Below are 133,600 nucleotides of genomic sequence, written 5' to 3'. Positions count from 1 at the left end.
AGTTGATTCTGTCATCTATTTATGCTGATAACTTTAGTCTGTCTGATTTTGAGGTTTCCACTTTATTATTACAGAGCACAAATGCACATGCACATTTTGCAAAAAGAAAGTTTGCTGTATTTTGATATTTTGCTTCTTCCTGCCATCAAACCATGCTGAGGTTTGATACATCCAAGATAGTGCCGTGGATGGCAGCCTCAGTACTGTGGAGGGGGTTTGGCTGGAGCACACAATGAACTGGAGAGAACAGGTTTAATCTGAGACACATGGAACACTGGATGGGCACGAAGATGAGAAGGCAGCCTGAGGCACACTGCCAACGGACTAATGATGTAGGGTCCCAAGACTCTGGGGGCCAGCTTTTTGGAGAAAGCCTTGAAGGGAAAATCCCTGGTGGACAACCATACCTTCTGACCAGGGGAGTAAGTGGGAGCAGGAATCCTGTGTCTGTCGGCAAACCTTTTATTTTGAGCGGAGGAACACTGGAGAGCGCAACGTGTTTGGTTCCAAATTCGGCAGCAGCGGATCAGATGAGAACAGACCAATAGCAGGATGGTGTTGGGGAAATAAGAGGGGAGCAGTGAAGGTTGGTACCCAAGAGAGTCTTCAAAGGGAGAGAGAGAGACACGAAGCTATAGAAACGTGAATTGTGAGAATATTCAGCCCATGCGAGATGGCAACTCCAGGCGGTTGGGTTATTAGAACATAAACATCATAGGGTGTTTTCTAGTTCTTGGTTGAGTCATTCGCATGGAATCCTGAGGACAGTCGCATCTTGGCACCGAGAGCAGAACAGAAGTTTCTCCACACCGGAGAGGTGAACTGTGGACCCTGGTCAGAAACTATTTCAGTGGGGATCCCATGGAGACGAAAGACATAACAAGAAGCTTAGCTGTCTCTGCAGCAGAAGGGAGTCTGGTGAAAGCAACAAGGTGACAACGATTAGAGAAGCGGTCAATAATAGAGAGAATGGTAGTTTTACCTTTAGAGAGCAGCAAATCAGTAACAAAGTCCAGAGCTATGTGGCATCATGGGCAACTGGGAACAGGAAGTGGCTGAAGGAGACCAGCGGGGGATCTATAGGAGGGTATGTTTCTGCCACAAATAGAACATATTCTCGGACATCTTTGTTGAGGGACGGCCACCAGAAATATCTACCAGAATGTCCACACCGTATTTAGTGACGTTGGCATACTGCACAGACTTTGGCTTTGACTTCAGCTCATCAATGACACCCACAAAAGTATACTGAGAATACAAACATTTTTGTGCGGCCTGTTAGAGCTGCATCTCCTCATTTCAGCAACCTTGTAGAGGACTGCTCCGCTTGCAGTTTGCTGAAAGGAGGCAACTCATGCATGTTTTCCCGAGCAGGCTGGTCTTCTTGGTCTGCAAGGTGTCAGCCAATTTTAGAGAGGTGAAGAAACTACCAGTGGTAATAATTCTTCCATTTCCCACATGAGCTGTCACTGTTGTTGGACCACATGTTGTGCTGAATATTGGACCATTTGCACGTTGCTGGACGCTACCAGGCCGTTTGGCGTCATCAGCCATTTTGTATCCCAGGATAGCCCGCTACTACGAATCCCAGTGGCCACCGCAGCTGACATGACGGGGCGTCCCAAGTCTGACGTCACGGGAAAGCATAAATGAAGGTGGCCCCTTTAAAGCTTTTCACGCTGGAAACCGGACCAGTAACTGAAGCACATCTCTGGAGAAGAAGAGATCCCACGTGGATTCTTCATTTATTCTCCTTCGTTGGCCAACGAAAAATTCATGAAAGACGTTTCTGGAATGAGAAGGCCAGAAATTTCACTTTGCCGATCGAAGACGTGAGTTTAACACGTAACCAAAAACCACGGAGTTCAAGGAGACGCAACTTTCCCTCCTTGTTTTGGTCTAGTCGACTGCTCCTTTTCACTAAGGAGGCCAAAAGACGGAGATTGACCACTTTCTTGGAGTATCCGCAGACGTGTGGAACTCTTCAACCCCCTTTTTTTTCTCTCACTCGCTGCCCCAGAAGGAAGACTTCAACATCCACCTTTTATTTTTATTTCTTTATTAGGAATAGTTTGGGCAGGGTAGAGGAGATTTAGTGTGATGTAGAATCGCCACTTAGAGTCTAATGTGTTCTGAATTGTATGTGCATGCAATTATTCTTTTGAAACGTGATTACTGTTGTTTTTTTGAGGCCGCCAAATCTCGCAAGATTGTGCTTTTACTGTGCGAACACCTGCGCACAGGTGCACTATGAAACTGGACTGCTATAATAACCTTATGGTGAAAATCAACCATTTTCTTTTTCTTCAACTTTACTGCTTACTGGCTTGCCACCAAAAGTTTTATTACCCCTTGTCCTCTGGGTTTACAACCTTGCTGGGGGGATGACTGCCTGCATCTCACTGAGCTACACTTTCTGGCGGGCTGCGCTCCCAAAGCTTCGTTCAACACCATATGCCCTTGTCATATTATCACTTTTGCCATAACTGCTGGTTGATTCCATACACACTCACTGCTGTTTTGCTTTATTTTGTTTAGTTAAATATTTTACCCTTTTGTGTAGAACTTTGCATGTTTGAGTAGGTGAAGATTATTGGATCGAACAGTTGATTGTATCAGGCTGATTGGGTTAATACATTTTCACATAGATAAAGAGAAGGCATTTTGTGTTTATTTTGTGCAAAAGTGATTCGTCAGTCAAAATAAGGTTAAAGTTCCACACGTTTCGGCAGAAACGGTTGATTAAACAGTGACATCTCTGGTAATAGTTATCAATTATTACTGAGTATTTAACGGTTATAATTATCAAAGGCGTTGAGCCACAATTACAACACCAGAAGACATCTCTGGTTTCGATTCATAAATGAGGATTTTTGGTTAAGAAATTAATTTTCTCAAATTATGATTTTTAATTATAATTATTGATAAATATTAATTAATCAATAATCATAATCCCAACACTGTGTCTATGCACCTCAGCCTCAGTACACTCATGGATGTGACTTAAGCATGCCTGGGTCAGTAATGCATCTCCAAACTGCAACAGACAATTAGGTCTACCACATAATGGTCAGGGCTGACCTTCCTTCTATCCAGGTCCACAGGTATATGGTCAGGAAAGGGGCAACTAACATATATGCAGACCCCAAACATTCTGGTTACAAACAGTTTTACGTTTACCTTCAGGTCAATGCTACAGAGTGCTATTTGCAAAAACAAGCAGCAACAGAGACAGTTTCTTTCTCCAGGCTGTCTTTCTGATGAACACTTAACAATCAGAGTGCCCCGATCGATACAATGCAAATTTGCACTAATTCAACAATGTCTTCCTCTTTCGTGATAACATTGTACTGTATATGTACATATTTACAAAAAATAAATATTTTTAATTTTCTTTTAAAATTTTTATATTTAAAATGTGTTCTTTGAGACCAAAGCGGAACCAAATTAAAATTCCTTGTTTTTGTGCACGAACATGGCAAATAAAGCTGATTCTGTTCTATTTCTGCAAATGCAGAAGCTGTGGACTCTTTGACAAAAAAAGGGAGGAAGAGTTACAAAGTGAGGGTTTAGAAAAAACAAAAATCTCCGACATGTTGCCTAAGGCAACAGGCTCTGCAGGAAGCGCGGCTCTGCTTCATCTTCCTGCAGAACTGAGAGAAGGATTTTCAAACGGCGTCAGAAGCAGAGGGCATCCCCCACTAACAGGAACGAGGGCCGGCGGCGCCTCAGTCAGTCAGCATGTGATGCAAGGAGGCTCATCAGCCTGAAAGTACAGCTTTGGATTTATTCCCCGCATCTGTAGAAAGGCCTGTGGGCAGGACCACCATATCTTTGACTTACTCTGGGTGCTAAAAACATGAAAGCAGACATTCTGTTGCATGTTTACAATATGAAATCTAAGAGGTCCAGGCAAATCTCTTTTTACATTACAGATTGATGAGCATTGTCGCAAAGAATAGAAAATGACAAAGAGGCATCTGATTAACGCCAACCTACTGGTGTCCAAATGAGAAAAATAAAAAAGTAAATTTTTATTTAAACATCCCGGACACAAAGAGGCTTTGCTGATGCTTCTCAAGCTCAAACAAACTGTCTGGTATCCCACTAAAGTTTTTATAGAAGATGTTTTAGGAACTAAGAACAGAGCTGAGCTCAATTTTAAGGTCAGCTTCTCAGTTTTGTTTTGACATTAATAAAGGTTAAATTCATTAATGTCTATGTTTTGATGTTCTGTTTTACTTTTAGAAATTCCAGAAAGCACCAGTAAACCTAGAGTCTGAGGGCAAAGTGCTCTGTTTGAACATACTAAACAATCAGATCTTTGTCATAAAGATGGAGCTTAATTTTTCAGGGTATGTAGAGGAATTTTAAATTCTAGTTTGTCGTCAAGTGGGAGCCAGGGAAGAGAAGCTAAAACTAGAGACACAGCCATCTTCTCTTAATGTTCCAGAACGTTCTCTGCAGCTTTTTTGGATGAGTTGAAGACAACAAGGACATAAATGGCCTAATCTTCTTAGTTCTTATTTGTCAACTGATGTTATCAATACCTTTTTACCTGTAAGAGTGTCATACTATAGAGGGAATGGCAAGGTAAAGAAATGTTTCATAAATTTACACTGGCTGGCCCTTAGGTGGCAAAGTAAGAAATGGCACAGTTGAATGTAAATAAAATGTATAATCTATGAAAAACAAAGCAAGTCATAAAATGCAATCTAAAAACCAAAATGCCAAGAAAAACAAATGTGTCTTCATAAGTATTTTAAAAGATAACTCATTCCATAAAACTGGAGCAGCATATGAAGAAGCACTGAGGGTGCCAGTCCATGTAAAACCTTGAAAGTGAGTAATGGCATTTTAAAATCAATCTATAAACAAACAGCAAGCTATTGGACTAAAGACAGGACAGGAGTTACATGATCACACTTCTTAAAACCAGTTAAAAGATGGGTTGCAGTGCTCCGGACCAATTGCAGACTGAAAGAATTAAATGGGGCATCATCAGAATATCAATGGAAACCTTTTTCACACTTTCTAATTACTGTATCAACTTTACCTGTCCGTGTAAAACAGATTTGGCTCAAGCACAAAATACTGTGGCATTTCATAACTAATAGTCAGTTATAGGAAGATTTATCATAAACAATCTGTAAAACAAGTTGGGTAAAAAATCCTTCTAAATAAATCTGACGTCATAATGTCATTTGGTATTAACGTTTCATCTGACCAAACAGGTCTTCCATTCATTTTAAATGCAAATATTTTACTTTTACATTTTCTTTCCTTTATTCCATTGTTGACTGCTGTTGGAATATTAGATGTTATCTGCTTTGACAAACCAAAAGCAGTATTAACTTGTTTATGACTAGGAGTGCTTTTCCAAAGTGCACAATAACTAAACCATGTGGAATATTAGGATTTACAGCCCAGAAAAGATAAAAAATGCTGTAGAGAAAATTGTGTGAATCTTCAGACACTCACAGCAGTCACACATATTATTTACATAAATATTTTCAAATCATTAACATCAGTCATGTTTACATGCAAGATTTCCATTCTGAGTTCCTCAAGCCACTGCAGATCGGATCATTCCTGCTTTCAGTCTGCTGCTGCCACTCTGGCCAAACAGAAATATAGATTTTACTCCAGCCACAAACAAATACATAGACTCTGTACATAGACCTACCGTTGCAATGCAGATTACCTTTTGGCTGTTATTATCACATTGCACCCACTCAGTTATTTGATGTATTTGTTGAGTGGCCACGGGCGTCAAGTATCGAGTCTTATTACTGCGGTCTGAGCCCACTGGAATAGTAATAGCATCAATGTAAACTTGGGAAACAGCTGGGAGGAGACACAGACTTTAAAATGCCATTCGTGGTTGCTGGGCAGATTAAATGAAACGTATACATTTGGCTGATACAGAACAGATCTGATAGAGGAAGACATTCTGCTTCCGGCTGTTTGGCAGCAGTTAATAAAGCAGCTCATGTTTGTCTGGGCTGCAGAACACAAAAAATAAACAAACACCTTTTTTAAATCATTACATGTACAGTAACATCTATATATACACTCATATATTAAATAAATTAGAGTATTATTCAAAAGTTAATTTATTTCAGTAATTCAATTCACTAAGTGAAACACATTATATAGATTAATTCCACACAGACTGATGTTTTCAGGCCTTTAATTATGATGATTTTCCACTTACAACTAATGAAAACATATTTAAATTTTTTTTTAATTGAATATTACATTAGATCAATAAAAAACATTTTAATACAGAAATGTGAGCTTAATAAAAAGTATGTTTAATACTTGCTTAAAGGTTATTTGCAAAAATCGTGACAAATGTGCCTCATCAGAACGCATATTCCAATTTATTGAACTGACTGTAAATACACTACCAGTCAAATGTTTGGATCTTCTCATTCAATTGTTTGTCATTTAAGCCTGTTGGAAAACCATTTCAGGTGGTTCCACCTCAGGAAGCTCATTGAGGGAACGGCAAGAGTGTGCAAAGCAGTAATCAAAGAAAAAGGGGGCTATTTTGAACAATATAAAATATAAAAATAATAAAGCAATAAAGATAAAGAAAAGCCAATGAATGACAAAAGTGTGTCCAAACATTTGACTGGTATTGTAGGACGATAGTCTGTTTTTCATTCCCTTACAGATTGCACTAAAATGTTTTTAGATAAACATTTTTGTTTAAAATTTGATTTAAATTCTAATATAGAAATAAGCAACCTGTGTAAAAACAAAAAACAGTTTTCAAATGGTGGTTTAATGTTTATGGAGAAAAGAACTACTGAAACTGACCTGGCCTTAACTGAAAATATAATTGCCACCCGCTCCTAATTTGTTGTGCCACTCGTGGCTGAACAACTGTCAAGCATTTTTTTAAATAACTGGCGATGAGTGTTTTACATCGCTGTAGAGGAATTATGAAGCACAATTCCTTGCAGTATTCTTCAAATTTAGCCACGTTGGGAATTGGGGTCTGAACAGCTATGTTTCAGCTCTTGCCACAGCATCTTAATTGGATTGAAGTTCGGACTTTGACTTGGCCCCTCCAAATACTTCATTTTTGTTTCGTTTTTTTTTTTTTTTTTCCACACAGAGGACTTTATGGTGTGCTTTTGATCATTGACCTGCTACATAACCAGAGTGTGCCTGAGCATAAGGTCAGGAACTGATATTCTTCTCCTTGATTTTCTGGGAGAGAGGAAAATTCATGGTAAAGCAACCCCAGACCATCACACTACCACCACCATGTTTGACTGTAGGTAGGATTTTCAGTCTCTAAAATGGGATAGGAAACACACCTTACAAAAAGTTTCACTTTTGTTCATGATGTGTTGTTTTTGGAGATCATTTAGTTTGCTTTGAGTTCTCAGACAGGTTCTGTTTCTTTTTTCTACAGGTCTGACAGCAATCAGTAATATAAAATTACTAGCCAGTGTCTGGCTTGTAATATTAAATTCAACTGTCTATAAATAAAAATGTGGTCGTTTAAAAACTACATTTTGTATTTACATAGGGTGTCTAATATAAAAGAAATGCTTAATGGTCTGAGCCATTTCTGTGATAAAAAAGTAAAAGACAGGAAATCTGAATAGCAGCAAATAAGTTTTCATGTAATTGTATTCCTTCTTGGTTGACTCACTATTTGCATTTAAAAATGTTCCACATATACTCCACTGACAAAAGTCTGTTATCAGTGGAGGATGGATGCTTACTCTTTTTTACCACTGAGCAAACCATGTTAATAGAAATCTGGAGATAAAAAAAGAAAAACATGCAATTAAACCTGGAAAGATAAGAGCTTAGGCAAAGTGAGGAGGAATCACATAATCACTAAACAGAAACTGCATCAATTAATGACAGGAAGATACTCCAGGTACAGTCAGAGATGAACGTAAAATAAGGGAGGAATATAAAGAGAGGCGTGGTGAAGGTGGAGGGTTAATCAAACCAGTTAAGTTCCCGACGTTTGCGTCAGTGAGTTGCAGGGCTGAAAGACAAAGTCCCCATTAAACCAAGATGGAGTCTCCTGCCTGCAGCAAAAAGAAGAAGCCAGCACTAAACTCGCTCAGGTGGATCCATTACAGAGACGTAATTATGGACAGAACACAGTGAACTGCAGAACCTCTGCTGCAGTTTACAAAGGAACTGCTGGAAACCTTTACAGGAAATTGACTGATGCATCCACAGGAACAGAGAGGGGCTTTGAATCACAAATGCACATGTTTTAAAACCAGTGCTGAATTATCACAAGTGTTAAATTCTTCAAACGGTATTCATTTAATTGGGCATCATGAAGAAATTATATCCATTGTCTCAGGCTTGAGTCCACTAAACCTAACAGTTTCTGGAAAAGTCTGGGAGAAAATGAGGCAGGTGTTCCTTTCAACTCTCAGTGTGTTTATTGACTATGTTTTTGAGCAGCTTTCTAAATTTTTTGTTTCTTTGTTTTTTTTAAATAAATAATAATTACATTACTTTAGTGTCCTTTAATAACCCTGCTATAGCAGGATTTACTTGAACTTGACAGCTAAACAGTTAACTAGCTTGGAATAAAATCAACAGTTAAGTTGCATAATAGACAAGTCCATGTCTGATTCATTGGAGGTGACATTAATGTACAGAAAAACCTGATTCAGCTACATTTCTGTTAGCCTACTTTCAGAAAGCCAGGCCTTTTTGTGCCCTTGTCCTTCCCAATTTTTTTTTTTAAGTGAATGAACATCTTTGAACATTGCTGCATTTTTAATTCATTCTCAGCCCAGTTCAACCATGGACTGAAACGATTTTGCACCTGATTAGTTGTCGTACAACGCTGTCACTGGCTTCAACCAGCGGGTGGAGTACCTTTACCATGAATGCAAACCTCCACAGAACAATTTTATATATTTTTACCATACCAACCATGACTGTTCAGTGTACGATCAAATGTTCACCACAATTTCTCAATAGCTTGAACAAATGTTTAAGTTTTAAATACTTTGATGTTTAAGGGGAATACTTCAAATCTCCAGCTAAAGTTGGGCTGTTTGAGATATTTTTAAAATTAAGGTTGAAATTTTAATGCAGTCTCAGTTATTTAAATTATTTTGAATTTCAACACTAAAACACCAAAGACTCAGCAGACAAATGCAAATGATACTGAATTATTTCTAAATAAAAAACTGGTGTAAAACCCAAACAAAAACAGAATAAACACCAGCTAAATTAATAGTTATGCATCAGCGTGATCAATGTACAGAACATTATATATTTCCCAATCTGTTATTCGCAAACTAATGTTGTGACTCCAATTAGCCGATGTTAGCCAATGTAAAAGCAGTGTTGTCTGATCCAGATGGGTCTCTTTTCAAACATTTGACCTGGTTATCATAATCCTGTAGTGGTTGTTGTTGCGGTTTTTTGCATGCTTTCACTTCTTTCTTCCACTATCTGCCTGTGCAACGGATCTCTTCATGGACAGGATCAATTCCTGAGTCACCTTCGCCTGCAGATCACTAGAAATCAAGTATTCATTGCAAATGAGTGTTTAGGATTAGCAATCCGAACAAACACAGCATTCTGGTTATTTTCTTAAATTCATCAAAGCCAATGTACTCTCCTTGATTATTCAACCTAATGAAAGTAGATGCTGTAGATGTTGAACCTACCTAGCTGGAGTAATTGTCTATAACTGCAGCCTCACATAATAATTCATCTGCTGTTTTGCAAGTAAGAGAGAATAACAACCTATACTTACCAACCCCCGCCTGCCTGTCCAGCCACAGTCTATACAACCTTACATGTACCTGGTTGCTAGTCGATCGAACAAAGGAAAATAGCAACAACTGTAACCTGCTGCTCCAAGATTTCTTACATCAGATATCATATTAAAAACATGAAAGATGATTAAAACGTACACAACATATAACAATAAAACAAAACCTGTCTAATGTACAAATGTCAGTAAATCATAAATCAAAAAATTATTTTTCAGATATTTGATCACTGGCCGTGCTTAAAAGTTGCTTAAATTCACACATTGAGACAATTTCTTTTAAATTAAGCTGATTTTTGAGCTGATTCTAAAAGTAAGAGACAGAATTATATACTCATCTCCCAAAGTAGTGAAGGATTGCTTGAGTTCATAAAGTGCCCCATAAGGTGTATATCCAACACAGTATTAGAATATAATTTGCATAAAAATGAAAATTGGAATTCGATACTTCTCATGACTGTGGATATGTACAATTGATCACAGCAATCCCAGAACTGATCCCTATGGAACACCTTTAGATTGAAAGAAGGCAAAAAGAGATGCCTTGCCTTTCAAACCACCTGACAACCTATTTCAAAAGCTCAACACTGACACAAAACCAAATTTCCAGATGGTAGGAAATAGATAAGTTAAAGGTGGTGCAAAAAAGTTGGCTACCTGTTTTAAAAAAATGTCCCAAAGACAAACAGATGTTCTGTTCAAAATTTGAGGGCCTAATATACCCTGTTTAAGATTGACTGTAGTGGAAGAATTTGACACAAACACAAAGTGGTCAAGATTACTAATGATCAAGTTGTCATCAGAGAGAAGAGAATCTTTTAGCTGCATTTTATTATAAAAGCTATGTTTCTTGTCCTATTCTAAGATTTGTAATGTAGGTGCACAAAGAGTGAAATAAGTCACACATGTTGTAGAAATGCCTGCACAAATAAGAACTAGATCAAACAAACAGTTGTTGGGACCACAGCCATGGTTACAACGTGAAAGGCCAGCACAAACTTTCCTGGAACTTTCAAAATAAATTGCGTTAACCTACTTCTGGCACAGCCAGGAAACGGGGTAACTGCGGACTTCCTGTGACATAACTGTCCAAATAAAAGCACCGCTCTTGTTACATCCTGCCTTTATCATCCAGACTCTGTGCGAGGCTGGCTGGTGAGACAGCGCACTAATGTCTCTTTGCTGGCAAACAGACATAAACTTCTCAAACTGGATCCAAGGGTGTCATAAGATCACGCGATCATATGCACAAGTTAAGTACTGATGAATTACTGTTGACATAATCCAGTATTCATTCATAAAGGGAGATTAAGGTATAAGCATTGCTTTACTTTCTCTCTGAGGCCTGCAGAAGCAAACTGTGCTCCAGAGTTCCCTGCAGAGACGAGGTCTCTACGAAGTATGAAGGACGGACAACAGGAGCCTCATCCTGTGGTAACATGCAGTGTGGTCACTTCAGCACACGTGTTCAGTTTTGTGTTCTTTATTTGTGTGTTTTTAAAGTTAAGACAAACTTTACTTGAAAGGTGATTTTAAACACAGATGATTGATCATAATGCGCCGTCCGCGCTCATGCATTTTAACCCTTTTATTAACGGTATTTTTAAAGGTGTGTGTTTGATTCTTGTGCTAAGCTATCAGCTTCCTTTGTTAGTTTTCACTGCTAACAAGCTAAGAACACGTGCTTGCCTGCTAGGGAATATTTAACAGAAAGGTTGTTAGTTTTCAGGCTAGTAAATAATAGTCCCTAAACATTATTTTACTAAATCTGATAACTAAGTAAACACCATTAAGCCCCATTTCTCCAGAAATATTTGGCTCTTTTCCAAAATATTCCCTTAATAATATTTCTTTAAAAATTATTTTAATAAATAAAGGCAGCTAATGAGACCCCATTGAGAATTAGTCATCCAGAAGGCTGGTTTTATTCAGCAGATCTTTCTTTAAAACATTATTTTAATAAAATAATATTTTATCTGATCTTGCATTGTGAATGGTTGTCTAAACGTTTGCTGATTATTGCCTAAGTTGGTTCCACTCTTTTGGTCATGGTTTTCAATCATCTTTCATCAACTTGTTTATATTGTACATAGCCCATTAGTCTTCCTTAGTCTTTAATTCTGCTTGGTAGTTTAGTTGGATTGTTTTAGCATAGTAAAGAGTTTGTTGATTTAAATATGTTTGACTTTGAGTTGACTTATTTTTGTTAATAAATTCTTGTATTTTAAGAAATTGTGTGAATTCATTCCATATATGTGCAGAGTTTTGCTGTTCAATAATGTCAGAGCTTGGCTCACACCTTCCTATTTTGTCCTAATACCATTGCCTTACTGGGCTGGTATTCACAGGATAACCTTTAACAGACCGAAATATTATTTGATAAAATATTAATATTAAATATTAAATAATATTCTCAGATTCATAATCACAACACAGTTCTATGAATGGAAATCATTAAATTAATCGGAACAAAGGAAGAAAAAGAACCTGAAGCCAATGAATATTTGAAATCACAAGGATCAATTGCCTCCCCGGGCCTTACTTTGTTACCTTTCATCCTCGTTTTGGATTACTGAGAATCTCTGCATCTATCGGCCTCTGTCAGACACTTTCATTTTCCCTCCATCTTTACCACCATCTTTCATTATTTCCTCCCTATCTCGCCCTCGGCTTTAACTGAAGAAATAACAGTGGCAGAGTGAGTCAGCTGACACCTAATTAGAAGGTTAAAGTGATGGTGCTGCCTGATGACAAATCAATCTGGTAATAAAAACAGAGGCAATCACATCAGCACCCCCACTCATTTCATTTTTCATTATAAATAAAATTATATGAAAAACTCTTAAGTGGGTCCTTAAAATGCAGAAGATTTTCAGGTGTCTTGCCTAACATACTGGGGTTTATCTTAACTGACTGTGGGAGCTACAGAGCTTTTAGATAGACATACTCATTTGAGGCATGCACTGGTCACAGAGTAAAAAAGACAGCTCTCCTTCAATAAAATATTCTCTTTATTTCTCTTGCTTTGTTGAATTAACCCATTTAAATTCAGAAGGATGGAAGCTGCTGGACAAGATTTATAGCTGGAAACATGTTTTTGGATATAAATGTCTCTTTATTGCATATGAGTGGGATGTTTGTGTGTTAATAGTCCTTTGGATACTGATTTTGGACCAACTCAGAACGACTGTTCACTCTGTCCAAATGAAGTGTCGAATCCAAATATTTTTTTCTAAAGAAGCCTTTCAGGCCATTTCCTCCAAATGTTTCTTGGCTTGTGGGACCAGCAAACAAGTTCCATTTCTCAAACATTGCCACAAACTCCTGATATCTTGATGAACTGAAACATATTTGGTGAAATCACTCAGAGCTGCAGTGTTATGGTTTTATTGGGTTGAGGAAGTAAAACCACACTTCTCGTCTTCTTTTCTTCTATTACAGTTGTAGGGACAGCTTTAAGGTGTTGTGAAACCCTCAAATTACAGAGGCTCTCAAAAGGGTAGACACCGGTTGAAAATACCCAGTTGAGATAATATTCTAAAATCTGTTACGCTCTTTAGGTGTTAGGTTTTCATTTGTGTTGTGTAATCATCTCCCTGTTGTTTATTATAGTCTCTAAGGTGTTGCCATATTAGTTGTTCCTTTGTGCTTAGTTTCATAGTTTATTGCTGTGTTCTGTTCCCTGTGTATTATAGTTTATCCCCCTAGGTTAGAATTTGTCTTTTCCCCTTGGTTTAGGGTTTGTGTCTTAGTTTAACTCCTCTGTGTTAATTCTTTCTACCTGGCTCAGTCTCCTTGCTTACCTTCTGCCTCAGCTGCTCCACATTATTTCGTGATTAATACACTGGCATCCCATGTAATTCTCCACACTGCCCACAGCAAATAAGCGTTTTGCTTCTCATTGTTCTCCCCTGGATGCTCCTGTTACACTTCCTGTTAGTATCCATTTCCATGTCCATTTCTTTGTCCATTCTTAGTCCTATTCTTCTTGTGCTCCTCAAGTATGTTTTTGTGCGTCCTATTTAATAAGTCATCTCTCTGCTCATCCAGTGCTACTGTCTGAAATTGGGTCCAACTCCAAAACCACACTGCCAATAATTTCACCATTCCAGGGTGAATTTCCAAAATCCGTCACAGAGAGGGGTTTGGTAATACTCAGGCTCTAAATAAAGACCCAACTCCAGTCACTTTTAAGAGTAAAATACGGTTGCATCAAAATTGATGTCCATACACAATTTCCAACCATTCTGAATGAGCTTGAGTTATTTTGCAAAGAAGAATGGGCAAATATTTTGATCCCTAGTTGTGCAAGGTTGGCACAGACATATCACAAGTTAATTGTAGCTTTAATTGCAGCAAGTTTTGGTTTTATAGATAATGATTGACTCACGTGGGATGAATGCAGAACATTTTTAAAATTTTTTTTATTTTGTTTTGTGAAATTTGTTGAAAGCCATGCTTTATTTTTCTCCTACTTCACAGTTGTGCTCTACTTTGTGTTGGTCCATAAAATAAATTGGAGTGGTTCTAATTTGGCATAAGGTGAAAAATGTTCAAAGGCTAAAAATTATTTTGAAAACCCACTGTCTGAACATGCAGAGAGAGGCCATCCAACAAACGTGTACTTTTTAAGTACACGTTTGTTGGTGATGGGTGGCTTAGTGGGTAGAGCAGGCGTACCATGGGTAAAGGCGATAGTCCTCCACATGTTTGTTCTGGGTTCAATTCCCAGTCTTGCTGTATGTCTGCTCTCTCCACCCTCACCCTGTCAAACTAAAGGCCAAACAAATCTTTAAAAAAAATGCAAGTTGATTGAAACCTTTAAACTGTGGAGGCATTATTTTATGTAATCCCCATTGTATATCCTAAACTCACAGCACACAGCAAATTATTTTACCGTACCTTCCTGATCATATCTGTTTTTTGGGATTTTTTTGTCTAATCTTGGAAACACAGCAGAGTTGACTCCAACTAGATCTTGGACAGGAGTACAGTATAACAAACAGATTTAAATTTAACTGAATGTTATGTTCCATTATAACAAAGTAAGAATGAGAAGTGATGTAAAGGTACACTAGCAGTAGTAGCAGTTTAATAAATGTTTAGTGAGGAGTAAAATGTCTGCTGGGTGCTGGTGTTTGAACACAGTCTGCTCTGTCACTGAGCTTTACAGCCTCTGAACTCACATCTTAAAAAACCCATCTGGACCTCTCGTGCTCTCTTCGCTACTGAGGCCTGGAGAGCAAATAAACATTTATCTACTCCATGGACACTGGGTTTCAGAGGCAGGAAAATGAAGCTTATTAATTCAACAAGTGAGACATGCTTCTCTGGTCATATTTTTTTTCCTTCAGTCTTTTTTCTTCTCATTTCTATGAATCCATCTGGTTTATCTGCAGTCTCTTTGCATACCACCTCTGAGGGCAGTTCTTGGTGTTAACCAAATGTTTGCATCAAAAATGTTCAGACTGCATCCTCCACACAGGCTGAAGGACTGAGAATTTGGCCAGAGTAAAATAAACTTATTTTAGGGTCCAAATGGCACACAGAGGCCGAGGAACACTGGGTAAAAGCCACATTTACAGTTTGGGGCTGCGTTGAGAGTGATTTTCCCATTCTGGTTATTTTTAAAGAGTGTTTTTATCACGGACTTTGTAATACCGGAATGTAAAAGTTGTCACTCCATTTTGTGAGCAAGAAAGTGTAATAATATTTTGTAATGAGACCCTTGTGCAGGGAACAAGTACGGATGACTGATGAAGTTTTAAACACTTTATTAATACAACAGAAATAGTTAATGTTTTCTTCTGGGTTCTGGAGTGGGTTCCGGGACAACATTGAGGAGGTAAGTGATTAATATTTGAAGTGAAATAGGAGAATAAACAATGTACAGTGAGATAGAGCTAAGTCTTACTGTGATCGATATTGAAGGGAATCCGTGGAGAGAGGTAAGTTGTATATCCATTGGGCTGAGGTTGACAGGTTGCATTGCGTGGAGCGATTTGTTTACTGATGTTTGTTTCCTTGTTCCAGTAGAGAGACAGAGACTATGGTGGAGCGGTAGAGTCTTAGAGGGTGGACAGGCAGGTGAGAACTGATGTTTGTATGCAGGGAGGTCCAGGCAGCGGTTCCAAAAGGGAGCAGCCAGAGGAGCAGTAAGGAGATTCTTGTAGGGGATCCAGAGATGAGTTCGCCAACAAACTCCAGGAACTAAAGAGGCAGAGGACTTAAGCCCAGAAAGAGGACTGGGGAATGGGTGTTGTCTTGGAAGAAAGACACGAGAGGTAGATTAGAGAACATGAGTAAGAGTACCAAAAAGAATAGAAGGCCTTATTACCACTCAGCAAGTAACAGCTATCTGCCTCAGGGGATCCACTCCTACTTATGCTTCTCCTGATTGCCCAGGATGAGCTCCAGCTGCGGAGACTCACCTGCCAGTTACGCCCTGCAATCAAGGAAGGTGAGGAGCACTCACACAAACAGCACCCCACCTCCCACCCCCCTTTCCAATCCACAAGATACTGGAATCTGCGACCACCACATCGAGCGTACATGATGTGGCAAACGGTGTAGGTAGGGTGAGCGTCAATGACCAAGGGGTTCAGCCAGAGGGCACAAGAGCTACAGGCAACTGGCTTAATCTGAGAGACATGGAAAACAGGGTAAATGCAAAGGTGGGAAGGAAGGTTGAGTTGAATGGTGGAAGGACTGATCACAGTGTCAATGGGATAAGGACCAAGAAACCTATGGGACAGTTAACGGGTGCAGGATTTTAATGGGAAATCTTTTGCTGATAGCTAAACTTTCTGACCAGGGGAATAAATGGGGGCAAGGATGTGTCTTTTGTTAGCAATTGCTTTATTTTGAGCTGATGTTCTCTGGAGAGCAGATGTCCTGTGGCAGCGCTGGAGATGAGTGAGAAAGGATGGGATGATAGAACCAAGAAAAGAGGACTTAAGGGGAGAAGGTTGGTATCTGAGGAATGGATCGACTGGAAGCAGCTGAAATGTGAGTACTGTGAGTATACTCCACCCCGGTGAGGTGTTGACTCCAGGTGGTAGGGTTGGAGGAGCACACAAACCGGAGAATGCTCTCCAGCTCCTGATTTACCCATTTGCGCTATCCGTTTTGAAGGTGAAAGCCAGAGGACAATTGGGATTTGGTACCTGAAGAAGAGCAGAAGTCATTCCATACTTTGGTGATGACCTGTGGACCTCTGTCAGAAGAGATGCCATGGAGTTAGAAGACAGAGTGAATAAGAAGTGTGGTATATCTGCAGCAGATGAGAGTTTAGAAACGGCCAGAGGAAGGTGATAGTGACCTTGAACCTGGAAAATAACAGGGAAAGTATGACCGACAAGAGGTGAGGTGTATAGCAGACTGAAGACAGGAAAGAATGTATATAATGGTCAGTCCTGTTGGACCATGTTTTGCTGAATATTGGACCATTGGCACGTTGCTGGACGCCACCAGGCCTTCCGGCGTTTTCGACCATTTTATATCCCAGGACAGTCCGCTACTACAAATCCCAGCAGCCGCCGCGGCTGATAGTACAGGGGCATCGCAGCTCTGAGGCCACTGTCAACTATATAACAGAGTATGAGACGGCCCACCATTACTTTCCAGCTGAAACCGAGACGCGGTTATCACACAACTGGAGCATCAAGAAAAAATTCCGCGTGGACTTTCAGTCATTCTCCCCGTTGGCCAACGAGAAAACTAAACGAATTAAGCTTACAGGAATAAGAAGGCTTTACATTTTCAACTTTGCCGATCGAAGACGTGGGTTTAACACGTAGCCAAAAAAACACGGAGTTTTCAAGGAGACGCAATTTTTCCTCGGTTTTTTTTTTTTTTTGTTCCAGTCGACTAGTGACGGTCCATCATATTTTTTCACCTTTCTGCCATAGAGGTCACAAAGGACGAAAAGAGGACTGCTTTACTGAGTATCCGCGGACGCATGAAACTCTCCCCCCCCTCTCCTTCTCTCTCCCTCTGCTCAGCGGAGACAACATCAAGTGAAATCCATCCTTTTATTTTAATTTCTTTATTAGAAATAGCGTGGGCAGGACAGAGTAGGTTTTAGTGCGATTTAGAGTCGCCACTTATATTTTAATGTGTTCTGAATTGTATGTGCATGCCATTGTTTTTTAAACATGATTGCTGTTGAATTTCAGAGGCCACAGAGTCTTACAAGTTGTGTTTTTACTGTCTGGACACCTGAACGCAGGTGCGCTGTGAAATTGGACTGCTATAATAACCTTATGGTGAAAATCAACTATTTTCTTGTCTTCAACTTCGTGCTTTACTCGCTTGCCGCCAAAAGTTTTATTATCCTTTGTCCTCTGGGTTTACAGCTTTGCTTGGGGAAGTTTTATGACTGCCTTGATTGTGAAATAAAGTCATGAGCATGGATAACACAGCTCGATAAGTGCACCCGGTGGCTTATGACAGCCTCAGTGGCAAAAACAAAATCTGTTAAATAAACCGGGTGTTTTTGAAGGAAGAGTAGGAAAAGTGTTTGAGAAGATGGATGGAAGGGAATGTGAAGCTCATCTCCCTGCAGCTGTTAAGACAAACGGAGCTAACAGAAGATCCATGGAGCATAGCAGCTTTTTGCATCAACACTGTTCCAGACAAAGGCATTTACATCTGCCTTTGCAGTCAGTGTCTGTCTGTCTGTCTCCGAGCCACCTGTCACCAGTAGAGTTTACTCAGTCGTGTTCATCTATACCTTGTCGGTTTTATCAGTGCAGAAGGTCACTCACTTTGTACATTCAAACAAAAACATAAACGTTTTCTCAAAAATATATAAGGATATCAGATAACCACAGAATCTCAGTACAATTTTGGTTTAAAGAAAGACACAAATAACATCTTTGAGTTGTTATAATATGCTTTAAAAATCAATATGACAACTTTGACTGTTCGATGTTTTTGTTGTTTCTCTTGCTGCCATTTGCCGAAGTGAAGAGTAGATCTTTTAATGCTTTCAAGACGAAACATTCGGAACAAGAAAACTGACACTATTTGGTACAATTTTGCAGTCATTTTGTTTTTCCAAAAGTTGGATTTTAAATGTATCAGATTGGGGGCAATTTTGCATCACTCTGAAAGTTTATTTTAATGTTTTGTCATTTTGTTTTTGTTTTGTATACTTTTTTGTTCTTGTTTTAATTTGGTTATTTTATATGATTCTATAAATGTTTAGGTATATTTTCTACCAGATTTTGCTTTGAGATATGGCTGTGTACTTGTTTGAAGTATTTCACATATTTAGCATCATTTTATGATACTTTTATTAACCAATTTTTCAACAGTTTTTGGATTATGTCTATGTTATCTGTTGTTACTCTATCACAGGGCTGTGTGTTTTATTGTTATTTCAACCTCACAAAGAGAAGACAAGGATACAATTAGAAACATTTATTAGTGAGTGTTTATTTCCTCGGTGCTCGGACCCCAGTGGAAGACATGAATGCTGAGAATGACATGTGCTTGAATGAACATCTTAGGGTTAGATTTAAAGATGTCTTCCCCCCTGGGATCCGATCCTGGTGGCGGAGTGGAGGCCTGAGGAGATTTGGAAGGAGTTTGGAAGCCAAAATGGTGGAGATGGGGTGAAGGAGGGTCAAAGTTCAGTTGAAGAACGGAGGGATCCATGGATGAAGATCTTTTAAAGCGGAGCCTTGAAGGATGATTGACCGGGGAGAAATGCAGACTTGACGCTGATTAGTGGAGCAGAGCCGCACGGAGGAGTAATTAAAGCTGGAGGTGATGGTGAGTCTTTTATGTTGAATTTTTGTTTAAACTCCATTTGTGGTTTTCTGTTATTTTGAATGATTTTAACAGATACAGGTCAGAAATTACCTATAGAAAGCCAGTCTGATTAACTGTGCTTTTTTTTTTTTTTTTTACCGTGACCGTAATCCATATCTAGAACATTACCTCAACACCTTTTAGAGGACAATCTGTGAGCAGGTACAGGTGGGATCCATGTCGGTTTATAGTGGCTTGCAAAACTGAAGGACCTTTTCACATTAAATTATGTTACAACCACAAACTTGATGCATTTTATTGGGGATTTATGTGATGAACCAACATAAAGTTGTGCATCATTTATAAGTGGAATTCAATCACAGTTTTGTAAAATCTTTTCCAAATGAAAATCTGAAAACGTGTGGGATGTATTTGAATTCATGTCCAATACTTGGATTCAGGGCATTTGTGAACTTAAAAAATTAAGTCAGAGATTCTTACCAGATTTAATTCTGGACTTTCACTGGGGCATTCTTCATTAATAAATGCTGAAACAATCCATTGTCTTTCTGGATGTATGTTCAGGGTTGTTTTAATGCTGGAAGGTGGACCTCTATCCCAGTCTAAAGTCTTTTGGGGCCCCTAACAATTTTTCTTCCGAGACTAAATTGCATTTAGTTTCATCCATCAGTAGTTTATACCACCAACATCTTTCAGCATGGGGATCTTATCAGGGTATTGTGAGGTGGTAGTTTTCCTCCACACAAAGCGGTTTACACGTACACCAAAAAAGTAAATTTAGACCTCACCTTAGCATGGGTCTCTCAGTTGCTTCTCTGATTGATAATCACCTTGCCTGGCCCTGTCAGTTTAGATGGATGACCAAGTCTTGGTAGGTTTCAATCTTTCCGATGGCCTAAACAGTACTTTGCATTGCTCCATAACCAAACCCTGCTTTAAACCTCTCTACAACTTTGTACCTGACCCGACTGGTGTGTTCCTTGGTCTTCATGCTGTTTGTTCATTAATGTTCTCTAACAAACCACCTTCACAGAACAGCTGGATTAGAAATTACACTCCAGTACAACTGTTCTGTGAAGGCCTCAGATGTTTCACAGAACAGCCATACTACACAATTTTTACTAAATATGGAACTTCTGAAGGCAACTGGTTCCACTTTCATTGAGGGGTATCTGAATCCAGGGGGCTGAACACAAATAGATGCTACACTTTTCAGATACTTACTTGCAAAACAATTAAAAGCCACATACAATTTTCCTTTTACTTCACAATCATATACAGTTTGGTTTAGTCTCTAACGTGAAACTCAAATAGAAACATTACAATCGACTCCAGTGGAGCTAAACTGCTCAGAAACTCAGCACATAAAGTCCACAAACATTTTGAGCTTCATCTGTTCAAATCGGATTTGTCGACTGTCAGTCGAAAAAGCTCAGCATCAGTGCACCATGTCATGTGCATACTGTCTCCACAGTAAGAGCTGTAAACTGCTGTGTGTGTCTGCAGAGCTCAGCAGGGAGCTGACGGGAACATCTGAGCGGATTGTCTTCTTAGTCATTTATTTGAAAAGCAGCTCAATAAAACGAAAAGCAGAGATATCCTTTTCTGTCCAGTCTCAACAATGGGATGTTTCTCAGGCATATTTGTTTCTATATGATTGATTATCAATCATTTCCTGTTGATTAGCTTTATCAGAGTCATCTGGATCAGAGTTTTGATGCTACAGCTGTTCATTTATGTGATGCTGCTGCCCTCCAGTGTTTCCTGTAGCTGCAGCATCCATCTGCAACCCTTTTGAGCAGCTTCTCACCCTCTAACATGCTGAAGCCATTTCATTAAATAACTGCAAGTAACAGCATGGGTTAGGCATAGGGCAGTTTCAGCTGAAGCAATTTTAGGTTAATCATTAAAGCACATGTAAAAAATGAAACCTTTAAAAGGTATGAGGAAAATCTGGAAAGCAGTTCCTCTGCTGCTTTTGCTTCCTCGGTAGATGAAAAATTACAACTGGGACAAATAAAGTTTCCAAGTTAACCTCTTTGAACCTAAAGAGACACCTGAGTAAAGATAGGAGGTAAAAACTCATTAGTCATACTCCCCCTCCCCCCCAGTGGAATGTATTTATAACAAAAATACAAAAATTATCTTTTCTGCAGCTGAATCTGAGTTGAAATAATATCCGAGTGGAGCAAACTGTTCAGCTTTGGTTTGTCACTTGGCAGGAGCTTTGCTGAAGCAATCAATAACTTTGTCCTGAGCAATAGAGAATTTCATGTAACTGAAGTAAAAAAAAAAAAGCACCCAACAGTAATCATGTACGGCAAGCATGGAGGCCTGATGTCCATCATCAGTCTGAGTTATAACAGAGTTCTGTTTATATAAAATGGTTAAGACGAGCAGATGGCAACATGCAGCCGGGCATCGTTTTTTTTTTTTTTTTTTTTAACATATGGAGATACTGCAATGTGTTTCTTTTTGATCTGAGCATTTTTCAAATGATGCTAATCTTTTCCAACCAGCTTCCACCATCCCAGGGCCCATATGCTGAATAATGTTGAGGCTATCCTTATTGAGAGACTTCAGGATTTAATAGCAATGTCACTTCAAGCATCAGATTCTGGTATTCCTGTTGTAATGGATGCTCTTTAGCCATGACAAGATGTGCATGCAACACATAAACACAACGTAACAATGGAGAACATGAAAGCATCGTTGCCGTGCTGCTCAGTCTGTTGGATTTTAATCAAACTCACAGTGAGTCAAAGAGAAAGAGTAAAGAGAGTGACAAAGGAGACCCAGAGAAGGTTGCAGGTAGCCAGACGACACACAAGGGAAAATGACAGTGTGAAGAGTGTGGGAAGCTTCGGAGAGGTATCAAGTCGAAGATGAAAGGATACAGGCCAAACCCCGTGTAAGGGTAAGGTAATGATAGCTAACTATGGTGGTCAATAAGAATACACACAATACAGTGCCTTGCGAAAGTATGGCCCCCTTGAACTTTTCAACTTCTTGCCACATTTCAGGCTTCAAACATAAAAAAATAAAATTCTAAATTTTTGTGAAGAATCAACAACAAGTGGGACACAATCGTGAAGTGGAATGAAATTTATTGGATGTGTGGTCCATCTTCCCATCAATTTTGACCATCTTCCCTGTCCCTGCTGACAAAAAGCAGGCCCAAACCATGATGCTGCCACCACCATGTTTGACAGTGGGGATGGTGTGTTCAGGGTGATGAGCTGTGTTGCTTTTACGCCAAACATATTGTTTTGTGGACAAACAGTTCGATTTTGGTTTCATCTGACCAGAGCACCTTCTTCCACATGTTTGGTGTGTCTCCCAGGTGGCTTGTGGCAAACTTTAAACGGGACTTTTTATGGATATCTTTGAGAAATGGCTTTCTTCTTGCCACTCTTCCATAAAGGCCAGATTTGTGCAGTCTACGACTGATTGTTCTCCTATGGACAGACTCTCCCACCTCAGCTGTAGATCTCTGCAGTTCATCCAGAGTGAGCAGGTGCATTTATACGGAGACTTGATTACACACAGGTGGATTTTATTTATCATCATCAGTCATTTGGGACAACATTGGATCATTCAGAGATCCTCACTGAACTTCTGGAGTGAGTTTGCTGCACTGAAAGTAAAGGGGCCGAATAATATTGCATGCCCCACTTTTCAGTTTTTTATTTGTTAAAAAATTCGACACATCCAATAAATTTCATTCCACTTCACAATTGTGTCCCACTTATTGTTGATTCTTCACAAAAAATTAGAATTTTATATCTTTACATTTGAAGCCTGAGTGGCAAGAGGTTGAAAAGTTCAAGGGGGCCGAATACTTCCACAAGGCACTAAGTCGTGCCAACAACAATTAAATAATAATAATTTAGACTTTATTGATCTTACAATGGAGAAATTATGCTCTGCATTTAACCCATCCCTTAGGGAGCAGTTGGCTTCCATTGTGCGGCGCCCGGGAAGCATTCAGCAGCTAAGGGTTGTGCTCAGGGACCTAGAGATGGCTGTCTTGTTGCAACAACAGCGTAGCGTGTCTAACCGGGCCTCCCAGTGGTGGGATCTTATTGTTCCTGGTTTTACAAACGCGCAGTGATTGCAGAAATTGCACATGTCGAAACAACGTTTAGCTACCTTTGCAACAAACTGTCTGTAGTTCTGGAGTGACATCATAGGATCTTTTCACAAATGTGGGCCTTTAAGGAAGATACTGGCAATTGCACAACAGAAGCTAGCCAACAGCTCATAATACAGGAATAGAGATCTTCTTCTGGATTCAAATGAATAGCTCTGGAATGTGTTTGCTGGATTACTGGGGAGCTTGCATGATGCTAGGGTTTTGAGACTGTCCACACTGTGGGACCTGGCCACCTAGAAGAACCAATAATATAGATTTTGTAGTTTTCTCAAATGAGATCCGAAATAATAAGCAAGTTGAAATGCAACACTACAACTCCCATGAGCACTGCCTGCATACAGTGTTTGCTCTGTGGTCCATTCATGACAAATGTCGCTTTAGACAGACGGTCCACGTGGAGAACACAGTTGTGAAGCGGTGGGGGCGGTAATGTGGCGGTAACGTATCTACTTTGTACACTGCCAGTGTTGCCAAGTCTGCTTATTATAAGCGACTTTGGGCTTGTTTTTCTCTAAAGTCTCTTGCAAATCTCGTGGGTTGCGGTTTTGTGGGCTTGTTTTTGAACGTGAAGTTTGGGCTTGGCATTCCTTCCGAGTGAAACCCCTTTATTATCTCCCAGGTCCCACAATAAAGCAAAACACAAGTGGTATAGTTTGTCCTTTCCACATCGCTGTTTCCTGGTTGTAGCTCCCACCACAGTTGACGGCACACCCCAAACACACTCACGCTAGAGCCCAGAGTGACAGGGAAACGAGTGATGAGACAGGGTCAGAATGAGATGCAGTAAATGGGGAAAAAATTTAATACAGAGTGGGAGAAAGAGAGCGCATTGCAAGACAGGATCGAACCTGAGATGAGAGTCTCCCTTCTGTTTCCGAAGTGTGAAATATGTGCTCACCCTGCCTTTTCTTTTAAACAGACTTTAAAGAAAGTTTTTTCTTGACTATGTTGTCATTTTGCTGTTAGGTATGCAAATCACACTTTTCTTTTGATCAGTTGTTATTCAAAATTTTAAGTTATTCAAAATGTTTATGGTAAAAGTGTTAATAATTTTGCTGTTGCTTTTGTATAATACCATAATAAATGTATACATTTACTCTGTTTACAAGTGGCCTCTGTTTTACACAGTGGTGTAAAGCCAGTTGGGCATGTTTTGATAGAGCTGGTTGCTTGTTTCTCTCACGAGACCTGGCACCATTGATCACTGCACATTTTCATATAAAAGGAGCTTTACACAGAACCTTGTCTGAGCTGAATACTTGATAATGATCCGAAGTGGTAAACATTTTATGTAGTTTTGATATGATTGTGTAAAAGGTCATTTACATTTAAAGATTTTGTAAATCTAGTTAAAGTAAACTTTAGCATGCTATAGTCAGCTTTACTCATATTAATTAAATTCTCAACAACAAAATTGCAGCTGGTGAAAATGTGGAGTGGCTAGTAACTTTGGAAAACCACTACCCACAGTGGCTGGTGAACAAAAAAGTTAATGTCAAGCCCTACTCATCATATACTATATGGGTTAAAATGTAGATGCACTAGAGACCTTTCAAGTCCAGGTCCTTCAAAATGAAAAAATGCATCAATGCCCTCCTTATTGCAGATGGTTGTTTAAAACTGCCACTGCATCACTTTCCAGAGAACCCAGAGGTTTGATGTGAAGGATTTTATCAGCCTAAGCTCCAGATTTCATGCCAACTTGATTGGCCAATGGTTTAAATGAGTAGGTGTCGCTTGACAAGATAAGGACTTATCTCCCAATCAAAGGGCTAAAATCCACTTTGTTGATTTTCAGTTGTGCCCATGTTTTGGAAAGAGATCACATTATAACATTTGTGTTTGCTTTCAACTTATAGTATACAGATCCCATGCCTCCGTTTCCATTACAGCCGTTTTGAAAATTCTATAATCTCTTGCACAATAAAATAAAATGTAGGCCTACACATTGGATCATTTCCAATCCTATTTACCTTCCTTAGTTTGTTTCTTTAATATGGAATCCATTGACTGTAAATAAGCAATGGCCTTCTTTGAAGAAGAAACTACAAAATAAAGTTAGTGCCATAAAGAAACGTATTTTTGTTTGCATGTACTAAGCTTAAAGTTCTTATTTGTCAGTGCATTCAGTATTTATTAGCTGCAGGACATTTGGATATCAGTTCATGTCACTTGTGTAGCATATTCTCCAATCATGAAGATGTATATTATATTAACACTCTTAAGCACACAAGAATTGTTTGGTTTCAGGGCACCTCAATATAGAAACAATTTTAAAAACCAAAATACACAAACCTTTGCCAAATCATGCTGCCACACCACAGCTCAGCAGTATCCAAGTAACTCCCATTGCTCCTGCCACAAGCTGAAGCTGCAGCTAATGTCTAAGGCCTAAAACCCCTTTAGTCTGCAGGTGGAACAGCTGCTAATCATCAGCTAATTGGTTCTGTCTTGAGAGAAGTCACTCAGTGCTTAACGAGACCCAGGCCTTTCTATGATCAGCACATAATCTGACTCTCATATTTTATTTTCATATTGGTTGACTTTTTTGTAATTTTTATGGTTAGATGCAAACAAAAGCTACATCAAAGGATGAAAACTGTCTGTAAGTTAACATTTCTGTTGTTTAATTTAGCTGTTAACAATAATGTGCATGGACATTTTGGGCCAACATTGGGGAAAAATAACTCTGCACATAGAAATTGTTGCAACAAATAAAATAAATCTGTTTTATCTCATTGACTGATAGCGGCTGTAAAGCTGTAAAAAATTTATAACTATCAAAACATTTTCTCTGTGTGGAAATGAACTAAAACTGGCTTCTTTTTATCCTCAACAGGTCTTACCTGTATATCTCTTTTCTTCAATAATTGAAGGTTGAAGAAATATTAAACACCTGTTATTCCAACTTTGCTTTTATTTATCATGTCTTTACATGAATCCAGCGATGCCTCGGCTGTGTTTTATTCCACAGCAAGCAAATCTACTTTAACCTCCTCCTGGGATTCACTCGTAGCTCAAACATACCCACGTTCGTGTCTGAAATGAGTTCTTTCTTGGCCTGCATTATGGCACCTTACATACAAAGTATGAGCGTTGTTTTTTAATCGAGCTTTTATTGGATTTTTTGGTTTCCTTCACTCTCAGTAAATCACAGGTGGCACACTTAACAGCAAGGAGTGCATTAGCGGTTTCTAGATTTATTTCCTGCCTCTTCCTCTGTGCGTATTCTCCGTTTGGAGCAGAAAAGAAACAAGGTTATTGCTGCTTAGGCATGGCCAGCTTGTCTTCTAAATTCATATTTTCTCTGAAGACTGAGCTTTCTTTAAATGCTCAGAGCTTACTGGATGTTTTCAAAAGTTTACCTGAAAAAGAAAAGAAGTGAACTCCAAACAGCACAAACTGAGTTACAAAAGCAGTGGCAAACAACAGGCTATAAACAGGAGAGGATGTTTTAATGTCTTTATTCTTTACACTTTATGCATTCAGGACTAACATTTCTGGCAGAAGCTGTAGCTTTTCTTTTGACCGGTCATATTGTTTTTAGATTTGTCTGCATGGAGATCTTCTGCAGATTATAAAATTGCAAGGATCCTTAGTAGCCAGAAAGATTAATCTCAGAACAAAATAAGGTTTTTACTGTATTTTGGCAAAACAAAATTGGTCAGCTAAGTAAGGTCATCAGCACAAATGAAGCTTTGAAAGTGTGCAGCTGAAATAACTTTGTCAATTTAATTAGCAGATGTGTCACTATAAAAGTGGGACACATGTTCCTAAAATCATCAGCCACTTTCACAAAACTTTCTGTTAGGAACCTGCAAAGACTATCTGCCTCTAAGCTGCTTCTGGCCATTCACAAATCACAGGTGGAGACAATAATATCCCGAACAGCTGAGAATTTCCAAAAGTGAAGGCGACAGTTTGGGATGACCAGTGTACCTAGTGTAGTGATCCTGTTACTGGCCAAGCAAATGGTTACGTTTTAAATTATATCCACCGTGGCGTGATATATTGTGTGAAATCTGTTAGTAACTCCCAGTCCATCATTTTTATTTGTAAATAAGCGCTCAGGATGACTAGGATGAAAACAGGATGATATTGTCATACAAGTCCATTCATCCTTTAAAGAGTGGACGGATGACCTGAAGAAATGGAGTCTGATTACATATACCACAACATTTATCTGCCTTGTCAACATCGCTGCTACAGACAATTACAGATATATAATTTATTTCAGTATTTATTTGTTGTGTTCAATGCTTTTCAAGTTATTTTTAAGTGGAAATTTTCAGTTGTAGATTTAGAATGCAACAATGAATTATCACCGATCATAAAAGAACATACATTACTTTTTATTTCTGAAACCTAAATTATATCTGATCTACTCTTACCAGTGGGGTTAATTCTTTTCAGAAATTTAGGCTACGTTCACACAGCAGGTCTTGAAGCTCCATTCCGATTTTTTGTTGAAATATGTGTGGTGATTCAAACCATTAATTAAATGCAAATGCCATCAGACTTCAATCTAACTTCAACACCAAAGCAACCCATGTGCTGAAGGGGAATGTAGATGTCAAACAGCAGAAGATGTGGAAGACATGGAAGTAGTAATGGATACTGGCATCACTGCTTTAAGTTGTTGAGCAATGGGAGCCAATAATATTATGACCACATTAAACAAGATGAAGAAAGATAATATAAAGATAGCACAACTATTAACAGTGAATTCTGTAGAGAAGTATGTGTGGATGCGTGGTTGGAGCCTGGACAATGACATAAAAGTCAGTTAAAATGCGACAGAACCGTTCTAAATTGTTGAATATGTATCAGATTTAGTACCACATATGAAAGTGGCACAATTTGGAGCTTTTTGGAGGTAAAAAAAAATTGGAAGTAGCTGTTCTGATTACCATGAAAAAGTTGGTCATGGGTCGTGCATGGGCAAAGAAAGTGGGATTTGGGCCAAATTTGCCTTCACCGTAAACGTAGCCTTGGTGCTTTTTTCTGGTGGTCTCTCATAGCTAAAGCACAAGTTGGGTCAGGATTTTCCTCCTCCATGAGGTGTGGAATAAAAATAAAAAGAGCACATCCGAACTGTTCGGTGGTTGCTTTACATCTAGATCGTTCACCCATGTTCATCTTTTGTTCATTACAAATGGAAAATAATCCACTCATCACAAGAGAGGCACCAGCTGAAGCCAGAAGTTAAGCAAACCCTTTGCTGCAGCTGCTATCATTTCAAAAGATGCTAATCATCCAGAAGCACCGCCAGGAATAAGAATCAAGCCTTGGGGAACTCCACAGGTTAAAGAAGCTTTAATAGGAAAGTACTCATGAGCATTTACAGAGAAACGTCTGTCCACTAAATAGAAGGAAAACATTCCAACCACCAAAGCCAAAGGCAAATGTTTAAGCCTATTTAGCAAAGATCTCTAATCCATGTTATCAAATGCCACACTGTGGTCAAATAGCACAAGCACAGAACAAAATTCTCTGTATGTTTTTGAAATTGACAAATTGTTAGAAACTAAACTAGTGTCCAAGTTGATTTAGTAACGGAACAAACATGTTTGATGAAAGGGCCACAACTTTGCATCAAACTCTTGTTCCCAATAATAAGAAGCAACAATGAATCGATACTGAAAAAAGCTTGAACTAAGAATGAGAATGGAAGAATCTCTAATGAAGATGGTCAGGTTTTCATAATAGCTATAGTATACACCATCCATGATTGGAGAAAATTAAGCATACAGCTCAGTGCAACATTAGAGTCCATGTTATGTAAACTGGAGACGTTTCTCACAAAGGGATTTAAAACGTCCTCATCTGAAAGCACTGGTGCGTGATGGTGTGGAGATGAGGTAGCACTCTATATGGTTTGAAATAAACACTGGGATTTTTCTTTTTGCATGTTAGGACTCCTTTCACTGATTCATTATATAAGTGGAACAATTATTTAAAATTTTTGCAACTCCCAAGGGAGTATGCGTCCTCCCAATTCTGCCAAGGAACACAATGAATAAAGAGTGGGATGAAAACATCCTCCAAGAGCAACATCTCCAAGAATCCATAAAGATTTGTTTTGCAATATGATGCTCCATCAGGCTGGAAAATACACCGATTATTGCCAAAATGTTGAAGTGAGAACAAAAAGTGACAACAAAGCAGCTTAAAACTCATTTAAATGATGGATCTGTGGTCAGTTCTTAAAACGTTGGGGAAGAAAACAAAGCCCTCAAACTGTGATTAAATCCAAGCAGCAAAAATGGTTATGAAGATCATGACTATAAGTAATAACTTTTCACATTAAATTTAATAAAAGCCTTTGAATCTTAAATGTGTTGTTCAGTTTACCTTAGAAATGTGCAAAACAATCTAAAGTGATATAAAATATTCAACTGACTGCATAAACTTTCTACAGCATCTGTATCTCCACTTTAACGTTATTATAGATTTCCTTTTGTCTCCAATTGATGAGGTGATCAAAAACTACATGAGCATTGAACCCAAACCTACCAAGTCTTTAATCTTTAATGGTTCCAGTTTCTTCTGGTGGGTCTGGTTTGGGCTGTGTTCTTGTTGAAGGAAATGTTTTCTCTGTTTAATCTGATGTCATAATTTTTGTGCTTTTATCAAAGATTAAATCATAAGGCTTCATTTCCTGAGTTAAAATGTGCTCTTTCTTGTTTAGTGACTTTGCCACTCATTGCATCTTTAGCTTTTACCTAGTTTAAATAAAACGTGGCATGCATTGGTATATCTAATTAGTCCAGTTAAAAAACATCTATTGTGTTAATTATACACCTAGTGCTTACAACCTCCTGGTGGTGTCACACTTTTTAACACCAGGTGACATCTATTAAATGTCTGCTGGTGTTTATTATATCTGTAGCGGCGCTAACTAACGGTGACACCAGGTGACGGTGGAAAGCACTTAATTAATTTTCAAAATATCTGTCCATACTGTTTTCAAGGTGTTTACTGGATGCCAGGTGAGGCTGAACAGCATGTGATTAATAAGCAAACCTGCTTTCTTTAGTTTCCATAGTTTCTCATTTTGTGAATTTTGTTAGCTAGGCTCCTTATATGTGTTTTATTTTGCCTATTTACAATCAGAAATTATTGAAACTTTACTCTGGTGATTGTAATTCCTGTTAGAGGTTTGTTTCATCATGTAGAAAAATGTCTTATTGTTATTAGGTCCACAAGTCTAAATGTACTGAAGATATTTTCTAATCCACACAGGGTCACAATTATAATGACACACAAATACAGTATATAAATACATATTTATGCTGATTAAATGTATGTTGCAAAGAAGCCACACACCTTTTGTAGGCGGCAGCAAACATCCTGTGTAATTCTGACTGGATATTTGACCAGTCTTGCCAGATTTCATAGAATGAAGTTAAAGGGGTTGGTTTTCTGTCCAAGTTTTTAAGCATAGTTAAGGAATTTTCAGTCAGGGCTTCGGAATGGCCATTCCAGGAGCTTAATAATTGCCTGGGTTATCTAGTCTAAAACCAGTGCGTTGCATGTTTGGGATCTTTGTCATGTTGGAACACACAGTTTCTGTTCATATGAGTTTAAGTTAAAGGATTTTGAGGCAGTCAACCTTCTTCATTCCTCCAACCATGCTTTGCAATGCACCAGCAGTTTTGACAGCTAAACAGCCAACTAGCATGATACTACCCCCACCATGCTTGACAGTTTGTACAGTGTTCTTAGGATTTAAAGCCTGACTGTTTCGTATTAAACATTTGCTTGTTCCTCTTTCAAACTGTTAAACGACTGGTTTGGAGAAACAGAAATGAAGATAAATGATGATATATGTTTTATTTATTTACTGTTGCAATTTATGTCTCTTGTTTTATTATGTTTATGTACAGCATTGCAGCTCCACATTCTAAACACAAATTTCTCCTACAAGAGACTTATGAAGAAACCTTGAGCCTTCCATCTATTTTCTATACCTGCTCCTTCCATACTGGGAGCTTGTGCCTAACTCCAGCTGTCTACGGGCAAGAGGCAAGGAAGACCCTGGACTGGTCACCAGTCCATCACTGGGCAACATAGAAAGATACAGGACAAACAACCATGCACACACCCATTTACACCTAATTGGAAGTTAGAGAGACCAATTAACCTAACAGTCATTTTTCTAGTCTGTGAGAGGAAGCCATAGTACCCAGAGAGAGCCCACGCATGCATGGGGAGAACATGCAAACTCTATGCAGAAAGACCCACGGCTGGGAGTAAAACCCAGGGCCTTCTTGCTCCAAGGCAAGAGTGCTACCAACTGCGCCACTGTGCAGCCCACCTTAAACTTTGACTTCTCCAAATACACTTCTCGTCAAGCTATTTGGCCTGTCCATGTGAGCAGCTACAAATTTCAGTCCAATTTGAAAGTGGCACTTACAGTGGCCCAGACAGTTCAATGAAAATACAACAAATGAAATACAAAAGCCACAATGGAAGTAATAATGCTTGCAGTAGTGTTATGAGTCCAATGACCTGGTCCCAAACATTGTTATCTCTATCATTAACTTCCGCTTTTGGCGTATTTAAGATATTAGTATAACGTTCTCTTTAGCATAACTTCTTCTTTACAATAACTTCCTGTTGGCCACAACTTCCATTTAATGGAATTTTTTTTTTTTTTTACCTCTGCTTTATTTCTACTTCCGTTGAGCTTGTGTTGTTGTGTTGTGGCTTTTGCATTTCATTGAACTGTCGGGGCACCGTAAATACTGAACCAGAAGATACTTGATAATGATTGTTTTAACCTTGGTGGGTACTAGGTTGTTCCTGAATATTTAACCCAAATTTCTTTCAGAAGAAAGAATATTGGTTCTTCTTCCTGCCATTGGGAAAGCAATGATAATGCCGAATACCTTTGAAAAGATAATCTTGGTATTAGATGCATACTAGTCAGTTTTTTTCAGTTAGATTTGTTGCTTTCCTATTTTATGTGCAATAAGTCTTGAATATTGATTATAAAAAATCTTGTTTTATTTCCTTTTTGTGCAGAGGTGCCTTTTAGCCATCTTCATGCATGTAACTGCAAGTTTTGAACTCCAGAGGGTGCACTGTTCCAACAAAATAACTTTGGACGTAACCTCAAAATCACTGGAGAGCTTTTCACCTGCATTTTGAGCATGTGTTGATTTAAACTAAACCAAGAGATTCTCTTTGGCCTGAAATGAGCAGCTGAGGAGGAAAGCAGCTCTCTCTGTAATAGAAAATTATGCTCACGTTGATGCAAACTCATAAGATATCAAATCTGACGGATATTTAGATGGACAGGACTTCACATTTTATTGTAAAAGTTACAAAAGTTAGTTTCCATTTAAAATACATTTTCATACTGAAGAAAGATTGGACAAAAATTATGTACAAAGTGCTGTTTGAGAAACAGAAACAACTACAAGTAAGAAACTTTTGGGGAATTGAAACATTTGCAAACTGTCTCCACCTCAGTTTTAGTTCAGAAAGAAAAGGAAAGGGAAACATTTCCATCTGATCCCCTTTGGGCTTTATCAGGTTCTGACAGATTGAGATCACCTGCCCCTTTTCCTGCTGTGTAGGCAACTTTTTGTAAGTTTTCACCATTTAAAAATACTTCCAGTTTGAAGGATTAGATTGAACTTTAAGCAGAATGACTCCTGTTCAAACAGCTGGCATACTGAAAAAGTGTTTACTCTGCTTCTGCAACTTCCATGGGAAGAATGTGGAGAAAAAAGCTGGAATGAGTTAAATTCTCAAACAGTGTTCACAATTTAAAAAATGCACCTAAGTATGGATATAAACGGAACAGATTGGGTCTTTCTTTTCATATCATTTCCATTTAGAAAATAATTTTCTTCCTGATCTTTCTTTTCTTATCTGTCATACCATTGACAAACAGCCTCTTTTTTTCCTTGATAATATTTTGAAATCTAAAAACTCTCCATATTAACCTATTCCATAAGACAAAACAATATTGTACTTACAGAAACCTCTTTAAAATTGATCCTAAAGAAAATATACAGTCATTTAGTATTTTTCCTACCCATCTTCAAAAATAAACTATTTATTTTAAGGTGGTTAAAAAAATGGTTAAATAACTTTATACTGTTACTGCTTTCTACTTCAGTCTTTTGGTTTGTTTTGCGTTTGCTAGCTCCATTGTGTGATACAGTGCCATCTAGTGGGATAAACTGCAGTCTGCAACCAAATGAACACCTCGTACCTCATCCCCCATGTGTCTAAAGATAAAAAGGATAAAAAGAGATTTCTTAAATTTAGAATTTACACATATGTTGGGATTGATTTGCAGCTTTACAGCAGTAATAGTAGTAAGGAATGTTAGATTTTTATCTCTGCTAATAATTCAATCAATCAAAAAGAACATTAACCACTTTTTCCTGTCCTGCTCCTGAAAACATCCCCCGGTCTTCCCTCAAATTGGCACAAAACTGCTGAAAATGAGCTTTTACAGTGGCAGATATTCAAATCATGGCTTCATCCATTAATGTCTTTAAAATCCCAACATTTCCCTTATTGTGGTCCCTAGTCCCTTCAGTCAACTCATGTGTCTAAATGCATATTACAGTCATTGGTACTGATGTTTGGAGGTCAGCGCTAGGGCCGGCCTCTTTTCAGAGCAGTTCTTTGGGGCGCTGCCTGCAGCTGTTGGGATTGCGTCCAAACCCAGAGAGCGTCGGTACACTGCCGACAGCCTGTACAGGACATCGGGTCGAGGGCCTGGGTGGGCATCGGCCTTCCGAGTCATCAGCATTTCAAACAGTGTGCTGACCTCTGACAGCAAAGCTCCACCCAGCTGGCCATCCTTCTCAAGAGTTTTACCTGAGAAAGAGTGAGAGGTTTTATTCTGCCACCAGTGAAAGGAAAATATGTTTTCAGTAAAAATACATACAAGACACATGTGAAAATTATAATTTAAGCAGTCTGGAATCATAATATCCCACTGGGGAAACTTACAGTGCCTTGAGGTTTTGTTTGTTTTGTTTTTTCCACTTTGCCACATCAATGGAAAGTCGTACACAATTGTGCAGTAGAAGAAAGATTATACATTGTATTTAAAAGTTTTTACTGGGGTGGCAGCCTGTGGGGATATATTTTTCTACAGCAGCGACTGAGAAGCTGATCAGAGTCAATGAGAAAATGAATGGAGATAAAGAGCAGTCATGAAAGAAAACCTGCTAGAGGCTGTAAAAAGATTAATACTGAGTCTGCAGTTCGCCTTCTAGCAGGACACCAACCCGAAGCACACAGCCAGGGACAAAATAGAATGGTTTAGAATAAAGTCCAGATCCAAATCCAGTTCAGAACCTGTGGCAAGATTAGATAATTGCTGCTTACAGACAATCTCCATCCAATCTGACTGAGCCTAAGCTCTACTGCTAAGAGAATGGGTAGAAAAACTCAGTCTTTCTATGTGCATAGCTGATGGAGACCCAAATACCCGAAAGATCTGCAGCTGCAATATAATAAAAAGATGGTTCTAAAATATATGGACCCAGTTGGGATGTACACACGGTACAGCTTTCAGATATTTATTTGTAAAAGATCTTATAAGCCATGCATCTCTTTCTTTCAACTTAACCTTTTGGTGTTACTTGGTGTGGGTCTACAACATAAAATCAAAATACAATTCATCAAAAGTTGTTGCAATGTAAATATATATATATATATATATATATATATATATATATATATAAAAGTTCAAAAGGATTAATACTGTATCTTGAAATAATCCTACTTTGTAGCTTTTAAAATATTTACCAAAGGTGGAGAAGGATGAGGTGGAGTTCAGGCCATCCCGTGAAGGGAGTTCGCTTTCAGGGGATGGAGGACCATTGGGGACAAAAACGTTGTCATGGTAATCAGCTGTGAGTGGCAGGGAGAGCCTGGCCATCCAGGCAGGGTCGCTGACCTCTGAGAAAACATCATCTGAAAACATAAAGAAAAACTGTTCATTTGAATGCAACTACCAGGAATTCAGATTAGGTTTTTATACCAAAGTCTTTATATTATTTACCAAATGTCAAGGCTTTCTTTTTATTAGTGAGGTGAATCTCTGGAGGAGATTTGATTACACTTACATGTCTAGTCAAAAGGAAGGTAATTTGTGATTTAAAGCTAAATTAAATGACTATTTCAGCATGTTTTAGGAAGGCTGGACTGCATGTGACCTTCTGGTCAGGCCTCAAATGAATTATTGTATGCAACACAAAGATTTGATAAAACACAGTTTGAGATTTAGAACCTGTAGTCTATTAATAAAAACAGACAGAGAGAGATTTTACAGTTTAAGGACCACATTGGATCAAAACAATAATTAACAGCCTGCTTTAAAACTTATAACACATTACGATTTTTAGGGTTTTCTGCAAAGTTACACAACAAAAATTTTTTCAGAATTGGCTTTGTTAAAGGGGAAGGTGCGTATTTATGGTGGAGGGGTGCTATTTATGTCTAATTTGCATAAATATCATCCAGGGTCAGATTTTTCATGAAAGCAATCTGAGACTTTCTTCTCCAAGCAGCCACAATACTATTGCCCTTTACTTAATTATAATGAATTAAACGCCTCTAGAGAGCATCAGTGGGATATTAAATGCAGAGACTGTCAAAACAAGACGAATTTGGCATGAAGTTTATGATATAAATTGGATGCTCAGGCCTAAAATTCTGTTTCTTTCACTGTCTCCTCCTCTATGTGTTTGTTTAACTAAAACTGAAATCAGAGTTAGTTGCCCAGTAGTTTTACTTTCAATCAAACTCTACAGGAGCTTGTCAGATTGAATATAAAGAACCCTATTATGTGTCCTGCTGGTTTCAGTGTGCCTGCTGGCTGAGAACAAGGCAGGAACATGAGGAAACAACACGGGGGTTTTATCTGGCTGACATTAACAGGCGCTTCCTGCCATCTTTGGCTTCCTTCGCTCCTTTGAGCTTACATTAAACATCACGTCCACACAAAAGCTACAAACCTCCTGCAGTCAGAGAGTTCAGTCACCGTAAGAGGCGTAAACACTGGGTGTGTCTGCATGGAAACACAGCAAGCCCTGTTTCTGACTCACAAACAAGCAGGGTACATATGATTATATGGCTCATTTCATGCACTCACTAACTGTAATACACGTTGGAGTTCATTCTTTTGTTCAAATCTTCTCATCTTTTTTCCTCATCACTCCATCCTGTTTAGGTGCTGTTCTTCCTGTTGTGACAGCTTCAGTTCCTCTTGAAGCTATTTAGGTTTCATCTGATCTAATTTAGTTGAAAACATGAAAGATCTCAACACGTAGCTGGAATCTGTTCAAGTATCTATCGGCAGGAATGGGTCAGATTTAGCTATATGCATCTTTTTCTCTAAAAATACATTCTGTAATCTGCTAAATTTTACTGACTGAATTTTTTTTCAGAGATTCATTAAAATACGACTACTGGATTCATGAAGTCAGTTGTATGAAAATCCAAAGGCAAAAATTCTTTGGATGACTGTTTTAATAAAATGCCTTAAATTCTACCAATTCTGTAGAAAAATTCAAATATGATTTTTATTTATAATACTAATTGGAACTCTTAAAAGGAGAATGACATTTTAGATAAAAGGAATGCTAATCATTTTACTCTAAAATAAAATGGAGCTTGGCTTTACCCTGTTGCTTCTACACTTTTTTCTGAGATGTGTCAATGACTGTCTGCTGGACAACAGTCAAATCAGCTGTCTTCCCCATGAACGATTCAGCCATATCATCGGCATAACATTTCTGTAATATACAAATCTTTTTTATTGTTTTTATGTAACATTTAAATTTTCCGGGAAAATGTATTTTATTACACCATAATCATTATAATTTACAGAAATATGTCACTCATTGTGTAACGAATCTATACAAAGTATAAATTTCATATTTTGAATGGAATTTCTACAATAAAATGTACATATTCAATACATTTGAATATTATTGAAAAGTTAATTTATTTCACTAACTCAATTCACTAAGTGAAACAGATTGTATAGAATAATTACAGTATAATTTTCTGCTTACATCTAATGAAAACATAACCTTTAAAATTCAAATATTACATTAGGCCAATAAAAAAACTTTTTTAGTACATAAATCTAGGTTTAATGAAAAGTATGTTTAATACCTCCCTAAAGGTTGCACCTAAAGGTTTTAAAAGGTACTTTTAATCTCACAAACTTGGTTGTTGAAGCTTAAGTAGCCCCTCTCAGAGGTTGGGTGGCAGGAGTCTTTCCTGATGTAAACTGTGCTTGCTTCACAGCGACAGGCGCTCCTGAGCTGACGTTGGTATTTAATGAAGAGACATTTACAGGGGAAAAATTGTTTGCAAATCCAGACTAGCCTTTTCCTCTCATAAAGGAGAGACTTCAGATTTTACTGCACTATAGCATCTGTCTGAAAATCTACCAATCAAGCAGTCACATAAGCCACCAGATGAATGTAACTGATTAAAACCATCCTCAGCTTTGACTGATCAAAAACTGATGGTCTCCTTCATGTAACCACAACCAGATGTGTGGACTTTAATGTACCATCACACACAGAAACACACGACTTATGTTTCCACCCACCGTGGTTCAGACTGCCCCTGAGGTAACCCCTTCCCCTTCTACATCCCCCTTTCCTCTCATTCTTTAGTAGCATTAAACCACAATCTCTCAATGTACAGATTATCTTTGAGAGACTAAAAATATGAAGTTTCAGGTGATTTGTCAGATATAAAATGTTTGTTGTTAATTAAATATCTTTAGGCTGTAAAATAAATCCAACCTAACCTTTTATTTTGCCCAGAGAGCCTGGCAACAGACAGTTGCTCTGTGCGGAGCACTCTTACCTGACTACACTAATTTAATCATAAAATATAAAGAAAGAGACGAATTTCATCTGCGAATCATTCAAGTAAAAAAAGAAAGACATTAAAAGAGGAATGCTCTACAATAATGCAGCCTTCAAAACACCCGGTCAGGTCTCAGGTGTGCATTACGCTCATTTCAGACCCTTCAGGCCAGAAGATGAGTCAACCATCACGCACACAACAAAACCAACAAAACACACTCCCACTCGCTCTTTTGTTTCTCCCTCTTCCGACCAGTCATAAAGTGAAGCTTGGCCCTCCATCATCAGGCAGTAAACCCCCTTACTCGCCTGGAGGCTTTTACAGCCTCCAAACCACAATACCAGGAAGAGACTGTTTAACACACTAACTATACGCACTCAGATGCTTGTGTCCTTCATACCACTGAGAAAGTCCCGGCTAAACAATGAGTCTTAAGTGTGTTTGGGGTTTGGCAGCTGAAGTATGTTGGCTAAAGTTTGATGAAGACACTAATCCATCCAAGCACAAACCTACACCTAACAATCTCCTTACAGGGTGACTTTGTTGTATACATTTACAGGAAAAACAGTTATTATTATCTTTCAATGTCATACTGGGTTCATATGAAGGCACATATAGAGGACCCCCTGCCCAGCTGGAAGTTGCTTTTGTTATTTCATCTTTTCCATCATATCCATGACCTGGATAGTTGGTTTGTAAGTGGAATAATTTTGAGAATGATTTGTTTGTAAAATTACGATATGTTTATAATAAACAAGTTAAAAAGCACAGAGAAACTGTGCATATTTATAGTTTATTGTGAGTAGATCGGATATAGGGAAAATTTACACATGTTTTGGCTTGATCTTCAGCATTTCTGTATAAACAGTTTTTTTTTTTTTTTTTTTTATTAATTTATTTTACATTTTGTCAGAATCACATACATTATCTGGTGTTGCTGATGTTGTTATGAAAAGAATCGGTTTGAATCTGAAAAATTTTATGAATGGGTACAGAAATTCCAGAGGAACACTGCATGGTTCCCCTGTTATTTCCTGCCATCTTCCTGTTTTCTCCTTTTTAGACATGTTTATTGTAAGAGAGGAGCTGAGGTATGTCGCAGCCTACATTCACTGCATTTTTACACTAGGACTTTTACTAGGAACCAGAATCTTTAAAGACCTAGAAAAATTGATACAAAGAAATCAAACATCAAATATCCTGCCAAAAATAGGTAGAGGTCGAGATAACGGTATCCACAACAGGTAGAATTGCTTAATATGATGCAAAAGAATTTCGCTCTGTTAAAAGATCGCAGCTTTGACACTTTGATTAGAACTCAGGTTGAATGACTCTTCAGCTGAAATGCTCAAATTAATCTACTGTATTTTAGACTTTAGTCAAAAGACAAAAGACCCACTGCTGAAAGAGTCATTTAGTTCTTAAAAAAATACCCCAGTGTAAGTTCCGATTACTCTTGGTAGTAAAGGATCTTCTCTTCTCTCTCTACACAAATGATTGCACCTCAGCGGACCCGTCTGTAAAACTCCTGAAGTGTGTAAATGACACCACTGTCATTGTCCTGATCCAGGACAGTGATGAGTCTGCATACAGACAGGAGGTCATTCGGCTGGTACACTAGTGCGGTCAGAACCACCTGGAACTTAACCCAATCAAGACTGTGGACCATCCTCAACAACACTGTATCTACTGTGGACCACTTCTAGTTTCTAGGAACCACCATTTCACAAAACCTGAGATGGTCTTCACACATAGACAATGTTCGGAAGAAGGCCGAGCAGAGACTGTACTTCCTGAGGCAACTCAAGACGTTCAACCTTCCACAGGAGCTGCTGATCATCTACACTGCCATAATTCAGTCTGTCCTGTCTTTGTCCATCTCAGGGTGGTTTGGTTCATCCACAAAACAGGACAGGTCCAGATTGGAACAAACATCTCAGGGATGACCTTCCCTATATCCAGGACTAGAGTCAGGAAAGGGCAGCTAAAATCTTTGCAGACCCCACACACCCTGCACACAAACTGCTTAGGCTTTTACCTTCAGCGCTACAGAGCACTGTCTGCTAAAACCAGCTGCCACAGAGATAGTTTCTTCCCCCAGGCTTTTTCTCTAATGAACACTTCACATTGTTTACTAAATACTGTCCATACTTTTGGATTTTGGAGCATAAATTAAGTTTGCACTAACACCCTCTGTAAAAGAGTTTTTATATAGGACATTTTATAATATGTTACCTGGACTGTTGAGCAGGTTATTGAGCCCTTCTGCCAGCTGTGGGTCTATGGGCGAGTCTCTTCCTGCTTCCCAGTCCACATCACCAGCCTCACTCTCTCCGTGTCCACTGTCTTTGGTGCTCTGCCAATCAGAGCAGTCCTGACCTCCATATCTGTGGACAAATATACGAAAACTTAGATTAATTTAGTGTGATTATGTATTTTCTAATCTCAAATATCCAGCTCCTGCAATGCAAAATGATCACTGTTGTCATGTAAACAAAGAGTAGAAACACAAATAACCTTTTCTGTTTTCTGGTGAAAACGGTATTATTAAACAGGACCTTAGAGAACCAACTCGGCTAACAAAGGAACATTCGCAGAACATTCTGTAAATATTCACTTCCTTATTGTGGTTCTGGTCTTTAAAATCAAACATCCCCTTCAGAGAACCTTTAAGGGAAATTCAATAAGTTTCTCTAAATTAAACATTCTAAAAGTAACTTGCCAGGGAACTTTTAGTGAATATTCCCTTAAGATTCTCTAGAGCTTTAAATGAACATCGGACAAACATTCTGTGGGAGTCAAAAGGTTAAACTGTTGGTCAGTGTTAAAACTACCCTACAGAGAACCTTGATAGAACCTTTCCTGACTGGCCTTCTATGGGTTTTCTTAGGAAACACTCCATGAAGGTTCCTAGTAATGTTACTGTTTGTTGCAATATTTCGTTACGTATATCTGTAGTACAATACAGTTTTTCTTTTTAGTTCAACTTTTATCAAAGTTTACACTAAAAGTTTATCAGACATTTCTTTTTAAGTTTCCATGGTTATTTGTTTTTATCAAACACAGCTGATGAGTAAATTCAGAAGAAATAATTTTATTTTAACCTCATTTTAGCCCACAGTCATGCTTCACAGATTGATTTGCAGCTAAGAACAGGTTTCATGTTTGATTACAAAATGTGAAACAAAGCATTGATAACCACACGAAATTACAACAGGCAGAACAAAATGAGCTCTTATAGAAGAGTTATTTTTACTCTCATTTAATCTTAGAAAGACAGGGCTCAGTAAAAATTAAATAATTATTTTCAATCTCACATAAAGCCAGTACATTCAAAGGTCTCCGTGAATATAGGAAGGGCTTTGGGTGTTCATGTGTTGAAGCAGTGCTCTGTGTGCATCAAGGTGATGTCAGACATAATCTCATCACTAATCAACACCGAGGTAGGGGTAACTGCTTCCTGTCAGGGACTGAATCACTCAGATAAAGCTGTTTTAACCTGCCTTCATGCACAAAAGCACTTCAACACTGTGAGGTTAGGAGGCACTCTTCCTGTGACATTGACTGTTTGCCTTTATGTCCTACTTGTCTGTTGCTGTTATTTCAGTCTCAGCAGGTCACTCCATTAGAGACACAGCGGAATACAATTATCTGTTGCAGTTTTGGTCTTTCACCACTTAAACACATGTTTAACTGCAGAGCAGATAACAAAAAACTCCTCCACATGAAGTGCATACATTGTTTTTTCTCAGCAACATGCAAAAGACCTTGCAAACAATGAAATCTGCTCCCCTCTGCAGTACACCACCAACCTCCATTACAACAGCTCATGGAAAAACATCCATAAGTTCTTCAAATTGGTGGCATTCCCCTTTAATCTCAGTGTGTCCTGCTAACAGAGGAATCCTCGTTTGATCAGAAAGTGCACCAGTGATCACAACCTGAGACCTGCAGCCAGTTGGCTCTGACACAAGCCTCTGCTGATGAAAAGAAAAGAGGAAAAAAAGAAATCCTGAACAAGGATCTTTCCTGCTGGATTTCCAAGGGTTTTAGAGTATAGTGGACTCAGAATAAGGTCAGCAGGAGGACACAGTGCGCTGTTAGGTGCTGTTAGCTTTTTTACACCCTATATAGGGGCACTTCAATAAATAAGAATATCATTGAAAATTAATTTCAGTCATTTATTATAAAAAGTAAAACTTATCTGTATTTTTTACACAGAGGTATATTATTAAAGCGTTTATTTCTGTTAATTTTGATGAGCACAGCAAATATACTATACAAAAATAATTGCTAAGGAAGACAGATGATCAAAGGGGGCTGCACCCAAGCACATAAGTTTAGTAGCATTCTTAATGTTAAACCACTCCTGAGCTAGAGAGAACATCAGGACCTTCTTACCTGGGCCAAGGAAAAAAGCACTGGACTCTTGCTTGGCGTTCCAAAGATGAAAGTAAGTTTTACAGTTTAGTTTGAAAATTAAAGTTCTAGAGTTTGGAGGATGAGTCGAGAGTCTAAACACCTGCTCAAATTACCTGCTTTAATGACCAAAGTTTCGTTCTTAACTGGCCACCAAATTCACCTAACCTAAACCCCAAAGAGAATCCGTGGGTATTGTAAAGAGGAAGATGAGAGACACCAGACCCAACCATGTAGATGAACTGAAGGCCGCTAATAAAGTGGCCTGGGTTTACTGGACATCTCAGCAGAGTGACAGGCTGATCACTTTTATGCCAGCCTGCAATGATGCAGATATTCATGCTAAAGGAGCCCTGGCCAAATATCGAGTTTTTATGCTTTCATGTATATGGACATTGTTTTCATAAGGCTGACATATCTGTATTACAATCCTTTTCTTGTTGGTTTTATATAATATTCTTGATGTTTGAGAAAATGAAGTTTGGGTTTTCATTACCTTCTAACCCATAATGGATATATGATAAATTATAACCAGGGAGATGATGCACATAAACAGTAACTTTGATAATAATCACACGCAGAACACCTGTAGCTTGCAAATAAATTTAAAATAACTACAATCGGCTTAATAGGATAATATGGGAGACTTTTTACATACCTGCCATTTCGATGGGAATACTTGTTTCCGCGGAAGTTTGTCCTTGGCTGCAGCTGACCCTGACGGAGTAGGGAGAGGAGTTGAGAGATCTGCTGCAGGAGAGAAGAGGAAGAGGGGGAAATAATAAATAGTATGTCTCTTTTTAAGACTTTACTCATTTGAGATTTTTTTTCCTCATTTTCTCAATTTACCTAGACCAAAACTTACAATAACACAATGTAAGCATTTGAATCGTTTTAAAATATTTCTTTGTTGAACAGTGATGGGGCTCAGAAAAGAGTTTTGTTTATTTTTTTTAGTGGTCAATTACACCTCATTAAACTGGTTAGATATAGCATCTATAAAGTCAAGTTATTGTAAGATAAATTCTGATTAGTTTATCATGGGCTGCATCGACACAGAAGTTCTCATCACAAAATACTTAAGGAATTATAAGATAAACATTATATTTTTAACTTTATGCACTTTAAAGGGCAAGTGGGCTCCACTGTGATGCAGTTGTTAGCAGTGTTGCCTTGCAGCAGGAAGGTGCAGGGTTTAAATCCCAGCCAGGCTGTTTCTGCATAAGGTTTGCATGTTCTCCCTGTTGTTGGCATTGTTCTGTCAGAGAGTAGCAAAATCTTGCTAGAAATGATTTTATAGTTTCATTTTTCAGAATGGAGTGCCTTTCTGATAGTATTGAAAGTAACATTTATAAAGAAATAATACTCTTTTACAGGTGAAGAAAGTCAAACTCTAGCAGCTCTATATGAGGGTTTGATGAGGGGCTCAGTCGGGTTTGTTGAACTTTGTTTTGTGATGTTTTGTATTTCATCAGAAAGAGCGAGTGTATTTCTGAGGCTCTGGCTGGCTGAACAATGAGTGCAGCTTTTATTTAGGTAAACTTTCATTTGTTTTGTTACAGAGTTACAGTGTGAGAACCAAGCGAATATGTCCATCTCACTACTCACATTTGTTTGCTGACAGCTATGTTATACAGTGGATACACACTGCACTCCAGGGAGGAAACACCCACACACACACTAGTAAAGGTGAGTGTGTATGATGGTTGTGTGTTTTTGCACGTGCATACCACTGTGGTGACAGGAAATGGCCTCTACGTAAAAACCCATTCTTCTCTTGCTCGGCTTCCTTCCAGGATGGACAGAGAAATATGGATGTGTGTGTTGTGTGAAGGTGAACAGTGAGTCTCAGACTTCCCAGCTGTCCATTAGGCCTCTTCCTCTGCAACCTCGAGGGAGGAGAGAAACATCTGAGGTGCAATGAGTGCCAAATGGGACGACTGGGAGGGTTGGGGAAGGGAGTACAGTTTGGCACAGACTAAGAAGACCTCTTCCTGTATGATGGAATCCACGTGAGGGCATTGGGGCTCACGGCAGTCTTTGTCCTCTGTCTGCTGGGCGTTGGTGGCAACTTAAGGGCTCAATGACGTTGGTCAGCCATAACGTTTTTTTAAAAACAAATCCCAATAAAATTGGCACTCCTCTATTTCAGACTATTCCTGTAAATTCTTTACATTTTTGTTTGGATCCATGAAGTATACTATAATTTTTGTATATTACTGCTACATAACAGTAGTTTTTATTTGAAAACATTGCGTAAAACAGAACCAATGTAAGGTAAGGTAAGGTAAGGTAAGGTAAGGTAAGAAAATACTAGTCAGATATGTGGACGTTTGCATCATATTACTTACAGATAGTGAAAAAAAATTGTAGTGCCTTAAATCAGCTGCTAACTGAAATAAAAGGAATGTAATTGTTTTCATGTAACAAGTGACACCTCAGATGGAGTCTTACGTTATTGTTAATTTTCTTCAGTGTCTGCAGCTGACTCCTCTGGTTGTGGATCTGAGCTGTTTTCAGACTGATCTGTTTTTCTTCCCTCCTGCTGCAGCTCTCTTCAGTAAAAGTGATTGTGGGGCCATTTATCAGCAGCAGAGTGATGTGTCAGGGCGGTTTTAGCTTACACTATAAACATATCACAGCTTACATTGGCTGGCCCCGAACCCCCATCCTCCTCCTCTTTCCTCAGGCTTCAGAATGAATCAGATACATGATATTCAATAAGAAAACTAATGTCACAGTAACTCAGGGGTTTTTTTTTTTTCTGACACACGAGTAGCTGAATATACTCACTGCTTTATGCTCCATCTAGTGGCCCATAGTTATCCACCCCATCCCCCCACCCACCTTCCTTTGACTCCAGCCTTTAGGCTATCATACAGAAGGCAGAAAAGGGATGGAGGCTGCTGTAAGGGAAACTGCTCTGTGTGTGCTAAAGACTAGGGGGGGGTGGGTTGTCAGGCCTACATCTTTACTCTCTAATGAACTTCACTTCAGATTAATCTCAAAGCCTGCAGGGGGGAATCTTAATTACTACAACGCTAACTGTAAGCAAATGTTAAAACAAATGTGATCACACATTTTAGATCTGAGTAAATGGCATTTAAATGAGAGCCAGCAGCAGCCGTGCATTAGTCTTAATGTTTGAGCTACGGCAGAGAATGTAAATAAGAAGACATTAAAGAATCATCCAGTAGATTAATGAAGTCATTAATGTCAAGCAGATGGGTTCATTTATCAATTCAACCTGATGTGTTCTGCCATGGATGTAACTTCTGAACCTATAATAAATGATTCAAGCTTAAAGAAGTGATTTAAAGAGTTTATAGGAGATGCTACATGTTAGTTTTATTCAGATACAGAAAATGCAATCACAAGAATGAGCAATTTATGAATATATACACAAAACACATTAAACATAAAAACCAAGCAAATAAATATTTAAATAAATGTACAACTCACCTGCACCTCTGGGGAAGCAGAGGAAAGCTCAATGGTGTCTCCAAACGCAGCCATGGAGAGACGAACCAGGTTTCGAAGCATCTGCTGGTGTTCTGCATCGTGCGAACCATCTGACATCTTCGGCCTCCTTAGAGTGACCTGCGATGCCGAACGCTGAGGGCACGACTCTTCATCTGGGTGAAGCTTATTACGCTTCAAGGTGCAAAAATGTGACAGTGAAGAAGAGGATGAGGAAGGGTTTCTGGTTTTGCAGAGGGTCTGGTATGATGTTGCTGTTGTCATGGGCAAAGTCCCATCAAGTTCAATATTTCCAGGTTTCCTAAGGGTTTTGCAGTGATGGCCTAAATGTTGAAAGGAATCCCCTTCTGGATAGCCTTGGGAATGGAAGCTGTTGTTCATAACTGATGGTATGAAGTTAAACACACTCTTGGTTTGTTGATCTTCTGGCAGTGGAGGAGGAGTGAGAGGCTGGACCTCGCTGTCATCCTCAGGAGTCTCTTCTTTGTGCCCTCGGATAACTGGAATTAGCTGGATATCAGATTTTCTGATGTTCTTCTGTGGTCGTCGAGGATGCTGGGTGTAGCTGGATTCAGCCTGTCTGCAGTTGTAAGCACGGTTATCTCGTTTCTCAGGTCGGCAAAATGTTGTCACCAACGCAATGGCCAACAAAAGAAGCAGGCATGTGGTACCCAGGCAGATGGCCATCATCATAGTGAAGCTGAGCTGCCCTTGGTTTCCTGGTGAGGAGTTCTTCAAGTGGTCCTGGAGATTAATGAAAGTCACCTCAAGAGTTGCCTTAATCTCATTACTGGGAGTGCCCATGTCTGATACAGAAAGCTCCATCTTAAAAGTTCTCCCAATCAGCTCAGTGGCATTGGTGGCATTTACAAATAACTGACCTGTATCTTGATCTATCCAGAACAAGTCATTTGGGTCTTCATTTAAAATGATGTACTTTAGCTTTCCATTAAGTCCGGAGTCTTCATCTTCAGCTCGTATTGTGGATGCAGGAAATCCATTGAATCTATCCATGACTGAGTGATTGATCAACAAAGGGGTTGGTTTTTCATCTGTGTCATTTCCAAGCTCTGTCACAATTTCCCCTTTGTATGCATTCACAGGAACACTTACAGAAATCACCCCGTTTTTTGGTTTTGGCTCCTTGATGACCGGAGTGTTGTCATTTATATCCTCAACATCAATCTGGATTGTGGTCGTACCAGTTAGTGGAGGGTGTCCATAGTCCACAGCCTCCACAACAAAAGAGTAGCTGTGAGATACCTCATAGTCTAAACTGTGAAGCACCCGTATGATTCCAGTTGTTGGGTGAATGGAGAAACGTTTCTGCTCAATAAGTCCCTTTATTTGATAGGAAACCTTTCCATTGAGTCCCTGGTCAGCATCACTGGCTTTAACTTCAAGAACTTCATCCTCTACAAAATTGTTTTCCTTGATTGAAGCCTTATAACTAGAGGCAAAAAACACAGGGGCATTGTCATTCTCATCCAGGACAGAAACTGGCAGGTTTTCGACAGTAACCAAAGGTGGACTGCCATTGTCCTGAGCAATGAATTTGATGTTGTAATTCATAACCTTCTCTCGATCCAGGGAGTCATTTGTTACAATCAAATAATTATCATGATGGATGTATTTAAGACGGAAAGGGCCTGATCCTTCTTGAATAGTTAGACTCACTTCTCCATTTGTTCCTGAATCTGCATCATAAACTGTCACCAGTGCAAGAAACGTACCGATTGGTGCTCCTTCCAACACAGTGGGGACTGCAGATGTGGGTGTAAGCCACTTTGTGCTAATCCTTGGTGCATGGTCATTTACATCTACAAGCTTGACATATAGTTTACAGTGAGTTGGCATACTGTTGGGACCACGATCAATAGCCTGTATGTTGAGCTCATAGGATGACTCCCTCTCATAGTCCAGAGGAGCCCTTACGGTCACCTCTCCAGTGTGTGAATCCACATGAAAGAGTTTTTGAAACTCTGGAGGTGTGTGCTTACTAAACAAGTACTTCACCTCCCCACTGGCACCTTGGTCCGGGTCATGTGCTGTAAGCTTGATGATGGTCGTACCAATGACTGTATCCTCACTTAGAGTTACAGTTGAACTAGTCTCCTCAAAAGTTGGACTATTATCATTTGAGTCCTGGATTATAACATGGACTAACATGCTCCCAGATTTTGGTGGGTTCCCTTTATCATATGCCACCAGGATCAGGTCAAAGGAGTCTTGAACCTCCCTGTCTAGTTCTTTGATAACCACCAGTTCTGCTTGTTTTGACCCTCCTGAAACATCTGTCACATCCAAAGCAAAGTGTTGATTGACTGACAGGGAATAGGTCTGGAGGCCATTGGGCCCAGCATCTGGATCAACTGCTCGATCTAACGGGATTCGCATCCGAAGGGGGGCAGTCTCTGAGATCTCTACTTCCTGTGTGGTGTTGGAGAAACTGGGACTGTGGTCGTTTATGTCCATCACCTCAACACGAACCCGCAGGCAGTTCACAGCTCCGCTTTTCCTGTAGAGGATGCTGAAGGCCACCTCACAAAGGTCCGATCCTCGGCACAGCTCCTCTCTGTCCAGCCGGCCTTGGGTGGAGACAACTCCATCTCGGGCCATGACAGAGAAAGGAAGGGCCTTTACCTGCTCCACCACCTGGAAATCCTCCAGAAGGCCGAGTTCATCTCTCTGGCGGAGGTCATCCAACAGACAGCCAACCTGAGTTCCCGCCGGCTGCTCCTCCCAAACTTGGTAATGGATAGTTATTGAAGATGACTCAGAGGAGAGAGTCTCAGAGAAAACGTTCAGAACCAGAAGCAGAACCAGCAGCATTGTGATGTAGAGTAACAATTATCTACTGGCTAAACTGACATTTTTTTATTTTGTCAATAAATATGACAAATTAGCATTGTTTTTCTAAAACTAAATCAAAACTAATAATTACCTAAATATTTTGAAAAATACTGCTTTCTGTTAGATAAAATAACTTTCCCTTACAAAACCCAACCACCACCACATAACTATAGTGAACATTTGGTTTTCTAAAAAAACACAAACAAAGCTAAAAAAAAGAAAATCTCCAGTTGCTTCAGAAAAAAATATCAAAAACCCAGAATTAAGATATCATCTTTTCATTCTCCATAACCTCCAGCCTTTGTCTGCCTGCTGTTACTCACTCACAGCTGCTGGTGTTCCTGCCTCTCAGTCCATCCTCAACTCAGGGATGTTTTTCTCCAACTGAGAAAGTTTGGATATGTGTTTCCACATGCCAGCAGGGGCACCGGCCAATCCAGAGCTAGGAGGAGGGTCACATGCAAATAAGCTGCAACTCAAAAGCCCTCCTGCCCCGAGGAAACTCTGGGCTTTCACAGAAATATGACACTGCCTCTCCATCATTTAACCCCCCCTACCCCTCTGGCCTTACAAAGGTCTGTGTAAACTTATCACAAGCTGCAGGCTTGAACCTTAAATCAATTGGAAAATGTGTTAATTCCCAGTGGAACGAGAGCCTGGAGCAGTTGGACATCTACCTGAACTCAATCACGATGACGTATGGTCTGGCCTTTTGACAGCAGAAACAGAAACTGATAAGACGATAAGACGTCACTGTAACAGACAGGCCTTGTTAGGATTGTCTTAAACAACTTTTAAGATGTATCGTATGTCCTCAAAAGTATTCATACTTGTTTATTGAGGAAGAAAAATCACCCTCTGTGAGTACACTAGCCATGAAGTGAACCCTTAAAAAACAGAAGTCTGTTTTTAATGTGAAAAGGCTCCACATTCCAGCTGTCGTTTAAATGAATTACAGAGAGATTCATCTTTAACCACACAGTCAGTGGTTGACAAATCTCCTGTAGACTCTCATTTCTGTCGTCCCTTGGTGGCACTTTTCAGTCAAAACAGCAAAAAGTTTAGAATTAAATGGAAAGTAATCAAGTTCAGCGAAATGTGGACTTTCAAAATTTTACAAGACTGGAGAGAGTGTCAGCTGTCTTAATAGTTTTTCAACTACTGAATAGTCTTTCTCACTGCAGAATGATGGAGGGATAGTTTTAAATTAGTCTCATAACCAGTCGTTCCAGATCGATGAGCAACAACAGTTGCTTCTCTTATCGCCTTGCAAATATGGTGATGTTTCATTCAAGTTGGATTTACCAAATTTTAAGACATTATAAGGACCTTGCAATGATTTTTTTCTTTATTTGTGGCTCAGCTCGTTCCTTCATTTTATCATTAAAAGCATAAATTCTTTACCTATGCTTGCCACAAAATGTAAACATTAAAAAAATTATTAAAATCCATCCATCCATCCATCCATCCATCCATCCATCCAGTGTATTCCACTTGTTAGACATTAAGGAAAGACAGCAGGAGATCCATATGTCTCTTACCAATCAATCACAATGCAACATGAAGCACTTAACTTAATATAAATTAGGAGTCAATGAAATACTAACAAATAAACAAAACAAACAAAAATGGCTAAGGACTTGAGGGGTGGGGGATTCTCATTGTACACAAACATAGAACTAGGATTGAGAGAATGCATTTGAGCTAATGAGGATGGGGACACACTAGAGATACACTTAAAAATTCGAAGAAATGTAGACTCTAAAATCCTGATAAGACTGCTAAGCATAAAATCACAAATATTAAAATGGATAAAACATTAATAAATAAATAAATAAAAGTTAACTATAATCTACAGTTCATCCAAACAAGTAGTATAAAAGTTCATAAGTCATGAAATAAAACAGATGAAATTAATATAGTACTAATTAGTTAATTAAATTAGTTAAAATCAGTTGAAGGCCAAAGTAAAACAAAAGTGAATCTGCAAATATACAGCTTAAGCCAGATATTTACATATACTGACTATATAAAAAGACACAACCTTTTTTTCTCACTGTCTGATATTAAAGAAGACAAAATTTTTCTGTTTCAGGTCAATCAGGAGTACCAGATACCAGGGGGGTTTGATAGTTTTGCCTTTTCGCTCAGCTCCTTCTGCACCACAACAGCCCAGAGCAACACCCTCATTACTCAAGATGGAGCCCCAACTTATCTATCTACCTACCTACTGCGCCAGCCTGCCAATAGCATAACTCAACTGTAGACCACTGGGTTGAAGAATTCAGCAGAACCACATCATTTGCAATTAACAAAGATGAAATCCTAAGGTCCCCTCCTAGAACCGTCACCTTAACGTGGCGGAGGGGTTTGAGTGCTCAAATGATCCTAGAGGCTATGTTGTCTGGGGCCTAAATGCCCCTGGTAGGGTCTCCCATGGCAAACAGGTTCTAGGTGATGGGTCAGACAAAGAATGGTTCAAGAACCCCTCATGAAGAACACAATATCGAGGCACGTGACGTCGCCCGGTACGGCGGAGCCGGGGTCCCACCCTGGAGCCAGGCCTGGGGTCGGGACTCGTCGGAGAGCGCCTGGTGGCCGGGTTGCTCCTCGCGGGACCCGGTCGGGCCAAGCCCGAACGAGAGACGCGAGGCCATCCCCCAGTGGGCCCACCACCTGCAGGGGGAACCGTGAGGGACCGGTGCAAAGAGGATTGGGTGGCGGACTAGAAATAGTCGGGCTCGCCTCCACGCACAGCGTGGGCTCTGGAACCCATCTCCTTGAGAGGGGTTGGACTCTCTTCTACTCTGGAGTGGCCCACGGGGAGAGGCGGCGGGCTGGTGTGGGTTTGCTTGTTGCCCCCCAGCTCAGCCGTCTCGTGTTGGGGTTTACCCCAGTGGATGAGAGGGTTGTATCCCTGCGCCTTCGGGTTGGGGAGAAGTCTCTGACTATCATTTCAGCCTACGGGCCGAGTGGTAGTGCAGAGTACCCTGCCTTCTTGGCGTCCCTGTCGGGGGTGCTGGATAGTGCCCCTCCCGGGGACTCCATTATTCTGCTGGGGGACTTCAACGCCCACGTGGGGAACGACAGTGACACCTGGAGAGGCGTGATCGGGAGGAATGGCCTCCCCGATCTGAATCCGAGTGGTGTTTTGTTATTGGACTTCTGTGCTAGTCACGGATTGTCCATAACGAACACCATGTTCAAACATAAGGGTGTCCATCAGTGCACTTGGCACCAGGACACCCTAGGAAGGAGGTCGATGATCGACTTTGTTGTCGTATCATCAGACCTTCAGCCGCATGTTTTGGACACTCGGGTGAAGAGAGGGGCTGAGCTGTCCACTGATCATCACCTGGTGGTGAGTTGGATCCGCTGGAGGAGGAGAAAGCCGGACAGACTCGGCAGGCCCAAGCGCATAGTGAGGGTCTGCTGGGAACGCCTGGCGGAGCCCTCGGCCAGGGATGTATTCAACTCCCACCTCTGGGAGAGCTTCGACCAGATCCCGGGGGATGTTGGAGACATAGAGTCCGAGTGGACCATGTTCTCTGCATCTATTGTCGATGCTGCTGCCCATAGCTGTGGCCGTAAGGTCTGCGGTGCCTGTCGTGGCGGCAATCCCAGAACCCGGTGGTGGACACCGGCAGTAAGGGATGCTGTTAAGCTGAAGAAGGAGTCCTATCGGCTGTGGTTGGCTTGTGGGACTCCTGAGGCGGCTGACGGGTACCGTGAGGCCAAGCGTGCTGCGGCCCAGGCTGTGGCAGAGGCAAAAACTCGGGCCTGGGAAGAGTTCGGTGAGGCCATAGAGAAGGACTACCGGTTGGCCTCGAAGTGATTCTGGCAAACCGTCCGGCGCCTCAGGAGGGGGAAGCAGTGCTTCGCCAACACTGTTTATAGTGGGGGCGGGAGACTGCTGACCTCGACTGAGGACATTATCGGGCGGTGGAAGGAGTACTTCGAGGATCTCCTCAATCCTGCCATCACGCATTCCGTGGTGGAAACAGAGGCTGGGGACTCGGGGTTGGACTCTTTCATCACCAAGGCTGAAGTCACCGAGGTGGTTAAAAAGCTCCGCGGTGGCAAGGCTTCGGGGGTGGATGAGATCCGCCCTGAGTACCTCAAGTCTCTGGATGTTGTAGGGCTGTCATGGTTGACACGCCTCTTCAACGTTGCGTGGCGGTCGGGGACAGTGCCTCTGGACTGGCAGACGGGGGTGGTGGTCCCCCTTTATAAGAAGGGGGACCGGAGGGTGTGTTCCAACTACAGGGGGATCACACTCCTCAGCCTCCCTGGTAAGGCCTACGCCAGGGTATTGGAGAGGAGAGTCCGACCGATAGTCGAACCTCGGCTTCAGGAGGAACAGTGTGGTTTTCGTCCCAGCCGTGGAACACTGGACCAGCTCTATACCCTCTACAGGGTGCTCGAGGGTTCATGGGAGTTTGCCCAACCGGTTCACATGTGTTTTGTGGACCTGGAGAAGGCATTCGACTGTGTCCCTCGTGATGCCCTGTGGGGGGTGCTCCAGGAGTATGGAATTGGGGGCCCTTTATTAGGGGCCATCCGGTCCCTGTACGAGCGGAGCAGGAATTTGGTCCGCATTGCCGGCACTAAGTCGGACCTGTTCCCAGTGCATGTTGGACTCCGGCAGGGCTGCCCTTTGTCGCCGGTCCTGTTCATAACTTTTATGGACAGGATTTCTAGACGCAGCCAAGGGCCGGAGGGGGTCTGGTTTGGGGACCAGTGGATTTCGTCTCTTCTTTTTGCGGATGACGTGGTCCTGCTGGCCCCCTCTAGCCAAGACCTACAGCATGCGCTGTGGCGGTTCGCAGCCGAGTGTGAAGCGGCTGGGATGGTGATCAGCTCCTCCAAGTCCGAGGCCATGGTACTCGACCGGAAAAGGGTGGCTTGTCCTCTTCAGGTTGGAGGGGAGTTCCTGCCTCAAGTGGAGGAGTTTAAGTATCTCGAGGTCTTGTTCACGAGTGAGGGAAGAATGGAGCGGGAGATCGACAGACGGATCGGTGCAGCTGCCACAGTAATGGGGGCGCTGTGCCGGTCCATTGTGGTGAAGAGAGAGCTGAGCCGAAAAGCAAAGCTCTCAATTTACTGGTCGGTCTACGTTCCTACCCTCACCTATGGCCATGAACTTTGGGTCATGACCGAAAGAGCGAGATCACGGATACAAGCGGCTGAAATGAGCTTCCTCCGTAGGGTGGCCGGGCACTCCCTTAGAGATAGGGTGAGGAGCTCGGCCATCCGGGAGGGGCTCGGAGTAGAGCCGCTGCTCCTCCACATTGAGAGGAGCCAGTTGAGGTGGCTCGGGCATCTATACCGGATGCCTCCTGGACGCCTTCCTCGGGAGGTGTTCCAGGCACGTCCCACCGGGAGGAGGCCCAGGGGACGGCCCAGGACACGCTGGAGGGACTATGTCTCTCGGCTGGCCTGGGAACGCCTTGGGCTCCCCCTGGAGGAGCTGGAGGAGGTGTCTGGAGAGAGGGACGTCTGGGCGTCTCTGCTGAGTCTGCTGCCCCCGCGACCCGGTCCTGGATAAGCCGAAGACGACGAACGAACGAACGAAATCCTAAGGTTCCCAAACTAGAAAATCTCAACTTCATAATAAAATTTGGAGATCTTGTTCATGAACACCACAAACAGGATTAGTAATCTGCATTCTAAATTCAGATCAAAATCATAACTGATCCATTTGAATGTCAGACACACAATGCCAACAAAATATTCTGCAAAATCATAATTTGAATCTGATAAACTCAAATGTCTCCTATGTCCTCCCCCTTCTGTTTAGGGAACCCAAATCTGAGCCAAGCAGAGGTCAACCAATCAGTTTAGGTTATCTCCAAAACAAACAGCCATAGCCTCTTGTCTGCAACAAATCAGCTAACACCATTAGTGTGTGTGGCTCCGTTCTCTGCTGAAAAGCTTTTCAAGAGGGAAGAACGTTTCTGCAAACACAGACATGCACAAATCTGCTTCCAATTAACCCACTACCTGGATAAAAATGTTTGTGGTAGGACGTAACACACCATCTTCCTACGTCCACTTGCAACTGAGGTTATTTTACATTACTGTAACTATCTTCTTTAATCTCCATGATGGACATTATCTGGACCAAGTTGCACTGACGGCACATTTTCCAGCTGATTTTTCTCTAAAATGTAAGGCTTTACTCTTCTAGGCTGAACCTCTGCTTTGACTTAAAGTCAAATGGTAAAAATAGCTGCATTAGAAGTAAAGAAAAATAAAAAAATAAAACAGCAAGTAAACCAGTTTCAACAGACTGGTTGAAAAAAACTGCAAGACAATGAACTAGTTGTAAAGGGGTTCAGAATAATCTAACAGGTATGTATAACAATCACACTTATAGAACCAGTTAGATGAGATTTGACTATATGCAGAGGTGGGTAGTAACTAGTTACATTTACCTAAATACCAATAATATTATTATGAAGAAACGTTACTCTTACTTAAGTAACATTTCGGGTTACTCTACCCGTGCAAGTAACTTCACTGAATGAAGAACAGTGATGCTTTCACCAAAATGCACCAGACACAGACAATCACCTACACAGATTGTGTTGAAGTGAGACTTCTTGTTCATACACATGCTTGATTTTTTTTACGTTATTTTCTCTTTTGAGTCTGATGAGCTCTGATTTGTAGGTCAAGTGAATATAGAGTAAAAAATATATATTGTCACTTGAATTATCGTACCGTTCTAACCTACTGTAAGTATGTTTCATAGGTTTTATGTTTAAAAAAAATTGATTTAGAAAAGTGTTTGTTCTGCTTGAATTTGTTATTTTGTAATTATATCATTTATTTCTGTTCTATTTTTTTCATTAGTCTTTAAAATACCACATAACATATTTGTTTTGTCTGTCTGATTACATCATTTTTAAATATTAAATCAGATGTTATGATCAGTTACTCGGTACTTGAGTAGCCTTTTTACCAAATGTTTAGTGCTCTTGGGTAATTTCTAGGATGACTACTTTTTAGAAGAAGAGAAGCTTAGTTTTCCAGGAGGAACTCCACGTTGAGAGGAGCCAGTTGAAGTGGCTCGGGCATCTGGTTAGGATGCTCCCTCGACGCTTCCCTGGCGAGGTGAGGTGTTCTGGGCAAGTCCCACCGGGAGGAGGCCCAGAAGAAGACCCAGGACACGCTGGAGGGACTATGTTTCTCGGCTGGCCTGGGAACGCCTTGGGATTCCCCCAGACAAGCTGGTCGAAGTGGCTGGGGAGATGGAAGTCTGGGTCTCTCTACTTAGGCTGCTGCCCCCAGGGCCCGACCCGGGATAAGATGGATGGATGGATGGATGGATGGATGGATGGATGGATGGATGGATGGATGGATGGACTTTTTCTTGAGTAAATAATGTGTTGAAGTAGTGCTACTCTTAGTTGAGAACATCTTCTGGGTACTCCACGCACCTCTGACTATCTGGTTCTAAACAGTTTTATTTTCAGGTGAATAAAACACAGCGGATTAAAAAAAAAATCCTTACAGTCGCAATCAAGAAATTCCCTAGTGGAAAAAAAAAGAGTGAAATGTGAGGCTATCTTTACAATGACTAAAGCCAGACCCAAACTGGGTTATCAGCAAGACAGTGATCCCAAACATAGCAACAAATTGAAAACTAAACTGCTTAAAACAACTTAATTACTTAAAAGGAAAATAATCAAGGAGTTGCAATGGCCCAGTCAAAGCTCACACCTCAACCAAGCTTTGCAGAAACAAATGTTAAATGTTAACACCTGCATATAGATGTAACTTGACTTAGCTTTTTGCACTTACACACTGAGTTATATTGGATAAGACCTTTTTTAAACAAGGACAAAGCACCATCCAGTGAGGGAATGAGGAGATAGGATCCCGTGTTCATGGGATTTAAATGCTTAAATGATTAGTTTTATAATGTCCTCCTTATTTTTTCCTTGTGGACCTTGTGGACTTTTCATATACCGTGCATTTTTGACTGCTGGAAAATTAGCAGAAAGAGGTGATAAAATGACCCACTGTATGCAAAATACTTATAACCAAATACCAACACCAGCTTAAAAGTGACCCTAAAAACAGCCAGCAAAATATGTAAAGCTACCATTTCAATCTGAAAAGACTCACAAGGAAAAGGGATGGCAATTAGAAAAGTTTTAATGATGAGAAATTACATGGTTATTTCTTTGGCGCTCGGACCTGGGAGGAAGACATGAATGCTGAGACTGACATGAGCTAAGATTAACATTTGTAAGGCTTAGATTTAGAGATGTCTTCCCCCTGATCCGACACTGGCGTTGGATTGGAGGCCAGGGAGCGAGGAAGCCAGGAGTAGATGTGAAGGAAGATGGTGGCGGTGGGGTGGAGGAGGGATAAGCTCAGCTGACAAGCGAGGATGAACACAGCCGAAGGTCCTTTAAAAGCGAGGCGTTGGAAGGTGATTGGATGGAGAATCAGGCGGACAGGATGCTGATTGGAGGCCGGGAGACGCACAGAAGAATCATTGGAAGGTGGAGGCGGTGAAGGTGAGTCTTTCATTCTGAATTTTCGTTTAAACTCCATTAAAACCCAAATTAATAATACACAACAGGAAGAATAAACAGAGAAAAAAGGCTAATTTTGTCACTTGAAGGAGGAAGGCTCTGAGCTGTTTGTGCATGAAAACTGGGGGGACACTGATAAGACTGCACCCGGCAGCAATAGTGTTTTATCACAGCCGCCCTTCAACTGCCCCTTGCCCGAGGCATCAGTAAAATATACCCAAATATTAGACGGAAAAGCTGAAATCCTTTACTACAAGACATTTGGATAGAATATGTCGAGCAAAACATTTGTTTCTGCCTCAACTTTTATATTTTGAACATTTGAAACTGCACTTCTAAAAAGCACCAACAAGTGGAAGAACTGAAAGATTTGACTGTGTTTGTGTGTGTATGTCATTAGCAGAGGAGTCGGCAGTAAATTTACCTTTTGTTTGGCCTAAAGCCTTGCTGAAACCAGATGAAAACCCCTCTGACACAGTGTGTGTGTGTGTGTGTGTGTGTGTGTGTGTGTGTGTGTGTGTGTGTGTGTGTGTGTGTGTGTGTGTGTGTGTGTGTGTGTAGCAGGATACGGCTGATCTGCTGACCCACATGTCGCCAGATAACTATCAGAGTTGCAGAAAGCAAATACCATAGAATAGGGTGAGGTTAAACTGAGCGTCTGGATGAATATTTTGGTCTAATCTAATTTTCAGCTGAAGACCAAAGCTATTTTTCTCTTCTGAAATCTCCAGAAGTCTGTAAATTAAAAAGTGGTTTTATAAATATTCAGCATTTTCTTCACTTCTGAGAGATATCAAAATCCAGAGGCAGTCAAATGTAATTATTCTGCAAAGAGACAACCTAGTTTAACAAAAATCTGTAGTTATTCATCTGTAAACACATTACAAATCATCAATGGGTGTTTATAATACATCAATTAGGGGGGGAGAAAGAGATAAAACTGACCAGTTTCTTGCCAAACAGTGAGTCAAATCTGTTCACCTGTATATTTAATGTAGAGTTTCTATTTTAAACATTTGAGACTAATTTATCACCTTGTAAACACAATTTGTAAATATATTTTGTAGCATATAATGTATTCTACTTAATCACTGCATTATAAACACCTATTAATGATTTGTAATGTGTTTAAAGATGAATTAATAACATATCGGTAAACTATTTATTGGGGATCTATAAGGGGACCCTTATTTTAAAGTGGTACCATTTTAATTTTTTTAAGTGAGGTTCTGAGAAATTGTTACAGTGCCTTGAAAATGTATTCATAGTCTTTTGTCATGTTACAACAACATACTTCAATTGGATTTTCTGCGATAGACCAACAAAAGCTATTGCACAAATGAAAAGTGAAACAATAATTATACACAGTTTTGCAAAGCTTTCATTAATAAACATCTACAAATTCTATCATACATATACGTATTTAAAAATATATATTTATTTCTGTTTGTATCTATCCAAATTGCATTTGTGCTTTTAGGATACCATTATATTATCATTATTAAGTCCCCTGAGTCGGTGCTCTGTGGATCCACTTTTCATTGCAATTGCAGCAGCAAGTCTTTTGGGTATGTCTCTATCAGCTTTGCACATTTAGTCATATTTTCTTTGCAAAGTACCTCAAACTCAGCCAGATTGGATAAAGCGTGTCTGTGAAGATCAGTTTTTAGGTGTTGCTACTGATTCTCAATTGGATTTATGTTTGAACTTTGAGTATGGCATGCTAAGAAATGCACAACTCCGCCTTTAACAGGTTTCCCTCAATGATTTATTCCCATCAACTATGACCAGCTTTCCTCTCCCTGTAAAAGAGAAGCACCCATACTTCCTTATTATGCTGCCACCACAGCCACAATAAAGTTTCCCTTTGATCTTATTTATCCAGAGCACCTTTTTCCATATGTTCGCTGTGTCTACTGTGGTTTGTGGCTCAACCATTGCCCTAGAACCTTACCCCATTAGGGTATGCTGCTTTAAAATTCACAATAACTTTGAAATCTTTTATTCAGCTATTTTGTGTTTTTTATTTGTGGAAGTTTTAGTTGCAAAGCACAGTATTAAACTTCTCTGCATAAAAAGTGGTCTGACAAAGTTTGATTGTTTGATTCCCTTCAGATAGTGTCTTTCACTGGTTATGATTAACATTACTAATTACATACTGCAGGGCAAATTCAATTCAATTCAATTCAGTTTTATTTATATAGCACCAATTCACAACACGTCGTCTCAAGGCACTTTACAAAGTCAATTCAATCGAATCAAGTCAGGTACATACATTCCAATTAATCCTTACTATCAAACTGTGCAGTCGGATTCAGTTATTTATTCAAATTGGTTAAAAGGTTTTTCTAAGGAAACCCAGCAGATTGCATCCAGTCAGTGACTTGTAGCATTCCCTCCTCCTGGATGAGCATGTAGAAACAGTGGACAGTCATTTGTGTTGACTTTGCAGCAATCCCTCATACTGAGCATGCATGTAGCGACAGCGGAGAGGAAAAACTCCCTTTTAACAGGAAGAAACCTCCAGCAGAACCAGACTCAGTGTGAGCGGCCATCACCCACGACCAAATGGGGGTATTAGAGAGCACAGAAGCACTGATCCAGTAGTGCTTTCTATGGGAAGGAAAAGTAAAATGTTACTGGATGTAGCTCCTTTAGTGGTTTCATTTAGAAAGAAAGAACAGATAAACTCTGAGCCAGTTTTCAAGTATAAAGTATGAGAGAGAGTACATACAGTTAGTCACAGTAAAAGCTCAGTCAGTAGCCATGTCTAGGAGAAATAGGGTAAAACACTGAAAGACAGGGCCATGTGTATCATCAGTAGAAGGTGAGCAATAAGTTGTTGGCATCAGAAGCTTGGACGATGCCCACCTCCAGGAAATTGTCACAGGTAGACACAGAGTCAGGCCAGGTGTAGCTTCTAGGAAGAGAAAAGAGAGAACATAAAGTTAAATGCCTAAATAATAGCAAATAATGCAAGATTGGAGAGTAGTATGAGAATGTAGCAGAGAGAGTTAAAGTGGTTATTATGTCCTCCAGCAGTCTAAGCCTATAGCAGCATAACTACAGAGATAGCTCAGGATAACCTAGGCCACTCTAACTATAAGCTTTATCAAAAAGCAAAGTTTTAAGCCTAGCCTTAAAAGTAGACAGGGTGTCTGCCTCACACACTAAAACTGGGAGCTGGTTCCACAGGAGAGGAGCTTGATAACTAAAGGATCTGCTTCCCATTCTACTTCTAGAGACACTAAGAACCACCAGTAAACCTGCAGTCTGAGAATGAAGTGCCCTGTTAGGAATATATGGAACAATCAGATCTTTAATGGAGCTTGATCATTAAGGGCTTTATATGTGAGGAGAATAATTTTAAATTCTATTCTGGATTCTGTTGCCAATAAAGGGAAGCTAAAATAGGAGAAATATGCTGCAGCATTTTGAATCAGCTGAAGGCTTTTAACTGCATTTTGTGGACATCCTCATAGTAAAGAATTACAATAGTCCAGCCTTGAAGTAACAAATGCATGGACTAGTTTTTCAGCGTCACTCCTAGATAGGATATTTCTAATGTTGGCAATGTTCCGGAGGCGAAAGAAGGAAATCCTAGAAACCTGTTTAATATGGGATTTAAATGACATGTCCTGGTCAAAAGTAACACCAAGGTTTTTAACTTTATTATCAGAGGTCAATTTAATGCCATCCAGGTTAAGTGATTGACTAAGCAGTTTCTTTTTTAAAGACTCCGGTCCAAAGATGACAACTTCTGTCTTGTCTGAATTTAGAAGCAGAACATTTAAAGTCATCCAGGTTTTTATGTCTTCAAGACATGCTTGTAGTCTATCTAACTGGTTGGGCTCATTAGTATTTATGGAAGTAAAGCTAAGTATCATCAGCATGACAATGAAAATCCCATGCTGCCTGATAATTGTACCTATTGGAAGCATATTTATAGAGAAGGGAATCTTCTCAATTGGGTTAATCACTGAGATGTATATGATAAAACTGATCAATGCAAACATGATAGTGGTGGAAATGTTTATAAAATGATTTTTACATGTTTAAGACTAGAGATAGTGGGATGGCAGAAATACACATCAGAACTCACCTCTGCTGTTAACTATGGTCAAACTCTGTATTGACCAATCTGGGGCCGTTTAGATTGCTGTCTAATGCAGTTAGAATACTGACTGTTGATACCTTCTCTTAAGAACCCGCTACAAAAATGAAAACAACCTCTTTTAGGCCCAAACGTTGATGCCCCCACAACATTGTTTTTGTGAAATAGACCACCTTTCACTTTCTTTTTCAGGAACAGATGCTACCTTTTAGCAGGGCTTCACTGTGCCTTCTTCAGTTATTTGGATCTCTTTTGCTTGGGACTATAAACTTTTTTTTTGCAGCAAACTGTAAAAATGTAATCAGACAAAGACGGTTGGGAATGCTGGTGGATCCATTTGTGGAAAGTTTAACACAGCACAAACAGATATGGCTTAAATTGTGTTGTTAGTTAATTGTAATACAGATTATTGTATTTAGTCAATTTTCAGTGGAAAACTGATACTATTACAAATGCAGTATGCCTTATCATTACCCTAAAGCCTATAAGGATCCCTGTAGCCTTTATATAAAACCTCTCCTCTTCTTATTGGTTGATTGCACATGTCTACATGTGATAAAACACATGTGTTAACACTCAGAGACCAAGCTGAACCCGTTCACCTTCACTACTATTGTTCTGTTGATTCGTTTACTGCCATTTTGACCTCTGCACTCCTTCCTCTCTTCATCTCTTCATCCTCTGCTTGCTTTTTACATTTTTGTGCAGACTTTCCTCCTCTTTTTTTACATTCAGCCAGAGCAAGGTTCCTGTCTCAGGAAAAGGTCGATGATGGAGGTCAGAGACAGGATGTCCAGCAGAGGAGATTAGACAGCAGCAGTAGAAGTTGTGTACTTCATTGCTGCAACTCCAACATCAACATTTAGCATCTGAAACATAAAGTCAATTGGTTGTTTTGGCTGTCTTTATACCTGCCAGTTGCAGTTTTGACAAGACTGCTGGGTTGGCCCAGGCTGGTGGTTTTATCATAATTTGTATAAAATAATTTAAAATCTTTATTCCTTCATTAACATGCATGACTCATATCTGTTATTGTGTACATTCAGTCTTGCAAATTACATTGTCTTGACGATATTTAAAAGTCTCGTTAAGTCTCATTAAATAATTTTCAAAAAGCGACAAAATTGCATTTAAATGCAGGACATTTTCACACAAATCAGAAAGCAGCATTTTAATTTGTGGCTGTGAACAAAGTCAGTGATTCATTTTTGAATCATTTGGATGCATCCAAGACATGTACAGGTGTCTCTTGGGCTCTCAGTCATTTTCTTGATTGTGTTCACTTTATACAAGTGCTCTTTAATAACTAAGAATAACACCAAAAGGTTTTATTGTATGCAAGTATAATCGTTTTCAGTAATTCAATTTAAAAAGTTAAACTCATATACAGTAAAGACTCATTACTAACACAGTGATTTATTTAAAACATTTTGTTTGGTTAATTCCTGTTTTAAAAAGCCTTTTAAATACAGAAAGGGTATGGTATGCCCTTCACAGTTGTGTGGAAGACTGCTGACTTGCAGTCCAGCAGAGTTACTGACACCCTTCACAAGGAGGTTAAGCCACAAAAAGTATTTGCTGAAGAGGCTGAAGATGCTGTCTAAAGACAGTGCAGCTGCCTTCCCAGAACTTTTAGAAAACTTGATGCTGATTTCACCTTCTCACACTACCAATAACCCCAACGCCTGCATTAAAGACCAAGAGCATATTGTTCTTGTTTGACCAGCAAACTTGCCTGATACAAACTCCATAGAAAATCTATGAAGTATTGTCAAGAGGGAGATGAAAGACAGCATACCCAACAATTCAGATGAGCTGAACCTCGCTAATAAAGCAACCTTTATTAAAGCTTTCTTTGCACCTCAGCAGTGCCACATTCAGATTGCCTCCATGCAGTGTTGCGTTAAAGCAGTAATGCATGAAAAAGTGGCCCCAACCAAATATTGCGTGCATATTAAGTATTTACAGGACATGGACATATTAGTGAGCAGGCCGTGACTTCTGCATTAAAATCATTTAATTGTTCTAACGTTCTAGTTTTCTGAAAAACTGAGTTTTGGGTTTTCATCAGCTGTAGCCCATAACAATCAGAATTAACAGAAATAAATGCTTGAAATACATCACTCACTGTGGAGAAACTATGTTTTACTTTTTGAAACAGATTACTGAAATTAAAACCTTTCAATGATACTCTAATTAATTGAGATGTGCCATATTTTGTTCCAAAACAATATAATTTCTAATTTTAAAGATTTCTTCTAAAATCCCACTGGGACTCAGTAAAGATTTATGAGGTTTAGAACTGGATGTTTAAACCTATGTGGTCGGTTCCTGAAGATTTAGGTGGGTTTGGAGATGCTTCTATGAGGGTGGGAATCCTATTTTAAAGGCATTTTTCCTCAAACTAGAGCAGACTCGGTGTGCAGTCAAAAAGAAGAAATATTGGTAGCATTACAAAAACCTACATTACAATTTGGTAGCTTTTTTTCCCAAATTAGTTTTACTTAAATGATTGTCCCTCCAGAAGACATCAATCTAACATGTTTTCTCTACTGATGATACATATTACTAAGGAAAATAATGGAAATAATTTATTTTTTTAGGATTCAACTGCCTGGAGGTACCAGGAGTATTGGTACTTAAATATTAGTTGGTCCAAATGGGATTAAGCTGAAAATTGTACAGAATAAACATTGGGCTTTGTCTTTAAGGATCTGCTGTCCTGTTCTTCTTTCTTCTGCTTGCAAAGTCCAGCTGATGACCCTTTTTGCAGTCAATGAAGATAACCTATCAGGTACATCAGGGGTCCATTCTTGGACCTTCCCTGTTTCCTCCATGACATGTTATCCACAGGTATGGTGTGAACTCTCACTCCTATGCTGATAACACACAGCTGTATACACTGAACCCTGCTGAATGACTGCATCTATATTAACAAATGTTGGATGGCACAGACTTCATGCAGCTGAATATGGAAAAAACTAGGGTAATCCTGGCTGGCTTTGATGCATTTGTGTTTGGGTTACCACAATCACAGCTTTCAAGTAACGTTGACTGAAGGTTTTTGGTCAGAACACCAATTCTTTTTTTTTTACCGTGTCCTGTCCAGCAGAGTAGTGCTCAGAATTGTTGTCCAAGTACCAAGAAAAAGCCCAACATATTTACTTTCACAAGTGGATCGTTATAGCAAACGCTTTAAAGCTCTGCTTGTTATTTATAAAAATAAACTTAATTAGAAACTGCTTTGGGATTATTTCAGTTGTTACGGACACAGAGACAGAAATGAAAAGGAAAAACAAAGAAGAATGAAAGAGAGAAAGGGAGGCAAAAAGGAAAAGAGGAGAGAAGGGGAATAGAATGGAGGAAAGAAAGAAGGATGAAGAGAATACAAGATAACACCCTGCTTGCTTCTACAACTTCAGAAACGTTCATATTACCATCTTTTTTACCGAAAAGATGTATTTAGTGGTAAATGCGGCTCACTATAGAACATTTGTGTATCTGTTAACACCTGAATCTTAACACCTGTGGGTCTGAGTGTGAGCGCACTTGTGTATACAAGGTTTCTCCATAAAAATATGCAATAGTGAGTGCAAAGAGCCACACACCTGCCCTCTGGACAGGGGACAGATATGGAGGAGATCCGAACCACAGACATCCAAAGGCCCCCCAGAGCACAGGAACCCCAGGAGAACCACCGCCGGGACTACCACAACCCCCCCAGAAAAGAGCAGGGGAGAGTCCCAGGAGAACCACCCAGCAGCCACAGTGCAGAAGCCCCAGGGAGCCCACAGGCCCCACCGGCAGCCATCTACGCCGGAGCAGATCCAGCCATGGACCCATAGACCTGAGACCCTGGGACATATCACTCGTCAAGCAGAAGCCAGACAGAGCCCAGGGGTCCAGGACCTGGCAAGCAGCCACAGGGAGTGAGCCAGCACATACCAAACAAGCCTACATGGTTCAAACTAGCCCGCCAACCAGAGCCGCCACAGAATTAAATAGTCCCAACCCCCCAATGAATTCCGATCCCAACCCTATGAGCCCCGACATGAATATCCCCACGGGGCCACCAACCAAGACACAGATATCGAACACATGCCCCCAAACCCAAACGCCATGGAGTAAGGCCACCACAGCACGCCAAGGACCAGGCACCGCACCAACCCCACAACCAAACCCCAGAGGTGCCCCAGGATGCTGGCCACTCACCCTCCCGCACGGCACACCCCGCCGCACCAAGCAGGTAGGCCAGCCCCTCCACCAAAGCGAAGCCACATCTCAATCAACACAGCACACCGCCCGGCCAAGACCCCTCGTCAGAGCCCGGTGCCCCTCCCACCAATTCTGTGAAATCTTTATAATACTTCTCTTCTCTTATAATACTTCTCAAATACTTCTCTTTTATTACTTTCATTTTTTTACTTGTGTTTCAGGTATTTTTTTTAATTCTTAAATATGTTTGTTTCAAATTTTATGCTGTGGAACCCATTGTCACTGCTATTAATATTAAACCACATAGAGTTTAAAATTAATTTGATTATGGCACTAACAACACATTTAATTCATTTCTACATGTCTGACTAAAGCACTAATCTGGAAAACTGGCTAAAAAAGGCTACAGAATGTGGTCTAATTTAATTTGTGGATCAGTTACTTTAATGCGTTAATTAAAGGGACATTTCTCAGTTCAGAGCTTTTTTGGTATGTAGTAAACATGTTCTTTTGAAATTCATCTTACAAGATTATCAAACTGCTTTAAACAGGAATATAAACAAGGTTAGAGCAGGAATGGAATTGGATTTTATCAATACTGAAATACTTTTATTTGGGATAAATGCTGTCTAAATATTTCATCTTTTCTTCTAATTGCGACGTTTTCCAACCAGGATCAAGGAGAACAGCTTGCCAACAGTTGAAATTAGGAATTTTCTTGGACTTTTTAACTGGCTGTGAGTTGGAGGCATCTGCAGACCATTTGTTTCTGAGACAGGAAGCAGGAAGCACACTGATTCGACTGCAGCCACAGCATTTTAACCAGAGAGATTTTGAAAATGTGGACTCATTTAGATTACAACCACAGCATGTGCAAAGCAGATAAACCAAAGACATACTGACAGTATTTCATGTCTGTTTTATTTAAGCTCAAAACTGCATCAACTTCAATTAATGACTAAAGAAATGCCGCAAAGATTACTACATGTTCTCTGGCTCTGCTGTCATACAACATGCTTGAATACACAGTTGCCACTCGTAGACCTAAGGCCATGTAAATCAAACCATTTAAGCAGTGATGTTATTCATCTATGAACCCAAAGATACCAACATCCTGTCAGCCCAACAGCTCTTGTCAGCTTCTGCAGTGCACTTCCTCATTTTCCTCCTTTTGTTTTTAGCATTCTTTGTTGCTTCCCAATAACATTCAGTCCTGCTGCAGCCTTAAATATGATTATATACTAAAATGCCTTTATCAAAAAAAACACATCCAGTAAACCAGAGCTGTGATGATCACATTGTGTTTTTTTGGTCATCTTCTGAAGACATAAAAAAAAGACAAAAATTGTTGAGAAGAAATTTTTATTTAGTTAAATCCTCTGGTGAGATAATGTGAAATGCTGTCATCTTGTGGTAAAACATGTAGATACATCTTATAATTCAGAAAAAAGATGGGTAATTATCTTAATAACCCAAAAAATAAATCTTATTAAAAACTGTACTTTGTGTGCATGAATAGCAGCACCATCAATGCATAATAAAAACAAACTTTTCATATTTCCTTGAATTATACAAAACAAAGGTAATTAGTTATTGGGAGTTTGTTTCTAAAAATCAGAGCAGGCACTATCTTAGAATAAACTGAAATTACCAAAAATATTCAAAATCATAATAAAAAAAATTATATCTACTATATGTTTGCCTCCTATAGCTTCAATAAAACCCTTTCCCCAAAATAACACAAGGAAGAAGTAAAAGACATGCTCACCCAGGCAGAAAAACACTAAATCATTCTCATTTGGCCTTCCTAATGCCACAGAAACAAGAATAAAACACACTTTTCTCGTTTCTCATTCTGGGATTTTTGCATCCAACAACACTGCCCATGTTACAGTTTATTGCAATACTATTTTTAATCAATATGTCAAATAGTCACCAGAATCACCCTTAAAACATCAGTTTCGTTCTGTTAATCTAATAAAAACGAATATTTTTTCTAGAAATGTATTATTAATTAACTTCTTCAAAAAGTAGTGCAGGATTAATGAAAGGTTTTTAGCGAACTGCTACAAAAATGTTTTAAAACCAGTCCTTACAAACCAGACCTTGTGTATGATAACAGTTTTTCTGAATAGAAAAAGAAAAAAAAATCACATATTTAAACTAAACTGAGATTTATAAAGTACACCGCATGACAAAAACGAAAAAAAAAGGCTCATTTGAAAAAAAATAATCATTATTCTCTGGTTTACCATAACTTCGTGTTTATAAAAGCATAGAAAGAAGTAAAAGGATCACTCCTGTGTGTATTGCAACAGGGTCAGTAGTATCTGCACCGTTTCATTATTTCATAGCACATTTTCTGTCGATGCTAAAAAAAAAAAAATCCAGCTTGAATGGATTGCAATGCTAAAAATCCTGATCCTGTTTAAATGAAACACCATCAATAGTACCTGATCTACTTTTCTGTGTTTGTTCCCTCCTGGTGTAGAGAAACTGAGCTGCTGATATGTGAATCAAACATGAAATAAAAAGTTGCCACTACTTTATAAAGCCTGTGGTTCCCCAGTTTAGATCATTATTTTGTGCAGATAAACAGAAACGTCTCCTCAGTCGGAGTGAATGGACAGAGACAGTTTGAGGCAGCCGAGCTCTTTGCCCCCACCCCCCAGGTCTCCCTGAACCCTGTACTTCCCATTGGTGAGCCAGTAAGGCAGGTCGATGTAGGGCAGGTAGAACTCAGACTGAGGCAGCGAGTACGAGGCCTGAGGGACACAGAATATAAAGATCAGAGGGTAATACTGAAGTACCACATTTCTTTAGCAAATACATTAAATTTAAGTTTAGGGTATTTCCAGTGTTGTTTTTTCTTCTTCTTCTTCTTTAATTCTCTCCAACATGCTGGATACCAACTTCTGGACTAAATCTTGACTGATGGTGATCCTTTCTTATCTTTTGAGCACTTGGAGGTGTTCACAGAGTTTGTTTCCGTTTCTCCGCTTGCTTTTTCAGAATTGATCACAGGTTGTCAATAGGTTTAAGATCAGAGGAGTTACTGACCAGTTCCAAAATTTCGTTGTTCTGATTTTTATACCACTATCATTTTAACCTTGTGACACTGCTCTATCGTGCCGGAGGATGAGGAGATATTCCCCATATTGTTTGTGGATTGTTGGGAGAAATTGCGCTTGGAGAACATTTTGATCCTACTCTTTATTCACTGAGGTTCTTGAATAGGAGTGGGAGAAAGCACACTAAGGCAAAGTCAGGGTTTGCAGTACTCATGCTGCAAAAGACTGTTTGGATTGTAATAATTGTTGGCTAGTATATTCGAATTTTCTCACACCAGCAGATGCTTAAAAGTGGGGTCCACTCACAATCACCTGCTTCCTCTGTTCAGTAAGCTCTGGTCTGATGTGAGCACAGAAGAGATGGTCCTCAGGCTTGTTGGACACACTTCATCATCCTAAAGCAGCAGAACCTTCCACCTTAAAGTTCCTCTGATCCTGAAAACGCTTCCTTCAGCTGAAACATTCTTAGCAGCAGTTTTCTGCTTGTGATGCCATTTTAATGCAAAGTAATGATGGCTATATGCTTTTCTTCAGAGGTAACCGCTGCTAACACAAGAAGACGATGCTTCCAAGGACATCTGTCCCTTTTTTAATAGCAACCAGTCTGCTGCTGGTGCACCATTTTAAAGTTAGCTGAAAAACAATTATGAGATAAGTTTTGTTTCTAACAAAAATCAATTATTTAAAACCATTAATTTAGAAACTACATCTGTGCCACTGCTATACTTTCTTCAGCGGACACCTTTTATTTCATGTTCATACGATATCAATACTTCAGTCTTTCCGCTGATTGAGTTTGAAGCAATATTTGTTTAAAAGCCGCTGATCACTGAAGCTTTTTCTAATTTGTGAAGCTAAAACCCAAACCAGATTCTGTTTCTGTTAATGAAAAGAAAACTCACAGCTTTGAAGGGGCAGTGACAGGGCATGCCATAGGTATGCAGCGGTTCAGGACAGTCCTGTCCCGGTGGGATCAGCTGGTTCAGGATGTCGCAGACGTCCTTATAGTGGCAACTGCCCAGATCCTCCATGCAGGGGACCTTCACCCAGAAACCCACCACCTCTTTCTCCAGGGTCACATTCAACTGCAAAGGAAAAGGAGGTCAGAGCGAGCTGTAGAAAGATCAGCTTTAGTACAGGTCCTTCTCAAAAAATTAGCATATTGTGATAAAGTTCATTATTTTCCATAATGTCATGATGAAAATTTAACATTCATATATTTTAGATTCATTGCACACTAACTGAAATATGTCAGGTCTTTTATTGTCTTAATACGGATGATTTTGGCATACAGCTCATGAAAACCCAAAATTCCTATCTCACAAAATTAGCATATCATTAAAAGGGTCTCTAAACGAGCTATGAACCTAATCATCTGAATCAACGAGTTAACTCTAAACACCTGCAAAAGATTCCTGAGGCCTTTAAAACTCCCAGCCTGGTTCATCACTCAAAACCCCAATCATGGGTAAGACTGCCGACCTGACTGCTGTCCAGAAGGCCACTATTGACACCCTCAAGCAAGAGGGTAAGACACAGAAAGAAATTTCTGAACGAATAGGCTGTTCCCAGAGTGCTGTATCAAGGCACCTCAGTGGGAAGTCTGTGGGAAGGAAAAAGTGTGGCAGAAAACACTGCACAACGACAAGAGGTGACCGGACCCTGAGGAAGATTGTGGAGAAGGGCCGATTCCAGACCTTGGGGGACCTGCGGAAGCAGTGGACTGAGTCTGGAGTAGAAACATCCAGAGCCACCGTGCACAGGCGTGTGCAGGAAATGGGCTACAGGTGCCGCATTCCCCAGATCTGGGCTACAGAGAAGCAGCCCTGGACTGTTGCTCAGTGGTCCAAAGTACTTTTTTCGGATGAAAGCAAATTCTGCATGTCATTCGGAAATCAAGGTGCCAGAGTCTGGAGGAAGACTGGGGAGAAGGAAATGCCAAAATGCCAGAAGTCCAGTGTCAAGTACCCACAGTCAGTGATGGTCTGGGGTGCCGTGTCAGCTGCTGGTGTTGGTCCACTGTGTTTTATCAAGGGCAGGGTCAATGCAGCTAGCTATCAGGAGATTTTGGAGCACTTCATGCTTCCATCTGCTGAAAAGCTTTATGGAGATGAAGATTTCATTTTTCAGCAAGACCTGGCACCTGCTCACAGTGACAAAACCACTGGTAAATGAATTACTGACCATGGTATCACTGTACTCAATTGGCCTGCCAACTCTCCTGACCTGAACCCCATAGAGAATCTGTGGGATATTGTGAAGAGAACGTTGAGAGACTCAAGACCCAACACTCTGGATGAGCTAAAGGCCGCTATCGAAGCATCCTGGGCCTCCATAAGACCTCAGCAGTGCCACAGGCTGATTGCCTCCATGCCACGCTGCATTGAAGCAGTCATTTCTGCAAAAGGATTCCCGACCAAGTATTGAGTGCATAACTGTACATGATTATTTGAAGGTTGACGTTGTTTGTATTAAAAACACTTTTCTTTTATTGGTCGGATGAAATATGCTAATTTTGTGAGATAGGAATTTTGGGTTTTCATGAGCTGTATGCCAAAATCATCCGTATTAAGACAATAAAAGACCTGGAATATTTTAGTTAGTGTGCAATGAATCTAAAATATATGAATGTTAAATTTTCATCAATAAAAATAATGAACTTTATCACAATATGCTAATTTTTTGAGAAGGACCAGTATTAGTTTTTAAAAACCAAACCAGCACAGACACAAAAAAAAAAAAAAAGTACCCTAAACAACAGGATTGTAAAAACTACCGGACTGAGTAAGAGAGGCGTGGTGTTAAGCTGTTAAAGGAAGTCACATGAGGAGATTTTTCCAAGCAGGTTATGAATAATTTAATTAAAATAACACTGAGGGCACACAGCTATGAACGACAGCAGAACAGCGGGTCATGTCTCCTCCTGATGCAAACAAAATCTGCTGTTCAGTCTAGCTAATTTCTAAATAAACTGCGACAAGGTCACATGCCTGTTAAAAATCTCCATTTAAAGAAGAACATGAAAACAAGCCACAACCTGGGATTTCTTTGTTACTCACAAAAAAGAACAAAACTAAAAAAAAAAAATTTTTTTTTTTCAAGAATTTTAATGATTTTAAAGAGGGTTTTTGGAAGAAAAAAAAATAATATTTTAATATAATCAAAAAATATATTAATTGTTTAAAGCTCAAATCAATGCAATTTTTTTTTATTTTTTTTTTACATTTCCTTCAGCTTACAAAACCTTACACAGCAGCACTGCAGACACAGACACCCATTCCTTCCCTGGCAGAGGGGCACCTAAACAATCATGGCAGAGAAACAAAACTGTGAGCTGCTGCTGGAGATTTACAACTCTGCTGCCTTCTGTAGTTGAAAATGCAACGGTACATGCGTTGCTCAGAGGAATTTTGCATATGAGCATCTTAAACACCGACACTGATGTTTGACAGGGATTTTAAAATGGCAGTAAAAGCTCCTGGATCTACAAATTTAAAAGAGTAAACATACTGCTGTCGTTGTTGTTGCAAATCAACAACATGTTTGGGCAATACTACACGATTTTGTGCCCGATTCCAAGTTGGGGAAAGTCTGCATCGGTCTGTGCTGGTTGTGGTCAGTCGGCCTGACGAGTCCGCACAAAATCTGTTAGTGTGAGAGAAGGTGAAGACTGGACTCTGCAAGTGTGTGAGGGGAACCGACCCGACCGGACCTTGGCTGCAGTCAGATTTTTGAGGCGGATCTGGATGCAGTCAGGTGGTGTGAACAGCTCACCAACCATCCAAAAAAAAAATAAAAAATACATTGGGAGATTCATGACAAAAACACAGTAAATAATAAACCGACATAATGAAATAAACCAAACGACTCACATATCGTAAATAAAGGTAATGGGACTTCATTTAACAAACTGACATTTTTGAATGAAATATTTGTCCAGAGCTGGTGCAGAGGCCAGACCTCAAAACACTGCTACTGAAGGTACAAATGAATACAGCAAAAGGTTCATCGGCAGACGGCTCTGTAAGGCATGAATGGTAAGGCAGCAAAGCTAACCAACACACCCATCCATTACTCCGCTGTTCAATTCTAAAGGAAATGGCGGCTAATGTGGCTAAAAATAAAGCAAATAAACGCAAGAAAAGGTGGACCCAGACTGCCCACTGTGTTGATCACCACAGAAAATATTACGTAAAATTACCAGAAAGAAACTAAACATCTGCTGCTAAATACATTTGAATGAACCAGATTGTTCTCTACACAGTAGAACGTCTATTCTCCAATAAACTGCGCAACTAAATCCAAGCTAAATACTTCTTCATAGTACAGTAACACATCCAAGTCTTCACATCTCACAAATTACTCCAGGTCTGCTAAAATATTTTACAAGGTTGGAACATACAGAGAGAGGGATCTTTGAACATTTCCTCTCGCAAATTCTATTTAGATGATCCAGAGTCTTAGATCCTCTCTTATGCTCTCTTTTTTTCAGCTCACGCCACAAATTTCCTACAGATTTCAGTTCTGAGGTCAGTAATGACCACGGAAGAACATACAATTTGGTGTCATCCATTTTTGTTCACATTCTCCAACATATTTAACAGTGGACATGAGGTGCATTTACACATTCAAAAGTTGATCAGAGCTAAACACAACTGGGGTGTTGTTCCTGAAAATCAAAATCTTAGTCTTATTTGGCAAAAGCACTGTTCCAGTGAAAATTTTCTGTACAGTTTAACAGCCCACAAATATTTACCTTTCTGACGGCAGGACCGAAAATGCTTTCTGGCAATGTTCTCAAACATGGTTGTAATGAGGGGTGTTATGCAGACATTGCTGGAGTTCTAATGCATTGAGATATGGAGGGCTTTTTTTGTTTTACCTCATATACCATCCTGCTCACTGTGCATGGTGGTAAAATCCTCAATCCTTTTCCAACGTGAACTCCTGGGGCTAAGACAAATAAGCTCCCATGTCCAATCCAATTCAACTTATGTTGACAAGGAAACTTTATCAATAATGACCAAATTGTTGTGCGGTGAAGGCAGCAATAAGAAGTAAAATTTACCGAATAGACTAAAAGGCACATAAAACAAGGAACAACCAAAAACAGTAACACGAGTCTTACTATGCATGACATTAACATCATTCAGGGTTTTCTAATCCATAAATAATAGTGTTGTCTTTGTTTTTGACATGCTGGACTTGGCTATTTATGCCTATTGGTTATTTCATATTTTGTATTTTCTCAAGTTTTTGTGTGCATTTTTTGGGGGAAAATGCATGGCAAAGTTGGATTCTAAGAAAACAAACCAACAGAACATTAACAGAAAAAACTATCAGTGGCACCATTAGTTTATAGAATAAAATTGTTTAAAGTGCTTGAGCTGCTGTTTGCAGCTTAGCGTGCTCTACAAACAGCCCAACCTCTAAACAGGTAGCAGATCCAGACATGTCTACTGAGACAAATAAAAATCTGCAGGCTGCAGACCAACGGTTCAGCTGCTGCTGAGGAACTCAGAGTGTGATGCTTCCTCACAGACTACATATAATATGCAATTGCTGCTAACACTGACAAACACTGTTTTTGTATATTATGTCAGAAATGAGGAAGTGCTGCTGGTGCACAGGTTGCTTGACTTTTTACACAGCATCTCACATTCCTGTTGCAAAGGTTTTCTATTGTTTCAATATCAACAGTCTCACAGTCCATGTCTAATCCGATCAGTGTATAATCAGAACAAATTGATAACTAAAGGCCTTCTGTGTTAGTGACTGTTTTCATTGTCAGTGTGTTTTGTTGTGTTAATGATGCAATCAAACCAAACTGTGCTGAGTCGGTAGGGAAGAAGCTTGTTAGCAAACCTGGGGTGTGCAGAATGTCCCAATAATAAACATCTTGTATAATCTGAAGGATTAACAGCTAATTGTTTCAGGTTTGTGTTAGCGAAGGCCAACTCACAGACAGAGGAGCGGTGAGCTCGACCGAAGTGGATCCGGACGCAGCGGCTGTCAGTGATCCAGGGATGTTGATGGGGTCTGGAGACACAGCCAGGGTCTTTAGCACAGCTGGAGCGTCAGGTTGTCCGCAGTTTTTCCAGTCGAAACCCAAAAGCTGCAGAGGTTCAACACCGCAGTGATGGATGATTCACTTCTCTGTTTGCTCAAACTAGGGTAACCGAACTGAAAGCTCACAGAGAAACCTGCTTCAACTTTTGCAGCAGCTGCCTACTTTAACAATAGCTTATTCATTTAACCATCATTCATTTTCTGTGTCAACAATTGCTCCTAAAGCAACGATGCAGAATATCTGAGCATCTCCTTTCAGATTTGCTTCTGACTTCTTAGAATAGTGCACCGTTTGTTTTGGTTCTTTGCGTTAAGTTCAGTTCAAAATCAAAAACAATGAAAATGGACTGACCTGAATAGAAGTATTCGAGGTTCCTACACATTATTTAAAAACAAAATCTTATCCTTTTCCAGAAAAATTACATTTCCAGAGTTCTCAGTCTTTTTGTTGAAACTTTAAACAAGTTTATAAAAAGAAATGTCAGATATGGAAGGTCAAAGGTGGAAGGATATAGATCTTACCTTCGCGTATCCGACTCTCTTCAGCTTGAAGGAGCCGCAGTTCACCTGGAATATCACCGCAGCTAGAACCACCGTCACGGCCACAGTCACCTCCAGAAAGCGGGCCATCCTGTTCATCGTTACGGCGACAAACCTCGCTGCTCTAAGCAGTTAAACCGAGCTGCTCCACGGGCAGAAAAATCAGACTGGGTCCTGAGGCGGCACTTCCGTGTTTTCAATCGCCGCCAGATAATCACGTGATTCACATTAGTCACCTGACCGCCGATTTTTTTTTTTTTTTTTTTTGTTTGTCTTTCTTTCTTTTAAATGATAACTACATACATCCAGAATTGTGTATCGTGTTCAGTATTTTATTTACACAATATAACATTCGCAAGTAGGCTATAACATACCTGTGGCTACTAAAAACTATATTTTATTTGTCTTAAGATTCTAATTTTCTGAGGAACTACTGTTTTAGCTGTTAATTCTAATATTCAAAATTAAAAACATTACAATGTGCTAACCTGCGATGGACTGGCGACCCTTCCAGGGTGTACCCCGCCTCCATAGACAGCTGGAGATAGGGCCAGCTTCCCTGCGACCTACTACGGAACAAGCTGTATAGAAAATGACTGACTGATTGTATTACTGTGTACATCCAATCTATATATGTTTAACTTTTTACATTGAATTATTAATTAGGTAATTGATCACAGGATTTATTTTTCTATGATATTCTAATTTATTAGTAGGCAATTTTATCTAATTTAAAAAGCTATTGTAGTTGCATCTTAGAACCTATAGATGTCACTGTCGTACAACTGTTTCGCAACTGCACATTTCCGAGTAGTTGCCAAAACACTGGCCTCACAAGATACAGTGTTGCTATTTAAAATTTACTTGAGATCTAACCCCGGTCTGCATTTATGATTGTAATAAAAGCAGTTGAATATAAATAAACCAGAGATAAATAATTATAATATGTTGTATATCACAAATGGACCCAATGAATGTCTTATTTTTCTCTACAGAAACGTTAATTATCGCATTTAACTCGTATTTGATTTAAAATCCGACTATTTCTTCGGCAACTGGACGCATCCTGGCTGCTTTAAGATTCAAACAGTGGAGGTCTCATTTGTTTATAAGGCTAATATGTTACTATTGGGAATTAGCTCCAAACACATGCGCGCTTGGTTTGACGTGACTATCGCTGGATGGAAGAGGAGGAAGAGGAGGGAGGAGGGGCAGATGATGCTGTCAGTGAAAGGAGGAGGAAGAGGAGGGGGACCAGCAGGAAAAAGAGCTGCTCTCTATCCCATGTGTTTGAGGGAGAAAATCAGCCATACACTACGGGGTTATGAGCTCCATGTAGCGTAACCTTTTTAAAAACGAAATCCCCTGAAATTAAACGCGCACCAGTTGGATTATTTTTCCACTCTTTTCCCGAAAAAATGCTTCCCTGCTCATCATCCGCGCAGACGGAAGGATGCGAGGAGGAGAGCGACGCGCACATGCAAACAGAGGTAAACCGATAAAAACACAAACCACTCCACCTTCTTCTCTTTTGATTCGGTTCTCCTGAAGATGAAGCGTACCACGGTGTCAAAAAAAAAAAAACAACACTTATTTTCCTCTCCGTCCCTATGGGACATTTTGCCGGCTCGTTGCAGGCGCCGGCCGGCTTCTCATGGAGGCTGGAGACATCAAAGAGTCAGACCCCTCCCTGAATCACTCGCCATTTTCACGCAGATCAGAAATTAATCTTTAAATTTACACCACCATTTAATAGAAATGAACTGAGTGTAACGTGTCAGTCATTTTTCGGGCTGGAATATCTGACCTGCGATTTCAAGGTGAGAATATACATGGCCTCATCTTTGAACTGATATTTAAATGTACATATTAAAACTGGCAGGACCATTACATATCTCTTTTACCATAGATAAAATGTATTCTAGTTCTAAATAAAAATGAGATCCTTAAGAAGCAAAATTGCAGAATGGGCCAGAAAAAAATATACAGTACCTTTCAAAGGTATTCTTACACCTGGAGCTCTTTTACATTTTATGTGAAATCCATTATATGTACTTTGTTGGTATTTTATGTAATAGACCAACCCAGTGCAGTGCATGATTAGGAAGTAGAATTGTTTTCAATTTATTTCTCAAACAAAAGTCTGAAAACTGTTTGCATCTTGTATTCAACCTCATTGTGTTAACACTTAATAGAACCACCCTAGACTTCAATTACAGATGCAAGACATTTGGGAAATGTGTAAACCAGCCTTTCACAATAAGCAAATCAGGTCAAACTCAGTCAATTTGGATGGAGTACGTCTTTGTATTTTGACTGGGCCATCTAAATCATTCCATTGTTGCTCTGGTGGGATATTGAGGGTCGTTGTCCTGCTGGAAGGTGAACCTTCACCTCACTCTTTTGCAGCTTCAAACAAGTTTGATTCCAGCAGTGCGCTGTATTTTGCTCCAGTCACCCTCTCCTCAATTCTGACCAGCGTCATTGTCCCTGTAAAGAAAAACATCTCCACAGCATGAACCTGCAACCACTATGTGACACCATAAGGATGGTGTCTTCAGGGGGATGTGTTAGTACACCAAACATAGCATTTTTCTAAAAAGTTGCACCTTGGTCTCCACACCTTGTTGTGTCCCCTACACAACTTGACACATATCTTTAAACAGGTCTTCTGATGGTTTTCTTTCAGCAATGGCCGTCTTTACGTGTCTTTTCAATAAAGAGCAGATTTTGTTGCAGTTCTGCCCTTCCACAGATTGATATTTGAACCACTTGTAGGAGTGCATGGCTAATAGTTACCAGGTCAGCAGATTATCCCAACTGAGCTGTGGGTATATGCAGCTCCTCCAGTTTTACCATGGTTCTCTTGACTGCTTCTCTGAAAAATGCTCTCCTTGTCCAGGTCTGTCAGTTTTAGTGGACAGCCATGTCTTTGTAGGCTTGCAGTTATTCCATGCTGTGCACAGTTTCAGATGATAAATTCAGTCGTCTGTAAAATTGCCGAATCTTGGTATATTGTTTGTAAACTAACCATGCTTTGGACTCCTCTATAACTTTATCAATGCCCTGCCTGATGTGTTCCTTGGTCTTCTTGATGCTGTTTGAATAAACATCTGAGGGTTTAAGGGCTATGGATACTTTTGCAGGACACTGTATGAAACTAATTAAAAAGATAATGTAAAAAATACTATGTGGTGTGAAATTATGTAAATAATACTAAATATGTTTAAGACATATAAAACAACCTCAGTGTTTCATATGCAGGACATGTGTCCTGTTTTCCGTTGATAGTTTTTGGTCCTTTAGTTGTGTGTTGGTGAGACCTGCCTGGTGACTTTTCCATCCTTGATTCCAAATTTTGTTATGCTATTCTTAATAGTCCACTGTGTGGACGCTCTTTGGATCCCAGAACCCCAGACATGTGGACTGTATCTGTAGGTCACATGACACCCAAATCATGTTGATTTACACCTCATTTCCAGTCACAGCTGAAATCTTTTAACACCCAGGTTAAAATGAGTGTGAATTACTTAACCATATACAGACCTCCACAAGTCAAAACAACTGTTTATATTTCCACTGTTCCTGTTATATACACATGGCAGCAATATTTAGAAAATTCCTTTTGTTTTGTCATTTATTGCTAAATGTAGACCTTACACATATAAACTTTAAAACAAGATATGCCTTTGAATATCCTTACTGCTTCATATTATTAGTGTATCACATATGTTCCCTCTTTTGCTGCTGCACCTTGAACAATATAATACATATTTATTGCTAATTAGAAAGTACAATATAATGTTTTTTTTTTCTCTGATGAATCAGCTCAGATGGGCACATATGTCAGCTGGGCATCACATGATCAGAGATCCCCTCTGTAATTAATTAGGTCATATGAGGACCCACCTGAGCCAACCCCTGGAGGCTCAATAGACACAATAAAATGAGTCTGAAGGGTCCAACAATGGTTTGTTTTGGTTTGTGACATCAAATATTTAGGTGTGTTTCAGTAAGCAGGTAGCAACAACACCATCTTGTTCATGGTTTTATTCCTGCATTTAACACCAATCCATCAAAGTTAGTGTAACTTCAAACTTCAAAACCTCATATTATTGCCGCTTACCCACCCAATTATAAGATCTGAAATGTGTCAAATGTCAATTTGGATTGAGACAAGAAGAAAGATTGATTACTATTAGAAGCTGATTAAAGTGATGCGCCATCCTAATTTAGCCCATTTATTTATGATGAACAAAGAAGAGTTTCCTTTGGGCTGCTAATAGAATCTAATGGTTACCTTGGTAGCATCAGTGTCTTTCTGTGTTTCGGTGAACTGGCCACCCTCGTTGTGCTCCTCGGGGAAATCTAAGATGACAGTTTGTGAGAAAGCAGGTAGAGCTTGGACAAAACTGGGCCAAGAGCTTCCTGCAGCTAGAGCAGCGAAAGGGAGTTGGATGAAGATTTTTATCCAGAGATAGCAGTCTGGTTTTGTTGCAGCTTCCACAGACTGAAATTTGAAGAATTTGTAGGTTACATATTTGACCTTATTAGTTAAAAAAATGTTTAGACTGATAATCTAAGTCACTATGTGTGAGCTTCTGTCTGTTGGTTCTGTTAATCCCCATTGGCGATCATTGATATTGTTTAGCCAGATTAACATTTTAAAAATGAGCATTGTACTGCTTTTTAGGAGACCTTAATATGGTTGCTGCACCTGATTCACTAAAATAAAGCCAAAGTAGGGTACTTAAAATTGGACTACAAATCTTATCCATGCAGCACTGCAAAATCATGTCTTCTACTTGCCTATATGGTACACAATCCTTGTATTTGTTAAACATGGTTGTGGTTAAAGCTGCACAATATATCACAATATCACTGTAAGCAAAATGCATATAGCAGAAAACTGGATGGACTGCAAAAAATCTTGGCCAATTATTTAATTGTCATCATTCAGTCTCTCTATGCCAGTTGTATATTTAGTGTCACTTGCTTAATGCAACATAAATATGTTTTTGAGGTAATGACTTGTTAAGAAACTACAACTGAGTGTGTCATTTTCAAAACATCAGACGTCAGTCAGAAATAACTTCTTTCAGTAACACCTTGTTGAGAAGAACATATTGAATAATTTTTTTTTCTACAGACATGGATACACTACTCATTATCTGCTGTCTTATTTAAACTATGAGCCCAAAGCATAAAGACATCAGCACTCATTTTTTGTTTATTTGTCAGAAGCCATATCATTATTGCGACACTGACTGACATCATCACATTCTGCATGTTTTCCTGATATTGTGAATCCCTAGTAGCCCTAGTAGTGGTAGATTGTCTGGGGCTGCACTGCTGCTTCAGGACGTAGTTGACTTGCTTGGAACCAGTTTTTATTTTAACCCAAGTTCACTTTGGATATGTGGCAAGACAATAATGATCCAAAAGCCCACCTTTGAATGATCCCAAAAGAAAAATAAAGGTTTTGTAAGGGACTAGTCAATGTTCAGACATAAATGCTGTTTGCTTTGACAGGCTTTTAATTTCTCCAAAAACCCCCAATGCAGCCGAATTAAAATAAGTCTGCAAAGAAGACTGAGCCAGTAGTCTTCCACATAGACAGAAAAGACTAACTGCCAGGCATCTGTTGCTGCAATGGTTAGCTCAACCAGTTGTTAGGTTTAAAGGGTAATTACTTTTCACACAGGGCCAGGTCAGTTTGAATAGCATTTTTCCCTTACAAAATGAAATCATCATTTGCAGCAACAATATTTAGTATTTAATCAGGTTATTGTTGTTTAAATCAAAATCTGTTTCAGGGTCTAAAACATTAAATGTGACAAAAAAGCATAAACAGTAAACCTGTAAGGGGGCAAATACTGTTCCATAGCACTGTATCAGATGTCTGTAAAACAAACCCACACATATGATCACTGAAACTAATCCTGCATCTAATCCCTTTAAGTCAGGTGTTGGTTCATGTCTTGAAAATCATTTCTTTATCATCTGTTTGAGTCATTCAGCCTCTAGCTTTAGGTATTTTGTTCTGCAGCTGCTGTTAGTCTGTATTTACTGCTGACTGATGACCACCTGACCACAAACTTATGATACATAAAGTCCTGTCGCAGTGGGATTCTCCCCTGTGTGCCTGAATGAATGAACAATTTATGGGCTTCTTAGAGCTCTCTTGAAAATGAAACACAAAGGTCTTTCTTTTTCTAGATCCTGACTTCTTTAAATATGTTTCTAGGCCATCAGGTAGATTTAACTCACTGGTACACCTTAAATAAAACCAGTATATAATTTATATGACTATTACTGATGATGCATTTTCTTTCTGTTTAGTTCACACTGGGTTTGACCTCATGATCTAAACCTTAACACTGGTCGGGATTTTAGATGGTAAGGTTCACCCCAGTGGTTTGATTTTTAGAAACCATCTTGCTCATGTTTCTCCACAGTTTTGCGGCATTTAGAGATCTCTGGAGGTCTTTTGAACCCTGAAGGAAGATTTTCTTTGTCTGCACTATTGTTGTTTTTGCTGCACGAGAGGTCACTGAATTCTTTACGAGGACCAATTACCATTTCAAATGAAGCGTGTGGATGGGAGAGCAGGCCTGCAGAAACGACTGTGGTCAGTCAAAGTTCTACTGTGTCTCTGTCCTATGGAGAAAAGGAGGGTTTCATCTAAATTCTGAAGATGGTGCTCGGTTCTTTGGCTGAGATAGGGTGAGCATTGGCAGCCACAAATTTTAGGGCAAAAACAGGAATGATTACACTAACAGAAGTAACTCAAAACGGCCTTACTTATAGCATGTAGTTGATGAAAACTTTATTTAAAGAATTTAAAACTTCTTTTTTACAGACTGAATTGATCCATATCAATCCATCCATCTGTCCATTCATCCATCACCCTCTGACCCATTAGGGTGGATGTTTCATATTTCCCACATCCAGACATCTCCCCGTCTGAATGCGAAACAAAACAATGCAAACCTCAGATAGAGGATGTGACAAAAACAGACAGTTAATGGCTCTCTTTGTTATCTTTTTGTAGGGCAACTGTTCAGACAGCAGAAGCAAATTCTGTCACTTTTTTATCCGTTTTAATGGGCTGTAGCCTTCTTACTGAGGCAGAGCAGCACTTTTAGGTGATGAAGGTGGGCAGTGTAGCATTAGTGTGTACTACACTTTAACTGAGGTAGGTAGAGTGCCAAAAAACTTACTCAAGAGTGGAACTACTTCAGTATATTTTTAATGAAGTAGAAGGAAAGAAGTATTAGGTTAAACGAATACGCAAGTACTGCGTAACTGATTTGATCATAACATCTGATTTATTTGGAAAATGACACAATTAGACAGACCAAAATATAAAGTAAGCTATTTTGAAGAAGAAAATAAAACATGAGTAAAAATAATCAACATAATTACAAAATAACAAATTTAGGTAATTTAGTAAACATATTCCCAAATCTATTTATTTCATGGATCAATACATAAAGTATGTATTGTATGTATGATACAACAGGGGAAAGTAATTCCAGTGACAATACCGCTTACTGTATATTCACTTGACCTCCAAACGGCTCATCAGGCTCAGCAGATAGAAAATAACATTAGAACAATGAACCTTGTGTACGAACAAGAAGTCTCACTTCAACATAATCTGTGCAGGTGGTTGTCTGGTTCTGCCGCAGTTTCGCTTAAAACGTCATTGTTCTTTGTTCAGTGAATTATCTTCGGGTGGATAAAGAAGCCAGAAACATTACTCAAGTAAGAGTAGTAATACTTCAAAATATTAATGATACATTTTATTTGTAATGAACTTTACATCAGTTTGCTGGTCTCAAAGTGCTACATTTAAAAGAGTGTAAGAGGTGTTTTTGTAGATATGTTGTGTTTATTTTTCTCCAAACATGGTGCTGTATTTTATGGTCAAACATCTCTACTTTGGTGTCATCTGTCGAGAAGTCCTCATTCAGATGCAACCTAAGTTGTGCTTCCAATATTTCATTTAGAGATAGAAGGTTTTCTCCTTAAACCCTTCCAAACAATTTGTTGTATGTCTTTGTACAGATTTTGCATTTTGTTATTACTCTTGTTAGCTTGATAATAACTAATATGTGCTTTTGTTAATTTGTGTTACATTTTGAGAACCTGGTGATTGCTAGAAAATATTTACAATATTGCAAAACGTTTCCACAATGACCATTGTGTGTGAACAGCTTCAATTGCTTAGTGTGTCTGTGTAACTTTATCTGTCAGTATTGGCGACCTGTGCGCTCTGTTCTTTGTGAAACACAATCTAACTGTTTGACCTACTGTCTGCTCCTGCAGTGCAACAGACTGACTGAGGAGAGGGATGAGGCACAGAGGCAGCTCAAACACATCAAAAGAGGTGAGTCCTGCGTCCTTCCGTCTCGTCAGACATCTTCATCATCTCAGACACAACCTACCGCTGAGATTTGAAAAATTAGTTCCTGAAAAAATAGTTGGCTCATATCAATTATTTCAAATTTGTTTTCACTCTTAATGGATATATTAGATACAGATATACTTGATTTCTTATAGCGCATTGTCTAATCCTTAAGTATCTCACCTTGATCTGAAAACGCTGTTTGTTATTATTCATAGGAGCTCAGAATTTAATTACTTTTTGGATGTATTGATACAGACTGATTATAATTTGTGCAAAAATGAGGAACTATTATGAATTTTTTGTAGTAGTTTTGTTTCGTGGCTGTTTCCATGTGACTGATTGTCCGCTGGAAATAGGCACCAGACCGATCCCCAGAGATTCAGGAATTAACCTGAAAGTTAAAAAAAATAATGTGTAAACTCTGGGAAAGTAACCAACATATAGAAAGTAGCATATCCTATTAGTAGTACGTAAGTTTCCTGAAAGTGCACTTAAGTTCTGGAAAAGTACCTTGTCAGATTCGGAAAAACCCATAGGTTCTAGGAAAGTAACTTAGAAGTTTCACAAAAGTAACATTTAGGTTCCATAAAGAACCCAAAAGTATCCTTCAATTTACTTTAAGAGTAACTTCCAGGAAAGTAACATGCGAGTTTCAGAAAAGTATGGTCTGTATCATTAGTTAGCCCTCTTTTCAGAGGCTTCAGAAAAGCTAAACTAAAATCTTTATAAATGTTAAAGACCTCTAACCTTTTATTGCATCTGTTTACCAAAAAAAACATCCCGCTCTTCTTTTCCCTCCGCACTCCAACCTTCACACATTTCCGACTCTGTTGGCATGACATCACTACCACCTTGTTCTCTAAATGGGTGTGTTTAAGGGGGAGCAAAGGGCATGGCTTAGTTTCTATGGTAACAAAGAGGTTACTTAGCCAACAGCAGCGAAGCATTTATGTTTAGAGGAGTTTAACCTTTAAATCCAGACAGTCCAGAGCTGAAACAACCTGCCTCACCCCATCAGATATGACTATTTGCAGAGGTAAGAGAAACTTTACAGAAGGTCACCTATTAGCAGACTGAGAATACATTTGTATTGAGCTGTATTCATTGCAGTTGATAAACAAAGCTCATAGCAGCAGATAAATATGTAAACAGAAGAATTATATGAACCAAAATTCAGGTTTTTGAGGTTAGGATGCTACAAAAGACAAAAATACATATGGAAATCACTACAGTTGTGCAAATTTTTTGAAGGTTTTTTTTAAATGAAAGGTGTCAGTAGTTTGGACGAGTTCATTCAGTTCTCTGTGGCTGAGTGAGACGTTACCATAGAACAGGTAACCGGAGAGCCCAGCAGTCTCCATCTGGAGGTGCAGCCCAGTGTTATATTTCTTCTCTTTTTGTGAAGCATCTCCTAAACTGATCAAAAGAAAAGGTTTCCTAATAAAAAAAAATTTCCTATCATAGGAGCGATTTTGAAGATAGATAAGAAATCATGGTGTAAAGAAATGTATTGTTTTTCTTGAAGTCTTCTATTAAGTTTGTTAAATCATCTCAATTCAGTGAAATTATATTTCCAAAGTTTATAACAACAATAAGCATTATCAAGGTTATAATCCACCACTGTAGAAGTGCGTTAAAGATAATTGTAATGCATTTTAGAAATACTTTCCCGGTTAAATATTTTTACATTAACTAAATAATGAATGAAAAAAAAAGTATATCAACCAAGCAAAACCCCCTAAATGTTGAGGCAATTACTACGGATAACCAGACAACAAGGCACTTTGTCTGAACAGAAACATTTCCTGGCACAAAAAGTGTTGGTACCAGAAAAACACTGCAGGTTACATATGTATTTAGCTGCCTCCCTGATTAATTGCAGACTTTATTTTTTCTTGATTAAAAAACAGTAAATATTATTAATACCTGGGACATAGATTATGAAGAAAGATTGTATTATGAGGTAGCTTTTGAAGCTAAGTTACGGCTTCTCTTCAGAAGCAAAGTTATCATTGCTATCACTGATGTACATGACTATACTCCAGTTATAGACCACTGTTGCCAACTCCTCACTAAGGAAAGTAGCTATTGGCTGTCCTTAAAGTCACTATATTATGTCATTGCCTAATTTGCATATCTGGTCATGTAGTTGTGATCTAGGCTGTAGGAGAGAGGAATATCAACGTTGCCAAGACAAAAAGTGAGTAAAAAAAACTAAATATGTTTAGAGCTACAGTTGGACTTTATGAAATAGTTTCATAGCTTTAACGCTTTGCCTGAACCCACACTAAATAAATCAATTTTGCTAGAATATAAATAAAGAAAATTCAATTTACATTATGTTTACATCCAGCTTTGTGATCCAGGGCCGGGTCAGCGGCAGCTTAGCCCATGATTCATTTGCAAGGTGGAAAAGGAGGGTAGTGGGTCTCCTCTCTGCTCTGACTACAGGTGGGGTTTGCTGCACAATGAGGATACAGACTGAGCACCTGTCAGTGCTTAGGAAGTGGGAGGGGCTCACAGTAAAATACATTAACTGCAGAATGGCTGGTGCTTTCACATGTAGTTGCAAATGTCTCCAATAACATAAAATAGTCGTTAGATTTGTCGCTAGTTGTTTGTTTGAAAGAAAGTCTCTAGAGGGGTCTGAAAACCCGCTAAATATAGCAAAAAAGTTGCTAAATTAATTGGCTATGGTGTTATAGACATGTCTAGACGAGGCTGGGCATCTGGGTAGGAAAGGGTATTTGTCACTGTGATCAATTTTGTAAAACAACCAGTAAAATGTTACTGCTGATGATGTTGTGGTTTAGCTGAGAGTCTTAAACACTATTGAGAAACTTGAGTTTTTAGTCCCTATTTTGGATCACTTTCTCAGACTTTATTAACCTACAAAGATCCTATAAACTTTATTTTTAGCCACTGACTGGTTAAAATCAAGCAGGCGAGGTAAAAATAAAAACAAACTAAACCAAATCCCAAACTACTTTCTATATGTTATAAAAGTGCTGTATTACTTTCACTCACTCAATATCTAACAGAATACAGCAGAAACCGTTTCTTGTCACTGCCAGTGGGTCAGTCTTGTGAAACAAAACATCACATTTCTACTACAAAAATGTTCTGGGCAGTTATTGGTTTCACCTAAACTTGTTATCTGTCTCAGGTGAAAATCTCTGGATGATTTTGCTAATCGTTTAGTGCTATGTTACAGTGTTGCCAAGAGGTTGACTCTTCTTTTTTTCCATTATATTGGAAGATTTATTTTGTAGGGTACCAAATAAATGTATAAATTGAAAAGAAATTCCAACAGATTCTTTGATGATGATCAAATGACACTATTCTGTAGGAACAATATTGATGAAACAGTTTTGTCCAACTTACGATGTTTTGATTTCCTGCTGTGGGAATAAAATGATTATTGAGCAATTTCTTGAATGTGCATGAAAAGTTAATGGAACCAAAATAACTTTGTTCAATGGGGATGGTTTAGAGTTACAAATGTGCTAAGCGTGCATTGCTAATTATTCCTTTTCACTGAATGTGTGTTATGGTGAAAAGCTGGAGAACTGGGAAAAGTCTGGAAGTGTGACTGAAACTCTCATCACTCAATGTCAAAACCTTGTCAGCAGCTGCAGAACTGGGTCTAATATTTTCAGTGTAGTCAGCAGAAATGCTGATCCTCCCTCTTCATTGCAAGTCTCATCACTCTGTGCGCTCAGTCTCTTATTCATTCACTCATTTATTCATTCACCGCCCTGCCCCCAGGGGGAACAGCGCTTGCTCTTGTTATGTTATTCTCATGAATTATTAAAACCTCCTGAATTATTGAGCAGCAGGAGACGTGGAAAGATTAGTGTGTGTTTGGGAGGGTGTTGTCACTCCTCCATGACTGTTTGCCGCCCTCCTCTCTACCTGCTACTTCATCTCTGATACCTTTTCTTAATGACTTTAATGAGATGAGACTTGGCCAGCAGGCAAGTACTTCAGCTTAGGCTCGTTTGAAACACTGATTATTGGGATATAATGCAAAAAAGACTATCTGAGTCTCTAAGATCGTACTCTATTTATAGATAATAATAATTATGCAGATGAACTGATTGTGAGGTATCAATATGTTCCTGCAGTCAATGAGCCAGCAATTGAAACTAACTGTATCCAGTGTAGCTCTGGCTTAATGTTTAATGTTGCTGTCCTGCTGGTCAGTGAGCTTCACCCATCTTCTTACCAAATCTGACCAGCTTCCCTGTCTCTGCTGGAGAAAAGCATCCCACAGTATGATGCTGCTTCCACCATGTTTCACCTTGGAGAAGATGTGGTCAGGTGGCTGTTATACACAACACATATTAATTTGCATGTAGGCCAAAAAATGTCATTTTGGTCTCAACTGACCAAAACATCTCCCAACATACCCTCCAAGAAATACAGTGGGTCAACCGAAAAAGTTAGAAACAGTTTGTTTGGGCTTTGTTCGATCTATTGTACAGGAAACCCACCTCTTTCTTTTCTCAGTTTTAATCAAATACATTAGAAAAAATAAGTTGACCTAATGTAGTATTTTCCTATTGTTAGATAAAAACAAGTGGAGAAGGTTTTCTTGATTTTTTTCTTTAGATTGATATCTTAAAATAAGAAACAGGCTCATTAATATGCATTCAGGCAGCAAACTTATATAGTTAGGTGGAAAAGGCTCTTAAGTTTAACCTTGATCAAATAACCCTATGGATTGAACGCTTGTGGCAAACTTTAACATAATGCTGACAGGTGTGGAAGTAAAGATGGAAGTCAGATGGTATTTGTTTTAAAATGTAAAAGCAGATTTGCCATTTTTTGTTTCAGTTTAGTTAATCTGGGCTCACAAACTTAATAACAGACATCACTTTGTTTAAGGACAAGAAGCTGATGTTTTTGTTGGACAACCTATTTCTTCTAGGGCTACTAATTTCTAAACAAACCATTAAACCATCTTAAAACTGTCACCCCTCCAATGCGAAAAAGCAGACAATATACTCCAAGCTGAACAACTGCTTTGGAACCATGAAAAAAGCAGCAAAAGGTAAAAACAATATATATATCTAGACTTATATGAACCTGTCAATCATAACACACAAATATCTGGTTTGAGTCTTCTGTACTTTTTATTCTAAAGTGAAAAGTTAATTTCAGTGAGTAGTGTTGCTATTTATATTGTTATCTAATAACCTACGTAATGTTTTCCGGGAATTGACTAAATGGAAGACCTTTCTCTCCTCCATTTCTGCCTGTGATGTGTTAAACACACACGGCTGAGCAGAGTTGGATTAAAGTGTGACTGAAGTGACTATGAACAAACATGCTGAGGGTTTAAATAAGTTCAGCCCCGGCCGGAGCCACCCAGAAGTATTAAACTTTTAATGAAGCATTAAAGAAGGATCCAATAGCCTTCGCTGATCTCCTTCCCTGTCTCGTCATCCTTAGAGAGATCCATCTCTGGCTCAGACATTTGCTCTAATATTAAAACCTAAGAACCCAAGTTTGTGGTTCTTGATGTTCCTTCTTTCTTCCTGGGTTTTTTGGATCTAATTGTTGTTTGCTTTGCTTGTCCTTTGAATGCTCCAAACTGAGAGCTGTCATTGCATCTCTATGATCCAAACCACACTTGTTTTTTTTGTCATGACTTTGACACTGGATAGTTCATTTAAAATTTAAAGGTACTTATTTGATCTGTAATAACTCCTTTTTTTCCTGCTTTAAATTAAGTCTCTCTGTGCTTTGGTGATCAGATCAGTATAAAAGCAGGTTGCTGCTTTGCTTCTGCAGCTCCAGAGTGATATCCTACAAAAAGCCTGCACCATAGAAGCATCTCACTGCTTGCAATCACATTAAAACCAGTGGTCCCTGCTCGCGTATGATCATTTTGCTCCCAGGCTACATAATCGGGTGGAAAAGCATTAGTCATGTTCACCTGAGTAACATGTGAGGTCAGGTCGGAGGGAAGCATAATGGAGCCTTGGGCCTTCACTGACACAGATCCTGGTTTATTGTGGCTTTAGTTCTATTGGCTTTTTTATTACTACTCAGCAGGAGGTCCGAGCAGTGAAATCCCATAACTGACATTTCCTGATGCTGCTGCTGCTGCTGCCTCTTTATGTTCTGAACTAAATAAATCCTGGCTGTTTAAGCCTGACACACCAGTGTTACTCTTCATGAACTGTAGCTCTGAAATTTTCCAACCCCATTACAGAGGGACTGCATGTAGGAATAAAAGCATCTCTAACATTTTTTGAGGACTCTCGGGGCTACAGGTTTTTGGTTGAAAAAACATTACCTTTTATCTAGACAATGTGAAATTGTGGTTAAAAAGTTAAAGGTTAGAAGAAGTTCCGTACAAATCTGTAAATGTGGTTAAAAGGTGGTGGACTTTCATTGTCTTAGTTTAGGTTATATTTGAACCTATGGCCTAAAAAAGCCACATTTCCAATATATTTTTGTTGGCTAAATCAAGACAAAGACTGGACTTTGCCTCCATCCAGTGGGCTGTCTAAAAACCTCCAAATTGAGACATTCAGCTGGCTTACTGATCAGATAGCTGAAAAACCTCAACTGACTTAAGGTGGCAAAGCAGCAACTAAGTCTCTCCCACATCTCATGAACGTTAGGTAAAGGCTGGATTTTCGATTGATGAGTTACTTGACTGCTCTACCACAACAGACCAGAGCAGTGCCCTTATTGCTTCAGATAAAGTTTCAATCAGTCATCAGTCAATTCAGTCATTCACTTCCAGCTCCATCCTGCTATCAAACAGGAACAAGACACCAAATTATGAGGCAGAGACTCACCCCTGACCTTGAGAAAGCATACAACCTTTTTACAGTTGAGAACCATCATCTCTGACCTAAAGAAGCCTACTCTCAGACTTGGCTGCAGACTCCTCCAGTGACTGCTAAAAGTCATGGTTTCAAGACGCCAGCATCCTCTATATAGACCAAAACTAAGACCCTGAGATCCGTAAACCAGAAACCCGCCTCTCCAAGACTACGGTTTAAAATCTCGCCCTCCCAAAAAACAATTTCTGAAATCTGTCAGTATTTAGAAACCAATCCTACCACTTTATGTGCATGATTAAATGATTAAAGCAGGATGAGCTTTTCAGCATCACAAGTATACCAAACTAATTAAAAGAAAATCAGTTGGCTTCGGAAAAAAATTACACTTCAATAAAAATGTATTCAATTTAATCCAATGAACAATCTGTAGAATGAACAGAAACCAAAGTGCATAGAAGAGGCACCAGAACCTTAAAAAACCTGAAGATAGTTTGTGTGGAAAAATTGTGTCAAAAACACACCTGAGCAATACATGCAATTTGAGGTGTAGTTACGTAAGGTTATCATTACTAAGACTTTTCAACCAAGTATTAAATAAATTCCAGTAAGTGTGTTCAACACTTATTTCCTATTCAATTTCACTATGTCAAACCTAACTTAATTTATGGACAAATGCAAGTTCTGATGCCACTTCTCGTTTCTTTCAGCTTAATATTTGTACACACCTGCAGAGGAAATGTGAGGCTGATCTGCACACAAAAGCGCAATTTTTATAATAACATGACCGTGTGTAATAACAGGCTTCTTGAGGATGATAGTATTTCAGGTGGCAGATCATTTTGTTGTCAGTTTGAAACCCAGTGCACTCAGTAGGCAAGAGGGCTTCACTTACAGCTTCCTAACAACCAGTCAGGAAAACGAAGGACCAACAGCCAGTCATTAGCGGCCGAGCTGCTGTTAGCAATGCTCAGAACCGACGATCACAAGCGTTACTCATGGTTTATACATAGTGAATGTTGAAATAGGATTTAAAGACTCAAAGCATGGGTCTGTTTTTGTAACTAATGCTGTCTGTGCTGCAGATCTTACAGAGTATGAAAGTAGGACATTCTGAGTCCATTTTTAAAGCAACATTTTGAGAAACTATGCCACTCCCCATTAAGTAATGCATGGAAACAATAGATAAACATTACAACCCAAATATTTCATATAGTAAGTAAAACATGGCCTAAAGTTATGTCAGGTTTATTTTTTTGTTCATGTTGGTACCTGACTACCTTTTATTTTATCTCCATAAAGTCAGTTACTATACATTTATACAACTGATGACTTCTTTTATGTTTTTTACTGTTAACACTCTTTAATAATGGTGAAAAGGCATGTATTCAAGCACACATAAAACTTCTTAAATATTACCTTTTTTGTTATCTTATCTTCACAATTTTTGGTTTGCTACTAACCTGTATAAAATCTCAACACAGAGTTTTGTAGTTTTGGTTTTATCCAGTCCAAAAAGCCTCTGCCTGTCACATGACTTGTTATACTGACCATGCTCAATTGTACCAGCTTTCACAAACATTTTTAAGTGATTTTCTATAATCTGCCCTTAATTTACTGAATGAACATGTGGTTATATAAATCTTTAATTGATATCTGCCAGCAGAATGTTTGCTCATAGTTCTATTGGTTGGATTAGGGGTCATAATCTTTTATATGTTACAGAAGTTGACTGGACCAAACAGGAATCAGGGCGACTTTCAATCCAAACAGAATGTAATCTAAAGGTCTACAGTGTCCGAGCTACCGCACCCTGTTGGCGGTCAGACGCCTTGGAGCCCCTCTGGTCCTTGGATAAATGAGGAAAACAGCTATGAGTCATATTAATAAAGGTTATTACTAACAACAGTATTTATTATTTTACTAACAACTTTCATAATTGATGAAAATACTTAAATACAAAGATAAAGAAACTAATAAACAATAGTTAAGTACATGGGTACGAAATTGACTGTAAGTGAAAGTGGACAGAATGACAACTTGTTAGTACAAAATAGGGGGCATGATAATCTGTTCCCTTACGCAAAACACTGTAGAAAAGAAAATGTACATATGATCAATAGGAGTTTATGCTATTCACAGCTAACAATTTTTTTTCATTCAGTCGATGTGTTCGCCTCCAGTTGATTTTTTTGAAAGGTTCTAGTTCTGATATTGATCTAAGAACTGGAACCATCAAATGGAACTGGTTTCATTTCTCCAAGTTCTTGTCTTATTTTTTCACTGCTGCCTTTTTCTGCTGCCAGTGGATTAAAACAGAATTGAGCTATCATTTGCACGGCTAAAAGACTGAAGAAGCAATTCATTCTGATTACATCTACATGTTTTTTCTGATTGGCTTGCAAACACTAACATTGATACCAGATGAAACCTTTGTAATTGTTTTCTTAAACTGAGAAATTTTAAAGAGATTGGCCTCATTCACTATGTAATTTCATTAAAATATTTAAATCAGTAATTCAATCATCAGTCTCTGTTTGTTTGAATCAACATAAAGCTAAATTAAGGCAAACCGGTTCTACAAGTAGGAAAAGCTGGAAAAACCACTTTCTTCCAGAAGTGGGAGCCTTTGTTTTTATCTACCAAACACTTTCCCTCCCGGGGTGCTGTCACAACCATTCTTACCATGAATCAAGTGACTAAATGTGTCGAATTTTGGGGGAGGCAGATAACAAGCCATAGATGACAAAGACCTAGATGACCCACAGTTTTCAGGGTGGGTCACATGACTTCAACGACTCTTTATATTCCTAAAACTCTCCATCAGTCAGTCAGGAGTAAAGAACGTTTAGAAATTACTTGGAGAATCATGAAAAGAGAAATCCACATGCCTTCTGTTTGAGGATTTACAAGTTATTGATGGATTCCAACACTGTGGTCATAAATGAAGATAAAGGTATGATGCTTAAAAAAACTCAAGATTTTAGTAAGATTTAGATTAAAGAAACTGGAGGTGTTAATGTTAATCAGTGAGAGGATTGACTGCTGAAATATTCGGACAACTTCAGCCTACATTTTTCAACCAAATGGTTCATGATCCATGCAAAACATCAATGTGTCGCATATGGATGCCTTGTTTTAAATATGAGAAGTTAAGAGTAATTTAATTTTTGGAAAGTTTACTTACAGCATTAGTTGAAGACCAGTCTTCTTTTAACGCCAGAATACATTCTTCTGTCCATAAGGATCCTTGCCTATTGTTTTTATACCAGACTTCTACTTCTCAAAATTGCCCTACAGAACTGTATGCAAAACTTTCTTCTTTTTCAAACCCGAACAATTACTAATGTTGGACCTCTTGCTTCTTTTTTTTTTTTTTTTGAGATGGGGTTTTCATCAATTCTTCCACATAAATGTTCAAGTACTTTATGACTTTTACAGATGTGTGGTTTTATATATATATGCATTTCTTTTTTTTTCTTTTTTAAAGTGCCTGTCTTACCTGACTGTGTTAATCCATAACCCCTGAGGGAAATCCTAAAAGTGGATTTGTTTATTGGTATGAAAATAAAAGAAGCAACAGACAAAATGTTTGGGTACTAACTAGGGGTCTGAATGGTCAAAGGTGCCCATTCATGCTATGATGGCAGTTACTATTGTGATTGTCTAAAGCGGTTTGGTTAGAAAGAGTTTTGATCAGGCCCTAATTAGGAAATTTGGTGACATCAATGTTGGATTTAACTATTAGAGCCTAAGCATGTAAAAAGCATGTAAACTTTGTAAAATTTTTCCTAAGAAATTAGTGAACTGGATGGGTAGAGGACAAACTAATTGTCAGGTCTAAGAAAACTACCTTTAACAGATAAACAATATCTTAGAATCATATGTTTAGGAAATAAGAAAGAAATCCAGCAAAGACCTACAACAGGACCTTCAGTTGGTTATCTAGTGAATGCCAAGGTTTCTTCTAATAGTTCTCTGGGAATCACTTTTGGAGCTGAAAATCAATTTTCTGCTAAACTAACGAAATGGGACCAAGTTGAGTTTATTTGTGACAGGTGGCTGGTAACAAAATTCTAACATCCAGTTAAATAAAAGTTCATTAAGTTGTCTTTTAAGTGTAGAAACACGGCTGGTTCATGGAGTAAGGAAGCTTAACAAATAAGCATTCCTGTGCAAATTGGCAGAACTGGACTGAAATTTAGGTAAAAGCACTCAACCTCCCTAAATAGCTTAAAAACAACTTGAGAAAGCCTGAAGAGCTGTTTATTGAGAGCATTTTCAAAGATTAATTGAAGTTCTGGCCATTGTACTTTTCTTCTTTTCATCCAGAATAATTCTTCTAATACATTTGGAAAGTCCAGTTGAGAGATCTAGTACAATACCTTTGGCTTTTGGGCTGAATTTACAATTGCAATTATAGGAACCAAGCGTGTTTAAATGGTAGGCAAAAGACCGGGGTGTTATTGTAGGAAATTTTATGCTGAGGTGGTGGCCACCTACTTCACAGCCTGTCTACGACTGTGTTTTGTTCCTTAGTTTCTCAGATGGTGATTGAGGAGGTCAGCGTTCTGCAGACTCAGCTCGAGATCGAGAAGTCGTGTCGAGAGAATGCAGAGGCACTGGCCACTAAGGTTTGCCTCACACATAAACACTCAGTAATCAATGTAAGTTAATCAGCATTGCCAGCTGGCATCAGCAGGAGAATGGGCCAAACAGATGAGTCAGGCTGATTCTACAGAGACAAATTAATTGTCATCTTTGTGTTTACGTGAAATGCAAAAAGTAATGGTAGACCCACGATGAAATTGAATTTTGTTACAGTATATACCTCTTACTGTTTATTCCTGTTGTCTTTAATGTGCAGCTAAACTGTGAAAACAGGAAACTGAAATACCTGAGCCTGTCGTCTCGGCCCTGTTTGGATGAACTGCTTCCAAGCATCTCTGACTGCATTGCGCTCGAAGCTGACGGAGACCCTGCAGACTCAGTGGACAACAGCCCCGACACCTTCTCTCACTGCCAGCAACAGGTTAAAGGTACAACACATCCACTAAATTGCACATTTGTAGCCAAAATGACCTGACAACCTCTGTCTTACTAAGGCCTTCTGTCTTCTATGTTTATGTCACACCTAATTCATCCTGTCCTAAACCAGTCTTTTGAGTTTGTTCCCTTAACTTTTCTTACCAAGATACGGATCTCTTTTTTAAATCTTTTAAACTCATACCAATGTTTTTATTGTTCTCAATTAGCTTTTTTTACCTTATGAACATACACTGTATTGCTAAATGTGGGTCACACCACCAAAACAATGAACTCTGGTGCTCCAGTTACTTTCATGGCTGGAAGTTTGGTGTGGAGAAACTTGACTGGCCTGCACAGAGTCCTGACCTCAAATTCTTGACCACCTTTGGGATGAATTAAAGCGGAGGCTGCGGTTCTGGATTTCTCATCTAACTATGAACTCACTCCTAAACCTTGTGGAAGATGTTTACAGAATAGTTAAAGTTGCTGTTGCTGGAAACGGTGGGTCTATCAAAAAATTGGACCTTATAAATTAAGATTAGGATGTCATCAAAGTGGAACCCGTTAAAGGTAGACAGTCAAATACAATTAGACAGAGATAACCGGAGTGACCGGAGATAACCGGCGTTTTTCAATTGATGATTTTATTTGTTATGGGTAAAAAGTTAACCAAATAAACCTGGGCCTAGTAATTACTCCATGTAATTATTCCAAGTGCGTGTGAACGACCTATCCAGGACATCACAAACAACCCAGAAAATCATCTAAATCACTGCAGGCATCATTTGGCTCAGCTAAGGTCAGTGTTCATGATTCAACAATGAGAAAGAGACTGGACAATAATGGCATCCATGGGAGAGTTCCAAGGCCAAAACCACAGCTGAACAAAAACAACACAAAATACCAGGAACCTACTGTGTGCACTGATGACACAAAACTAGAACCTTTTGGGTAATGTGCATAAAACCAACAGCATTTCAGAAAGAGAACCTTATACCACATCATTAGTGACAACGGATGGAACCATGAATTTAAATCTCTACCAAAACAAGTGAATGTCTTGCCATGTGTTACGTTAAGCTCAAACACACAGCTGGACAGCGCTCACCTGCAAGTTTACATCCGAATGACTTAACAACTCGGTTTTGGAGAGGCCTAGTCAAAGCCCAGATTTCAGTCTAATTGAGCTGCTGTGGCATGACTTTAAATAAGCCATTCATACTTGAAAACTCTCCAGTGGCTGAATTAAAACAATTCTGCATCATCCTGGACCAACATTTCTCCACAGTGATGCCAGTCATCACAAATGCTTGATGGTAGTGTTGCCACCAACGGTGTTACAACCAGTTATTAGGTTTAAGAGGCAGTTACTTTTTAACAAAGGACCAGGTTGGTTTGAATAGTTCTTTGGCTTTAATACACGTATTTGTCATTTAAAACAGCTTTTTGTGTTCACTCATGTTATCTTTCTCTGACATTCAAATTGCATTGATGATCTGTAAACTTCATCTAAAATAATTTAAATGTTTTTTTGATCAATAAACCAAAATGTTGTTTCATCAGAGCTGAGGGAGACAGTGAACAGTTTATTGGAGGAGAAGAAAAGTTTTGTCTGTCAGATTCACAAACAGCAGAGACAGTTAGAAGAGCTGACCATACAGGTGAGAACAGATCTAAACACACAAATTTACTCCTCTTATAAAATGTTTTGACAACTCTCTTTTCCTTTAACTGCTCCTGACTTTGTCACATTTTACGTTTGCTGTGACCAGTCTGAGAAAAATCAGGAGGAGATGAAACAGCTTCGTGAAACAGTCGAGCAACAAAGCAAAACCATCAAGAGATTTAACAGAGGTGAGTAGCGATAAAAGGAACTTATGAGTTTAGAAACAGCTCAAACAAATAGCAAAATGGAGGACTGTTGTATGCATGTAGGAAAACCTCATTCATAGGTAACCTGAAAACACCCTAAACAAACAGGTTTTAAGTCAGCTACGCACTTTTCAGCCTATCTGTCATGTCTTTAGGAGAAAAATCACAGGTTTACAATAAAAAGCTTCCACCACAAAACATTTTCCCATCTTTATAGCTGAGACCATTAATAGGAAGAGTGAAAGCAGACGAGACAAGATGAGCAGTAAGCCACAAAATATGGGCAAAAAGGTGCAAACAAAAAAATTAGCATGGTGACCAGAACCTTCTAGTTCTCCTTAATCTCTTCACACTTTGTACATCAGTTGTGGAAACTAAATGACTAAATTTGAATTCAGTGATTACTAAGTTTGATATTAAGGCTGTATTTGTGGTTTAACCACACATATTCTATATCTCTTTCTGCAGTCTCCATGATGGCAGCCCAAGAGTACGAAGGAATGAAGGATCAGCTTAACTTGGAGCAGAACCTCAGAGTCAAAGCTGAGACCTATGCACACGAGGTAAAGAAGGGGGTAAAACAGTAGTAAATGGTATTTAAACTGTTTTTTAGATCTCTGAATTGGCTTTCCAAAATGTTAGGCAATAAACTAGCTTTGGAAACACAATAGCTGCAGCTAATCTTTCAGAAGATTAAAGCATTAGAATCCCAGCATTTTTTTGTAATCTACATTTCTGAATTTTTGTTACCAACCTAATAACTAATATGTTTCCATGACCTGAGTGATGAGTATAAAAATGGTGCAGCTGTGACCAACAATTATCAGCTTCATGTTGGTAATTGATGTGTGTTAATAACCTTAGTAAACTGAATGTTCCTGATGTTGAGATAATGTCTAAAAAGCAACAAGGCTAAAGATGCAAGTTTTCTCGTTTCTTTCTAGAAATTGCCTTTTTGTCTCTTACTTCTGTTTTTTTTTTCAGATGCTGGTTAAGCAGAAGGAGGCCAACAGGCAGAGCATGCTGCTGCTGCAGAGTGCTGAGCCCAGCGTTCAGCTGCTGAAAGCTCTGGAGGATGTTGCTGCTATCACTAAAACCCTGGAGGAGGAGCGTCTGCAGCATCAGCAGAAGGTAAATCCAGAAGCCTCTTTGTTTTCCTTCAGCCTGCCAGGAGAGAGTGGAATTGATCAATCTTTATGACATGTTTGCCACTGTATTTGTACCCATTTTGACCTGCGGAGAGCTTAAAGTAACAATGAATGAGGCAGATATTAAGTCTAAAAAGGAAATAAAAATGTAAAAGGTTTGCCCAATTTTCCTTCAAGAAAGTAAAGAGCAGTCATAAGCCTTTTTCTTCGATCAGAAACGCTACAGACACAACTTAGGGGGCACATGCTAATTTAAATGAAGGTGCTCCTCAAGTGGAGGCCCCAAGAGTTTCTGTACAGAAATCAGTCACACTGCCACAATATGTATGGGAGCTTTAAAACTGTCAGATGAAAAACACTTCATGCTTCCTACTACTGATATGCTCATGGAGATGCTAATTTTCTTTTCCAGCAGGACTTGGCACCTGACCACACGGCCAACAGTTCCAATGCCATTGACCATGGTATCACTTCTTGATTAGCCAGCAAATTCCCTTGACGTAAACACCTTAAAAGCGTATGGGGTTTGGGTCAAAGAGGAAGATGAGAAACACCAGAGCCAACAATGCAAGGCTGCTAATAAAAAACACAGGGGTCCTAAAAACCTGAGCAGTGGCACAGGCTGATCCCCTCCATGCCACACAGCAATTGGTGCAATAATAATGCAAATGGAGCACCAACCGATTATTGAGGTCATATACCGTGCAACACTCTGACTTAAGTTACTGGAATAAATCAGCTTTTTATTGACATCTTAGGTTTTGGAGATGCACCTGAATCCATCTGACCTTTTGTGTATCGGTACTGTCTTAAACTTTGGCTTTCACCTCACACATGATATAGAGAATGTGGGTTATTACAGTTTGTAGGATTTATACAATCAAATTCAGTCAATTTAAATAGAGTTGCATGCTGCAAAAAGCATACAAGCTAATAACAGACCTCTTTTAATCCTGCTCTACTTGTCTACTTGTGGGCGTGCAGGTGGAGAGTCTGAAGGCACAGCTAGAGGAAAGCTGTGTGAAAAAACAGCTGCAAGATCTTCAGAGACAGCTGGAGCTGCTAGAGGTGGAAAAGAAGGAGGTGGAGGGTCGGCTGGAGCAGGCAGAGAAGAAAAACGAGGAGCTTGAGAAAAGAGGTGGGTGGAGGTGGAGATGAGGGTATTTGTGGGCTAGAAACAAGCAGACAAAATAGTTCTATAAAAACATTCTGCATAGAAACATAAAATACTTACTCCTGATTGTCTGAGAAATAACTGAAATTTTTTTTCCAGAGGAGAAAATGATGAGAATTGACTTGAAAATAAAAAGGAAAAACAAACAACAATATAAGCTAGTTTATGATTCTGGTGATAGAAGGTGAAATAAACTGATGCCTACATGCAGTTGTGCATTTACACACGTGGACAAAATTGTTGGTACCTCTCAGTTAATGAAAGAAAAACCCACAACGGTCACAGAAATAACTTGAATCTGACAAAAATAATGAATACAAATTCTATGAAACTGAACAAATGAAAGTTGCTTTTCAAACATGCTTCAACAGAATTATTTAAAAAAAATAAACCCATGAAACAGGCCTGTACAAAAATGATGGTACCCTTAACTTAATATTTTGTTGCACAACCTTTTGAGGCAATCACTGCAATCAAACGATTCCTATATATGTCAGTGAGACTTCTGTACCTCTCAGCAGGTATTTTGGCCCACTCCTCATGAGCAAACTGCTCCAGTTGTCTCAGGTTTGAAGGGTTCCTTTTCCAGATGGCATATTTCAGCTCCTTCCAAAGATGCTCAATAGGATTTAGGTCAGGGCTCATAGAAGCCCACTTCAGAATAGTCCAATGTTTTCCTCTTTTCCAAAGCAGCCCCAGAACATAACAGAGCCTCCTCCATGTTTCACAGTAGGGACAGTCTTCTTTTCTTCATATACTTCATTTTTCTATCTTTGAACATAGAGCTGATGTGCCTTGCCAAAAAGTTTAATTTGTTTCTCATCTGTCCATAGGACATTCTCCCAGAAGCTTTGTGGCTTGTCAACATGTAGTTTGGCAAATTCCAGTCTGGCGTTTTTATGATTTGTTTTCATCAATGGTGTTCTCCTTGGTCGTCTCCCATTATGTCCACTTTGCCTCAAACAACGTCGGATGGTGCGATCTGACACTGATGTTCCTTGAGCTTGAAGTTCACCTTTAATCTCTTTAGAGGTTTTTCTGGGCTCTTTTGTTATCGTTCATATTATCCGTCTCTGTGTTTTGTCATCAATTTTCCTCCTGCGGCCACGTCCAGGGAGGTTGCCTACAGTCCCCTGGAGCTTAAATTTCTGAATAATATGTCCATCTGTAGTCACAGGAACATGAAGCTGTTTGGAGATGGTCTTATAACCTTTACCTTTGACCTGCTTGTCTATAATTTTCCTTCTAATCTCCTGAGACAACTCTTTCCTTCGCTTCCTCTGGTCCATGTTGAGTGTGGTACACACCATGTCACCAAACAGCACAGTGACTACCTGTAGCCCTGTATATAGGCCCACTGACTGATTACAAGAATGTAGACACCTGTGATGCTAATTAATGGACACACCTTGATTTAACATGTCCCTTTGGTCACATTATTTTCAGGGATGCCATCATTTTTGTCCAGGCCTGTCTCATGAGTTTATTTTTTTAAATAATTCTGTTGAAGCATGTTTGAAAAGCAATGTCTGACTTTCATTTGTTCATTTTCATAGAATTTATATTCATTATTACCTTTGTCAAATTCAAGTTATTTCTGTGACCATTGTGGGTTTTTCTTTCATTAACTGAGGGGTAACAACAATTTTGTCCATGTGTGTATTTAAGAGATGTTGATTTGACTGATGCTGACACACATTTTTTAACCCTGTGCTGCATGAGAAGCTAGCAACCATTTGCAATCTCACAGTTCATTTTATCTAATGAGGTCACACAACAGGACCAAAACCACCAGCTGATTTCAGCTAAGATCAAATAAAAAATAAAACTGCCCCTCCATCTGGGTTGCATGGTTCCTAGTGTAAGTGTGTTGGTTAACAGTCTGCAAGGAAAGGCTCCAACCATCATAAATTAGTCTCCTTAATGTGCCTGCAGTACTTAGCGTATTAACAGAAATTTAAAGCAGTGATAGTGACTGGGATTGTGGTTCGATCTGTTTTGTCTTCACAGTCCACGAGCTCCAGGAGGCCCAGGACAAAATTACGGACAGTGCGAGTCTCCCTCCCCCAGCACCTGGGGTAGCACCCCCTCCTGCACCTCCTCCACAGCCACCTCCACCCCCTCCTCCTCCCCCTCCCCCTCCCCCACCTCCTCCCCCCTCCAGATGCAACCCCCTCAGGTGAGATTTTTAAACAAACAAAGCAACAGATACTTCAGAGGTGTCACTGTGGAGGTTTTTTGATGCGTTCTGCAAGGAGCAGAACATTTAACCTCATTAAAAAGCAGTGAGCTACTTTTTAAACCCACACAACAAACACAGAAAATATTTAGAAGAAAGTGAAGAATCAAGTGATCAGTTTTTATTCCTAATTCGATTTTCTCTTTCTTAGCTCTCTGATCGCCATCATGCGGAAGTCTTCCAAAGGGTCCAAACCAAAGGTGGAGCCCACTCCAGGTGAGAATTTTTTTAGTTTTTGTCCACCCACCCATCCATCCATCCATCCATCTGCCCATCCATGGGAGAGAAGGAAATCCCAGACTAAAGTTGCCAGCGAACACACAGACAAAGACCAGGACTTATGGAATAATATCTTTGGACACCAAAGATCATCATCAAATTGCTTGAACACCAGTAGAGAGAACATCTTTAGGGAAAACCAGGCAAAGAGCCTCAAACCAACTGTGCAGCATGGAGGTGATTGTGTCGTGGTCGGGGAATGCTTTGCTTCAACAGGACCTGGCCATCTTACCATTATAGAATCCAACTTGAATTCTACCATGTATCAGAAGATGCACGAGAAGATGTGAGACCATCTGTAAAAAAAAAATAAAGCTGAAGCAAAATCCCACCCTGCAACTTGATGCTGACACCGAACTTACCAGTAAATCCACAAAGGACTGAAATGGAAACATCCGAGTCAAAGCCCAGATCTTGATCTCATTGAAATGCTCTGGGGTGATTTGAAAGTTGCTGTTGATACAAGAACTCCCCTCAAACATCTTACAGCTTACAGTGAAGAGTGGACAAATTTTGCTCGGACCAATCTTAGAGACCAGTAAATGACTACAAAAAACATTTTGCTAAAGTTATTTCAAACAAAGGGGGTAACACTGGCTATTTGGGAAATGGGTGTCCTAACATTTACCTCAAATTAAATATTAATTACTGTTGGTATATTTTGTTTCATTAGTGAAACAAAGTTGATGTTCGTTGTTCACCCCTTTGCCAGAGATAAATAAAAAAAGTTTAGATAAACATATACTAACCGTTTTGTTTGTTAATGAAGTGTCCTAACTGTGTCTCTTAACTGTATCCTTTATCGGAGTTAAATCTGGGAAGTATGAAAGCTAAACCTAAAGCTTGAACTGATTGTTGTGTTCCTTAAATCATTCTGGAAGTCTGTCAGTTGTGTGGCAGGTAGCGTTATTTCTGCAGACAGAGACCTGTGGACACTGTTTCCATAGAGTTGGTCACTAACGATGTTTAGGCAGTGCTGATGTCTTCACATGAATTACACAATCTGAGGTTTTTCCACAATCCAGGTGATGGAAAAGAGCATGGGATTCATTAGATCAGAGCACCTTATTCCTTAATTCAATGATCCAGTTTTTCTTTGTTATGGCTGATCACTTATTTAATCAGATGTTTTTCGGTGTTGTTACGGTTTCTGTAGTGACATAAAATAATAATAATAATGATTTCCTTTGTTGGTGTCTGCAGCTGCTGAAGGCATGGACGATGTCAAGGTAAAGGCGGTGAACGAGATGATGGAGCGGATCAAACACGGCGTCGTCCTGCGACCCGTCAAAAGTCAGGACAGCAAGGTGAGTGATCCCAAAGTTAAGATCAGCACTCTTTGCCTTGCTTTGTAATAGAGAAAAGAATGTACCAAAATTCCCACATGTGGACATAAACAAAGAAGATTTTTAACAGGTTTATAGTCTGTGTTAAAAAAAAAAAAAAAGCTTGACTTAAATTTGATCTATGGCCCTGTTCAGACCTGGTACTGACATGTGTCCTGACTGATTCAGATAGAAGTAGACATCATTAGGCATGACCACATCTAGCATTAAAGTCTGTTTTAGGTAATCAGATCTTCGTTACCAGCTTTACAGGCAAATAAACACACATACATTCAATCACTCAATCTAAGCTATTATTTTCTATAGGACTGAGATTAGGGCTTTGTGATGGCTGATCTTATTGTCACGATGTTTGTAACTAACTTGATGGTATGCACAGGGTCCGTTTGGAAGAGCTTAACTTTCTTTGTAAATGTCTCGAGATGTTGCTTCAGTTTCCACATGGCGTTCTTTCCTTATGATACCATCTGTGTTTTGAAGTGCACCTTTAGAATAATCCCTCAGATAGCACCCAGCTGCTGTATCTGCTGTTTATAGACGGCACCTAGATGACGCTGCTGGCTGAGGGGAGACACCAGGTCAGTGGGAGGTCCTTCAGTGTCTCTCAGAATGGATTAGATCGTTAAACTAATGAAGATACCAGTGGCCCAGACTACCTCCCAGGGTGGTCTGAGGAAAACACTGTCAGGACATGATTAGATTGCTAAGAATGAATGTTAGTACCAGGTGTGAATGGGTTCTTCGTTTTGTCTCATCTTGCCTTTTTTTGTCTGATTTTGTTTTATTCTATTGTATACTTTCTGTTCTTTTGCTGTTTTTTTCTGGTACTATATACTTGTGGCCTTTACAGCTTTTGTTCCTCTAAAGATTGTCTTCTCCATTTTCTGTGCTTTCTTAAATGTCTCCTTCTTGTTTCATTGTCCTCGGATTTTGCCTCAGGTGTCATCTTCACCTCTTGGATGTCTGTGTGGGGTTTTTTTTATCCCTTTTTGGTCACTTTATGTCTCTGTATGGTTAATTGTTCTGTGGGCATTTTTTTTTTTTTTTGTCTGTTACTTTGTGTTTTCCTGCTGCAAAGTCTTTTATTATGCTAAAATAGTCACAAATCTCAAGCAGGGAAGACCAGAGAAACCCAGATTTCTGTGTTTAGTTCCCCTTCCACTGTGTTCCTCATCTTGTTATTAAGACCAGGATGTCTCATCATTCTTGGAGGAGTCTGATAATTCTCTGTCTCTTTTCTTTCCATTCTGCCTTCATTTTTCGTGCTGCAACAGAAAATAGCAGTGAAAGTAAGTATATTGATGTTTGCATCAGACAGATCATCCTCCCTGCAGTCTCTGTAACCCAGCACTCTAACATTTCCTGCTCACTCTGGTTAAATCACATTTAAACTGGCAGTTTTAAGGAACATCACAGTTTCAATCATTAAAAAGGCACAAGTATTTTTTCAGCTATTCTCACAATAAGATTTTTCTGTAATATTGTGTGAACATTAGGAAATCAGAAGGTCTTGATTTTTTCCCTGCAGCCTCCACCCTGTGAGGAGAAGCAGCAGGAAAGCGCCATGGATGAACTGAAATGCATCCTGGTAAAATAAGCTTTTCTCTGCTATTGGGTGTGATATGGTGAACAGTTCTGTTTAAAAATAGTTTGTTTCTATTTTCCTCCTATTTTAAAGTGGTTTTCATTAATTGTTTTCAAAGTTTTTCTTAGGGCTTTGAATACTTGAAATTTTCAGCGCAATTTCTGAGGACTTTTTATTTGAGGCAGTTTAGTCTGACCAACGAATCATTGAGACATAAAAAGGATACATGTACTTCCATCTGAGTGAGGAAGATCTCTGCTAATGCTGTGACGTTTGTGTTCTGCTCAAGGAGACGGTGAAGAGGAGCCCCAGCCGAGGATCCCAGGAGTCTGGACCGTCGCCGCCGGGAAAGAAGGACAGTGAGCTGGAGGTCATCCTGAGGCGGCGGCGCAACAAGGCTGGAGAGGCTGGATCAGGAGGTTAATTCCATCCATCCATCCATCCATTTAATTCAGTTTATCTTATATATTTGTACAACACAAATTCACCTGAAATATATCTGTCCATCTGTGTGTTCATTTGTCCATCGATCCAAGACCTAAATGATTCCCCTTTTCACCTCCAGATGAACGCGAGGGCCACATGAGCCACGTCTCTTCTTCTGACAGCTTGAATGGGAGACGCACCAGCAGCGATTCGGGTAAGGATTCAGAGGGTCTGAGCGGACTGAGCGCCCCCTCTGAGGCAGCGGGAATAATCCGGGTCAGTCCAGACAGAAGGGGCTCTGGACCGGGGCCCGCAGTGGCCCCAAGGAAGCGCTCTGACATGGAGAGAAGATCCTGCAGCTCTCTGTCTGAGAAGGAAACGTCTGAGTCTCCAGTCAGCAATGGCTGCATTAGCAGGTGAAGTGTCTCAGCATCTAAAATAGGAGAAGCAGATGATCAGTTAGTTTTTTGATATACCCCTTAAAATTTGTGGCGGTCACATTACAACCACACACTTCAATGAATGTTATTAGAATTGTATGTGATAGAGCGACCCAAGGTGGTGCAAAATTGTAACATGGAAGACAATTGATGCATGTTTTACTTTTACAAAACTGAGAAGTGTCAGGAGGTGTATTCAGCCCCCCGTGTCAATAGGTTTGACCACCTTTCTTTATGCTTACAGCAAAAGGTGGTCGAGGTATGTCTGTAGCATCTGTATACATCTATACTGCAGTGCTTGCCCATTCTTCTTTGCACAATAGTTAAAGTTTAGTAAGATTGGAGGGAGAGCATCCATAAACATCAATTTCCAAATCTCACCAGAATTCTTCGTTGGATTGAGATCTGGATTTGAATAGGCCATTCTAACAAAGGAATAGTCTTTGATTTGAATGTCACTGTAGTCACTATAGTTGTTTTTTGCAGCCTCTAATGGATTTTCTTTCAGAATTGCCCTGAATTTATCTTCATCCGTCTTTCCATCAATTATAAGCAGCTTTGAATGGAGACAGAATGCAGATTCTTATTTCTAGAAACTGAGTTCAAGTGATATGAATACTTTTGATAAGCACTTTTGCTCAGTTTGGTCAGAAATTATAAAACTGATATTTCTGAAAGCAAAACACTAAAACTAATTATTTTATCTCTTCGGTCTCTGCTCCTCAGCAATGATGAGGAAAATCAGATGAAGTCAAATGGAGTCGACCATGAGGAGCCCGGCAACAGCACCCACACCGAGTATGTAAACGTTAGCGCTGACGCCGACTGCTGAGATGAACTCTGATGGTTTTATTCTCCGATATGAAAAGAAAGAAATCAGTTGAAACACATTTGCCTTTTTACTCCTATGGTATCAAATGTGCATTGAAAATGTATTTTTTTCTCCGATTTACACTAACTATCCGACATTAGGTAACTAACCACAGTAACATAAACAAATCACAGCTGATTTTTTCAGATGATTTACCCCCGAGATATTTCTAAAATGTGCATAAATTGTTCTAAAATTGTTGTTTATAAGCAAAGCCCAGGTTTAAACACTAACATGACAGCTGCTGCAGAAAGCCACCTGACTAACACAGACGTTATAAAAGGCTAGTCAAAGATTTATAGAGTTCAATTGTTCTTATTTTACCTCCTGTATCAAACCTCTCGTGTTCACATAATAAAGGATATTAAATCTGCTTATATAACTTACAGTTTGTTCTGCTTTACAATCCAAGAAGGCAGAAGCTTAAAACATTCCCAACTCAAATGGCTCTGTTGGATTTCTGAGAAAGATAAGGAAACTTGTGCTTGACTACCACACTGAAAAAAATACTAATCAGAGGAATATTTGTTTTAAATCAAAGGATCACTGATCGAGAGTCCAAAATAAATAATAAGAAAGACAGAACAAAAATATTTTTAATAAAAAGGGTATAGAATTAACTACACTCGCTAAAAAAACCATCAAACAGCTAACTGCCATGAAGGAATGGTCCAGTTTGGATTTATATACCTTACATGCAGAGAACCTATGGTGATGTAAGTGGTTTTAGGAGCTGGAACATCTAAGGTGGCCACAAGAGGGCATAAGTGGTTGCACTATAAATCAAGTGCTGCTGCCGGTGGGCACATTGTGGATTTGATATATGATATATGCCACCTAAATGGCATATATATCATTATTTTTACAACTTGAATTTTTTCAGTTGAGTTCAGACTTGTAGTTCATGATAGTTATATACATGTCCATGTCTAAAATTCAGAAATATATCTAAGAAAAATGGTGGAAAAAAACCCAGGACACACAGGGCAGCTATGAGTGCAGCCAAAAGTTGTCAAAGACCAGACTTGGGCATCAGTACACAACACGATGGCCACCTAAGAGGAAAGTAGTGATAGCACAGCCTCCTTTGAGGTCGTAAAGTGAAGATTTATATGGTGATTTATCCAGTGAAAAGGAGAAAGAAAAAAAGTGTCGTTCAAAGGACACCATCAGTTACGCCCCTTATACTCCATACATCTGTCAATATTTAGATGTCTCACAACATCTCATTTATCGCTAAAGGAGTCTGTGTTTGGAAGAGAAGTTAAAATACTGATATAGTCAGACAGCATTATTAAAACTTCCTTTGGCTCAGACAGAAAGAAACAAATTGAATCACAGATATAGCTAATTATCAAAAGTAAACAAGCAGGGGGAACATTTTGATTGAGTTGTTACTGATTTATGAATGACAGGATCTAAGGATATTGCTAGATGTTTTGTACTGAAAGAGGAAACACTGAAAGAAAAAAAGTATGAAAGACTATTTTATGACCTTTATGCTCACAAACCCACAGTCATCTGGATGGTCTGGCTGTTGACTCACTTCTCAAGCTATTTGTTGTAGCTGAGGCATTAAAGGCATTAAGACACTACATCATCATCTATGTATGGAAGTGCATTTCCTGTTTTTAGGGAATGATTCAAAAGGCTCTTTGTGTGTCAACAGAGAGGGTTTTAAAATTACTTACTGTCTTTGAAAGAAAGGCCACGTGATTTATTTCTGTTTCAAGCTTTCAAGAAGTTTTGTTTTTCTAGCTCTAAATTATAAAGATATTCTCCGTTTAACAAAAAGCACTGAACAGAAAGCTCATGGGAGTGCCCCCTAGTGAATGAAAGTGATCACCTGTGACTGATGTATTCTTAATCTCACTGCAGCCACCAAACAGTCATACCTGCACCATGGCAGTTCAGTGTGTTGGCAGGTATTAAATGTTACAATTTTAGCATCTAGTGATTTTCACTCATTATTTAGACTGACTGTCAGATGTTCCAGCAACTTCCTGTACCACATTACGTCCAGATTGGACCATATCTTCTAGGTGTTACAATCTTTTTCTAACATATTCTCAATAAGTAGAAATCCAGTAGAAATGTAGTAAGTCCACTCCCATAGTAAATACAGGTCCTTCTCAAAATATTAGCATATTGTGATAAATTTCATTATTTTCCATAATGTCATGATGAAAATTTAACATTCATATATTTTAGATTCATTGCACACTAACTGAAATATTTCAGGTCTTTTATTGTCTTAATACGGATGATTTTGGCATACAGCTCATGAAAACCCAAAATTCCTATCTCACAAAATTAGCATATTTCATCTGACCAATAAAAGAAAAGTGTTTTTAATACAAAAAACGTCACCTTCAAATAATCATGTACAGTTATGCACTCAATACTTGGTCGGGAATCCTTTGGCAGAAATGACTGCTTCAAAGCGGCGTGGCATGGAGGCAATCAGCCTGTGGCACTGCTGAGGTCTTATGGAGGCCCAGGATGCTTCGATAGCGGCCTTTAGCTCATCCAGAGTGTTGGGTCTTGAGTCTCTCAACGTTCTCTTCACAATATCCCACAGATACTCTATGGGGTTCAGGTCAGGAGAGTTGGCAGGCCAATTGAGCACAGTGATACCATGGTCAGTAAACCATTTACCAGTGGTTTTGGCACTGTGAGCAGGTGCCAGGTCGTGCTGAAAAATGAAATCTTCATCTCCATAAAGCTTTTCAGCAGATGGAAGCATGAAATGCTCCAAAATCTCCTGATAGCTAGCTGCATTGACCCTGCCCTTGATAAAACACAGTGGACCAACACCAGCAGCTGACACGGCACCCCAGACCATCACTGACTGTGGGTACTTGACACTGGACTTCTGGCATTTTGGCATTTCCTTCTCCCCAGTCTTCCTCCAGACTCTGGCACCTTGATTTCCAAATGACATGCAGAATTTGCTTTCATCCGAAAAAAGTACTTTGGACCACTGAGCAACAGTTCAGTGCTGCTTCTCTGTAGCCCAGGTCAGGCGCTTCTGCCGCTGTTTCTGGTCCAAAAGTGGCTTGACCTGGGGAATGCGGCACCTGTAGCCCATTTCCTGCACACGCCTGTGCACGGTGGCTCTGGATGTTTCTACTCCAAACTCAGTCCACTGCTTCCGCAGGTCCCCCAAGGTCTGGAATTGGCCCTTCTCCACAATCTTCCTCAGGGTCCGGTCACCTCTTCTCGTTGTGCAGCGTTTTCTGCCACACTTTTTCCTTCCCACAGACTTCCCACTGAGGTGCCTTGATACAGCACTCTGGGAACAGCCTATTCGTTCAGAAATGTCTTTCTGTGTCTTACCCTCTTGCTTGAGGGTGTCAATAGTGGCCTTCTGGACAGCAGTCAGGTCGGCAGTCTTACCCATGATTGGGGTTTTGAGTGATGAACCAGGCTGGGAGTTTTAAAGGCCTCAGGAGTCGTTTGCAGGTGTTTAGAGTTAACTCGTTGATTCAGATGATTAGGTTCATAGCTCGTTTAGAGACCCTTTTAATGATATGCTAATTTTGTGAGATAGGAATTTTGGGTTTTCATGAGCTGTATGCCAAAATCATCCGTATTAAGACAATAAAAGACCTGAAATATTTCAGTTAGTGTGCAATGAATCTAAAATATATGAATGTTAAATTTTCATCATTACATTATGGAAAATAATGAACTTTATCACAATATGCTAATATTTTGAGAAGGACCTGTACAAAGAACAAATCAAAAGAAGACTTCAAACTGAAAAATTAAAGATTACATTTCAATGAACTGATAATAATAATAATATTTACCATTTATTGTATCAAATGTGTTGGTTAATTAAAATAGATTTATATGCAGAAAATTCATAAAAATTATGCAGAAGAAGAGTAGGTGGACCACTTGATCAACTTTTCAACTACAAGTTAAACAAGCAAACAAACAGAAACGAGTTTTCCTGGTTGTTTTTTAAACAGTCCTTGAATTTCCTAGAGCATCCATGCTTCTCCTGATCTAAAGTCTTATGAAATCTCACAGGGGTGGCATTGTGTTTCCAAGGAGTCAGAACAGTACTGGTTCTAAATCCACAAAAATATTTTCTTAAACTTTCTCAAATTCCCTGACAGATAGTTTATAGAATTGCAATTTCAAAGATAAGATTGGAATAACACTCAAGAATACACATTTTGAAGCTAGTCAGTAAAAAGCAGAGTACTAGTTGTGCAGCAGCTTGTGTGCAGTCAGTGAAGGCCCCTCTGCAGATGTTGACAGTCTTCTTAGGGCAAACCGGACTGATCTGACCCAGAGGAACCTGCAGCTGTTTGCACAAATGTCATCTTCTGATATCTGCAAAAATCTCTATTGTTGCTTCTATTTTGTCTCAGTTAGGTGCACAAAGGAGGCACTTGGTTTAACTTTGTGCCATCAGAGGGGAATGCACTACACTGTTTTAGTTTCCTGATTTACTTCCACCGTTTCTTCAGCACTGGTGGGGAGACTGCAGTTTAATCATGTTCTGCAGCTGTGGTAGAAGTGACACCCATTTTATTGCATTTCAGAGTGTCAGTTACTCTAATTAATTTTTGACTTTTGTTTTTCCTGCTGCTACATATTCATTTAGGGTTTAGCTGGTTTTCCACATTAAGGAGTTTATTTCTTACTGCGGTTTAGGAAACTGTAGTTACTGGAGCAAAATCTTTTTAGGATGCTTGATATCATTTTTTTGCCCATATCAAACATACATATAGATAAATTCCTGAAAATGCTGACTGATATAAAGTAGATGCTGATAAAGATAGACCACCCTTCACAATTGTTTGCACCTCTCTGATTAAAATACGTAAAAAGCCTTAAAATATATTAAGCTTTAGGTTAAGGAGTTTCAGTAGGGAAAATACTTTCCTGCTAAGAAAAAACTGTTTTTTTTATAAAATCACCAGTGCTACATTTACTGGCACCCCAAACATGTTCTATAAAATAAATTTGAGTAAAGATTTAGTTTTTAAATGTAATGTTTTACATTTTCTGGTTGTTTAGCAAGTCTTCCTTAGTAATCCATAACTTTCTGTTTCCTTGAGGTTTCAATATAGCATGACTAAGGGCCGTTTTCTCCTGGCTACTCTTCATAATGGTAAAGACAAGAAAACATGGTATTAAGTCTACATAACTTGGGAAATTCTTACAAGAACATAGCTCCTCATCTGGCCCTTATCTACAGTCAGAGCAATAATTAAAACCTTTATAACAAGTGGAACTGTGGGAGTGGGAGCCCAGTTTATCTTGCCACCACACACAGCTAGAAGGATGGTCAGGGTTAGAGAACTGCAGCAAAAATAGATAGCAAGAATAACCACCAGATGCTATCTATACGCCAAGTAATTGCTTGTAAGTGATACCCTTGGAAAAAAAAACTGTTCTTTGTCCTTATCACAAATGTTAACATGTGTTTTCTAACCTCAACTTTGACTTAACTTGAACAGATAGTTTTGGTCAGATTGATCTTTTTGGCAAAAAGACTCCATATGGGGTTGGCGTAAAACATGATTTGAATATGTGGAAAATCACTTCATGCTCTACTGTTAGGTACAATGGGGGGATCTGTGGATTTTTATGGATCTGTGCTGTGGGCCTGTTTTTCTTCTAAAGGCCCTGAAAATGTTGCATGGCACCATGAACTCTTTAAAATACCAGGGTGTTCAAAAAAAATAAGAAATCCAGTGGCCTTTGCCAGAAAACTGAAGATGAGTCATCATTAGGTCTGTGTAGCATAAAGATCTAAAGCATATGGCCAAATCAGCACAGAAACGGTTTGGCTGACACATAACCATGGAAAAAAGGTTGGTTATCTTTGCCCTAGAGCTTAATCCTATGGATCTGGAGGCAGCTAAGGAGAAGAAAAAAAAAAAGAGAGGACCCAAACTCTGGACAATCTAGAGACATTTGAATGATCAAAGATCCATCGCTCTGCTCCAAGTGTAAGAAGATTTTTTTTGTGTGCAAATGGCAAAAGGGGTTTATACAACATAATAACCGGAGTATCAATATTGTGCCACTGGTGGTTAAATATGTATTTCTTAATGTTTTTTATTATTATTTCATTGACTTGCGAAAAGGTTTGTTCTGTTTTATTTTAAGCAAGCACCTGCCTCTGATGGAGGCTTAGTAACACAGAAGTCCAGAAATCTGAGTAAATGTGCATTTTTAGTCAAGATGCCTTCAGTTGTGTGACCCTTTAAGTGTGCAGCCCTGACTGTTTTATCGATCCTGAGCTTCCTCTGTTAATCTGAACCTGTTCCTGAGTACAAACGTCCAGGAATATGTTTTTACAACCAGGGTTCCTCTCCACCACTTCTGCTGCTTCAGTTTCAGCTCCAGCGTGTTGACTATCAGCGTAACAGGACATTAGGCAAGTTTGGAAGGTGGAAAATGTAAAATCGATTTTGATTGACATATTTCAGCAGGAATAGATGTAGCACATCAAGCAGGAACGTTCTCAGGATCCAAGAGACAGATCTTCACCAGGTCAAGGGAGTTGACGTTGAAAAAACCCCAACAGAAAGCCATGTTTTCTGGTTAAATGTGGAGTAGAAGTGCTTTGGAGGAGTGAGTTGCTTGTGTATTTTCTCTACCTCTCCACTGACAGCTGCCTCTACACCAAAACGTCCTAAAAACATCTATTTGTAGCGTGAAAACTTGTGAGATGCTGTCATAGTTCCTCCACTGGAGTTAAGACGTCTTCCTGCACTAAATCAGCACTGAGCCCTATAATGCACATTTTATTATGCTTCTCGTGTAATCCTTGACTTTTATTTTCTACAGTATACATTTACACCTTTTCTGAACACTTTTATGCAAACTACGTGAGGCACATTTGTATGAAGCTTTCACACACCTTGTTGTTCTTTTTTAACACACAGACTCACATTATAAAGTGCATTTGTTCTGTTTGTTTGGTGTATTTTATTCTCATACTGAGGACTAGGACTGTACAGTTCTGCTGCACATGCAGGGCTGGATTTTCTGCACAATGAGGCCTCGCACAAAACCTCCATAAAGCAGAAAAGGACAACCTGCAGCCGGGTAACATTTTGCATCCTCTGAATGCATTTGTTAATAATGTGGCTACCTAAAGGGATTACCTGTATGTGATTTAGTAGCTGTGTGCTTTTTGGGAATATAAACAGATTGTTAAAGTTTTAACTTCATGGATTTTCATTTTAAAATCACTTGAAATAAATGCAATTTAACGGAATGAAACAAGTTTGTATTTATTTGAAGAAACTGGCACCTGTCACAGAAAATGTTGTGGTTTTCATCTTTTGGACACAGGGAGGCAGTATAGGTATAATTATTTTTGAATTTCTAAGAAAGTAAGATTTTACTGCAGCTGTAGCTCAGTGGTGTATTTTTAAACCGCTTTTTCCCCTTTAAAAAATATTAACAAATTTTTTGCAGCGTGAAGCATCTTTACAAGCTCCTTTCACCTTCTTGTCTCTCCTGAACACTGTCGTAACGTTTCTGATTCATTTCATTCAGTTATGTCAGTGCAAATAAATGAAAAGGCATATAAATATTGGCAGACTTACACAGAATCTAACCAATCAGTTGATGACAAGTCAGCAAAGAAAGTTTAATATGTTCTAAAATAGGAAAAACTAAAAGCAATCTCATTTTATATTATTGAGATGTTATAGATTAACACAAAAGTCTGATAAAGGTGGGAGGTTTTTATTTATTTTAAAACCTATTCAAGTAAATGTTTAATAAAATAAGCTATGCTTTTATTAAGGGTCGTGTACGTTTTATAGCTCAATGCAACATTTATGTAATAGGAGTGAGGTAAAATGGCTATAGTGTGGAAAGTAAAGGTTGCAGCCACCTGACCTAAACTGACAGGCCGAGCGAGGATAGCAGAAGCAGCCAGGAGTCCTTATGGTAACTCTGGAAGAACTTCAGAGATCAACAGCTCAGGTGTACAATTCTTTTACAGGACAACTATTGGTTGTGTTCTTCACACATCTGGCTTTTATTGGACGAGAGGCAAACAGAGTGCCATTGTTAGAAGAAAAGCCTTGTTTGCAGTTTTCCACAAGTCATGAAGGGAAGACAGCAAACGTGGGAGATGGTGTTCAGATGAAATGAAAGCAAAGCTAGAATCTCTGACCTATGTTTGCTATGAGTGGTAAAAATTGTAAAAACACTGTAAACCACCCTGAACACACCTTCTCTCTAGTAAAACATGGGAGAGGCAGCATAATGCTGTGGAGATGTTTTTCTGCAGCAGGGATAGAGGAGCTGGTCTGAGTTAATGGGGAGATGGAATGAGCCAAATTTCAATCAATTCTGGAAGAAAACTTGTAAGAGTTTGCAACAGAGACTGGGGTGGAGGGTTACTATCCAGCAGGACAGCGACACTAACAATATTCCAATTACACTAACCATATTACAGTGTTATAATAGAGTGGTTTAGACCAAATTATATACATGGGCTAGTATGGACCAGTAAAAGTCCAGTCTTAAATTTACCTGAGAATCTGTGGCAAAGCTTTAAAACTGATGTTCACCGATGCTTCCCATTAAATCTGACTAAGCTTGAGCTATTTTGAAAGGAAGAATGGCTAAAAAGTGTACATGTCCAAAGCTGCTCCAGACACACCCCAGAAGACCTGCAGCTGTAACTGCAGTGAAAGGTGCTTCTACAAAGTATTCAAATAACTCAGGGAGGCTGAAAACATCTTTGTGTTGGTCTATCGCAGAAAATCTTAATAAAACACTTTGAAGTCTGTAGTTGCAAAGTGACAAAATGTTCAAAAGTTTTAAAGGGGAATGAATAATTTTCCAGGGCGCTGGGCGTACTGTATAAAAAAATATGACTGTAAAACATAACCAAGCCACATGAGGGCGGTCTCTTCGCTTCAAATCCTCCGAAGAAGAAGATTAATAGGGATATGATGGCGTCGCAGTATTACCAAGAAATGCAGGAAAGCTTCAAAAATAACAACAAAAGTCGAGAATTTCCGGCCCATACAGCCAAAGTGCATTCGGTGGCTTGGAGCTGTGACGGAAGGAGGCTCGCCTCCGGTTCGTTTGATAAAACAGCCAGCGTTTTTATCCTGGAGAAGGACCGTTTGGTGAGTAAACTCGCACAGTGCAGTGCATGGTCCCGTTAAACTCTCTCTACTGTATTATTTTCTGTGCTTGCACATACTGTATTTTATTATGGCCGAATTCTCCACAAAGCTGTTCTCATTCACACACACTTCTTCTGTTGTCAGAAAGTTAATAAAGTCTCTAAATTTATACTGATTCAGATTAAGTTGAAATCTCTGACAGCAGTATAAGGTGGATGTGGCATTTTTAAAACACCCGGGTTTTATTTTCATACAACGTCAGATAACAAAATGCCCTCTTACCTATTTTTAAAACCGTATGTAAGTTGTTATTCGGCTATACTTACATTAAACATAATTCTTCTTCTTCTTGGTGTTATTGGCGTGTCGGTCTATCTATTTACATGTACAGGTTGGACAATGAAACTGAAACACCTGTCATTTTAGTGAGGGAGGTTTCATGGCTAAATTGGACCAGCCTGGTAGCCAGTCTTCATTGATTGCACATTGCACCAGTAAGAGCAGAGTGTGAAGGTTCAATTAGCAGGGTAAGAGCACAGTTTTGCTCAAAATATTGAAATGCACACAACATTATGGGTGACATACCAGAGTTCAAAAGAGGACAAATTGTTGGTGCACGTCTTGCTGGCGCATCTGTGACCAAGACAGCAAGTCTTTGTGATGTATCAAGAGCCACGATATCCAGGGTAATGTCAGCATACCACCAAGAAGGACGAACCACATCCAACAGGATTAACTGTGGACACAAGAGGAAGCTGTCTGAAAGTGATGTTCTGGTGCTAACCCGGATTGTATCCAAAAAACATAAAACCACAGCTGCCCAAATCACGGCAGAATTAAATGTGCACCTCAACTCTCCTGTTTCCACCAGAACTGTCCGTCGGGAGCTCCACAGGGTCAATACACACGGCCGGGCTGCTATAGCCAAACCTTTGGTCACTCATGCCAATGCCAAACGTCGGTTTCAATGGTGCAAGGAGCGCAAATCTTGGGCTGTGGACAATGTGAAACATGTATTGTTCTCTGATGAGTCCACCTTTACTGTTTTCCCCACATCCGGGAGAGTTACGGTGTGGAGAAGCCCCAAAGAAGCGTACCACCCAGACTGTTGCATGCCCAGAGTGAAGCATGGGGGTGGATCAGTGATGGTTTGGGCTGCCATATCATGGCATTCCCTTGGCCCAATACTTGTGCTAGATGGACGCGTCACTGCCAAGGACTACCGAACCATTCTTGAGGACCATGTGCATCCAATGGTTCAAACATTGTATCCTGAAGGTGGTGCCGTGTATCAGGATGACAATGCACCAATACACACAGCAAGACTGGTGAAAGATTGGTTTGATGAACATGAAAGTGAAGTTGAACATCTCCCATGGCCTGCACAGTCACCAGATCTAAATATTATTGAGCCACTTTGGGGTGTTTTGGAGGAGCGAGTCAGGAAACATTTTCCTCCACCAGTATCACGTAGTGACCCGACCACTATCCTGCAAGAAGAATGGCTTAAAATCTCTCTGACCACTGTGCAGGACTTGTATATGTCATTCCCAAGATGAATTGACGCTGTATTGGCCGCAAAAGGAGGCCCTACACCATACTAATAAATTATTGTGGTCTAAAACCAGGTGTTTCAGTTTCATTGTCCAACCCCTGTATGTTTAAATTCTACAAGTTAAATAAATAAATAGATCCTACCTATATATATATATATATATATATATATATATATATATATATATATATATATATACACATACTTACACATTACTTTGTATTCTACCGATCTATATCCTCCATACTTTCACAAATGTATCTACTATAATCAAATTCTGTGAAATAATTTAGTTTTCTTTAAAAATCGAATTACTATTTTTATATGTCTACTCCCTAAATTCTTCCTCAAAATATCTAATAAATTAACCTTTTCCTTTATACCTTCAAACTCTCTCGTCATATATCTTCTTTCTCTTTCATATTTATGACATTCTAACATAACATAACATTGTTTCATATTTTCCACAGTAATCATATTTACCAGTATTATGCTTTTGAATTTTAAAAAGGGTATAATTAAGTCCTGTATGCCCAAATCTTAACCGTGTTATCAATCTTTCCTCCTTTTTATTTCGTCTTCCATTTCTTCTTTCTCCTACTATCTTCTGAATTTAATAAAACCATCTTCCTGTTTTTCCTTCATCCCACCTTTTTTTCCATTTTTCCATCAGCTTTCCTTGAACAATACTCTTTCCCTCAGATTTACTTGTTTTAACTATAAAACTAATAGGATTTTGAATTACCCTCTTTGCTATTTTATCTGCTCTCTCGTTTCCTTCTACTCCAATATGTGCTGGAACCCACACAAATATAACTATCAAGCCCATTTTTTGTATTCTGTATAATGTATGAAATATTTCTAATAAAATGTCCATCCTACTATCTGATTGATTATATTTTAAAGTTAATAATGCAGAGCTTGAATCTGAGCAAATGACTGTTTTTAATGATTTTATGTCTTCTACCCATTGTAAAGCTAATAATATTGCCAATATTTCTCCTGTGTATACTGATAAGCCGTCTGTAATTTGTTTTCCTATTTTTAGATTGAATTTTGGTACTACAAAAGCTATTCCTACTTTTCCATTTATTTTTGATGCATCTGTATATATTTGAATATATCTATAATAATTATTTAAATGTATCTGTACTGATTAACTATCTACGATGGAAGATTTATCTTGCTTCTTTTCCATTATTGACATATCTACTGTTGCTTCTGGTAGAATCCATGGTGGTATAATTGATATTGGTGATGTTTGACTAATTTCTAAATCAATCATTTTAAATTCTTTTATTTTCAATTGTCTATCCAAAACTCTTCATTTCTTTCTTTTCTTTTTCAAATTGGATGATCCAAGTTATTACCTTGTAAATTTAACCAATAATTTATTTCTAGTTTTATTCTTCTTAACTCTAACGGCATTTCTCCCATTTCTATTTCTATTGCTGCTGTTGGTGTAGTTTTAAATGCTCCAGTACATAATCTTAATGCCTGATGTTGGATAATATCTAATTTAACCAGATGTGTTTTAGCTGCTGAACCGTAAACTATACAACCAAAATCTATGTTAGATCTTATCATTCCTGTGTAAATCTGTTTTAGTGATTTCCTATCTGCTCCCCAGTCACTGCCAGCCAAGCATCTCATAATATTTAAAATTTTCTTACATTTATCAACAACTTTTTGAATATGTATATTCCATTTTAGTTTTTTATCAAACCATAATCTTAAAAATGTTATACTCTTTACTTGCTTTAATTCTTGGTTATATAATTTTAATTTTATTTCCTTGTTTATTTTTTTCTGATTAAATATCATTACTTTAGTTTTTTCAACTGAAAACTTAAATCCCCATTGTAACGCCCATTTCTCTATTTCAATAATAACCTCTTGTAATTTCTTTACAATGAAATCTACATTTTTTCCTCTTTTCCAAACAGCTCCATCGTCTGCAAAAAGTGAACATCCCATTACTTTTCCAATATCTTTAAAAACATCATTTATCATAATTGAAAACAATAACGGACTTATAATAATGTGGACTTCCATTTTCTACTATATATTTTCCTGAGATCACTTCCCCAATTCTAACTTGTATTTTCTTATTTGTTAAAAAGTCTTTGATCCATTTAAATATTTTCCCTTTAATGCCCAGTATTTGTAATTTAATTAATAATCCCTCCACCCACATCATATCATATGCTTTTTCTATATCAAAAAATACTGCCACTACACTTTCTTTATTTACCTGTGCTCTTCTAATTTCATGCTCTAAACATAGCATTGGGTCATTAGTACTCCTCCCTTTTCTAAAACCACTTTGATACTTTGACATATATCCTTTATTATTTAAATAATATACTAGTCTACTATTAATCATTTTTTCCATTATTTTACATAGATTTGATGTTAAAGCTATTGGTCTATAATTTCCTGGATTTGAGTTATCTTTTCCTGGTTTAGCTATTGGTACTATAATTGATTCCTTCCAGTTCAGTAGTAATTTTCCCTCCTCCCATATCTTTTATTATATAATTGTAATATTATATCTTTCGATTTTTCACTAAGTTGCCTTATAAATCTGTACCAAATTTGATCTTTACCTGGTGCTGTATTTTTTGTCTTCTTAAGTGCATAATTTAATTCAGCTTTTGTAAATTCAACATTTAACAGATTATTTGTTTCTTCAACACTCTGTAATACATCTTTATATATAAGTTTTGTATTTTCTCTTCCTTTTCTTCCCTCTTCACTAATATTATTTGAACTGTTAATTTTACTAAATATTCTTGCCAATATTTCAACTTTATCTTCATCTTTTATTATATTTATATTATTTATTTTTAATATAGGATATTCAAACTCTCTTTATGCCATTCATTCTTTTAATTATTTTCCAAATTATTTCTATTTTTGTTACTTTTCCTATTGTGCTACAGAAATTTCTCCAATATTCTCTTTTTACCTTCTTAATAGTTCTCCTTACTATTGCTTTCTTTCTTTTATAATCAATTAAATTCTTATAAATTGGATTTCCTTTTAGTACCTTAAATGCTTTATTTCTTAACTTTATTGCTTCTTTACATTCATTTGTCCACCATGGTACCATTTTCTTATTACTTTTACACCCTACTTTATTTATAGAATTATCTGCTGCTTCCATGATTACCTTACAAATGTTTAAATTTACATCATTTATATCCATTCTCATATCTACTTTCCCTAAGTTTATTTAACTCAAGTATCTAAATTTAGTCCAGTCTGCCTTATTAAAATTTAGTTTTTTATTGACATTTATCTTCTTATTATTTAAAGTTAATCCTACTCTTATTGTAATGGGATAATGATCACTACCTATTGTTGATTTTTTATCAATGCCCCACTCACAACTACCAGCTAAACCATTTGAAACATTGTTAAATCAATAACTGATTCCATCCCTGTTCTTACATTGATTCTTGTTCCCCTCCCATCATTAATACATACTAGATTTTTTATTTCCATTAATTCTTCTATAACTTGTCCATTTTTATCATTACAATTACCCCACAATGTACTATTTGCATTAAAATCTCCACACCAAATTACTTTCCCTTCCAAATATTCATTTAACTCCTCCATTATTTCAATTGACAATGTTTTACATGGATTATAAAAATTTATTATTTTAAATTTACCTTCTTGTTCCCATATCTCAATTACTATATATTCAAGTTCTTTCCCTTTCCCTAATACCTGATATTGTATCCCTTGCTTAATAAATATTCCACATCCTCCACCACTTCTCTCCTGTCGATCTCTTCTTACACCATCATATCCTTTTATCACAAAATCCAATGTTGTTTTTAACCATGTTTCCTGAACACAAATAATTTCTGGTTGTTCTTCAAGACTATCAATATAACCTTTAAGTTCTTGTCTGTTAGCGATTAAACTTCTTGCATTTCATTGTAATATTAACATGTACTTTCACCAGATGGTCCTTGTCTCCCATCTACCTCCAACTTTTTATTTATGTTCTCCCACGATCCCTCCTTAAACCCCAAAAACTTTTCAGCTCCTCTCACTATTATTTTAATCTTCTCAGTTTTATGCTTGGCTTGGTCAGTACAGTTGATAACATATGCTACAAATAATACTAGTTTTTCTACTGATATTGTAACATTTTCTTCTGACTGTACTTTGCTTTGCTGTGGAATTTGATTTGCTATTTGTTCAATTTTTCTTGTTTTCTTTTCCTTCACATTTTTAACTGCTTCTGCATAGTTTATGTTTTTAGTTAACTCTATGTTGCCCTCCACAGTTACATTTTTCTTGTACTTCTTCTTTACATTCTTCAAACTTGTGATCTTCACCACATTTAGGACATCTCTGCTTCCCTTTACAAACTGCTGCTATGTGTCCATACCTTTGACATTTGAAACAACGAAGTGGCGGAGGGATATAAGGTCTAACCTGAAAGCTGAGATAACCTATTTTAATGTTTTGTGGCAACTCTTTTTTTTCAAATTCAATGAGGATTGACATACTTCCTACTTTTTCTCCATTTATTGTTTTTGACAATCTCTTCAAGTTATTCACTTTTGCACCTATAATACTTCTCTTAATTTTATCAAGATCTTCATCTAGATGGATCCCATAAATCACTCCTCTGATTTTTTTATTTTCTCCAACACAGTTTTTTTTGCAGATATTATCCACCTTTAAAGCCTTATTCTTTTGTTCTTCATTTTTACAAACTACCAATAAGTTTCCATTTCTCAAAATCGTTACCATTTCAACATCTCCACTTTTCTTTTTTATCTTTCTTGACACCACAATGGGTCTGATGTTATCCTGTTCTTCCTCGTTCTTAAGTTTTAATATTATTTTAAATTCCTCCCTCTTAACTTTCCTCTTAACTTTCCTCTTCTTCTTCTGAACTGCTTCCATCCAATTCTCGTTTACTACCTTGAATATCACCAATTCCCTTTCCTTCATCTATTTTATTTCTTCCACATCCTGTCCCTCTTCCTCTCCCCGCTGGCGTCCACCCTTCAAAATCCATGTCTTCCTCATTTCCTGTCTCCATTTCCAACTGAACCATTCACATACCAGTTTATGCCCAAATCCACCTTTTCCAAATCCGATATATTTCTATGTTTTGTTTTTCCCGTGCCGCACCAAAACCGTTTTTCTTCGACGTAGTCTCCATTAAACATAATTAGAGAATCAGGACTGCTATGTAACATGACGGCGCCGCGCGTATCCAGGCCGCAGTTCATTTATACAGCGTCGATGCACTTCAAAGGTCATCTCAAGGCCCTTTATAAGATAATTATAAAACAAACTGGAATTTAAACCCAAATTCTGTTGATTGAAATACAATATAGTTAGTTTCGGATTATCATCAACTGCAAATGAATACACTATTATTTAAAGAAGCCAACAGATTCGGTCAGGAACCACTCCTTTCAAACAAAAAGTGTCAATCTGCTTCAACTGGCAGGGGGTTGTAGGGACAAGAAAGGCTCAGAAACACTTGGCCTTTCGTATCGTCTGTGGAAAGAAAACAAAGGAAAGAACATAATGGTAGCAATGACTGCAAGTTATACATAAATGGAGAGTAGAAGGACAGCAGAGTGAGGGAAACTGGGCAACATGTCCACCAGCAGTCTAAGGACAAGGGAAACTGCATTGTAGTTGTTTAAAAAGAGAGACTTTAGGGTCAAACTCAGAAACAGTCGTATGGCTTGGGCTTGAAAGTCCCCTAACAAATGTAGATTCGTTTTCTATTGCACCACTGTTATGTCTAATGAAAAGCTTTATTCAGATGCCATCGGACTAAAGGAAAACGCTGAACATCTGAAAGAAGCTCTTCCACTTGTTCCTCAGTGATTTATTTTTTATCTCTGCTCCGTTTTATAGCAGAAATGTCTCCTGGCTCTTTAAACTAAAGCTTGTTTCTTTCTCTAGGTGAAAGAGAACAACTACAGAGGACACAGCGACAGTGTGGATCAGCTGTGCTGGCATCCAACCAACCCGGATCTGTTCGTCACTGCATCCGGAGACAAAACCATTCGCATATGGGACGTGCGCACTACCAAATGTGTCGCTACAGTCAACACGAAGGGTATGATCATTCCTTCGACTGCTGGAATCTGAACCCAGCAAAGATTTGGAAGTGATCAAATCATTTTATGAACTTTTTTTTTTTGTTAAGGTGAGAACATCAATATCTGCTGGAGTCCAGACGGTCAGACCATCGCAGTCGGGAACAAAGATGACGTGGTGACCTTCATTGATGCCAAGACGCACCGATCCAGGGCTGAGGAGCAGTTCAAGTTCGAGGTGAACGAGATTTCCTGGAATAATGACAACGACATGTTCTTCCTTACTAACGGGAACGGCTGCATTAATATTCTAAGGTAGGAACCAAATGGATCTGTGAACCTGAACCTGCAGGATGTTGTTGAATGTGTCCTGTTGGCTCATTAAAGTGTCAGTATCAGTCAGTATTTTTGTCTATTAGTAGTTCCGATTAAGAAAAAAACTTTTAGATTCTTCACAGTGATCTACTTTGTGTCGAGTAAAGACCAGGTTCTGCACCATTATTTGATTATTTAATTGAGTTAAACAATAAATTTACAGAATATGCATTGTTTTCAATGGGGAGCATGGGAAAACGTCTATCCCTGAATTTATGTCAGTAGATCCTGGATCATACATCTAGGACATATTTGTTTTCATCTTGTGGAAGAATAAATACAGGTCCTTCTCAAAATATTAGCATATTGTGATAAAGTTCATTATTTTCCATAATGTCATGATGAAAATTTAACATTCATATATTTTAGATTCATTGCACACTAACTGAAATATTTCCGGTCTTTTATTGTCTTAATATGGATTATTTTGGCATACAGCTCATGAAAACCCAAAATTCCTATCTCACAAAATTAGCATATCATTAAAAGGGTCTCTAAACGAGCTATGAACCTAATCATCTGAATCAACGAGTTAACTCTAAACACCTGCAAAAGAGGCCTTTAAAACTCCCAGCCTGGTTCATCACTCAAAACCCCAATCATGGGTAAGACTGCCGACCTGACTGCTGTCCAGAAGGCCACTATTGACACCCTCAAGCAAGAGGGTAAGACACAGAAAGACATTTCTGAACGAATAGGATGTTCCCAGAGTGCTGTATCAAGGCACCTCAGTGGGAAGTCTGTGGGAAGGAAAAAGTGTGACAGAAAACGCTGCACAACGAGAAGAGGTGACCGGACCCTGAGGAAGATTGTGGAGAAGGGCCGATTCCAGACCTTGGGGGACCTGCGGAAGCAGTGGACTGAGTCTGGAGTAGAAACATCCAGAGACACCGTGCACAGGCGTGTGCAGGAAATGGGCTACAGGTGCCGCATTCCCCAGACCTGGGCTACAGAGAAGCAGCACTGGACTGTTGCTCAGTGGTCCAAAGTACTTTTTTCGGATGAAAGCAAATTCTGCATGTCATTCAGAAATCAAGGTGCCAGAGTCTGGAGGAAGACTGGGGAGAAGGAAATGCCAAAATGCCAGAAGTCCAGTGTCAAGTACCCACAGTCAGTGATGGTCTGGGGTGCCGTGTCAGCTGCTGGTGTTGGTCCACTGTGTTTTATCAAGGGCAGGGTCAATGCAGCTAGCTATCAGGAGATTTTGGAGCACTTCATGCTTCCATCTGCTGAAAAGCTTTATGGAGATGAAGATTTCATTTTTCAGCACGACCTGGCACCTGCTCACAGTGCCAAAACCACTGGTAAATGGTTTACTGACCATGGTATCACTGTGCTCAATTGGCCTGCCAACTCTCCTGACCTGAACCCCATAGAGAATCTGTGGGATATTGTGAAGAGAACGTTGAGAGACTCAAGACCCAACACTCTGGATGAGCTAAAGGCCGCTATCGAAGCATCCTGGGCCTCCATAAGACCTCAGCAGTGCCACAGGCTGATTGCCTCCATGCCACGCCGCATTGAAGCAGTCATTTCTGCAAAAGGATTCCCGACCAAGTATTGAGTGCATAACTCTACATGATTATTTGAAGGTTGACGTTTTTTGTATTAAAAACACTTTTCTTTTTTTGGTCGGATGAAATATGCTAATTTTGTGAGATAGGAATTTTGGGTTTTCATGAGCTGTATGCCAAAATCATCCGTATTAAGACAATAAAATACCTGAAATATTTCAGTTAGTGTGCAATGAATCTAAAATATATGAATGTTAAATTTTCATCATGACATTATGGAAAATAATGAACTTTATCACAATATGCTAATATTTTGAGAAGGACCTGTAATTAGCCCTCTAGCTTTGGCTGCATTTTGTAAAGTAAATCTTGCTCAGATGTCCACATTATTTGGTATAAATGCACCTGTAATAGGCATCTATTTTACTCTTGAATAACTTGAATGACTTCACATCTGTCAGTCACTATGTATGAGAGTGATTGCAATGAACTGGAAAGATCGCACAATACTCTCAAACAATTGGATGCTCATTTATTTAGATATAACCTTCCTAGAGTGGTCAGCTGCTGGAGTGAAGGAGTCTAATATGAAACTCTGGGGAGAGCTGAGCAACAAGATTATATGTATGCTAATGTGGAGGGTCATAATGGTCCTGGGAAGGTTGAAGCTGGTGGGTACGTTTTTGTATTTATATCACTTTTATCGCTATTATCATATTGGTTAGGGATATGTTCTGTTTTCATTGTTATTAATATTTTGTAAAATGTTGACTTTTAATCATTTAAAACTGTTTGGGAAAAAGATGTTTTTATCCAACAAGACCTGTTATATTTTTATTTGTTTTTTATTTATTTATGTTTTATTTTTTTTGCTTTATTGTTTTATTATTATAAAGTATTTGTTGGAACTGCTTCAGCTAAAAGGAGGCAGATGGCAATGTTACCAATCAGGAAGCAATTATAATAATATCCAGAATTTAGATCTTTTATCAACGGCTGCAGAGTTCATCCCTCATTTCTTTAAGACTATTTGAAACTAAAGCTACTTTCTATATGTTCTTTCCCGGTTTTCTCAGTTCACTCTCACATTTGTTTGGATTTGCCTTCTGCCTTTGTCATTGAATTTTTTTCTGCAGGACTGCCTTTGCTTCCATCTTGTCTCCATTTAAATCTGAAAAAGTACAAATAATCAAAGACTTTTAGAGTCAGACACCTTGGATGTTGAGATCCTGCTTGAGACATTTATTATGTGCTTCAGAGCTGAAATGATCCGAGTGTTTTGTGTTCAGTTATCCGGATCTGAAGCCCATCCAGTCCATCAACGCTCACCCGTCCAACTGCATATGCATCAAGTTCGACCCCACGGGGAAATACTTCGCCACAGGAAGCGCTGACGCCCTCGTTAGTCTGTGGGACGTCGAGGAGCTGGTGTGTGTGCGCTGCTTCTCCAGGTTAGTCTGTGTTTCTCCCTCCCTAAACCATTTATCCTCAGAGGAACGTCTGAATGAATCTGGGGTCTTTATTTCTCCCTGGTTCTCGTGCTGCAGACTGGACTGGCCAGTGAGGACACTGAGCTTCAGCCATGATGGGAAGATGTTGGCCTCCGCATCTGAGGATCATTTCATTGACATCGCAGAGGTGGAAACAGGTCAGTAACCATGACAAGAGACATTTAACTGTGGGATTTGACAAGTGTAAATATTTCTAGGCAGATTCAGATATTTGTTTCTTTTTGCTACAATTCTAGTCAGACATTTCCACTCATCATGAAAATGTCTTATTTGAATCATTCCTATTCTGAACATGAATGTTTAAACAACATTACACTTAAGGTATTTTATGAAAGCAAAAATAGGGCCACTCTAGAAGCATGTTGGCCTTCAACCCAAAACCAGTTTTAAACAAAAATGCTCAGCAGGACGATGAGTTTCAGCTTAAAGGTTGTCTTGAGCAGTTCTGTTTGGACCTGTAGACCTCTCCTATTTTATTTTTTATTTTAATATTGTTGTTTCAAATGTTCTTCACACATAAAAAGGAAAGTTTGTTAAGTTGCAGTCTGAACTGCCATACGTTGGGACCTTAACCGTCATCCACAGATAAAATCCTTCTGTAAAAAAACGTGGGATTTGTTTAGTGATATCCACTTAGAGTATAAATGAATGAAATTATCCAGTTTTAGACCAAGGAATATTTAAAAATAAACCAATAGGCTTTAAACGCCTTCACTTACATCTTGCAGGTGAGAAGCTATGGGAGGTGCAGTGCGATTCTCCAACGTTCACAGTGGCCTGGCATCCGAAGAGACCCCTGCTGGCCTACGCCTGTGACGACAAGGAGGGCAAATATGACAGCAACCGAGAGGCAGGGACTGTGAAACTATTTGGCCTTCCCAATGACTCCTAAGGTGGATCAGCTCCTCTGCTGACAGGTGTATTTACACCTTCATGAGGGAGGAAATTAAATGTTGCAAAGACGAACTGCAGTAACCTTCTGCTAACAGCAGGTGGTGCAGCTTTTCTTACTTTCCTTTCAGTCAGCTGACATCATTCCTTCGTTGTTTTTATACAGTTAAATCCCCAGAGCTGTAAAGTATTTTCATGTAAGATAACTTGTGTTTTACTATTAAAACTGGTCCCTTAATAAAACATGTGAAACTGTTGTTTAAAGAGTTTTTTAGCTGCTTAGGAAAGCTCTAACCATATGATATATAACCAGGAAACTCCAAGGCTCACAGGGATTACTCAGGGTGTGATTTGAGACCTTTTATAATGTAAAGGAAAATAAAATAAAATAAAATAAATGATTTTCTGGGATATTTTGAAGTAATACACGCTGAAATACGGCATTGTAAAACTGGATTTGAAAACTGACTTTTTAGTGGCAGAATTCATATAGTTTGATTTTGTTGCTCCATATATAAGATCACGGTAGAAAAGACAATGCACCCTCTTTTATTTCTAGGGTTGTATCTATTTACCAGCCTCTAAATAAACCATGAACACATGTTGGTTAACACAACACAATTCAAACAAGGGATGACATTGGAGGAATAACTGGTTGCACATCCATCTAGAACTCATGAGTTTATGTTAAACAACTTAAATTTGTTGTTTGTGTGTTGCCCTGCGATGGACTGGCGACCTGTCCAGGGTGTACCCTGCCTGTTGCACATAGACTGCTGGAGATAGGCACCAGCTCCCCCGCGACCCACTATGGAATAAGCGGTAGAAAATGAAACTTAAATTTCATCATTCTACAGAAAAGATTATTCACAAGTGGAAAACATTTAAGACAGCCATTAGCCTTCCCAGGTTTGGACATCTGCCAACTTCACCCCAAAGGTAGAGCGTGCAATGCTCAGAGAACTGATCAAACACCCACAAGCCCATCTCAGACTCTACAAGCCTCAGTTACTATGTTAGAGTTCATAACAGGACGGTTACCAGAAACTGAACAATCATGGAAATAGTTGAAGAATAAAAGTTTCTTTCTGAACAGAATATGGCTGCATGGATTAGGCTTATAAAGTGTCACAGGACTTAAATAATGTTTTTTTTGACAGATGAGATTAAAGCGGAGCCACCTCATACCAACTCTCAAGCACAGCGGTAGAGGGCTGATGATTTGGGCTTGTTTTCAGCCACAGGACCTGGGCACCTTCCCTTCATGGAGTCTAACCTAAACTCTGTTTACTAAAGTGTTCTGGAGTCAAATATGGGACGATCTGTCAGAAAGCGATAGCTTGGCCCAAACAGGATCATCAGTAGAAAAATTATCCCAAACAGCAAAATATTTGCAACAGAATAGCTGAAAAAGAAACGAATCAAGGTGTGCCAATGGGCCACTTAAGGACTCAACTTCAGCTTGATCCAAATGCTGTTGTGGGACCTATCATAAGCTGTTCAGAAATAAATGTCTGCAAACTTCAAAGAACTGAAGTGATTATGGAAGGAAGAGGGGGCCAAATGTCCTCCCTTTCTGATAATGGTGGCTCTAGAACCTGTTGGAACATCAGAAGTACTTCAAACACAGGCTACAGTTTGGTTTTATCTTTGTTCAATAAATGGTGACTTGTGGGTTCTTGTGTTTTTCAGGTCAGATTTAAAAGTTTTCAGGTTCAGACAAAAACTAGATAATTTTCTTCCATATTAAACAAATCTTATTACCATGACTGTAAGTGGTTCAGGAAAGGGTTGGTCATGTGACAGCACTCTTTTTATTCTGGCCTGAAGCCAACACTTCATGAATAAAAACTGGAAAAAAAAAATGGTTCTGGAGAGACCAACAAACTGGCCATATAACTAGTTTGGTCTGCACTGTTCCTGGTTAAAAGGCACCTCTTTGTTTGGTGATGTTCATAGATGTAGTTCCAATTGATGTACTGGGTTTGGATTGTCTTTGTCTGGTTTAACAGGGCTAAATCTAGAGTCTGAGTACCTCTGTTATCATCTTCTATTGAATATGATATTCTTCTCTTCTCATTAAGGTCCTGTTGATTCTATGGGCTGAGGACATTATTTTCAACAACCACTGTGTTATTTTTAATTTATCTGTAACTGTGACACAGTCTTCAGCCTACCAAGAGGTCTGCTCTTGCTTCTTTAATTCCTTTACTGCCAGCATGTTTTTATTTTAATCCACTCCTTATGATGTTGATATGTCAACAGATAATTTTAATGAATAATGTTTTTGTTTTTTTAGACAATATTTGACCTTTTAAAATGAGATTAGTACCCGTTTACAGTCCTTTTATGTGTAAATGATATTCACAGTTTAAGCGTTAATGTTAAGGAAGTGAGGGCTACATATGTTTCTAACCTGGTTTCAAAGAGCTGAGGCAACACTAAGTTGTTATTCCACATTATTAGTGACATAATTTTTGCTGCTACACCCTCAAATGAGGACTGTCAACGTTTTTATTTATAATTTAATAATTGTTGGGGTCTGGGAGATCCTGTCTTCTGTTTGTTTGCCTGCTATTAACTGTGCTTCACCACTAGATGCCGCTTGAGCTCCTGGGGTGAGAGGGTGACAGGTGTAGCTCATTACCATCATCAGGAGGGGTATATGAGGAACAGGTTGCCAGCACTTCAGCGCCTGAGTGTTTGGCTATTGTGGTAACTCAACCGGCCAGAGCTATTGATAGCTTCTGTAAGAGACCATAGTTTCTTACCTTGCTGTCTTTGCTCCTTCCCAGGTGAACTTCCTAGTCCTGATTCCTCTTCCAGTCACTCTCAGTTAAGAAGAGATTCAAGATCTCCAAGAATCCCCTCTCTGATCAAGCTCCAGCTGGCAGCCGTTAAGCTCCTTGTTCTCCCTGGCCTCAGGCATAAGCGAACCCTCCGTGTCTCACCACCGAGCTGCAAGTACAGGCATCTAGAGCTCACCGTCTGCTGTTTGGAAACAGTCCTGAACCAAATCTCAACCCATGCGCATTTCACTTACCTTGGATGTAGGAAAAGATCGCCATCAGACAAGCCGTCTGCCAAAATCCCAGGCTCCACTTCACTCCCTACCTCCCTGGCGGATTCTCATCTTCAACTGTGTAAGCAAGCCTGCTCTTCCATATTACTATCATCACCCAGATCAACTCCATACTTGCCTGATCTTCTCTGTGCCTCAGTCCTGGGGCTCGCACCATAACCCATTCCAGTTCAAAAATAAACTTTTTCTCTGCCTCTTGAGTGATTTTTAGCATGTGGGTCAAGTCCGTCAACAAAACAATGACAATGACTTTTCCTCAGCATCTGTCCTGATGGTTCAACTACAGCTCGCCCTGTTATCTTAGTCAGCTTTGCACCAGTAACTTTACTTCAGCTAGCCACATTCTTGGTACAATGAAAGCCTCCTCTGGCTCTCTGGACATCTTGCTTACATGTCTGTTCAAAAATGTCTTGTAGTGTATTTGTTCTGGTGTGCTCACTATTGTCAATGCTTCACTGGCTTCTGGTAAGGTACCTACTCACGTATTTAAATAATGCTGCCACTCACCCGCTTTTGAAAAAAAAAATAATAATGTGGGTCCTTCTGTTTTTGGCCGTTCGAGACCTATCTCCAAGCTTCCATTTACTGCTAAGATGTTTAGAGAAGATTGTGGTCAACTAGTTTCCTACTGCTCTGGATCAGTACAGGATTCTTGACCATGGTTTTCATAGATCTCATTCAACTAAAACAGCTATTCTGAGAGTATCAAATTACATTTTGATACAGAGTGACACAGGAAACTATTCGGTCCTGCTTATGTAGGGTCTTCCCTCCCCTTTCGATATAGGTGACCCTCACATTCTGTTCGATAGGCTGAGGTGCTGGGTGGGTGTATCAGGATCTGCATTGGAGTGGTTCTCTTCATATTTTGTTTTTGGATCTACTTCTAAGTACAGATCTCCCCCTTATCCAGTCCATTTTGGTGTACCCCAAGGTTTTGTTTTAGGATCCCTGCTGTGTTTTATTGTATTTGCTTCCCCTTGGATAAATTCTGTCAACCTTTAAAGACCTCTCTTATCACTGCTATGCAGATATTCAGTTGCACACCTTGTTCACCCAAATGAAGTGTCTAAACTCCAGAGTTTGTTAAAGTGCTTTGACTCTGTTAAATGGTGGATGACAGACAGTTTTCTTCAATTTAATGAAGACAAAACTCAGGAAATAGAGGAGACACTTGGACCCCTTGCTTCTTTGGTAAAATTGTCTGTTAGGAACCTTGGCATAATCTTTGATTCTAGTTTTACTTTAGATGCACATGTCAGGTTTCTGGGTTGTTCCTGTTTTCATCATCTGAGAAACACTTGTAAACAATTATCTCACATCCTGAACTGGAAAGAATTATACATGCTTTTGTTTGATCAGACTTAGATTATTGCAATGCACTATACACGTTTTAGCAAACCTCCCCAGAACTGTTGTAGATTGGTGCTGCCAGGCTTCTGACAAGATCTTCCAAGTAACATGTAACTCAAATCTTGATGCAACTACTCTGGCTTCCTTTTTTCTTTTCAGAGTGCAAGTACTGACTTGGAGAGCTCTTCATGAATAGGTAGCAGGTTTTATCAGAGGGCTTCTGCACCCATGTGTCTGTCACAGGTCCCTGAGGTCCTGTGACCAGTGCCTGCTGATGGTTCCCCATACTAAGATGAACCTTTTGTTCAGTGACCCCCAGACTCTATAACCCTCTTCCTTTGGACTTAAGATCTGTGGTCTCTTTTACAAGCCAGTTAAAAACATCCCTTTTCAAATCTGCTTGTTATTGTTATCTATTTTTTATTCATTGTTGGTTCTTTCATAAGAGCCAACAATTCCTGATTTTATATCTAAGAAAGTGCTGCATAAATATAATTTTGCTTACTTACTCAAAAGGACTGGGTCAGGACTTAGATATGAACACTTA

At 39.1% G+C, this 133,600-nt stretch overlaps 4 protein-coding genes and 1 long non-coding RNA gene across 12 annotated transcripts; 2 read left to right on the top strand and 3 right to left on the bottom strand.

Annotated features, from left to right (window-relative positions):
- Positions 1-33,019: 33,019 nt before the first annotated feature.
- On the bottom strand, positions 33,020-49,725 carry pcdh12 (protocadherin 12). 2 transcript variants are annotated; one of them, XM_047353862.1, is made up of 5 exons: positions 46,482-49,725; positions 43,678-43,769; positions 40,836-40,987; positions 35,514-35,681; positions 33,020-34,574 (listed from the first exon to the last, which is right to left on the bottom strand). In XM_047353862.1, the coding sequence occupies exons 1-5, from the start codon at positions 49,329-49,331 to the stop codon at positions 34,321-34,323; spliced, it is 3,516 nt and encodes a 1,171-aa protein (XP_047209818.1). In that variant the 5' UTR covers positions 49,332-49,725; the 3' UTR covers positions 33,020-34,320. The 2 variants fall into 2 exon arrangements, with proteins under 2 accessions (XP_047209818.1, XP_047209819.1); XM_047353863.1 differs by having other exon boundaries at positions 43,678-43,766.
- A 17,853-nt stretch (positions 49,726-67,578) lies between these two features.
- Positions 67,579-76,132, bottom strand: gm2a (GM2 ganglioside activator). Its single transcript, XM_047352826.1, has 4 exons — positions 75,896-76,132; positions 75,267-75,419; positions 70,207-70,389; positions 67,579-68,998 (listed from the first exon to the last, which is right to left on the bottom strand). The coding sequence occupies exons 1-4, from the start codon at positions 76,010-76,012 to the stop codon at positions 68,843-68,845; spliced, it is 609 nt and encodes a 202-aa protein (XP_047208782.1). The 5' UTR covers positions 76,013-76,132; the 3' UTR covers positions 67,579-68,842.
- Positions 76,133-77,134: 1,002 nt separating this feature from the next.
- Positions 77,135-107,922, top strand: shtn3 (shootin 3). 7 transcript variants are annotated; one of them, XM_047353632.1, is made up of 17 exons: positions 77,135-77,403; positions 84,248-84,308; positions 95,672-95,766; positions 96,000-96,171; positions 97,724-97,821; positions 97,933-98,014; positions 98,501-98,595; positions 99,017-99,163; positions 100,165-100,318; positions 102,365-102,533; positions 102,745-102,809; positions 104,076-104,179; positions 105,493-105,507; positions 105,747-105,806; positions 106,096-106,222; positions 106,369-106,645; positions 107,396-107,922. In XM_047353632.1, the coding sequence occupies exons 1-17, from the start codon at positions 77,332-77,334 to the stop codon at positions 107,499-107,501; spliced, it is 1,899 nt and encodes a 632-aa protein (XP_047209588.1). In that variant the 5' UTR covers positions 77,135-77,331; the 3' UTR covers positions 107,502-107,922. The 7 variants fall into 7 exon arrangements, with proteins under 7 accessions (XP_047209588.1, XP_047209590.1, XP_047209591.1 ...); XM_047353631.1 differs by having other exon boundaries at positions 77,136-77,403; positions 106,093-106,222; XM_047353634.1 differs by lacking the exon at positions 105,493-105,507.
- Positions 104,307-106,144, bottom strand: LOC124860364. The gene is made up of 2 exons (XR_007036324.1): positions 106,036-106,144; positions 104,307-105,483 (listed from the first exon to the last, which is right to left on the bottom strand). It is a non-coding gene; the product is annotated as an uncharacterized LOC124860364 (long non-coding RNA).
- Positions 107,923-116,455: 8,533 nt separating the features above from the next.
- On the top strand, positions 116,456-128,874 carry thoc3 (THO complex 3). The gene is made up of 6 exons (XM_047353639.1): positions 116,456-116,674; positions 124,191-124,347; positions 124,438-124,642; positions 127,506-127,667; positions 127,764-127,864; positions 128,456-128,874. Exons 1-6 carry the CDS (start codon positions 116,492-116,494, stop codon positions 128,617-128,619), a joined length of 972 nt encoding a protein of 323 aa, XP_047209595.1. The 5' UTR covers positions 116,456-116,491; the 3' UTR covers positions 128,620-128,874.
- Positions 128,875-133,600: the final 4,726 nt, after the last annotated feature.

The sequence above is a fragment of the Girardinichthys multiradiatus genome, chromosome 23 (genome assembly GCF_021462225.1).
Source record: "Girardinichthys multiradiatus isolate DD_20200921_A chromosome 23, DD_fGirMul_XY1, whole genome shotgun sequence".
Classification (NCBI taxonomy): Eukaryota; Metazoa; Chordata; class Actinopteri; order Cyprinodontiformes; family Goodeidae; genus Girardinichthys; species Girardinichthys multiradiatus.
The sequence above is the reverse complement of the archived record's forward strand: the minus strand, read 5'-3'. Positions and strand labels throughout refer to the sequence as shown.

Excerpts from the sequence above, each read along its gene's own strand:
- pcdh12 (XM_047353862.1), bottom strand. The coding sequence starts at position 49,331 with ATGCTGCTGGTTCTGCTTCTGGTTCTGAACGTTTTCTCTGAGACTCTC. Across the intron at positions 40,988-43,677 it reads TATTCCCATCGAAATGGCAG|ATATGGAGGTCAGGACTGCT; the intron begins GTATGTAAAAAG and ends ATTTGTCCACAG. Across the intron at positions 35,682-40,835 it reads TAACCTGCTCAACAGTCCAG|ATGATGTTTTCTCAGAGGTC; the intron begins GTAACATATTAT and ends TTATGTTTTCAG.
- gm2a (XM_047352826.1), bottom strand. The coding sequence starts at position 76,012 with ATGAACAGGATGGCCCGCTTTCTGGAGGTGACTGTGGCCGTGACGGTG. Across the intron at positions 75,420-75,895 it reads AGAGAGTCGGATACGCGAAG|CTTTTGGGTTTCGACTGGAA; the intron begins GTAAGATCTATA and ends GAACCTCTGCAG. Across the intron at positions 68,999-70,206 it reads GTCACTGCCCCTTCAAAGCT|GCCTCGTACTCGCTGCCTCA; the intron begins GTGAGTTTTCTT and ends TGTGTCCCTCAG.
- shtn3 (XM_047353631.1), top strand. The coding sequence starts at position 77,332 with ATGCTTCCCTGCTCATCATCCGCGCAGACGGAAGGATGCGAGGAGGAG. Across the intron at positions 98,015-98,500 it reads CATCAAGAGATTTAACAGAG|TCTCCATGATGGCAGCCCAA; the intron begins GTGAGTAGCGAT and ends CTCTTTCTGCAG. Across the intron at positions 106,223-106,368 it reads TGGAGAGGCTGGATCAGGAG|ATGAACGCGAGGGCCACATG; the intron begins GTTAATTCCATC and ends TTTCACCTCCAG.
- thoc3 (XM_047353639.1), top strand. The coding sequence starts at position 116,492 with ATGATGGCGTCGCAGTATTACCAAGAAATGCAGGAAAGCTTCAAAAAT. Across the intron at positions 127,668-127,763 it reads TGTGTGCGCTGCTTCTCCAG|ACTGGACTGGCCAGTGAGGA; the intron begins GTTAGTCTGTGT and ends CTCGTGCTGCAG. Across the intron at positions 127,865-128,455 it reads CATCGCAGAGGTGGAAACAG|GTGAGAAGCTATGGGAGGTG; the intron begins GTCAGTAACCAT and ends TACATCTTGCAG.